General features: G+C 42.4%; 5 protein-coding genes across 7 annotated transcripts; 2 read left to right on the forward strand and 3 right to left on the reverse strand.

Annotated features, from left to right (window-relative positions):
- Nucleotides 1–28,055: 28,055 nt before the first annotated feature.
- LOC112256448 (transmembrane protein 234) lies at nucleotides 28,056–31,111 on the forward strand. The gene is made up of 5 exons (XM_024429718.2): nucleotides 28,056–28,151; nucleotides 29,265–29,416; nucleotides 29,575–29,641; nucleotides 29,822–29,914; nucleotides 30,069–31,111. Exons 1-5 carry the CDS (start codon nucleotides 28,139–28,141, stop codon nucleotides 30,179–30,181), a joined length of 438 nt encoding a protein of 145 aa, XP_024285486.1. The 5' UTR covers nucleotides 28,056–28,138; the 3' UTR covers nucleotides 30,182–31,111.
- A 2,917-nt stretch (nucleotides 31,112–34,028) lies between these two features.
- Nucleotides 34,029–39,599, reverse strand: iqcc (IQ motif containing C). Its single transcript, XM_024430681.1, has 5 exons — nucleotides 39,499–39,599; nucleotides 38,593–38,733; nucleotides 35,051–35,372; nucleotides 34,794–34,918; nucleotides 34,029–34,626 (listed from the first exon to the last, which is right to left on the reverse strand). The coding sequence occupies exons 1-5, from the start codon at nucleotides 39,532–39,534 to the stop codon at nucleotides 34,591–34,593; spliced, it is 660 nt and encodes a 219-aa protein (XP_024286449.1). The 5' UTR covers nucleotides 39,535–39,599; the 3' UTR covers nucleotides 34,029–34,590.
- Nucleotides 39,600–39,797: 198 nt separating this feature from the next.
- Nucleotides 39,798–108,885, forward strand: fancm (FA complementation group M). 3 transcript variants are annotated; one of them, XM_024429714.2, is made up of 23 exons: nucleotides 39,798–40,612; nucleotides 40,710–40,882; nucleotides 41,710–41,787; nucleotides 42,047–42,205; nucleotides 68,401–68,532; nucleotides 68,872–69,004; nucleotides 69,090–69,179; nucleotides 69,598–69,696; nucleotides 70,087–70,265; nucleotides 72,345–72,551; nucleotides 74,173–74,428; nucleotides 76,058–76,209; nucleotides 76,583–76,741; nucleotides 89,546–91,436; nucleotides 91,701–91,789; nucleotides 93,814–93,885; nucleotides 94,120–94,245; nucleotides 94,469–94,634; nucleotides 95,619–95,725; nucleotides 96,389–97,072; nucleotides 97,531–97,897; nucleotides 99,386–99,677; nucleotides 108,213–108,885. In XM_024429714.2, the coding sequence occupies exons 1-23, from the start codon at nucleotides 39,883–39,885 to the stop codon at nucleotides 108,340–108,342; spliced, it is 6,471 nt and encodes a 2,156-aa protein (XP_024285482.1). In that variant the 5' UTR covers nucleotides 39,798–39,882; the 3' UTR covers nucleotides 108,343–108,885. The 3 variants fall into 3 exon arrangements, with proteins under 3 accessions (XP_024285482.1, XP_024285483.1, XP_024285484.1); XM_024429715.2 differs by having other exon boundaries at nucleotides 94,472–94,634; XM_024429716.2 differs by having other exon boundaries at nucleotides 74,173–74,398.
- LOC112256446 (heme-binding protein 1) lies at nucleotides 48,310–60,387 on the reverse strand. The gene is made up of 5 exons (XM_024429717.2): nucleotides 59,785–60,387; nucleotides 51,064–51,158; nucleotides 49,452–49,593; nucleotides 49,158–49,341; nucleotides 48,310–48,614 (listed from the first exon to the last, which is right to left on the reverse strand). The coding sequence occupies exons 1-5, from the start codon at nucleotides 60,020–60,022 to the stop codon at nucleotides 48,443–48,445; spliced, it is 831 nt and encodes a 276-aa protein (XP_024285485.1). The 5' UTR covers nucleotides 60,023–60,387; the 3' UTR covers nucleotides 48,310–48,442.
- Nucleotides 108,886–110,771: 1,886 nt separating the features above from the next.
- LOC112256444 (mitochondrial basic amino acids transporter) lies at nucleotides 110,772–120,254 on the reverse strand. Its single transcript, XM_024429713.2, has 4 exons — nucleotides 119,776–120,254; nucleotides 118,536–118,579; nucleotides 114,388–114,471; nucleotides 110,772–113,614 (listed from the first exon to the last, which is right to left on the reverse strand). The coding sequence occupies exons 1-4, from the start codon at nucleotides 119,813–119,815 to the stop codon at nucleotides 112,841–112,843; spliced, it is 942 nt and encodes a 313-aa protein (XP_024285481.1). The 5' UTR covers nucleotides 119,816–120,254; the 3' UTR covers nucleotides 110,772–112,840.
- Between the last annotated feature and the right edge of the window lie 20,239 nt (nucleotides 120,255–140,493).

Below are 140,493 nucleotides of genomic sequence, written 5' to 3' on the forward strand. Positions count from 1 at the left end.
AAACATTTTAATATTGTTCTTGTGTGTGTTAGAATTGCCTTTTGATATGTTGTATATAGTTATTTGCACTGTTGTATATAATTATAGGTCATTTCACCAATTTGGCCACTTGGGTACATTTGGGCAACTTGTGTGGGACACCTGGGTGACTTCATGCTAAATGTCATGTAGCTCACCCATTCCTAAAGTTATCAGTCTGAAACTTTGCACACCTACAGTTGCCCTCTTGTGTTATCCATCAAAATGATCTCCAGCATCCTATCTGGCTGTGTGGCCATTCTAGTACATGTGAAAGATGATGCTACAACAATAAAAACAGAAAACATATGCTCTTTCTTTCTCTTTTCTTCCACCAGATCTACTGTGTTATATTCTCCTACATTCAATTAAGGTACTAGGGGGCAGTATTTTCATTTTGGAAAAAAAACGTTCCCGTTTTAAACGGGATATTTTTTCAGAAAAAGATGCTAGAATATGCATATAATTGACAGCTTTGGATAGAAAACACTCTAACGTTTCCAAAACTGTAAAGTTATTGTCTGTGAGTATAACAGAACTGATGTTGCAGGCGAAAGCCTGAGAAAAATCCAATCCGGAAGTGCCCCAGGTTTTGAAAGCGCTGCGTTCCAATGACTCCCTATTCAGCTGTGAATGTACCATCAACGAGCTTACGCTTTCTACGTATTCCCCAAGGTGTCTACAGCAGTGTGACGTAGTTTTACGCATTTCTGTTGAAGAATAGCCGTAGGCGGCCACATTGCGTAAGTGGTCACATGGTGGCTCCGAGAGAGATTCTCGCGTAAAATACAGAGGTAGCCATTACTCCAATCGGTCCTAGTGAAAAATGATTTGTCCCGATGGATATATTATCGAATAGATATTAGAAAAACACCTTGAGGATGGATTCTAAACAACGTTTGCCATGTTTCTGTCGATATTATGGAGCTAATTTGGAATATTTTTCGGTGTTGTGGTGACCACAATTTCCGGGCGATTTCTCAGCCAAACGTGAAGAACAAACGGAGCTATTTCGCCTACAAAAATAATATTTTGGGAAAAAATGAACTTTGGCTGTCTACCTGGGAGTCTCGTGAGTGAAAACATCCGAAGTTCATCAAAGGTAAACAATTTAATTTGATTGCTTTTCTGATTTCCGTGACAAGGTTGCCTGCTGCTAGCAAGGCATAATGCTATGCTAGGCTATGATAAACTTACACAAATACTTGTCTAGCATAGGCTGTAAAGCATATTTTGAAAATCTGAGATGCCAGGGTGATTAACAAAAGGCTAAGCTGTGTTCCAATATATTTCACTTGTGATTTTCATCAATAGGAATATTTTCTAGGAAGATTTATGTCCGTTATGTTATGCTAATTTGTGTCAGGCGATGATTACGCTCCCGGATCCGGGTTTGAGAGTCACAAGAATTGACATTTCCACAAACTTCTGAATGTTTCCATTCAAATGATACCAAGAATATGCATATCCTTGCTTCTGGGGCTGAGCTACAGGCAGTTAGATTAGGGTATGTCTTCAGGTGGAAATTGAGAACAAGGGATGCAGCCATAACAAGTTTTAACCAACAATGCAGTTTTAAGAAAATACAACAAAAAAAGTAATTAGAAAGCAGCAGTAAATAATAATAGCGGGGCTATGTACAGTACAAGGGTACCGGTACAGAGCCAATATTAATGTGCGGGGTCACCGGTGTCGAGGTAAATGAGGTAATATGTACATGTATGTCACGGTCGTCGTATAGAGGAGACCAAGGCACAGCGTGGTAAGCGTACATACTTCTTTTAATGGAAGAACGAATACTGAACAAAACAACAAAATGAACCATGAAGCTATTATGGCTAGTGCAGACAGGCAACTAAACAGACTAAGAACCCATAAACTACCCAAGGAACATGGCGACCTAAATATGGTCCCCAATCAGAGACAACGATAAACAGCTGCCTCTGATTGAGAACTAATCTAGGCAACCATAGACATATAAACACCTAGACTACCAAAACCCCTAGACAATACAAAAACTAAACAAACCACCCTCGTCACTCCCTGACCTAACCAAAATAATAAAGAAAACAAAGATAACTAAGGTCAGGGCGTGACAATGTAGGTATAGTTATTAGGTGTTCCTAATGTTTGGTATACTCAGTGTATATTAGTGTTTTAGTTTTGATAAATACAAAAAAAGGTTAGAACTTTTAACCCACTTTTACATTACAGAGTATTTTGTCTAGATCGTTGACCAAAAATTACAATAAAATCCATTTTAATACCACTTTGAAACACAACAAAATTTGGGAAAGGTCCAAGTGAAAACTTTCTAAAGGATCTGTACGTAAAAAGAGTAACAAGAGTAACAATATCTGAACAACAGCAACGTGAGTAGAGTTCCACATAATTTTAATAAATCGAAACTCACTGAACAAAACAACAAACAATCGAACAAAACATGATGCTACTGATGTGCACTAAGGCAACTATACATAGACAAGATCCCACAACACAAATGAGGAAAATGGCTTCCTAAATATGATCTCCAATCAGAGGCAACGATAAACAGCTGTCTCTGATTGGGAACCATATCAGGCCAACATAGACATACAAAAGCCCCTAGACATACAAAAACCCTAGACATACAAAAACTAGAGTACCCACCCTAGTCACACCCTGACCTAACCAAAATATATAGAAAAACAGAGATATCTAAGGTCAGTCACCAATGGGGACTTTAAAACAGTTACAGAGTTTCATGGCTGTCATAGGAGAAAACTGAGAATGGATAAACAACATTCTAGTTACTCCACAATACTAACATAAATGACAGACTGAACAGAAGGAACCAAATACAAATTCCAAAACATGCATCCTGTATGCAATGAGGCACTGAAGCAAAGTGGCAACGAAAGTAACTTTCTGTCCTGAATACAAAGCATAATGTATGGGGCAAATCCAACACAAACCAGCACTGACGACCACTCTTCATATTTTCAAGCATGGTGGTGGCAGCATCATAATGGGTATGGAGTTCTTTAGGATAAAAATGAATGGAACAGAGCTCAGCACAGGCAAAACCCTAGAGGAAAACCTGGTTCTATCTGCTTTCCAACCTGACACTGGGAGCCAATTTCAGGACAATAACCTAAAACACAAGGCCAAATATACACTGGAGTTGCTTACCAAGACGACATTGAATGTTCCTGACCGGCGTAGTTACAGTTTTGTCTCAAATCATCTTGACAATCTATGGCAAGACATGAAAATGGCTGTCTAGCAATGATCAACAACCAACTTGACAGAGTTTGAAGAATTTAAAAAAATAATAATGTGGGGGCCTCCCGAGTGGCACGATGGTCTAAGGCACTGAATCTCAGTGCTTAAGGCATCACTACTGGGTCGGGTTCAATCCCAGGCTGTGTCGTAGCCGGACGAGACCGGGAGACTCATGAGGTGGCACACAATTGGCCCAGCGTCGCCCGGGTTAGGGGAGGGTTTAGGCGGCCGGGATGTCCTTGTCCCTGTCCCATCGCACTCTAGCGAATCCTTGGCGGAGATCTTTGTGGGCTATACTCAGCCTTGTCTCAGGATGGTAAGTTGGTGGTTGAAGATATCCCTCTAGTGGTGTGGGGGCTGTGCTTTGGCAAAGTGGGTGGGGTTATATCCTTCCTGTTTGGCCCTGTCTGGGGGTGTCCTCAAGATGGGGCCACAGTGTCTCCTGACCCCTCCTGTCTCAGCCTCCAGTATTCATGCTGCAGTAGTTAATGTGTCGGGGGGCTAGGGTCAGTTTGTTATATCTGGAGTACCTCTCCTGTCCTATTCGGTGTCCTGTGTGAATCTAAGTGTGCGTTCTCGAATTCTCTCTTTCTCGCTCTCTCTCTCTCTCGGAGGACCTGAGCCCTAGGACCATGCCCACTACCTGACATGATGACTCCTTGCTGTCCCCAGTCCACCTGGCCGTGCTGCTGCTCCAGTTTCAACTGTTCTGCCTTATTATTATTCGACCATGCTGGTCATTTATGAACATTTGAACATCTTGGCCATGTTCTGTTATAATCTCCACCCGGCACAGCCAGAAGAGGACTGGCCACCCCACATATGCTCTCTCTAATTCTCTCTTTCTTTCTCTCTCTTGGAGGACCTGAGCCCTAGGACCATGCCCCAGGACTACCTGACATGATGACTCCTTGCTGTCCCCAGTCCACCTGACCGTGCTGCTGCTCCAGTTTCAACTGTTCTGCCTTATTATTATATGACCATGCTGGTCATTTATGAACATTTGAACATCTTGGCCATGTTCTGTTATAATCTCCACCCGGCACAGCCAGAAGAGGACTGCCCACCCCACATAGCCTGGTTCCTCTCTAGGTTTCTTCCTAGGTTTTGGCCTTTCTAGGGAGTTTTTCCTAGCCACCGTGCTTCTACACCTGCATTGCTTGCTGTGGGGTTTTAGGCTGGGTTTCTGTACAGCACTTTGAGATATCAGCTGATGTACAAAGGGCTATATAAATACATTTGATTTGATTTGATTTGTGGCGGGTTGGGCGAATGCAGACTGACTTCGGTCACCAGTTGTATGGTGTTTCCTCTGATACATTGGTGCATCTGGCTTCCGGGTTAAGCAAGCAGTGTTTCAAGAAACAATGCGGCTTGGACGGGTTGTGTTTCGGATGACGCATGGTTCTCGACCGTCGCCTCTCCCAAGTCCATACGGGGGTTGCAGCGATGGGACAAGACTGTAATTACCAATTTGATATCACAATAAAAGGGGGTAAAAAGTCAATTTAAAAAATGATGTGCAAATATTGTACAATCCAGATGTGCAAAGCTCTTAAAGACTAACATGTATTGACTGAGGGGTGTGAAGACTTAAGTAAATTAGATATTTATTTATTTTATTTTCAATAAATTTGAAAAAACATTTCTAAAAACATGTTTTCACTTTGTCATTATGGGGTGTGTGAGATAGAGAAAATTTGAATTTGAATTCAGGCTGTGACACAATAAAATGTGGAATAAGTCAAGGGGTATGAATTACGCCATATATTATGGGGTAACTGTGTGAATGATATCTACTTTTTCCAGTTAGGAGATGGATTATGACCTAGTGGAAAGACCCGGGTGTGTTTACCCTCATGCATTGAGACAGCTGGTCATTGATCAGCTCCATTCCCATTGCTCTACAGGACTGGTTGTACTTTCCCCACACACACATGAAGGCATGCACACACACATCACCTTTCCATGCTATGTCTCAAAGGACCAGTGTACAACAGAGGTATGACCACTTCCACCATGAAAAACATCCGTGTCGTAGTTTATACACTTGGAAGAATGTGAGCTTCTTCCTCCTTTCCTGCAGGTGTAGAAATCCAGTCTGTGTGGAGGCCCGTTCTGCTTCATGTCTTCTAAGATAGTTCACTTGAACTATGAGGATCGTTGTATCAAATGACAAGCAACGGGTGTCAATGTATTGTGCTCATAATCACTACATTTTAAAATCACAGGCAAAATATACAACAGATTGAGCCTATGACACTTTTTCAATGGAGATTATCCTCCTCTTGCTTTTTAGTCAGGGAGTAGGCTTACTGTAATCTGTGTCCTGGAAACTGGCCCATAGTGTTTTGTAGTAAGAATATAATTTTTCAAGGCCTAAATTAGTATAATGGGGCAAAGGAATTGACAGAACACATAGGCCCTATATCGATTTATTTATTCCAGGTCCCTGTCATATCACACCTCTTCTGTCTGCCTTGGCCATGTTGAAAATAAGCTGTTAATGCCATAAAGAGATAAAGGCAGATGAAGGAGGCTAATGTCAACACTTGAGTCTATACCTCGTGATGGGAGAAGTGCACGAAGGTTACCTTGCTATTGTAAAGACGCTTTGACTCACCTTTGACCGTACTGAAGTAGCAGATTTGTGTTTGTCTAAAATATATGTAAACTTGAATAGGGAACATCATATATGTACTGTATGGAATACTTTGTACTCTGTAGGGGCTAAACTAGCAATCAATTGAGCCATATAGTGGTGTGATATCTCAATGGCACCAAACCAAAAATGGATACAGATAAATAGTCAGGAATATGGCATAACCATTCTCTGCAGAGCAGCATGGTATTCACTGTCAATGATTAATCGTTAACTCAATTCAACCATGAAAAGCAATTAATCAGTTATTAATCGGTAATAAATCAACAAACAACAGTCACTGCATCCCCTACCGGCTGTTTGTATTGGAGTGAGATCAAAACAAAAGGAATACCATTTTGAAAGATTGCATTCATTCTTCTTCTGTGTCTGTATGAAATCCGATCCAAATCTTTAGAACTGGCTTAAGTAATGATTCCTGATTATAAAAACATTTTTCCACCTTTGAATTTGGGGAATGCGCAAGCAGGCAGGCAAACAGAGTTTATCCTTTTGGGAGCAGGCAGCAGAACAATACCTGTCCACTAATGAAGCTTAGTTACACCTTCTCATAAAAGAGGGAAAGTAATTAGCTACCCTTAGAGAAAAATCCCATGATTTTGCATGTAATTTCACATGTGAAATCATGTGAAAGCGTGTTTTTGGAACACTTCACATGTGATCACGTTTTCACATGTGTAGTTTCATGTTATCACATGTTGCCTTACATGTTGTCACGTTATCACATTAACTTCACATAAGATCACACGTGATCACATTCATTTGTTTTTTCCGTAAGGGTAGGGCCTCAACCTAGCCTCCACAGGTAAACAGACTTGGGTTCAAATACTATTTGAAATCATTTCAACTACTTCATCTGGGCTTGATTGAGTTTGCCTGGTTTAACGGATCAATAGAATAGTTACCAAACTGAAAACCCCACCCATTTTGTACTCCAGAAAGGTTAGAGGAAACGCTAAAAAGTTTTTGAAATATTTAGAATAGTATTTGAACCCAGGTCTGCAGGTAACATGAGGCTAACAGCTAGCGTGTCTTTTGAATAGTTGGCAAGGCTAGGAAAGCCATTGCTGCCTGTCATTGGATCTGGTGAGAAGAGAGGAGAAAGGAGGAGAGAAAAGACAATTCTTCCCAGAGAGAGAAAACATGTTTCCATTCAGCGAGACACTTCTTGGGCAAGCCTTTCATTGAGGCTGTTTGTCTTAGTAATGAATATCCCCCATGGGGTGAGGGCTGTGGCTTTCTGAAAGGGAAAAGGCATGCCATTACATACAGTGCCTTCAGAAAGTATACACACCCCTTGACTTTCTCCACATTTTGCTTTGTTACAGCCTGAATTTAAAATGGATTAAATTGAGATGTTGTGTCACTGGCCTACATACAATACCCCATAATGTTGAAGTGGATTTTTTTAAACAAATAAATGAAAGAAGAATAGCTGAAATGTCATGAGTCAGTAAATATTCAGCCATGTTGTTATGGCAAGCCTAAATTCAGTAAATTCAGGAGTAAAAAGTTGCTTAACAAGTCACATAAGTTGCATGGACTCTGTGTGCAATAATAATGTTTACAATTTTTATTTATTTTTATGACTACCCCATCTCGGTACCCCACACATACACATGCCTCGCAAAGAAGGGCACCTATTGGTAGATGGGTAAAGACACAATAAAAAGCAGACATTGAATATCCCTTTGAGCATGGTGAAGTTATGAGTTATACTTTGGATAGTGTATCAATACACCACGTGACAAAGATACGGACGTCCTTCCTAACTGAGTTGCTGAAAAGGAAGGAAACCACTCAGGGATTAAAACAGTTAAAGAGTTTAATGGCTGTGGTAAGAGAAAATAGGATGGATCAACAATGTTGTAGTTACTCCACAATACTAACATAAATGACAAAGTGAAAAGGAAGCCTGTACATAAAACAAATATTCCAAACGATGCATCCTGTTTTGCGATAAGGCACTAAAGTAAAACTGCAAAATATGTGGCAAAGAGATTAACTTTATGTTCTGAATACAAAACGTTATGTTTGGGGCAAATCCAACGCAACACATCACCGAGTACCACTCCTCATATTTTCAAGAATGGTAGTGGCTGCATCATGTTATGTGTATGCTTGTCTTTGGCAAGGACTAGAGATTAGAGGAAAACCTGGTTCAGTCTGCTTTCCAACAGACACTGGGACACAACTTCAACTTTCAGCAGGACAATAACTTAATTAGAACACAAGGCCAAATATACACTGGAGATGCTTACAGTTTTGACTTAAAACAGTCTGAAAATCTATGGGAAGAGTTGAAAATGGCTGTCTAGCAGTGAACAACCAACTTGACAGAGCTCAAAGAATAAAAACAATTATAATGTGCAAATATTGTGGTGTGCAAAGTTCATGGAGACTTACCCAGAAAGACTCGAAGCTGTAATCACTCCCAAAGGTGATTCTAGCATGTATTGACTCATGGGTGTTAATACTTATGTAAATGAGATATTTCTGTATTTCATTTTCAAGAAATGTACAGACATTTCTAAAAAAAAAATGTTTTCACTTTGTCATTATGGGGTAGTGTGTGTACTGTAGATGGGTGAGAAAAAAATATATTTAATACATTTTCTATTCAGGCTGTAACACTGCAAAATGTGGAATAAGTCAGGTATGAATACTTTCTGAAGGCACTTTACATTATTTTGATTGTTTTAGTCATTTAGTTAGTGACAAATCCAAAACATCCATTAATTCCTTGAAGTTACGGGCAATGGAACGTTTCAGAGAGACTTCATACAATGAACATACAGACACACACACACACACACACACACACACAGACAAAGACACAACGCTGCATTTACAGAGTTACAGCATACCTGCCATCCTTACATGGACTGTAATGGTTTTTGTCTTTCGAGGTTGGGGCACCTACACACACACACACACACTCAATGATACACACACACAAAGCCGCACCCTCTGGATGCAATTGAGAACTCCAGAGATTTGAGACAGGCAGGCTGGAGCAGAGGTATATAGCTAGGCAGGCACCCTGAGACTGGAGGAGCGTCGCTTTAATCAATGCATGCAGCAGTGGCCAAGGCACGCCTAGGGCCAGGCAGTCGGACCTGAAAAACCAGCTGCTCAGAATTACAGTTACCATGCAGCGTGGCGTCCAGCCTCTACACATACTCCACAGAGAAGCAACAGAAACCATCCAACCAACCAACATTCTGTTGTGTTTTGTCTTCTTCCAACACTGTGCGTGAAGTGTGTCGTTTCTGCGGGTCTTTTTGGACTTTTTGAACGCTTTCCACTTTCAAATCATTTTTTTTTCTTCTACTTAATTTGGCAAAGTAGCCCACTTCTCTCTGCTCCAATCCCCTCCCCCCAGCTTCGACGGATTCCTGAGTGGACTATGTCCACTGTGGCTGAGGGAGTGGGGGGCAGGTGCTTCTTCTGAGGCTCCTGGAAGAAACGTCTGGGACAGAAAATCTGAGACAGGTGAGCAATCTGAAAGAGGGAAAGTAGTGATAAAGGTCTCTCACTTTCTTCCCCATATACTCTATCTCTACCAGTCTGCCGGGTCTCTGTGGTGTCTTTATGTGAGTTAGTTACTACACTGGCTCACAGACAAGCTAATCTGGGAGTGGGCGAGAACTCGCAAGGGGATGGGGGGGGTAAGTCCTAGACGACGTGGCGACCGACAAGCAGCAGGTGAGTCTCAGGTGGAATGCCGAAGCCAGAATAGCTGACATTCCAGAGAGGGGTAGTAAGGATTTGGAATACTAGTTGCGCTGCTAATACGGCTGAAAAGTTTGATGTCTCGTTCTCACTCTTCCTGTCTGGGTCGGATGCCTGATTCATGGGAATAACGTTACTGGGGCGCTTATCACCACGTTGATTGTTGAAGGGGACTGGGAAAGATCAATGCTTTGGGATAGAGGCTGACAAGGTAGCGTTATGAGATGACTTTTTCTGAAAATAAGTTTTCACTTCTTGGACATGACATATCATATCATTCACAGAGGGTGGAATATGTTGTGTTATTATTTTGTAAACATGTCATGACATATATCATCAAAATCAAAAACATACAGGGATGAATGAATGAATGAATGATGAAATCTTTCATTATTCATTCAAATTTTGGGATCAATCATTCTTATGAAAGCAGTAAAAATATTTTCAATCAACAATTATTCCCATATAGCATATTTGTTTCACATTGAAATGACAAAATGTACCGTGTAATTACAGTACATAGCTTAATGTGTACATTTTCTTGTATATGAAGACTGCTTCTTCTCAGCATTGTTCTAAAAGTAGATCAGTGCCCTGCCATTCTGCTGTCCCTGGTTCTCTCCAGTTGCTACAGAAAAGGTAATCGAGTCCTTGACTTTTTTGAGGATGCTATTCTACACACAGTGCCACTATATTTAAGTGGTTTTATGAACTCATTATGTGCCTAATATCAAATGAATAGTGTTAGATCGTACCAGATGAACGTCTTGTTGGTGGCACAGTTCATCGTTGGAAGTCTCATTTTGTGAAATCTTATAAAAATATTTTTGTCACATACTGTCCATCAGTAGTCAATTTCATATATACAGTGCCTTGCGAAAGTATTTGGCCCCCTTGAACTTTGCGACCTTTTGCCACATTTCAGGCTTCAAACATAAAGATATAAAACTGTATTTTTTTGTGAAGAATCAACAACAAGAGGGACACAATCATGAAGTGGAACGACATTTATTGGATATTTCAAACTTTTTTAACAAATCAAAAACTGAAAAATTGGGCGTGCAAAATTATTCAGCCCCTTTACTTTCAGTGCAGCAAACTCTCTCCAGAAGTTCAGTGAGGATCTCTGAATGATCCAATGTTGACCTAAATGACTAATGATGATAAATACAATCCACCTGTGTGTAATCAAGTCTCCGTATAAATGCACCTGCACTGTGATAGTCTCAGAGGTCCGTTAAAAGCGCAGAGAGCATCATGAAGAACAAGGAACACACCAGGCAGGTCCGAGATACTGTTGTGAAGAAGTTTAAAGCCGGATTTGGATACAAAAAGATTTCCCAAGCTTTAAACATCCCAAGGAGCACTGTGCAAGCGATAATATTGAAATGGAAGGAGTATCAGACCACTGCAAATCTACCAAGACCTGGCCGTCCCTCTAAACTTTCAGCTCATACAAGGAGAAGACTGATCAGAGATGCAGCCAAGAGGCCCATGATCACTCTGGATGAACTGCAGAGATCTACAGCTGAGGTGGGAGACTCTGTCCATAGGACAACAATCAGTTGTATATTGCACAAATCTGGCCTTTATGGAAGAGTGGCAAGAAGAAAGACATTTCTTAAAGATATCCATAAAACGTGTCATTTAAAGTTTGCCACAATCACCTGGGAGACACACCAAACATGTGGAAGAAGGTGCTCTGGTCAGATGAAACCAAAATTGAACTTTTTGGCAACAATGCAAAACGTTATGTTTGGCGTAAAAGCAACACAGCTCATCACCCTGAACACAACATCCCCACTGTCAAACATGGTGGTGGCAGCATCATGGTTTGGGCCTGCTTTTCTTCAGCAGGGACAGGGAAGATGGTTAAAATGGTTAAAACTGCTGTTCACAAATGCTGTTCACGAAGATGGTTAAAATGGTTAAAACTGCTGTTCACAAATGCTCTCCATCCAACCTCACTGACCTCGAGCTGTTTTGCAAGGAGGAATGGGAAAAAATGTCAGTCTCTCGATGTGCAAAACTGATAGAGACATACCCCAAGCGACTTACAGCTGTAATCGCAGCAAAAGGTGGCGCTACAAAGTATTAACTTAATATTTTAAGGGGGCTGAATAATTTTGCACGCCCAATTTTTCAGTTTTTGATTTGTTAAAAAAGTTTGAAATATCCAATAAATGTCATTCCACTTCATGATTGTGTCCCACTTGTTGTTGATTCTTCACAAAAAAATACAGTTTTATATCTTTATGTTTGAAGCCTGAAATGTGGCAAAAGGTCGCAAAGTTCAAGGGGGCCGAATACTTTCGCAAGGCACTGTATTATATATATATATATATATATATATATATATGACGGTGCCATGTTTAAAGTCACTGAGCTCTTCAGTAAGGCCATTCTACTGCCAATGTTTGTCTATGGAGATTGTATGGCTGTGTGCTCGAGCATATATATGTATATATATATGCAGAAAATAGTAAAAATAAAGAAAAACCCTTGAATGAGGTGTGTCCAGATTTTGACTGGTACTATAAATATATATATATAGATAGTACCAGTCAAAGTTTGGACACACCTACTCATTCAAGGGTTTTTCTTTATTTTTACTATTTTCGACATTGTAGTGAAGACATTAAAACTATGAAATAACACATAGCTCAGTCAACCCAGAAAATTTCAAGAACTTTGAAAGTTTCTTCAAGTGCTGTCGCAAACACCATCAAGCGCTATGACGAAACTGGCTCTCATGAGGACCGCCACAGGAAAGGAAGACCCAGAGTTACCTCTGCTGCTGCGGAGGATAAGTTCATTAGAGTTACCAGCCTCGGAAATTGCAGCACAAATAAATGCTTAAGAGTTCAAGGAATAGACACATCTAAACATCAAATGTTCAGACTGTGTGAATCAGGCCTTCATGGTCGCATTGCTTCAAAGAAACCACTACTAAAGGACACCAATAAGAAGAAGAGACTTGGTTGGGCCAAGAAACATGAGAAATGGACATTAGACCGGTGGAATTGATGAGTCAAAATTTGAGATGTTTGGTTTCAACCGCAGTGTCTTTGAGATGCAGAGTAGATGAACGGATGATCTCTGCATGTGTGGTTCCCACCGTGAAGCATGGAGGGGGAGGTGTGGTGGTGCTTTGCTGGTGACACTGTCTGTGATTTATTTAGAATTCAAGGCTCACTTGACCAGCATGGCTACCAAAGCATTCTGCAGTGATACGCCATCCCGTATGGTTTGAGCTTAGTGGGACTATCCTTTGTTTTTCAACAGGACAATGACCCAACACACCTCCAGGCTGTGTAAGGGCTATTTGACCAAGAAGAAGAGTGATGGAGTGCTGCATCACATGACCTGGCCTCCACAATCACCCAACCTTAACCCAATTGAGATAGTTTGAGATGAGTTGGACCGCAGATTGAAGGAAAAGCAGGCAACAAGTGCTCAGTATATGTGGGAACTCCTTCAAGACTATTGGAAAAGCATTCCAGGTGAAGTTGGTTGAGAGAATGCCAAGAGTGTGCAATGCTGTCATCAAGGCAAAGGGTGACTACTTTGAAGAATCTCAAATATAAAATATATTTTGATTTGTTTAACACATTTTTGGTTACTACATGATTCCATATGTGTTATTTCATAGTTTTGATGTCTTCACTATTATTCTACAATGTAGAAAATAGTACAAATAAAGATAAACCCTTGAATGAGTAGGTCTGTCCAAACTGTTGACTGGTGCTGTATATATGTTCGATTTTATAGACCTGTTAGCAACGATGTGGCTGAAATAGCCTAATTCACTAATTTGAAGGGGTGTCCACATACGTTTGTGTATATATATTTGTTTACAAAACATTAAGAATACCTTCCTAATATTGAGTTGGATTCACCAGGTGAATGTGTCATGGAAACAGCAGGTGTTTCTAATGTTTTGTAAACTCAGTGGATATACAGGAAGTGCCAGAAATCCCTATGTTGATACATTTAATACATTTTGCCATTACAGATAAGTTCTTAATGTTTTACATAACTTAATTGCAAGATTAAATATCACCCTGATTTTGGATTGGGATACAATACATTCTCATCACTTCTAGAAGCAGTGATCTTGCGACTCTCAGTAAAGGCAATGTTTAAATGGTTGAGTGCCTGGGGCCTAGATGGTGCTCTTCAAGGATCAAGCCACCGGGGCCTGAAAAGTGGGCTGTAGGTGACAATTAATCAAACCTGCAGTGGAAAACTAGGAACCAATGAAACATTGCCGACGTTATTGCTTTATGCCCTTATATGAAGAGCGGAACGACTAGGTGCACCTGTGCCATATTGACTGGTTCAATATTGACTCAGACCTTCGTTTGATTAAGGTTGCTCACTGTACTGTGGCTTAAATCTGGACATTTAAAAAAAAAATACAGGAAACTAAATTGTACTGCGGCGCTTGTCTGTTGGAAGTCAATTGTATGAAAAGAACAATAAAACATGATTTGTTTGCAGAGGGAAATGGAGAGGATATTATGCTTACAATGGGGGGGTTTGTGGTTTGTGGAACAACACACATGCGGCTGGAAGGGTCACAGAGGGGTTAGAGAGAAGTATGGGTGGAAAAGAGGAAGAACAGCAAATAGAACAAAAGGCACAGTTGAAGTCAGAGTTTACAGTCGGGTTTATGTTCAGTGGATTATTTCCACTGGGCACAGACGTTAGTTCAATGTCTAGTTTTGATTTCCATTTGGTTGAGTAACATGAATTCAACCAAAAAAACTTAATTGTGTCATTGAATGTAGGTTAAAAGTTTGGTGAAAAAAAAGACGAAATGCACTTGCGTTTATGACTTTTTGCAAATCCAATCAGTTTTCCAAGTTGATTCAACGTCATCACATTGATTTTGGTTAAAAAAATATGTGGAAACAACGTTGTTTCAACCTTTTTTGCCCAGTGGGTTGGTTGTTGAATAAGTTCAGGTGTAAGGTAGGTCATTGCTAGCCTGGTTAATGCAATGCAGTGTTCAGTCTAGTTTAACCAGGTTTTGTCACTGCTGGCCTACTGTGCTATAGTTGAGCAAATTTTCTCAACGTTTCAATACCAATGGCATATGGTTGCTTATTGATCTCCAAACGTCCAGAGAATATCCCTAGAACGTCGTGACTCACCTATACAGCATGTGATCCATAAGTTATCAATGGCTGTTACCTCAGTAAATAGCAAAGCTGATAAATAGAGTATGTCATTAGTAATCACCCATGACCTAATGTTGAGTCAACATGAGAGAGTTGTGTGATGCTTGCTGCAGAGTTAGGAGACAGATGAAGTGTGGCAAAATTGGAATTGGAAACATTAGTTGAGGTAAATCTTGGCCTATTTTTTGCTGTTTCTGAAAATAAGACTATTTGTCAGTTGGCTCAGATATTGTTTCACAAAGTTGAGAGTCAAAATGTATTCATTTGCACCAATGGCCCAATCTAATTCCAGCTGTACAGATCACATCTCTCTGTTTGGCATCAGTTGAGTTAAATGGGAAAGCCATGTGGATGTCATCCTAGAGTGGCCCTGGAAGTGAAATTCTGACTGCTGACCTCCGAGTGAACCTGGCAGTGGGTGTTGTCACCAGGCAGAGAGTACCCGGAAGCACTGGTCTGGAGCCAGCTTTTAAATATTGTGGTGATGGTTTTTAGTTTGTTTTGTGGTTGTTAAAACAGGTCCAGAATCAGATCAGTAGCCTATAGTTATACCTTGCTTAGTAGGATATGACACAGGCTGTCACAGAGGTAGTTGGGATAGTGTTGGGCATTGGACTCTTTTAACCTGAGGGGTTTTAAATAAATCTCAGATACTGGCTGAGACGGCAATACTGTCTTGGTTCCATCATAACCGTGGGCAACACCAAAAATGGTTGATAAAGGGACAGTTCACCCAAATTGCTTCCTTACCCTTTGGAGTCTTTGGACAAGAGACATGCAATCCATTTGTTTACTTGGCTGCTGTCAACAAATGCTAACTTAAGTCACGTTAATATACCCTAAGTTAGCATGGGACAACAACAATATTATTTGATTCAGTCTTACCCATGGGCAACACAGAGAATGGTTCACCAAGGAGGTGTACCACTGATCCTTCGACTCACTTTTCTATTACGTTATTGAGGTTTTGTTAGAGCAAGGGTGTCTTACAAAGCATTGAGAACGTCAACAAAAGATCTTGAGAAGGAATAGGATCTGGCATTATAGGATAATTGTTCTCCTTTGCACTTATAAGCACTGTAAAGATATATGAAATGAGGGCTAGCATGATGACATGAATGGTTGTTGATTGATAAGGGTTGGATTGAATGCAAATAATATCCCACTTAAATTGTGATTATTTTACAATATAAAGTCAGTCACTACGGAAACTATTAAACACTTCAGATCTGTGTGTTAAATGCAACATGATCTCACTCGCTAGAGGCCATGCTGTATGGAGACTCAGTGGTGATCTAGGATCTGTCCATACAATGTTATATCGGGGGGAAGTTGCTATGAGGTTGTTATGCTGATAGAGGTGAAGCAGAGACTAGACTCACTGCCAACATGTTCATCACTCTGGACAGTAGTTTGGATTTATGGAAAACTGACGTGGAGCCTCCCTGGTCCTGCCCCTGAACAGTTCTACGAGGCTTTGCATCAGTAGAGGAGGCAGCTACACTCCCAGCGCGGGAAATATAATTGCTGTTATGAAATTGTGGTGGTGAATCCATTTGAATGTAATCAGCTAGGAATGGTGCTGGCTTTTTGTTTCTCTGAGTGTGTGAGTGTGTGTGTGCGTGTGTGAAAGCAGGCATCCGTGCATATGAGCATGCACGTGTGTGTGAGAATGTGCGCGGGAGTAGTACTAGTGGAACAGAGTCTGATCTTCCGTGTTCCAGGGTTCTGAGCTTTTTATAGCCAATGCAAATCTTGTTCTCTTTTGAAGCACCTGTTCAGATAAATGGGGGTCAATAGGGCGCTAGCTCAACCACCCAGCATGAGATGTGAGACTATTAATTTGTTCTCCATAATATCATATATATAGTGCAATCGGAAAGTATTCAGACCCCTTTACTTTTTCCACATTTTGTTACATTACAGCCTTATTCTAAAATTGATTCATTTGTTGTTTCCCCACATCAATCTGCACACAATACCCCACAATGATGAGCAGAAACATGTTCTTAGAAAATGGAGCAAATTTATTACAAATAAAAAACTGAAATATCATATTTACTTAAGTATTCAGACCCTTTACTCAGTACTTTGCTGAAGCACCTTTGGCTGTGATTACAGCCTCAAGTCTTACACCTGTATTTTGGGAGTTGCTCCTATTCTTCTCTGCAGATCCTCTTAAGCTCTGTCAGGTCGGATAGGGAGTGTTGCTGCACAGCTATGATGTTCGGGTTCAAGTCTGGGCTCTGGCTGGGCCACTTAAGGACATTCAGAGACTTGTCCTGCGTTGTCTTGGCTGTGTGTTTAGGATCGTTGTCCTGTTGGAAGGTGAACCTTCGCCCCAGTCTGAGCTACTGAGAGCTCTGGAGCAGGTTTTCACAGAGGTCCTTTCTGTACTTTTTGCTCTGTTCATCTTTTCCTCAAACCTGGTCTCCCAGTCCCTGCAGCTGAAAAACATCCCCACAGCATGATGCTTCACAGTAGGGATGGTGCCAGGTTTCCTCCAGACGTGACGCTTGGCATTCAGGCCAAAGAGTTCAATCTTGGTTTCATCAGACCAGAGAATCTTGTTTCTCATGGTCTGCGAGTCCATTAGGTGTCTTTTGGCAAACTCCAAGCAGGCTGTCATGTGCCTTTTACTGAGGAGTGGCTTCCATCTGACCACTCTACCATAATGGCCTGATTTGTGGAGTGCTGTAGAGATGGTTGTCCTTCTGGAAGGTTCTCCCATCTCCAAAGAGGAACTCTGGAGCTTTGTCAGTGTAATCATCGGGTTCTTGGACATCTCCCTGACCAAAGCCCTTCTCCCCCAATTGGCCAGCTCTAGGAAGAGTCTTGGTGGTTCTTCCATTTAAGAATGATGGAGGCCACTGTGTTCTTGGGGATCTTCAATGCTGCAAATATTTTTTGGTACCCTTCCCCAGATCTGTGCCTCGACACAATCATGTCTCGGTATCAGGTATCAAGGTAAGACCCAGATGCAGACCGTGTCGAAGTTTATTACAGCAACAGGGGCAAAGGTACAGGACGGCGGGCAGGCTCAGGGTCAGGTCAGGCAGAGGTCGGTAATCCAGAGGTGGGGAAATTGGTACGTGTACGGCAGGCAGGCAGGCTCAGGGCCAGACAGAGAACACAGGTATAAATACACGGGGGATAAAGGGGAAGATGGGTGACACCTGGAGGGGGGTGGAGACAATCACAAAGACAGGTGAAACAGATCAGGGAGTGACACTCTGAGCTCTACGGACAATTCCTTCGACCTTGGTTTCTGCTCTGAAATGCACTGTCAACTGTGGGACCACACAGGTGTGTGCCTTTCCAAATCATGTCCAATCAATTGAATTTACAACTCCAATCAAGTTTTAGAAACATCTCAAGGATGACAAATGGAAACAGGATTCACCTGAGCTCAATTTCGAGCCTCATAGCAAAGGGTCTGAATACTTATCTAAATAAGGCTTCTTTTTTTTTAAGTATACATTTGCAAAAATGTGTAAAAACCTGCTTTCGCTTTGTCATTATGGGGTATTATGTCTAGATTGATGAGGGGGGGAAAAAAACAATTTAATCCATTTTAGAATAAGGCTGTAACAAAATGTGGAAAAGGGGTCTGAATACTTTCCTAATGCACTGTAGCTTTGAAATCCTAACATTATGAACTTCTGAAGAAAATAAGCAGTTTCTCGACTCATAAAGTGTCTTTCTAGAAGGGAGTGCGCGGCGAATGGCTATGCAACCGCGTGACACAGCACGGCAATGTGAATTTAATTGGCAAGGAATACCCATGCTTCGAGCATTATGCATATCTCCATTTCCCCCGCTGTTTACCATCTCATTTTTTAAATAAATATATCTGATACTTATTTTCTACTACAAAGATCTGGTCAAAGGTCAAATCATGAATGAGGCAGAGTGAAAACGAGACAAGGGGCTAGACAAGATAAACTACAAAACACTCAATCTCTAGAGTAAAAGGGAGACATCCATGTCCCGTGTCTACTCAGTGAAACACTGTACATAGCTAAGGCCATACAAACTCAATTCTATGTTTAACGGATGCCCCTCGAAAATAAAATAAAAATGTGCTCGCTTTCCTCACAAAAAAATAAGTCAAACCAGCATTTAGAAAGGGAATTTCAAAAGGAAATAATGGGAAGGTTTCGTGCCAAAAGAGATAGCACTGACAGTATCATCTGTATTGTTCTGTAGATCTATGTAACTCAATTCTCAACAGTGTTTTGGCTGCAACACTGTTGAGAATTGACGATTGATGATCACTTCACCAACATGATACATAGATAAGATCATTGTAACCAAGTAAATTCATTTAAATATGGTGACTAATTGCAGCTTTCGACCTTGTCATGTGGAAGGCCACAGAAATATTTCATCCATATTTACTATGACATCACAGATCTTTAACGCCTGCACATTTTGTTTCATGTAGGTGTTCACAGTGTAGGTGTTCACAATGTCCATCATCTTCACAATGTCATCATATTGTCTGCATTTCAGATAGGCATTCTTGGGGAAAAAAATTGGATGTTTAACGTTTAGAGTGATGCACAATATGTTGTAAAATATGTTGTATAATCTGCACCAAGGTAACAGACGTAAACAAGGTTATTTTTTATTTTGATCAGGGCCCGTCAGTCCAACAATGCGTCTGGAAACTTGTTTTCTGGGAAATGAACGATACACGGGAACGAGGAGAAACACAGAGTATCACCGATACAAATATAATTGATGATATTTCTAGGGTACTGTATCACCACTCCATTATACAATATGGTTAATGCTCAGGTATAGCCTAAATGGGTGCCCAAGGTAGGGCAACTTCATTCCAGTGGCTTTTGGCATGTGTTCATTAATTCATTCCACCCACTTGTATTCTGTCTTTCTCTGCCCACTCTTTCTCTTCCTTTCTCTATTTTCCTCACCCGTTTTGTTGGCGAGGATATGGCAGGCGTTCCTCAGGTGGCTCTTGAACTCATAAAATGTAGGACGTTAATGACTCTGACTCATGTCAATTTTCATATAATTCCTATAACTGAATAGGCTCCATGCTTAGATTTCAAAATGCCTATGCTGCAGGCACATCGTTAATGTGACAGACTCTCTGCAGGGTGACACCAAACGCTAAGTTCATTATCAATCATCTAACAATAACCACTCTCTCGCAGGGTGACGCCAAGTTCATTAGCAATCATCTAGCAATTACCTATGTAATCATTTTTTACATTTTATATATGAAATGTGGAATTTTATTGCAGATATATAGTATCCTCTTTGCATGACAAGTTTGTACCTTTTTAATGCACCCAACTGTAGTTAGAGGGAATCCTAATCATCAATGTGAAGGTTTGTGAAGGTTTCCTGTGAAGGTTTACTGCAGGTCCCGGAATCATCAGATGACACGCTGAATGTTTTCTCTGTCTGCACAGGATATTGTTGAAGATGACTTCAACTGTCTCACCTGTGACCAACTTTACTACAGTATTCTCCAATACCACAATCACCACCAAGTCCAAAGAACAAATACTCACTCAGAGTAAGTGGGCGCGTGTGTGTGTGTGTGTGTGTGTGTGCGTGTGCGTGTGCGTGTGTTGTGTGCGTGCGTGTGTTGTGTGCGTGCATGCATGTGTACTGTATGTGACCTGGCTGGTGTGTGTGAGAACTGTTTGTTAGCACCATTTTATTTGCCGTTTTTGTTACATTTCAGAAGTGAATACACTATTTGTAATAGTTTCACAATGACACCAAGTAGAAGTAATCATTTAACACCTCCCCTGTGAAATTTTTAATCAATAGGAAATTATAGCCCTAGTTAAGATAAGCATGTGCTTATAAATAACATCCCAGTGCGTCACACAATCTAATCAAGATGTACTGCAAGGGAGTGGTAACAACTGAAACTCGACCCGTTCACTAAAGGATACATCTACAATCCCTCCCAACAATGCTATCAACAATGAGAGGCAGCATGCAAGATGGCTGACGAACGAATGTTGATGACAGTATACTAAATGACCATTCAATCTCACAAACAAATAACATTGTTACCTCTTTGCTCATTTCCCCAGGTTCAGGGGCTATGATTGCTGTCATTGTCATCGGGATCATTATCCTTCTAACCATACTACTTGTCACCCTGAGGACATACAACAGGTCAGGCTGCATTTCATATAAATAGGCCTCAATTACATGCTCAGTGACACAGTCAGCCATTGCAGGTTCCCTTTCAATTGTTTGTTTTCGAAATCTCACAGTGCGATTCACCAGAATCTCTAGAAGCTCAAAGAACCAATCACAACACACACGCGTGTGTGTCGGAGACAGACAGGTCTAGTGGCAAAAAAGATGAGCCCCTCCCCTCATACTGAAGAGCCACTCGCCTGACCTCTGGTCATTCTCATCTCTCTTCCTTATCATGAAGAGTAGTACTCTAGGCTGCTCAGCACGACTTGATCTGTTTTCAGGTTCAACTGTTCACAGGTGTGCTGCAAGGTTACGCTGCCAAGCGCAGGTTTTTCAGCTCTTGTCTTCTGCATCACTGGTACTTCCTGTTTGAGTTTTTGCTTGTAAACAGGAATCAGAAGGATAGAGTTATGGTATGATTTGCCAAAGGGAGGGCCTTTTATGTGTTTCTGTATGTGGAGTAAAGTTGATCTAGAGTTTTGTTGCCTCTAGTTGCACAGGTGACATGCTGGTAAAAAAATAGTTAAAACGGATTTCAGTTTTACTGCATTAAAATCAACGGCCATGAGAAACACTGCCTCTGAATTTTCATTTTCTTGTTTGCTTATGGCCCTATACAGCTCATTGAGTGTGGTCTTAGTGTCAGCATCGGTTTGTTGTGATAAATAGACAGCTACCAAAAATATACATAAACTCTCTTGGTAAATAATATGGTCTGCAGCTTATCATGTGTTATTCTAACTCAGGGAATCAAAAACTTGAGACTTCTGTAATGTTAGAGATCGCACACCAGCTGTTGTTAACAAACAGACACACCTCTCCCCCTCTCACCTTACCCAAGTCTGCCGTCCGGTCTTGACAATGCAGATGAAAACCAGCGAGTTGTATATCCATGTCCTCGTTCAGCCACGACTCCGAGAAACATAGGATACTACAGTTTTTCAGGACCCGTTGATAGTATAGTCTCGAACAGAGATTATACGGGTTTTCTCCAGTGACTGCACGTTTGCCAACAAAACAGAGGGCATTGGTGGTCTACATGCTCACCGATGTAATCTCGCCACCTTCGCTTACCTCTCTTTTGCTGCCGTTTCCTCTTTCGAGTCACGGGGATCAGGGTCTGGTCCGGGGTAAGTAGAACATCCAGAGCTGCTGACTCGTTGAAGTAGAAAACTTCATCCAAAACGAGGTTAGTGATCTGTGGAGCAGAGCACAATTACTTTCACTATTTGCGACTCATGTCCCGGGCGTGCTGAATGTAGGAGCGGACTTATTGTCCAGAGGGAATCATCATCACAGGGAATGGTAACCATCCCCAAGTGGTGAAACACGTCTTCTCCTATAAGCCTCATACTCCCTACTCTAGTCAGAGTGAGGGAAGAAGGCTCGTTTCTCATCTTGGCAGCCCCTCGATGGCCAGGCAAGCTCTGGTTAGCAGAGATCATTATCCTGCTGTACGACGAGCCCTGGCAACTCTCGTTATACAGGGATATTCTGACCCAAGTGAACTGAGACATTGTCCACCCTCACCTGCAACACCCATGGCCCTCTGGGCCTGGCCCATGAGGTTCAATCTGGATGTGACAGGCCTGCCTCATTGAGTCATTGACTATACAGAGTACCAGGGCCCCTTCTACACGCCCGCTGCGTGAAAACAAGTGGTGCATTTTTTTAGAAGTAGTGTGACCAAAAACAGATAATTCCTTACCAATGTCCTGTATCTGAGGTGTTATGCTTTTTGCAGGACCTTATGGACAGGGGGAAGGCTTTATCCACTGTTAAGGTCTATCTAGCCGCTATCTCGGCCTGTCATATAGGCTTCAACAATAACATGGTGGGAAAACACCCCTTGTTATGTTGTTTCATGAAGGGGGCACATCGCTTACGTCCAGACTTTTTAGCTGCTGGAAAGTGTGGAGATATATGTCCTTTAACACTGTTTTTACATTTGCAAAGAGAGTGAGTGCCTACAGTTTTCCCGGGGCTTTTCCAAGGTTTCCTTGTTGCCCAACCCTGCCTTGATGCCTAAGGTCAGGGCAATAACAATTTTCTTGCCTTGGAGCTTGTGGTTTTCCACCCACCGCCTTTCCCTTCGACCAAAGAAGGACGGTTCCACCGTTTGTGTCCAGTATGCGCGTTGCACATATATTTTGGATAGAACAAGAGCTTTGCGCAAGAGCAACCAACTCTTTGTGTCCTGGGTGCCTCCCTGCAAGGGAAGGCCCTTCTCCCATCAATGGTTATCACATTGGATTGTGGAAGCTATTATATTGGGCACTGTTTAACAGGAATCTCATTGCAGGAGATTTACGATGAGGCTTGTTTGGCAAACCGCTCAAACTTTTATGAGGTTCTACCGGCTAGACGTGACTGCGCATTCTTCCGTGCATACTATCCATTCTTCTGAGAGGATGTGCTATACGGGAGTTGGCCATATCCCACTGTGAGATATCAAAACAAGATATCTCTGATATTATCAGTGAGATATCTCACCACATTCCCCTGCTCACAAGTGTGAGGAAGTTTGACATGCTCGAAAATGACCCGCGGGCAAGTATCTCTGACAGATGTGTGTGATTGGTTCTTCGAGGGCTGTACAATTGAAAAGTAAACTCACACACCTGTAGTGCTAGAAGGTGCATGGAGAAAAACTGAAAACACTGAATATGAAGCAAAACTCCTGCACACTGGTGATCCTGATGCTTCAGAAAATGTTATGGATCTCATAGGATAACTGTGCTATACCAACTCAATTATGTTTTATCAAATGTTTTATTGAGTGTATATGTTCTGCTAATCCAGATGGTATTGACTTTTTGTGATTAGTCATTAGAAATTAACTAGAATTTTAAAATGCAATGTATAATCTATTCTGCTATAGTGAGGGCTTTGACAGGTTATATTATCAGGTAAAACTCAGGGCCCTAAGATGGATCTTTATATGTATTTTACCCTTCACCAGGCGGACACATGCGTCCAGAGTGCTGGGAACAGGCTCCAAAGGGCCACCTCGACAGAAGATGTCCTCTTCTACAGTGCAGACGAGCATGCCCTTGGGGAGCTTTGCGCTGTCAAGTAATATGTCCGAAAATGGATTCCGGCTGCCCCGAGTGGAACTAAACAGCCTGGACCAAAACAACTTGGAGCAACAAAGCAGAATCAGCGATTCGACAGTAGTCACCATACATGATACTCCATCACTAGGGAATACATAGCAGGCCGCTAACGTATTGGACAGGTGACAAAGTCAGCATATAATGCTTGAAAAGAAACTCTTTATTATGAACAAAGTGGTGCTATAAGAACGCAATGAATATGCATGGACACTCCTGTGGACATAAACAATTGCTTTCTTGACTACAGTGTTCAGAACATGGACAAAATTATCCTGCTGTCTGTGCATTTGCAGCTGTGCTACCAACAACCGTGAGGATAAGCGTTGGAGGAGAGATGTGTACAAGATTTACGGCATGAACATGGTATCATGTCTAGTTTTTCTGTGTGCGTACATTTCTGTGAGGGACTTGTTCACAGGGTTTTACATTTATTCACATTATTCTGATGTAAGATTATTATTCTTTCTTTTTTATCTGAATAATGTTGTTGTGGTTTTCAGGAAAAATCATGAGAATGTTTCTGTGAAAAGTCGATACTGGTTTGAATCCCTGTGGAGATCTAGATAGCATACAATTATGAAATAATAAGTCCCAATTAGTTTGATTCCAAAGGATTTTGCACTTTTCACTCACCCTATCCTGTGATTATTTTTGCTTGTGGTTATTTCATTGAAATAAATATTGAAAATAAATATTGATATTTCTAAAAAGTGTGTGCATGTTTCTGCTTGAATATGATCACATTTGCATTTCGTCATTTACAGTGCATTCGGAAAGTGTTCAGACCCCTTTACATTTGACACATTTTGTTACGTGACAGCCTTATTCTAAAATGGATTGCATAGTTTTTCCCCCCTCATCAATCTACACACAATACCCCATAATGATAAAGGTTTTTAGACATTTTTGCAAGTAGAAAATATATTTTAAAAAATGAAATATCACATTTCCATAAGTATTCAGACCCTTTACTCAGTACTTTGTTTGAAGCATATTTGGCAGCGATTACAGCCTCCAGTGTTCTTGAGTATGACGTTACAACCTTGGCACACCTGTATTTGGGAGTTTCTCCCATTCTTCTCTGCAGATCCTCTCAAGCTCTGTCAGGTTGGATGGGGAGTGTTGCTACACAGCTATTTTCAGGTCTCTCCAGAGATGTTCGATTGGGTTCAAGTCCGGGCTCTGGTTGGGCCACTCAAGGACATTCAGAGACTTGTCCCGAAGCCAATCCTGCGTTGTCTTGGCTGTGTGCTTAGGGTCACTGTTCTGTTGGAAGGTGAACCTTCACCCCAGTCTGAGGTCCTGAGCACTCTGGAGCAGGTTTTTTATCAAGGATCTCTCTGTACTTTGCTTCGTTCATCTTTCCCCTCGACCCTGATTAGTCTCCCAGTCTCAGCCGCTGAAAAACATCCCCAAGGCATGATGCTGCCGCCACCATGCCGCACCGTAGGGATAATGCCAGGTTTCCTTTAGACGTGACGCTGGGCATTCAGGACAAAGAGGTCAATCTTGGTTTCATCAGACCAGATACTATTGTTTCTCATGTTCTGAGAGTCCTTCAGGTGCCTTTTGGCAAGCGGACTGTCTTGTGCCTTTAACTGAGGAGTGGCTTCCGTCTGGCCACTGTAGTATAAAAGCCTGATTGGTGGAGTGCTGCAGAGATGGTTGTCCTTCTGGAAGGTTCTCCCATCTCCACAGAGGAACTCTGGACCATTGGGTTTCTTGGTCACTTCCCCGACCAAGGCCCTTCTCCCCCGATTGCTTAGTTTGGCCGGGGGGGCCACTATGAAATCTTAGTGGTTCCAAACCTCTTCCATTTAATGGAGGCCACTGTGTTCTTGGGGACCTTCAATGCACTGTAGCAGACAGAGGTAAAATGTGTTTTATATTGGATAGTTAGTAGATATTTGTTCTTCTCTCATCAATAGCTATTTAACCAAGCATGCAATGACTATGAAAATGGTATACTCTGAATCAGAGGTGGATGGAGAAAAATCCACACTTTATATTTTTTATAAATGTAGATTTTTTTATTTTTCAGATTTCAATCTTCAATAGCTTTAAAGAAAAATTATAGCATGCCATGTCTATGGAAATAATATATTCTGAATCAGGGGAGGATGGAGAAAAATCCACACCATTTAGATTTGTATGGGGGAGGGGTTCAATCTTTAATAGCTCAAACAATTGATTCAGAAACTATATTTTTTCATGGTCATGGCACGCTTTGTTTAAGAGCTATTGAAGATTGAAATCTGAAGATGTTTTTTTAAAAGAAATATATGTTAACTAAAAAAAAATGTTTTTCTACATCCTCCCCTGATGCAGAATATATCGTTTTCATAGTCGTGGCCCGCTTTGCCAAGAGAAAACCGAATATCCACCAAATATCCAATATTTAAAAAAAATGTACCTCGGTATTTCGCAGACAGTTTTCTATTGACTTTGAATGAATGGCTCAACCGGTGTCAACAGCTTGAGAATACTCTAAGACTACTTTTTTGTTCAAGTGACTGGCAACTGAAAGATTCAGTGCCCTCATCTGGTAGAAAGTAGCCAATGGCAGAATTTTGAGGCTGCCTTACAGATCTCCATTACTTTTAAGTTGCAATGCGTTTGGGCGTCATTTAAAGTGGAACTGACAGCATTTTAGCAACATTAAATCTTATTCAAATCTGTTCATATTCACCCTCAGGAAGAATGACATGTATTTGAATGTTTGAGAAATGAGATCTTACATATGGTCATTTTCACACTTTCATGGAATGTTTGGGAATGATGTGGAGTAAAGCATTTGTGAAAATTCTTTAGCAGCCGTGGGTTGGACAATTGATAGTACATTTTTACATTCTGTAATGTTCACTTGAACAGAAACAGTGCTGTACTGAACGACCAGTTGACAAACTGGGAGTTGTTGGGTTGTGGGTTGGGGAACACTGTCAGCATGGCCACCGCCTTTTAAATATGTCCACTCATTGCTTCAGCCCACACCTAGCCACACACACCAAATGTAAGCAAAAATAAGTCAAAGGCTGTTCAAGAACATACAAGAAAGTTTTGGGGAAACGTGTCAATCTGTACAAAACGTTCCGTGGCGTAGCAAACGTTCAAGCGAACTGAATGGACCTCAGCACCGGACTCTACACAGACCTGTGCACCATAGTCAAAGCAGTGCTACAGTAAGCTTATATGCAAATAAGCCATACGGCCATCATTCACTTTGAACTGGGCTGTGTGTTTGCAGGCACTAGCAACAACGGCACTTTAGATCATTAGAAAGCATTTGCCAAAAGCCACAAAATACATATACCTAAATCGATTTATGCAAATATGTAAATACCACGGGAGTCCTCTTACATTTGGGAACTTTACAGTCCTATTGATCAAACAACCACGAAGAGCACAGAATGTTGGTGCCACCTTAATTGGGGAGGATGGGCTCGTGGTAACGGCTGGAACTGAATAAGTGGAAGCACCAAATCTTACCAGGCCAGCTGTGATTTACAACCTAATACCAAGGAATGTATTGGTGAATGAGTTATATTTGCCTGACTTTCCTAGTTAAATAAAGGTTAAATCAAATCTAATAAAAATACATATTAAATCGGGCATTAATTTCTTACTCAATGAATTTTGAGGGAAATAGAACCTATTTTTAAAACCTCTTTTAAAGTTGGTGTTCTAGCATAAACTGGGAATTTGATATTTTTGACTGATATGATTGTTTGTTTTATATCTGCAAGGTAGTTCAAACTGTCTGTTCCAGTTTAAGATTTTACAGTAAATTGATTAAGACCATAATGCTTGACAAAATATATATATTTACATTTTATGCTTTTATTTCGCTTCTGAAATAAAACGATCAGATATAATTACTACGTTTGACGGAGTGTCCATCCAACGTTGTAGAACTGTTTACCGTAGGTGACTTGAATGCGACTCAGTACTCGTTTTTAACAATGGTGTCCGTGGGTAAGTACAGTAGCTAGCAAGTAAATCGGGTATACTAGCGTAGCTATATACTTACACATGGCTCTCTAACAGTCCTTATTTATTGTATTAGTCACACAATGAAACCGAGCTTGCTGGATTGATTATTTACTGAGGTTGAAGCCGATAACTGAATTACAAGAGAAAACGAATTAGCGTTAGCGAGGGCTTTGCTAGGCAGCTTCCGGGTAGCATTATCTAGCTAAGGGAAAGCCAAAAGTTAGTAACTTGTAGCTAGCTTTCAATCAAGGTATAAAAGAGTTTGAATATATTTACATGGTCGTTAAATTCACACGTTTTGAACAGTTCAACAGACCGTGGGGAAATATGTAGTAGTAAGATGTAGCTCACCTGTGGCGGCAAAAATACATCTTGAGCAAATGTCATAACCTATAGAGAGCTTTATCTTTTTGTACTCTCACTTTTCTGGCCATAATATCAAATCAAATTACACGTGATAGGCAGATGTTATTGCGGGTGTAGCGAAATGCTTGTGCATCTAGCTCCGACAATGCAGTAATGTCTAACAAGTTACACAACATATACACACAAATCTAAGTAGGAATGAATTAAGACTATACATTTGGAAGAGCGACGTCAGAGCGGAATGGAATGGACTAAGATAGAAGTATAGAATACAGTATGTGAGATGAGTAATGCCAGATATGTGAACATTATTAAGTGATTGAGATACCATAGAATAGTATAGAACAGTACAGTGGGGCAAAAAAGTATTTAGTCAGCCACCAATTGTGCAAGTTCTCCTATTTAAAAAGATGAGAGAGGCCTGTAATTTTCATCATAGGTACACTTCAACTATGACGGACAAAATGAGAAAAACAAATCCAGAAAATCACGTTGTAGGATTTTTAAATTGCAAATTATGGTGGAAAATAAGCTTTCAAAAGTTTGTGAGGGTTTTAGGTGACAAGACAAATATAATAATTGAGTGGTTGTTGGCAGTGCACATAGGCATTGTTGTTTGTCCAACATGAGTACCATTATCAACTGAAATTGTGTTTATCATAAACTTAGAATTAACAGTTTGAATCCAATTTAATCAAGACAGATGATTGACAGACATTTAATTTCTAGTGGAGGTACTATGCCTCCTGCTGGTAGCTGTACTGTGGGGCTGCACCAACCCATTTCTGAAGAGAGGCACAGAGGGGATTGAACATGTGAAAAAGGATAGCAAGTTTCTTCACTTCCTGGCAGAGGTTAAGTTCCTGTTTTTAAACATCAAGGTAAATTGACACTTGTATTTGGAGAGGGACTAAAACTTTTTCCATTTAGGCCTATAGTCTTGGATGTAATTCTTAATTGATGCAAATACACTTTCCATGCTTTTCCTGTTATTTATAGCAGATGTAGCCTATAACAACGTGTCCCTTTACATTTGCAGTACCTGATACCATTCCTACTGAATCAGAGTGGGTCCTTGGTGTACTACTTCACTCTTGCCGCCACAGGTGAGCTACATCTTATTACTAAGACATGTTGAACTAGAGGATGACTGTTTTACACATCGACTGCTCACAATCTCATCCTCCTCAGGTTTCTCTTATCTCCAAATCGCATGATTGAAGTTGCCGCTAGATGCAGATTTTTCTACCTCACTCCTTTTTTGCCCCCTCCCTCCCCTCATACAGATCTGTCTCTGGCTGTGCCCGTGGCCAACTCCCTCACCTTCCTCTTCACCATGCTCACTGGGAAGCTACTCGGGGAGGAGTTTGGAGGGAAAAGTAAGTGTTGTGTGGTCACCACTCTCCAAACATAATGGCACACATTCTACAACATTGCCATCGCTCTCTGGGCTGTTTGGTTAGCGTTAGCACACATTGCATTGAGGATTGTCTCATTTTTCACATGCTGTCTCTGTGTGTTTGTTTGTTGCAGGAGCTGTTGGAGGGATGGTCCTCACCATGGTGGGCATCACTCTATGCATAGTGAGCTCCATCAGGGAGACTGAGAGCAAGGGGCAGCAGAATGGCACAAAGGTCTCACCATAGAAATAGATAGTGTATCAGCACAGTACTGTATATCTCTATGGGTCTCGCTCTAAAAAAAGATGACTGGACACATTTTAAAAGGTTCTATCACACACCACCTAGTTCAAGTTATTGTTTCTTGTCTAGGGTACTTTCTATAGGCTTAGTTATGTCTTCAATAGAAGTGACTTTATGTGACTTTACGTAACATATTTCAACTACAGCGGTGTTTAGGCTATCCAAAGGGACCAAAGCATATCGCTGTAGAACACAACATTTTGTAACAGATAATGAAAATGGGAGCTTCTTATTGGACAAGTTCAAGTAGTAAGCTACCTCCCCAGTCCCTGTTTCAAAACATTTTCTCCCTACTGGACACAATCCTGACCTACACCAGCCAGGCAGTAGAGTGATTGGACAATATGTAGAAGATAATGCAAATGAGCTTAGTGGGAACTCATCATGCACAATGTTGTGGCTTCCACACCTTATAACAACTGTGACAGAGTTCAAGTGGGGTTTATTCCAGCCGGGGTCCAGATTTATTGCCTATCTAGTTAAGGCCGAGCCAGCCATTCTTGCCACTTTGCTGCCATGTTGTGTGAATACTGCCCATAGAAACACTAGGCTATAGGCCTATAGAAGACCACAGTCAATGTGTTAGTGTTGAACATAGACCAACTAGAGTTCATATCTTGAAATCACAGTGCTGCTACTGTATACCAAGGTCAGAGAAACCGTTATTATATTGTAATGTCTTAATGTAACTTATTTTGATATGAAACTACAAAGGCGTTCCATGCAAGGTGATATGTTGAGTGGGGAAAAACTGTAGTCCGTTTGCTGTTTTATTGCACTTTTTATTCAGAAATAATGGCATTTAACCCAAAATGCTTGTACTGTACAATCAGAGGACGTTGCTGTTTTTGTAAGATAAAATATTTCATTTGGTATATTTCCAAGTTTATTTTGATGAAGAGGAATTCTTTACATTCAATGTACACTACTGTTCAAAAGATTGGGGTCACTCAGAATTTCTTTTATACACTTTTTTTTTTTTTTTAAAGCACAATTTTTGTCCATTAAAATACATTTGATCAGAAATACAGTGTAGACATTGTTAATGTTGTAAATGACTATTGTAGCGGGAAACGGCAGATTTAAAAAAAAAAAATAGAATATCTACATAGGCGTACATTATAAGCAACAATCACTCCTGTGTTCCAATGGCACGTTGTGTTAGCCTTTTACAATGATACATTTAGATTCGCTAATTGATCATTAGAAAACCATTTTACCATTGTTAGCACAGCTGAAAACTGATGTTCTGATTAAAGAAGCAATAAAACTGGTTAGTTGAGTATCTGGAGCATCAGCAATTGTGGGATTACAGGTCAAAATGGCCAGAAACAAAGAACTTTCTTCTGAAACTCGTCAGTCTATTCTTGTTCTGCGAAATGAAGGCTATTCCATGCGATAATTTGCCAAGAAACTGAAGATCTCATACAACGCTGTGTACTACCCCCTTCACAGAACAGCGCAAACTGGCTCTAACCAGAATTGAGTGTGAGGCCCTGGTGCACAACTGAGCAAGAGGACCAGTACATTAGAGTGTCTAGTTTGAGAAACAATCGCCTCACAAGTCCTCAATTGGCAGCTTCATTAAATAGTACCCGCAAAACAAGGGTCTCAACAGTGAAGAGGCGACTCCAGGATGCTGGCCTTCTAGGCAGTATGTGTTCTTTTGCCCATCTTAATCTTTTATTTTTATTGGCCAAGGTCAGCATCCCAGAGTCACCTCTTCGCTGTTGACGTTGAGAATGGTGTTTTGCGGGTACTATTTAATGAAGCTGCTAGTTGAGGACTTGTAAGGTGTCTGTTTCTCAAACTAGACAATCTAAATGTACTTGTCCTCCTGCTCAGTTGTGCATCGGGACCTCACACTCATATTTCTATTCTGGTTAGAGCCAGTTTGGCTGTTTTGTGAAGGGAGTAGTACATAGCGTTGAACGAGATCATCAGTTTCTTGGCAATTTCTCGCATGGAATAGCCTTAATTTCTCAGAACAAGAATAGACTGATGAGTTTCAGAAGAAAGTTATTTGTTTCTGGCCATTTTGAGCCTGTAATCGAACCCACAAATGCTGATGCATCAGATACTCAACTAGTCTAAAGGTCAGTTTTATTGCTTCTTTAATCAGCACTACAGTTTTCAGTTGTGCTAACATAATTGCAAAAGGGTTTTCTAATGATCACGTAGCCTTTAAAAATGATAAACTTGGATTAGCGAACACAACGTGTCATTGGAACACAGGAGTGATGGTTGCTGATAATGGGCCTTTGTACACCTATGTAGATGTTCCATAAAACATCTACCATCTCCAGCTACAATAGTCATTCACAACATTAACAATGTCTACACTGTATTTTTGATCATTTTGATGTTATTTTAATGGACAAAAAAGTGTTTTCTTTCAAAAACAAGGACATTTCTAAGTGACCCCCAACTTTTGAACGGTAGTGTATGTTTGGTTAAACTAATGTTAAAGAGAAGTCTTTCAACATCTTGTGTTCACTGTGATAAAACCTCATGTTACTCAAGGAATAAAGCGATCCCAGAAAGAAACACACCTGATCTCTGCTGTTGGAATGAGGAGGATCTCTGCCAATTAGGCCCTCATCCTCCACTCTCTCTGCCATTCTCTAAAAGATAGACACAACAACACATATTCCAGTTTGCTAAACTATACACTATACCAACAAACCTTACATACAGTTGAAGTTGGAAGTTCACATACACTTAGGTTGGAGTCATTAAAACTCATTTTTCAACCACTCCACAAATGTCTTGTTAATAAACTATAGTTTTGGCAAGTTGGTTAGGACATCTACCTTGTGCATGACACAAGTCATTTTTCCAACAATTGTTTACAGATATTTATTTTAATTTTACTGTATCACAATTCCAGTGGGTCAGAAGTTTACATACACTAAGTTGACTGTGCCTTTAAACAGCTTGGAAAATTCCAGAAAATTATGTCATGGCTTTAGAAGCTTCTGATAGGGTCCTCACAAGGCTAGTGGAGCCTGGATGCAGTGGGTCACGTCATTGAGGAATGCCTCCATGGTGGCCACCTGTCGATGGTTGCCCACAAACCTGCCAGAGCAGAAGGGGTCACCGTTTCTGTAGACCATCACGCTCTTGACCGGAGGCAGGAGGAGAGTTGCTGACCGACTAGAAGCCATTTCACCAGATGCTGTCTTTGTCCCCGTCTGCTCGGGGTCTAACACACCACCTCTCATACACTCAAACCTTAGAAGGCTAGAAGAGTGTCGAAATGTTTGAATTAGGTGGGACCCCCTTCTGTTGTTGTGTTCTGTGTGGTGGACTCCCGCTTTCTCTGCTCTCTCTCACACACACACATCTCTGGCGGCTGTATTTCCTTGTTGCCATGGCAGCAGGGCCAGCAATGACTGGCTTTGTGGGCAAAACCATCAGCAGCAACAAACGACAAGAAGAGGGAGAGTGCCGGAGCAATAGACAGAGAGAGAGCAAGGGGACAGTGTTGTAAGCTGAATAAATAAACCATAAACTTATGCATCATCTTAAACATTTTTTTTTTAAAACCCGTTGAATTGACATGGTCAAATTCACAAGTGAAGCCTAATACTAGTTCTGTAGTATGTACAACGGAAACAGTAGTTAAAGCTCAGGGGCAACACCTCTACAATAGGTTTGGCTCTGGGAGTTGATTTGAAGTACCTTTTCCATTCATCCATTTCAAACATTCTCCCTTGCTTGACCTTTTATGGGCTGTCAAGAAAGCAGCTTTTGTGTTGTCGATATCCACACAAACAAGAACAGTATGTTGAATTGTATAACTGCACTTTAATGATTGTATTGAGTATGTGGTCTCAATGGGAAATACGAGCTTGTGTGGATCACCTGAGATACACTAAAGGCAGCAGGAATTCCCTTGAATCTCTCCCGTAACTTGTTTGAAAAGAATGGAGATCACCATAGTTATATGGAACGATGAAGACAATAGCAGTGACGTGAAGCAACATCACATGTAGCACTGACAGCAACAACGCAAATATTATTCTTATTAAAAAACATAGCTATAATATACTTGACCACGCCATCAATGGATAGTTACAAACATAAACATTATTCATAATATGTTTTCCCCAAACATTCACTCTGTGCCACTCATACACATCTTGAATAAATACACCTGCGCCCCCCCATAAAAAAAAAATGTATACATTTAATTATACCCCTCCCAGTGTGGGATAGCTAGATTAATTTATTTGGTATATGATTATTTATGTATCTTAACATAATTTCATGTATTAACATGGGGAAAGATTCAGTCCTTCAGATCAATGTCCAGTTTAGAGAAACAGCCTCTCCTTGGTCCTCTGCCATTAGGAAATATTCAGACTCTCTTTCAGTGACAGGTACTGAGAGAGAGAGAGAGAGAGAGAGAGAGAGAGAGAGAGAGAGAGAGAGAGAGAGAAGAGAAAGATAATGTAATTGTTAACCTTGCATTGAATATTGGTCTTATTCTTCAACACAATCAATGAAAACAATGCGACAATGACGTAAAATTAGAGAAAACGGCTTTCACTTTTTTACGGCTGGCAATAGCTTGTTGAAGCCATAGCATCTCCATGGCCAGAGTGTTCCTGTGTAGCTGCAAGGCTTCAGGGGTATGGGGCTCGTCCTGGGCCAGACTACGCCACCGCTGGGAACCTGGGAAAAGGCAGACACGTTCAGAGCAAGTCATTAACTTACATGCCCTAAAAACAATGAGAATAAAGTCTCTAAAAACAAGCATATTTGGATTCACACACTAAACTTTTATTTGACCCACGCACACCTTACCTTTCTGAAAACAACCATCTCGACCCAGACTGCTCCAGACAGTGGTCGTATCCCCTGTGCTCTCCAGCACGCCTCCTCCATCCAGCTGCTCCCCCTGACTGCCCTCAGTCTCCCCCTCACCCCCAGGTGGACAAGAAGAAGGCCTGGAGGAGCCCCTGGAGATGGATGCCCGTCCATGGCTGTAGGGGTCATCTCTCTCTGGTTCTAGCCTATCGGACATAAGCGGTGCCCCTTCTCTCTCCCCTGGCTGCTCCAGAGGATGGCTTCCCCTGTCTGGTGCTTCTTCCGCATGTTTTTTGGTGAAGATACCAGATGGGCCATCCTGTATGGTAGAGTACAATAACATTTGCTAGATACACAAACAGTGCAGAAAATGACAAGCAGAACTTACGGTCTTCGAGAGAATGGCAAACTCATCAAGGACCTCAGCCACCCGAGCCATGGTTTGTTCACCACGCTACCAGACGGTGGAGACAGTACAGGTGCATCAAAGCTGGGGTCGAGAGGTTGAAAAACAGCTTCTATTTCCAGGCCATCAGACTGTTAAATAGTCACCACTAGCCGGCTTCCACCCAGTACCCGGCCCTGAACTTTAGTCAGGCTACCATCCGGTACTCAGCCCTGCACCTTAGAGACTGCTGCACATAGTCATTGAACACTGGTCACATATTGTTTTACCCACTTCACATGTATATACACACTGTATTCTAGTGAAGGCTCAAACTATATAACTACTGCTGTACACACCTTTTCTATTCATATACTGTCACTCCATAATGTCTACACAAACACACACACACACAGTCAAAAGTTTTAGAACACCTACTCATTCAAGGGTTTTTCTTTAATTTTACAATTTTCTACATTGTAGAATAAAAGTGAAGACATCAAACCTATGAAATAACACATATGGAATAATGTAGTAACCAAAACAGTGTTAAACAAATCCAAATATATTTTATATTTGATTATTCAAATAGCCACCCTTTGGGTTCTGAGAATAGGATATATACTTAGTCATGTCACTGAGGGAGAGAGGGTAATTTATAATGTTTACATTATATCAGGGATCCTATTGAAATGTTGAGTGCTTAGGGCTACACCAGAAGTTAATGGTTATCTGCAGGAGGAAGGTACAGTTGAAGTCGGAAGTTTACATACACTTAGGTTGGAGTCATTAAAACTCGTTTTTCAACCACTCCACAAATTTCTTGTTAACAAACGATAGTTTTGTCAAGTCGGTTAGGACATCTACTTTGTGCATGACAAAAGTCATTTTTTCCAACAATTGTTTACAGACAGATTATTTGGCTTATAATTCACTGTATCACAATTCCAGTTGGTCAGAAGTTTACATACACTAAGTTGACTGTGCCTTTAAATAGCTTGGAAAATTCCAGAAAATGATGGCACGGCTTTTGAAGCTTCTGATAGGTTAATTGACATCATTTGAGTCAATTGGAGGTGTACCTGTGTATGTATTTCAAGGCCTACCTTCAAACTCAGTGCCTCTTTGCTTGACATCAAGGGGAAATCAAAAGAAATCAGCCAAGACCTCAGAAAATAAATTGTAGACCTCCACAAGTCTGGTTCATCCTTGGCAGCAATTTCCAAATGCCTGAAGGTACCACGTCCATCTGTACAAATAATAGTACGCAAGTATAAACACCATGGGACCACGCAGCCGTCATACTGCTCAGGAAGGAGATGCGTTCTGTCTCCTAGAGATGAATGTTCTTTGATGCGAGAAGTGCAAATCAATCCCAGAACAACAGCAAAGGACCTTGTGAAGATGCTGGAGGAAACAGGTACAAAAAGTATCTATATCCACAGTAAAAAGGAGTCCTATAATCGACGTAACTTGAAAGGCCATTCAGCAAGGAAGAAGCCACTGCTCCAAAACTGCCATAAATAAGCCAGACTACGGTTTGCAACTAACTACACATGGGGACAAAGATCGTACTTTTTGGAGAAATGTTCTCTGGTCTGATGAAACAAAAATAAAACTGTTTGTTCATAATGACCATCGTTATGTTTGGAGGAAAAAGGGGGAGGCTTGCAAGCTGGAGAACACCATCATGTTGTGGGGGTGCTTTGCTGCAGGAGGGACTGGTGCACTTCACAAAATAGATGGCATCATGAGGATGGAAAATTATGTGGATATATTGAAGCAACATCTCAAGACATCAGTCAGGAAGTTAAAGCTTGGTGGCAAATGGTTCTTCCAAATGGACAATGACCCAAAGCATGCTTCCAAAGTTGTGGCAAAATCGCTTAAGGACAACAAAGACAAGGTATTGGAGTGGCCATCACAAAACCCTGACCTCAATCCTATAGAAAATTTGTGGGCAGAACTGAAAAAGCGTGTGTGGACAAGGAGGCCTACAAACCTGACTCAGTTACGACCTCAACCCAATTGAGATGGTTTGGGATGAGTTGGACCGCAGAGTGAAGGAAAAGCAGCCAACAAGTGCTCAGCATATGTGGGAACTCCTTCAAGACTGTTAGTAAAGCATTCCTCATGAAGCTGGTTGAGTTAATTCCAAGAGTGTGCAAAGCTGTCAAAGGCAAAGGGTGGCTACTTTGAAGAATCTCAAATACACTTTTTTTGTTTACTACATGATCCATTTGTGTTATGTCAAAGTTTTGATATATTCCCATTTATTCTACAATGTAGAAAATAGTCATAATAAAGAAAAACCCTTGAATGAGTAGGCGTTCTAAAACTTTTGACCGGTAGAGTACATATATTTATATTACACTGACATTGCTCATTCTAATATTTTTACATTGCTTTTGTTTGTGTATTGTTAGTTATTACTGCACTGTTGAAGATACAGTGCATTCGGAAGGTATCCAGACCCCTAGACTTTTTCCACATTTTGTTACGTTACAGCCTTATTCTAGAATGATTAGATTTTGTCTTTTAATATTATCCAATCTACAAACAATAACAAAGCATAATCAGGTTTAGACATTTTTGCAAATATATTACAAATAAAACACTGAAATACCTTATTTACATAAGTATTCTGACCCTTTGCTATGAGACCCAAAAGGTGCATTCCGTTTCCATTGATCATCCTTGAGATGTTTCTACAACTTGACTGGAGTCTACCTGTGGTAAATTCAATTGATTGGACATAATTTGGAAAGGCACACACCTGTCTATATAAAGTCCCACAGTTGACAGTGTATGTCAGAGCTAAAAACAAGCCTTGAGGTCGAAAGAATGGTCTGTGGAGCGCCGAGACAGGATTGTGTCGAGGCACAAATCTGGGGAAGGGTACCAAAAAAATGTATGCAGCATTGAAGGTCCCTAAGAACATAGTGGCCTCCATCATTCTTAAATGGAAGAAGTTTGGAACCACCAACTCTTCCCAGAGCTGGCCACCTGGCCAAACTGTAACAAAATGTGGAAAAAGTAAAGGGGCCTAAATACTTTCCGAATGTACTCTAAGAGTTTCGCTACACCCACGATAACATCAGCAGAATGTGTGTAGCATCCAATAACATTTGATTTGAAACCTTAAAATGCTTACGTCTTTGAAGTGAGGAATGGCAAAAATGTGCCCCTTCCACTCTAAGTGGTTCACTTCTCCATCGATATCTCTCACAATGTCCTCAAACTCTGAACGTGCGCAGTTGATCTCCTTTCTCATCAGATATCCACGAGCGTGTGCCTGTGGGAAAGGGGTGAGGTGACCACTGTGTTAGTGTTGGCTACAACACCTGGTGAGGAGTAGTAGTGTCGCAATTGACAACTAGAGCTACGTTTGAACCAACAACACTTCAGTAACTGGGAGAGCACATTTCCACCTCTACCATTTAGGTCCCTCCAGAACTATTGGCAGGGTCTGTTGTATACAGAATGGCATTGACCACACTATTCCACCTCTCCGGAGAAGCCTCTATTCCCAAAGCAAATGGAAACACTTCCATCAAATGAAGGAGGCTCTTGGGAGAATCTACCCGACTTTAGAGCAAGGGTACAGCTAGGGCATGAACAAACAATTGGATACTGTACTGTATGTTACAGAGCATGTTGTAGTACACTTTCCTACTGTGCCATAAAGGTCCAGACCGTTTGGCAGATTACATTCACATACAGGGAATCTACACTATCATAAAAAGCTAGCTACATACATTTTGTGAATACAACCCTGTTCAACAGAGACTGTAGTTAGCTACAATACTGTATTACTGCATTAAGCTAGCAGCTAGAACGCATCGTGTTGCGTTGTTAACGTTAGCTAGTAACTTAAGCCTCCCAACCACACTGAGTCCCCGCTGCCAGCCAGCTAAAGTTAGCTTTGAAGCTGCTTTCAAGCAACATGCACGCAGCTATAGTAGCAAGACAACACGGGTAAGCAAACGAGCATTCTTTGTTTGGATACGCCGGCCAGCCAGCCAGCTAGTTAGTTAGTGAGTTAGTTAGCTGCTTTTACCTGAAAAAGTATGAAAGTACACTCGCGTCCCTCCATTGCTATGGTAACGAGGCAAAGTTCGCGGGAAATAAACCGAGTTTTGTTCCTTTTCCGGTGTCACAATCACGTCAAGTGAAAATGAAAGTCCCTTCGTGAAATGTGTAATTTAAAATATATATCAACATCTCCTTATACGTTGGAAACTCGTCTATATTTCTAATATATTCATAGCTATTATTAGTCATTTCTGCGTTATGTCGCTATTGGTGTTTATTTTGAAAAATATGTGAGCGACCCCGGAAGTACTTATTTTTGCAAACTTCGTAACGCTACGGCTGTCCAAATAATATTTGGCTGTCTGGTCTCCGTATGGCGTCTTGCTAAAAATCAACGCCACACGCGAAAATGAGTGGTGTGAACCAAATGACTTTGTTCCAGACGTGGGGAGCATCTGTTCCGCAAAAGGTTAGTCAAACGAATAATGTAAAGAAGTCTTCCGGACGACGAAAAACAACGCAAAACAGCAGCACAGCAGCCTCAGTCAAGACTCAGAAAAGGGCGACTGGTATAACTTTGCCGCCCCCGGCGCCCCGTAACACGCTATGGGGTGAATTTGATCAGGGGTCCACAGCTGACAGCGAGGTGAGACATGTCGAGGAGGTTGTTGCTGCTGATGAAGATGAAGATGATGATGATGATTTAATGGTAGTTGCTGTTTATGAGGCGGAAAAGTCTTTGCAAATTGATGGAAACCTTGGACAACATAGTGGACACACAACAAATGTTGAGAGCACTTGTCTCACACAGATAAGCTCAAGTGGATCAACATATTACAAAGACTTCCCTGGCCTTGACAGCTCCTCTGCAAAGGTATGGATCTACCCCACCAACTATCCCATAAGGGACTACCAACTAAAGATATCGGAGGCAGCTTTATTTCAGAATACGCTGGTATGCCTCCCCACTGGCCTGGGCAAGACTTTCATTGCTGCTGTGGTAATGTACAACTTTTATCGATGGTATCCATCTGGAAAGATAGTTTTCATGGCACCAACAAAGCCCCTGGTGGCACAACAAATAGAAGCGTGCTACAAAGTGATGGGTATTCCACAGACACACATGGCAGAGTTGACAGGTAAGTTGCCACACATGTATCTTAAACGTGTTTAAGCAGGGCCATGGCAAGGCCATAAAACATGTCTTGTCTGACATTTCCATTCCTTTTCCACCAGGGAGCACGCAGGCTCAGCAGAGGCAGGAACTGTGGAGGTCCAGGCGCATCTTCTTCCTCACTCCCCAGGTGTTGGTGAACGACCTGTCTCGAGCCACCTGCCCCGCGCTGCACGTCAAGTGTGTGGTGATTGACGAGGCTCACAAGGCACTGGGGAATCATGCCTATTGCCAGGTATCTAACACTTAAAACCATACCTGAGAATGTTTCTGCCTTAACTAAGGTAGTTTGTGTTGAGCTTTACATTTATGTCAATGACCATTACAGACCAGAGGTTAGCTATTTCACCACTATTCTATAACTGATACTGGCTCCAGTTACCACCAGAGGGATTGATTGATTGATAGAATTTATTAGATGATTAAAAGTAATAGGCTTGTCCAGCCGGTGACAGAATGACATGTATACAAGAGAACACAATAAAGCCCAGATGCTTATTTTCATTGCTGTCCTCAAAATCAAATCAAATCCTATGTTATTGGTCGCATACACGTGTTTAGCAGATGTTATTGCGGGTGTATCGAAATGCTTGTGTTTCTAGCTCTGACAGTGCAGTAATAGCTAACAAATAATATCTAACAATTTCACAACATTATACACACAAATCTAAGTAAAGGAATAGAATTAAGAGTATATAAATATTTGGGCGAGCAATATCAGTGGCATAGACTAAGATACAGTAGAATAGAATACAGTATATACATATGAGATGGGTAATGCAAAATATGTAAACATTATTAAAGTGACTAGTGTTCCATTTATTAAAGTGGCCAGTGATTTCAATTCTATGTATATGGGGCAGCAGCCTCTAATGTGCTAGTGATGGCAGCAATAATTATCAACAGCAGAGGTGCCTGTTTGAGAGACCTTGTGAGAAAAATACCCCCAATCAAACCGCCATGTTATTTCTCAGATATTGTTTTTGTGACACCTTAAATCTATTCTCTAGTGACTGTTAAATTGCGGGAATAATAGCATGTTGTCACTGCTTCTCTCCTCAGGTGGTGAGACAGTTGGGGAGCCAGACTCAACAGTTTCGCATCCTGGCACTCAGCGCCACGCCAGGTGGAGACACAAATGTGAGCAGCACAGCCTCTTCCACAACACTGAGGATGTTTACAACTATTATTTTGACCTTATGATGCTTTCAAAAGGGTATTAAATGGACTAACATGACATTATGCACTGGCATTCTGTAATGATGTACCACTTCAACCATTTACAAGAGAACAGAAATTATATTCCACCTCAATAGTATTCACATTGTGTAGGATTATCACCCAAATTACCTACTTCCTAGAAATCTATCAACTCACTCCTGACTGTCTTCCTCTGCAGTCAGTGCAGCAAGTCATATCCAACCTGCTGATTTCCCACATTGAGCTGCGGTCTGAAGAGAGTCCTGACATCCAGGCCCACTCCCACCAGCGCAGCCTGGAGAAGGTGGTGGTTCCCTTGGGGGAGTCGCTGGCCGGGCACCAGGCCCTCTACCTACAGGTAAGCACCATAGATCCTCTCATATCAGACTTGGTGGCACAGATTGTTTTCCTGGAAATGTGATGTAGCTTATGTCAACTAGAAAGGTAAACAGTGTTCCTATCTGTATGACAGCTGTAGAGCCTTCCAAGACACAATAATAACGTCTATGTTTTGTTAGCTTTTTGAACTTTGTGGTGAAGGAGTGGCTTTTTGAGGCTGGTTCCCTTTTGATCCTGGGTTATGTGATATTTGTGTTGGTGCACTGTCACCATCATCTGTCTGAGATTTGTTATTGCAGGATGTTTTATTTCAACTGTCCCGTACTTGGGAGTAAACAATCTCTTTTGCCATCTCAGTGTGGTACAACTTAATTTATTATTTCTAACAATATAGTCAGAAGCTGCATACCAGGGTGCACTGTAGTTGTTTGTCAATGTGCCCATTTCAGACTAATTGGTCTCAATTGGCTGGAGTGGTAGAATGTTGTGGCTGTAGAGCAAAGGGCCAATCCACCAGCTACTCATCCAGCACTGTAGCTCCAACCTCAATCAGTGTCACCTGTCAAGCCACTGGAGCTGAAGTGACAGGCTGCTATGCGAATCAGATAAATGAACGCTCCGATAGGTGCTCCCCATGATCCAGCATTCCAGACAGCCTCTGGCGAGGAGGAGACTGGACCCGTGTGGTGCCGCCTGTAGTTGGTGCACCTCTTGTCTGATGTGCTGAATTTCCAAAGTTACTTTCATGGTTTATGGTCTAGACAAGATGCCATGGCCTCAACATTGACTCACTCAAAGTAGGTTTGCCACGGCAAGCATCTCCTCCATGGTCTAGACTAGTTGCCCTCAACATTGACTAACAGTGGTATGTTTGCCTCTCCCTGGGCGCCTCATTGCATAGTATCAATGTGACAGCCTGAGCCTACTTGAGGTACCATGATATATTGTGCATGGGATCCCGCTTGTGAGGGATTGTGTTTCACACAAGTAATTGAGCCCACAATTATTCCCTTGTCATGGGAAAGAATATTTATTTCCGTTCCCTCTTTTGTAGGTTATGTATTTTGAGTGGGAATTAAGTCATTTGGCAGACATGTCAGATGTTCCCTCTGGAGATTTCCTGCTCTCTCAGGCACTGAGCTGGGGCTTAGTAACCTCATATGCTCCCATCTCACCTTCAGGTTTTTGAATAGCCTTCAGCATGGTGCCATTTCCATGCTCACTGGTGCCAGATAGGTTTGAAACTAAACTTTACAGCTGTGGATCTGCTTTCGTGTGTCTGAACACGACTAATCAAGCTTTTTTGTATACTGGTAGTCTGGGTTATTATTGGGAAATGTCCATCCCCACCATCATGGTTGAAATCACACAATGCAGATTTAACTGGAACAAATTGGTTAAAAGGTGCGTGTTATATCACTATGCTGATCATAAAATGATGGGGACAACAATTTCTCAGAACTACATTTAGACTGGACTTGGCGATTTGAAGTGATTGAGATCCTGTTAGTTTACATGCTGCTGAATTTGGTGCGTGGTGAAATAAAGGTTATGAATGGTCATTAATCTACACTGGGCAATGAGAAAGAAAGATGATCTCCTGAACAAGTCTTCACACAGTGATGATTTGGCAAGGTACAGTTAGTTACCTGACATACAGTACTGTCTGTGACTGACGTCGTCACAGCTACTTTACTATATAGTCCGGTGTTAATCAGTATAGGCCTAATTCTCCTCTAAAACAAGAATGATAGATCTATGTATTGTTGAGTCAACAAAATAGATATTATACAAATGATCACTTTGATGTTAAATTAATCCACTTAGTCATTGGTTTTATTACAAAATATTTGTGAAGATAGATAATACCTCCTAAAATCTTATTTTGAGTTAATGGAGTTTTGTTAAATTGGGTTAATTGTTAAATGCTGTGAACTAAAAAAAAGTTAACTTTTCTTACTTAGAATAAAAATACTAAACACAGTGTGTGTATACACGATAGGTTGCTCTATTTAAGTGCTCTATGCTTTTCCTCTCTTTTCAATGTTACTTGTTACCTGGCACTGCTGATGAGAAGCGTGCACAAACGTTGACACAAAGCAATGTCTGGATTGGAACCGTATGTAAAGAGACAGAAAGAAGTAATATTGTACTGTAGTTTGAACATCGTCTTTAAGCAGGGTTTTTCTGTATCAAAAAGAGGCTTAGTTGGTAGGCATAGCAGGGGAACGGTCAGGCCGTCAGCGTGCAGAAAGTAAACCGCATAGTGGGTACATTTCCGCTCTTTTGGTTCCGTGGCGCCAACGCTGTAAGAGTGAAGCGAACCTGTGCACATGTGCAGATAACTGTGTGTATGATTGAGAGCGAAGTCTTGCATCTTGCTCATCTCAATATTTGCGCTGCTGCTCATGGCAATGTCATTTAGCTGAGTCTACCTTTTTAAAGCTAATTTCCTACAGTTCTATTGCATTTTGCCATGGCTAATGTGTTACTATGCTTTAAAACAATCTATACTGCTAAATGAATAGTTTTTGGCATTTTTTAAACATTTATTTCCTTTAGGTGATTGTTAGTTCTCAAAAATAAAAATAAAATATAGGTCCATTTATCTAGTTTTATTTAGTAGTTTAAGTTTACACTGAAATCATTTTTCCATTGTCCAAAAAGTTATCAGCCCAAAGAATATTTTTCACTGTTTGGACTTAGGCAACCTGAAAAAACATTTAGGAAACCCTCCCAAGGATTAATGGCATAAGGAACCCCGGCTTTAAGAATGAGGAATGCGTTGACTCCAATCATAGAGAAATGTAGTATGCAGCAGATGGCATGCTTGATTGTCATACAGCAAAGGTCAATGTTTTTGGTTTGTAGTAATGTTTTTTTTCTCTTTCTCACAGTGCTTTGGCTGTATAGCGGGGTATTTGGAAAAAGCCACGATGGTTTTTCAATACTGTCGAAACTATTTATTGAATATTTGTACCTGCTGTCAACTTAGGAGATAACCTGCTTTATGTTCTTCATTTCACCGGTCACATTATGAAGCTTACCGTAGTTCCCCAGAACAGTTGAGCTAATCATTTTTGTTTGTAAGTAGCACAATGGGAGAAAGCTAGTGCTTGTGAGTCCAGCTGTGCATTTGGTTTATCTTGTTAGTTAGCTAAGTAAGTGAATGGGCATCATATAGTGCTAGCTTTCTGCCGTGTTTGAGAAGTCAAAGCGCTTTGGATGGGTATTTTGATTTCCTTGCATTTATTTTTTTACCTTCTCGGTCAGTCTACTCCTGCCCCCTATTTATCTGAGCGAGGCAGGCAGACCCATTGCCCTAGCGACTCCACATAGATACCGCTGTACACATACCACTCCCTTATGACAAGCATGCTTCAAAACTTTGTTCATTTGCACAATGTCTCTTGTTCACATTCGCTCGTAAATGTCCAAACTGACAAAAAGACATTCGGTAGCTACTACCTATACTTGTTTAACTTTGAGCTGGATTGCCTGTCTTTGCGCTCGTTAGCATATTTAGCTAGTAGCTGCTATTGAAATTCGCTATTAGTTTGTGCTAATTTTGTTAGCCTTCTGGTAATAGATGCACAATGGGCATTGTTTTAGTGCCCCCTTGTGTACTGAGGCGGTAATACCATAAATCCCGGGATGAGAGAAGGACTGTTTGACGATATGAAAATCTGGATTGACTGTTGGCCGTTTCAATACATGTTTATACAGTTCTGTGTTTGTCTACATGTCGTTATGTTGCATCTTCAGTGTGTCCTTGACAGAAATAAAATGGCCTGCTTTACATATCTTCACTGCTAATAAATCCACCCTCCTATCGCATTAAATTGTCTAAAGTTGGTAGTCATCATGGTGAAGATTGCAATTAGGTACCCCCCACCCACCTACCTAACGCTGACAGTAAAGTTTCAAGTTCTTTGAGGTTTACAGTGACTGGTGCAAGAATTACATATCCACCCACTTTTCACAATTTCAAGTAAACGTCACTTGGCTCCTCACCTCTCGGAGGAGGTCAAGACTGTGAGGAGAACAGAGGTGCAGAGTAGAATCAGTAGTTGGCCTATCAAAAAGGTGTTAACCCTTGAGTCAGTTTCTGCAGCCCCACAAATCAAATTAGCATTAAAAAAAATCAACATAAAAATTAAGCTAGAAATATATTTTTGCTTGGGCTGCGTCTCAATCCACCACATCCGTCAAAATCGGCCTTCCGCAACAGCGGTGAGAAGTGGCAGAGCTACAGCGGTGTTTGTCAGATCATGAGACAGGCCTAGGAACAGTGGGTTAACTGCCTTGTTCAGGGGCAGAACGACAGATTTTCACCTTGTCATCTCAGGGATTCAATCTTGCAACCTTACGGTTAACTAGTCCAACGCTCTAACCACCTGCCTCACGAGGAGCCCGCCTGTTACTTGAATGCAGTAAGAAGCCAAGGTAAGTTGCTAGCTAGCATTAAACTTAATCAATCATTATAACTACACATGGTTGATGATATTACTAGTTTATCTAGCGTGTCCTGCGTTGCATATAATCGATGCAGTGCGCATTCGCGAAAAAGGACTGTTGTTGCTCCAACGTGTACCTAACCATAAACACCAATGCCTTTCTTAAAATCAATACACAGAAGTATATATTTTTAAAGCTGCATATTTAGCTAAAAGAAAACTAGGTTAGCAGGCAATATTAACCAGATGAAATTGTGTCACTTGTCTTGCTTTCATTGCACGCAGAGTCAGGGTATATGCAACAGTTTGGCTCATTGCGAACTAATTTGCCAGACTTTTACGTAATTATGACATAACATTGAAGGTTGTGCAATGTAACAGGAATATTTAGACTGATGGATGCCACCCGTTAGATAAAATACGGAACTGTTCCATATTTCACTGAAATATTTTTTTTTGTTTTCGAGATGATAGTTTCCGGATTCGACCATATTAATGACCTAAGGCTCATATTTCTGTGTTATTATGTTATAATTAAGTCTATGATTTGATAGAGCAGTCTGAGCGATGATGGGCACCAGCAGGCTCATAAGCATTCATTCAAACAGCACTTTCGTGCGTTTTGCCAGCAGCTCTGCTGTTTATGAATTCAAGCCTATCAACTCCAGAGATTAGGCTGGTGTAACGATGTGATGTGAAATGGCTAGCTAGTTAGCTGGGTGCGCGCTAATAGCGTTTCAAACGTCACTCGCTCTGAGACTTGGAGTAGTTGTTCCCCTTGCTCTGCATGGGTAACGCTGCTTCGAGGGTGGCTGATGTGTTCCTGGTTCGAGCCCAGGTAGGAGCGAGGAGAGGTACGGAAGCTATACTGTTATACTGGCAATACTAAAGTGCCTATAAGAACATCCAATAGTCAAAGGAATATGAAATACAAATGGTATAGAGAGAAATAGTCCTATAATTCCTATAACTACAACCTAAAACTTCTTACCTGGGAATATTGAAGACTCATGTTAAAAGGAACCACCAGCTTTCATATGTTCTCATGTTCTGAGCAAGGAACTTATACGTTAGCTTTCTTACATGGCACATATTGCATTTTTACTTTTCCAACACTTTGTTTTTGCATTATTTAAACCAAATTGAACATGTTTCATTATCTACTTGAGGCTAAATTGATTTTATTGATGTATTGTATTAAGTTAAAATAAGTGTTCATTCAGTATTGTTGTAATTGTCATTATTACAAATACATTTTAAAAATCGTCCGATTTAATCGTATCGTTTTTTTTTGTCCTCCAATAATCGGTATCGGCGTTGAAAAATCATAATCGGTCGACCTCTAGTTTCTAGATCTCATCTCTCAGATATAAGACAGACACTTCAAAACAAACTTCCAGTAGATGTTTTTCCCTGTCTGAATCTGTAATTCAATGTGTTTATGGGCTAATAGCATTAAGGCCAAATTCAATGTTTCATCAACTAATTTAATATTTTTGGGTCCTAAAATCGAATATCTAAGTGATCCTTTGTATGACCATCTTAAAACAATTCCATATGTTAGCTTAGTAGAACCCCAAACCCCCCCTTCCAGGTTTAGACTCTAGAGGATTAATGGACCCAAATGATGCAGCCTTGCTCAGAACTGGTAATAAGGACCTTTTTCAGCAAAGTCCCAAAGTCTCTTCTCTTTCTAAAGTGGGAAGGGGTTTCCATTAGGGGTGAATCGGTAGGGTCAGATAAGGACGGGGTGTTGGGTGGGTCAAGTTCAGGAGGAGAGGTCAAGGTCAGGCTGGCCCTCAAGGCTGCTCCAGGAACCAAATCTCGTTCTGTCGGTTTACCGCCGCGGGGTTTGTGTAGCCGGCGACAATGAATGAGCCATTCACGCATATGGCGGGGGAGTCGAGCACTTCCGCCATGGTGCGAATCTCGTTGATGATGGTCACCTCGTTCGTAGCACCAGCGAAGGCCCTGGAGCGAGAAAGGGGCACATAGGAATTTAATGAGATTTGATTCAAGTAATGGAGCTGTGCGTTTAAGGTATTTTAACCTCCCTACCCATTCTGCTGTATAAATTCCAATGAGATTGTCCAATACAATATGCCATGAAAGTGAATGTCACAATGGGCTAAATGGAAACACGACTGGAGCCACTTTGTCTTATTTGGAAGCATGAAGCAACTGTATGATGTCTACAAAAAGTGTTGGAGTGGTGGCTGATTGACTGAAATAATGTCAATAACTTTAGCTAGTTAGTCTCTCGTGACTGACTTAACAAATGTTTGTGTCCAATAGAGTAGCTAGCTAGTTACGTACATGCGATTTGGTTCCGAGATTCCCAGTAAGCTAACTTCTTGGCTAACTGCAGGCCGAAACAGTTTGCCAGAAACTGAACTTGTTCATGCCTCAAACTGACAAAGTGGCTCCAGTAATGATTACAATTTGATGTTAATGTATCTACTTCCATATTGTATTGTCATAAAATGTATCAGGCAGCACAACATAATCGCCAACCTTGTGTATACAGTAGTGGCAGGCCATTCGTCAATGCTTATTTCAGTGTCAGAAGGCTGGGGTGGCTGGGCTTGGTATTCTGTGGGCAGGTAGTAGGCCACAGTGACGTCACTGGACAAGACAGAGTGGTTCTCGTCCGTGCGGATCACCGTCAGGATAGGGATGGTCATACCCAGGTAGGTACCTAAGGACAGGACACAAACAACCAAGAGTCTGCAGTAGATTTGGCTAAACAAGGATGATGTTTGAAGAATAAAGACTCGATGACAACTGTAAAGGCTGCTTTGGACTCACCTGAGGAGTTCTGCTGGCAGATGTATCTCATGAGCTTCATGAAACCGTAACAGATGCTCTGCTCGTAGGTGTCCTCGTGAACCGTGATACACGCCCAGTGGGCCTTCTCATAGTGGCGTTTCTCATAAAGCACGTCCCCACACTGTATAGACAGACAAAGGCTCAGGCTCATGGATTTGGCTGAGTCACTATTAATGATGCGTGGTTCAGCGGTTTGTTCACCCGCCCGCAATTGCTAATAACCCATCGAGTGGCCCAGCCAGAGACCGACTTGAACCTGATCAAACATCTGAGACATGAAAATAGCTGTGCAGCGATGCTCCCCATCCAATCTGACAGAGCTTGAGAGGATCTGCAGAGAAGAATGGCAGAAACTCCCCAAATACAGGTGTGCCAAGAAGACTTGAGGCTGTAATCGCTGCAAAAGGTGCTTCAACAAAGTACTGAGTAATGGCGGCGAGCTTTACACCACTCCAGCCGAAACTTGACATTGCATCTTAGGCTTGTGTGCTCAGCCATGGAGACCCATTTCATGGATTTCCCGACGAACAGTTATTGTGCTGATATTGCTCCAGAGGCAGATTGGAACTCGGTAGTAAGTGTTGCAACTGAGGACACCGTGAATCTTGGAGGAGGTGGTGTGGGTGTGCTTTGCTGGTGGTACTGTCTGTGATTTATTTAGAGTTCAAGGCACACTTAACCAGCATGGCTACCGCAGCAACCCCATCTGTTTTGGGCTTAGTGGGACTAACATTTTTTTCAACAGGACAATAACCAAAAACACACCTCAAGGCTGTGTAAGGGATATTTGACCAAGAGGGATCAGATGACCCGGCCTCCACAGATGACCCGGCCTCAACCCAATTTGGATGAGTTGAACCGCAGAGTGAAGGAAAAGCAGCCAACAAGTGCTCAGCATATGTGGGAACTCCTTCAAGACTGTTGGAAAAGCATTCCAGGCTAAACTGGTTGAGAGAGTTTGCAAAGCTGTCAATGACAAAGGATGGCTACTTTGAAGAATATCAAAATATATTTTTATTTGTTTAACACTTTACTACATGATTCCATTTGTTATTTCATAGTTGATGTCTTTACTAGTATTCTACAATGTATAAAATAGTAAAACAATGAATCAAAACCCTTGAATAAGTAGGTGTCCAAACTTTTGACCGGTATTGTAAATGTACAGTACATAGCTACCTCAGTTAGCTTGTATCCCTGCACATCAACTTGGTACTAGTACTGCCTCTATGTAACTTATTTTCTGCTCCTTAGCTATAGCCATGTTATTTTTTTACACATTTGCTGTATTCCTCGGTGTCACTATTTTGGCTTTTCTCTTTAACTCTTCATTGTTGGAAATGTACCTGTAAGTAAGCATTTCACTGTTAGTGTACATCTGTTTTCTGCAAAGCGTGTGACAATTGCCTAGAATTTAGTGAATTGTCCAATAATAAAACGTTTATAAAATTAGCAGACTTAGTGTAACATACATTTTTAGTATGTGTGATCCCTGCAGCCAAACAGGACCACACATTTTACAATGAGTCTTATTGCTGGGCTGGCAAAGTAGATATTGTTCGTTGGTGAATTTGTCAGAAGATAGACTTGCCTTCTCCTTATGAGTGATGAGGGTGAAGGGCACACGCTCCCGGTCGTGTTGTCCATTGTTGTTGCTGGTGATCTGCTGGATGGGCTCGGCCATGTCTGTTTGAGATAAAAACAGACTTGGTTCATTTTTATCGAGTTGCTTCTAGTAGGGTCGTCATAGTCCAGGACCTTCATGTTTTTGGGTAAGAGTGGGGAATTTTGCAACCCGAACTTCAAGCACAACAAATGTGGAGTTAAGCTGTATGCTTGATGACAATGCTGTAGTGCTACTAACAAAACACCCCATTTTCTTACATTTCCGATCCTGACTTGGGCTCCATAGATTCAGAAAAACGTTGTGTTGTCTGCCAACCTGCCTAAGAGGTCAAACTAGTTGAGGCAGAGGCCAAGGTGCTGAAATATAGACCCCTATGGCATGACTGTAGCTAGTAGTAGTACAAGAAGTATTGGTTTCCTATTGCAGTCTATAGACTATAGTCGCCATTCCCAAACTAGGGGTCGTCCGATATAAAAATGGGGTCGCGGGAGAATTTCCAAAATCCTGAAGGGAAATATATACATGATTTTGAGAGACAATTTTGTGTGGTGAACCTTAATCTAATAAATTATTCAAATTTGAAAGATAAAATTAGATCACTTGAATCATTCCCACGGTGAACGGCTAGGCCTGCTATGCTCTGAATCCACACACTAGCGAACAATGCCTCCCTTCCCTCGGCTGTGCATGTTTATAACAGAAAACAGCATCAGTAAGTTTCCCACATGAGTAATGACTGCTCGCCTCCAAAGCTTGAAAGAGCATTTTGGTACCTACTTCCCAAACCGCTTGACTATGATCATGGCTCAGTTGACATGCCGTTAAGTGAAATCGAACTGTCAAGTGGCCGAATGCTGCTGACAACGTATTCACTGGTCACTTAGGAGTTTGTGTTTGATTCAAAGGGAATACCTGCCGCCTCCCTCCGTGCTTTAATGCAGCGGTCAAAACTAATGGGAAACTAATGAGTGTTCAAGACAACTGGGAACTCGGGAGAAAGGAAACTAGCTGTGGGAAAAATCTTTTGAACAGTCATTCAACTCTGGCCTCATTTTAGAGCTCCGACTTTCCGACCTGAAGATCAGTGACGTCATGATTTGACCTTGTGTTCCCAGTTGTCTTGAAAGCACCATAAAACTCATGGTACCCATCGCCAGCTCATATCTGTGTGAAGCTGGATTCAGTGTGCTCGCCTGCATTAAAATCAAATATCGATCCATGTTAGATGTAACGCCAGACTAATTTCCAATTGACTGTCATAGCCCCACATTTAAAAGTATGTGACGGTGAGTTGAGAAGACAATCAGAAATAATGTTAGTTTTTCAATTGATGGCCATTACCCCAAATCAAAAAGTAAATATTGGTTGTTAATTACATTAATTACATTTCACATGGTTGGGGTCGTGAGAATTTTCAGATATCAAATTGGGGTCGTGGGTCAAAATAGTTTGGGAACCGCTGGCCTATAGTGTTTAGTCTACAGTAGGCTTGGGCAGTATCCAGATTGTCATACCTTCATATCGACCTTGTGTCATCCCGGGATGTTTTGCAATACCGGCACTGAACACAAGGGGCACTAATTTCATACCCGACAGCCTCTGGAATCCGAAGGTTAGCAATGCTAACAAGTACATGTAAAATCCAATAGAGAATGCTAATGAGCGCATTGGAAACTTTTTACAGTTCTGACCTAAAGTATTTGCAGGACAGACATCCCAGCTCATAAAATATACAAGTAACAACAAAAATGCTACTCAGTTTGCTGCATGCACAAAACAATTAGACATCAAGGCTCTTGATTCAGGAGGGGTTTCTCTACTGTTACCAAACAAAGCTTGATTTGGGAAGAAGCTCACCACTTAGCATGATAGCTAACTAGCTACTAAATTAGCAAACCAAATGCACAACTGCAGGGCATTTAGAACACTTTAGGCAGGTAACTTAGTTTAAGTTACGATATTAACTACGTCACCTGGCGCATGCTGCACAACAGTGAGTGACATGCAAGGCGCCGTTCTCTCGTCGTTGTGTGCTTAAACAAATACCACTGACTGGGAACTACAGGTAAACTTCCTAATGTGACCGGTGAAATGAAGAATGCAATCTTCTTTAGGCTTGCATAAGTTGACTGCAGGTATTTACTTAAAGTAGCTATAAATAAATAAAAGTATATTGTGTGTGTATTATACCACCCAAGCCTATAAAACTGATAAACTGGGTAAATCCAGATGTATCATAGGCCTATTCTCAATACAGGTGAATGCATATTCAATAGAAGTGTGCATGCATTGAGTTATTTAGCTTTTTTTGGGGCTGACGTCATCATCTGTAAAGCCATGAAAATGTGTTTCCCTTCCATGTAGCACTTTTTATTGTACTCATCAACATTTGCATAGAAGTAGATTATTTTATAATTCCCCATGACAGAGGAAGAACCATTACGCCGGTAATATGGGTCAGATCTTTAGAAACCGGCAGTTTGCTGCATTAATGGTGCAAGCATGGCGCTAATAAATCTGTGCTCTGGAAATAATGGTACAGCAAAGCCTTACAATAACTAAAAAGTAATTTAATATAGGATTTACTCCATGTCGCACAGCAAAACTATTTAGTTGCATGTGCGGCAATGTATCCCACTCCAACTATTTGTAGCAGATAAGGTATCGGCTAATGGCTCTATTGTCATTTCAACACATTAGGCCTACAACTTCAATAGAGAGCAGATGGCCAGTAGATGACTAAGATGGTGGGGTGATGTGCATGATCATACATGGGTGACTCATTATGACTGTCCCCTAATATGTTTGATAAGGAGGGTCATTGTTTCTTTAAGTGCCCCTTAGAACCAACTTCTCTGGTTTAAAAACAGCATATATATTTTATTTGTTATTTAGCAGATGCTCTTATCCAGAGTGACTTATTTTTTATTTAACTAGGCAAGTCAGAACAAATTCTTATTTACAATGATGGCCTAGGAACAGTGGGTTAACTTCCTTGTTCAGGGGCAGAACAATTTTTTTTTTACCTTGTCAGCTCAGGGATTCGATCTAGCAACATTTCAGTTACTGGGCCAACGTTCTAACCACTAGGCAACCTGCCGACATACAGGAGCAATTAGGGTTAAGTGCCTTGCTCAAGGGCACAGACAGAATTTTCGCCTAGTCGGCTCGGGAATTTGAACTGGCCCAACACTCTTAACTGCTAGGCTACCTGCAGACATGAGTCAGAAACATTCATTCTAGTGTCAAAATTGGCTACAAAGTGTAAATAGGATAATGTTGGTCATAAAGCCAGTCTCATCCAAAACAGAGTTTTGTGAGCTCGTCACAATTTACTAGAGGGCTGGATTACAATCATGCCCAGTGCCCAATAACACGAGAGAATAGGGCTGGGCCCTATATACCATATTTGACTAAATACTGTACGGCTGCACGAGTCGTATCAGATATCTAATTGCTATTGGGTGGTGCTTATTGCAATTGCAATTTTTGAAAATTTGGTAATTCCATCAGATATGGTTTAAACAAGTGTCAGGGTAGAGAACAGTAATTCTAAAATGAGATCTGAACGAATACATGGTGTACTAACTGAATACAAAACCAAATGTTATACTAGATTAGCGTAATAATCCACGAGTGAGCTCTGTTTCAACTTCTCCCTTCATTTGTAACCATAAGCCTAACTGTCTGCAGCCCAATAGTGTGAAAGATCTCTCAAACACAGATGACCTCTAGTGTATGAAGGGGTATTGTTCACATGAGTGCTAGGCTATAGTACAGTATAGCCTAATCTTTATTAGTGGAAATATGTTTATTGACATTTCTATGTACAGTTCAGAAACTCCTTCAATCGAGTGTTGCGCAAACCAAAGTGTAGTCTGTCAGTGTTTTACTATGGTGGTATTACAATGGACACAGACGGGAAGATCTTAATAAATTGACTAAAACACCTTTTGAGCACCATTCAAAGCCCAAGAGCGAGTGGGGGAGTGGGCAGAGGTTTACTGTACAACATTGTAACCCACAGTATTTCAGGACAGGATTTAATAGCCCAAGCTTTCCCTTAACCAGATCAGGTTAGGCTATAGCTTATCTGTTAAGCCTTTTAATGCCTCAACGGCGGCTCCATGCTAAGTCTCAAGTTAATTAGTCAGAGGAGAGAGGGAACAGGCAGGAGTCCCAGCCAACTGGAACTCTATAAGCAGCATACCATAACTCAGTGTTCAGCAGCCTACACATCCAAACAAAAGGGCATTAATTTCTAACCTGTGGCTTTGACACAAGCCTACTTCAATCTGGGTTGTGTTTAGGGCTGGGTGATATGGCCTAATAATCATATCTTTATTTTATTTTATTTTTTTCTGACTTATGGGCGATTCCCGATATATACAAAATTATGTAGACACCCCTTCAAATGACTGGATTTGGCTATTTTAGCCACAGCTGACAGTTGTATAAAATTGAGCACAATGCCATGCAATCTCCATAGACAAACATTGGCAGTAGAATGGCCTTACTGAAGAACACCGTGGCACCGTCATTGGATGCCACCTTTCCATCAAGTCAGTTCATCAAATTTCTGCTCTGATAGAGCTGCCCCGGTCAACTCTAAGTGCTGTTATTGTGAAGTGGAAATGTGTAGGAGTAACAATGGCTCAGCCGCAAAGTGGTAGGCCACACAAGCTCACAGAATGAGACCACCGAGTGCTGAAGTGGTGGGTTGCAACACTCACTACCGAGTTCCTAACTGCCTCTGGAAGCAACGTCAGCACAAGAACTGTTAGTCGGGAGCTTCATAAAATGGCAGAGCAGCCGCACCACAAGCCTATCACCATGCGCAATACCAAGTGTCGGCTGGAGTGGTGTAAAGCTTGCCGCTATTGGACTCTGGAGCAGTGGAAACGCGTTGTATCACGCTTCACCATCTGGCAGTACGATGGACAAATCTGGGTTTGGCGGATGCCAGGAGTACGCTACCTGCCCCAATGCATAGGCCAACTGTAAAGTTTGGTGGCAGAGGGTTAATGGTCTGGGGCTGTTTTTCATGGTTCGGGCTAGGGCGCGTTAGTTCCAGTGAAGGGAAATCTTAACCCTACAGCATACAATGACATTCTAGATGATTCTGTGCTTCCAACTCTGTGGCAACAGTTTGGGAGAAAGCCCTTTCCTGTTTCAGCATAACAATGCCTCCATGCACCAAGCAAGATCCATACAGAAAATGGTTTGTTGAGATTAGTGTGGAAGAACTTGACTGGCCTGCACAGAGCCCTGACCTCAACCCCATCGAACACCTCCAGGATAAATTGGACGCCGACTGCGAACCAGGCCTAATCGCCCTACATCAGTGCCCGACCTCACTAATGCTCTTGTGGTTGAATGTAAGCAAGTCCCTGCAGCAATGTTCCAACATCTAGTGGAAAGCCTTCCCAGAAGAGTGGAGGCTGTTATAGCAGCAAAGGGGGGGGGGCAACTCCATATTAATGCCCATGATTTTGGAATGAGATGTTCAATACTTTGTCATGTAGTGTTTCTCTAAATAAGCTTTCTTGTACAATTTAAAAGGTCAAATACACTGCATTTGACAGTCAGCAATAATCTCTAATCAGAGCTTGTGAAATTATACATAGAATAATTAAATGAGTGGGTTTTATAGTTGAGGGCTAAATATAAGCCTATGAAAAATGCATTAAATTTTCCCAGAACCATGCATAATGCACATTCAATAATAATGACTAACTTCTTGTAGCAGGCATTAGAAAATAGACACAGGTATCAAACACACGTGCTAGTGAGTAGCCAGCTAAATTGTTTATACTTCAAGTTTAGCCAACTTGGATCTATTTGCTAACAAAGGTAGAACAGTTGCATTGTTATGAACACATCCTTCTGTCTCCAACTGTTTGAAAAGCATGCTTGTCCACTTTCTTCAGATGTGAAATCAAGTGGCCTACCTTTCTCCGAATGAGAGTTGCCAATTCCTTTATATAATTGTGTTTTATGCTTATCGATCATCTATAAAACAGACTAGACAGCTAGAATAACAGTCTTCTGCTAAAATGCTGCTAGCGGAACCGCACGAGACAAACCAAGCATATATTTTCCAGAATCTATGTTCATTCATACTAGTTTTTAGTAGTGTCTGTTCTACTCGCAATTTGAGGAGTTGAAACATAAAAAGGTTGAATTCTTTATTACAGTAAAATGTCTCAATGTGTTTGTTTCTATATGACCGATTTTCTGTTGGACCAAACCTCAAATGCAAATAGCGAGTTCAATCCGCTTGTCAGAGAGGAAAAAGTGATCTCTCATCTGTTTTTCTGTAAGTGGCTTGGTGTGTGTGTGTGAGTGAGAGAGAGAGAAAATTGGAAGGTACACAGCCTACAAGCTATTGCACAGAAGACGCAAAAAAGATGACCAAAAAGACAACAAGTGAACATAAACGCTCATAAAATAAAACTTTATTCTTACAATAGGCTTTTGGAATATAGTGTCAAAACATACATTAGAATTAATCTAATTCATTTGATATCGCGCAGCCCTAGTTGTGTTCATTAGGCAATACATTTGAGAAAACCAACTCAAAAACACAGAGGGGCTGTGGATATGTCCAATAATGTTTTAGTAGTGTGCCCTACTGAACACAACCCGACTGCAGGATTGAATTGCTAGAATTGAGATAAAACAGTGATACTAGTCATGCTCAGAGGTTTTGGCTCGACTCTGGCGTGTTCCCTACTGAACATACATACTTTTCTACTGGACTGTAGTGGAGGGGATACCTAGAATGTAGACTGAACAGCAGTAGTACTATTTAGGCTCAGAGGTTTTGACTTTGCTCTGGGGACAGCAGCATAGACAGCCCAGTCTGGGTGTACCCTTTCAGCCCTCTGTCATTTTGCTGCCTGCTGCAAACACAGTCTGCATTCCAGACGACCTAGTAGGTCAGGCACAATTTTGCTCCGTTTCCTTTCAGAAATATAAGCAGTTTTGGGTACAAATCGGGGTTGCAGTACAGCCAGCCATCTGGCTTGTGTGTGCAATAGGGGGCCTGTCCTTTGTTTTACTGTACATGCAGACAGGGGAAATTGGGTCACTCAGTGTTGTTGCCTCATGTTAACCTTACAGGGGTGTTCAATTCAGGACTACATATTCACATTCTCCAGAACAGAACAGTGTCTTTCAACCTGGGATTTTTGTAGGCTGTGTGGCAGGGATCATCAACTAGATTCAGCCACGGGCCGATATGTTTTTATTCCCCCCTCCCTCCTTTTCCTTGAGGATGGTCGGGCGGCAGGAACATGATGGCAAATTGACCTCAAGAAGACCAAAATATGTTTGACAAAAACAATTTCAAACCTTGCTTACATTTGTATACGATCACGTTTCTTTCTATTATGCATGGGAATACTTGAACAGATGTCTTAAATAAAAATCACCTGGATCTGATTTCCAGGTGTTTTTTTTTATTGGCTCAACTTGGGGGGTAAAACCATCCACAGGCTAAATTTGGCCCATTTTTCAGCTATTACTGTTCAATTCTGCATTATTATTTTTTTCAGCTGGGGTATTCAAACAGGAGTCAGCAGAGGTACTGCAGAGGCTCTGTAAATGTTTGTTTTTTTAAGTGGAATTTTCTTTTATCAAAACTATCCATGCCTGTCATCCCCGCGAAAACAAACACTCCCCACTGATAACATTACAACCTAACGGTAAATCTTGAATAGGGGGCGGTTTGACCTCAACATTCACTGACCCCTGATCAGTCCTATTTCCCTCTCCTTGTATGCACATAAATTATTGTCCCTCAGGGATGAATACAGTTTTATTGAAATGTAACTCTTTTTCCATTGAGTTTTTCCACTGACTTGTCACCAGACCATTTTCCCACCTTCAAGATTTGTTAGGAAAACTATTTCTTAACCGATGCATTTCTTAAAATGTCATTGGCATAATGTGTTGAAGAGATATGAACAGTGACCCCGCATGCGGATGCCTGCCAAAATGGCTTGCAGAGTGGTAATCTGTTGGATCAGGGTTTGTTGAGGGGCAAAAGGATCAGGGGCTTTAAGTGAAATCTGTCATGTTGCTGCTACAAGCACTCATTTTACTAGACTAGCCCCTCATTTTCACACATGACATTAGCATTTCACAGCCTAGGATTTCATGTAGCTCTAGTACATTATACATATTTTATACATTTCAGTGTTCCTTAACTAGCCTAGTGACAATAGTACCGTTTTTGTGAATGTATACATTGTCTTGAGCCCTGATACAATGTGTCCCGTTTCTTGGCTGGGACACAGCACATTACCCACAATGCACTGTTTTGACAGCCGTCAACATCGACGGAGAGTTTAAACAACGTCGACAATGGTTTAAGAGGTTAATGATGATCACTGTATGTCTATTTGTGGAAAAAAAAGTAGCGTCTGGCACCCTGATGACGTCGACTACAGGAATAGTTCGAGTTCGCGGCAGATCTCTCACGCAGAACTAGGTCAATCGATGAAACGGGAATAAAAACAAAAGTAGCCAACTTTGCACAATTGTTGTCACAATAAACGGTGTCAACCGTTTTGTTTATACTGTCCATATAGCATTGCCCCAACATAATTGCCCATACAAAATCCACTACTTTCTAAATTCGAACTGCACAGTGTGTGCTCTAAATCCCAAATGCTTTACCTCGAGGCACTTCGACTTGGTGTCCTCGAGCAGCGTCCTGCCAGTAGCGCAGCAATCGGTCTTGCTGCCCTTCGTCCTCCATCGTCTCACTCTCCTCTTCCAGACTTCCATTGCCCGAATCTGACAGCTGGTCTTCCGAAAAAGATTCCAGATCCTCTAGCGTGATCGTCCCAAATACGGATTCGTCTCCACCATCGAGTCCACCACCTCCATTCATTCGACAATTGCCAGGATGCATTCTCCACTCTTGGAAAAAAAACTTAAATAAACGTATTTCAAAGCAAATGTGTACTGTTGGGTCTAAAGAAAGACAGCTTTTGGTGGTAAATCCGAGCGCGTTCCAGTCACAATCCGAAGCGGGAAATTCTGATCTGGGTTAAATCCGATTTAGGAAAACTTCAGGGCCATTTTTGCTCTAGTCTTGACGCGCTCGTTTTTATTTACACAGCTGTGCAACCTATACTCTATTTACAGAAACCATTTCAAACTTATTCTACTGAAGTTCTTAATCGTCGAAGACTGCAAGACAAATACCTTGCCTGTCATAACGCGCTGCTTTCCATAGGCTGGTGAACCTATCTTGACGTTTATAGATAGTGGAACAAACACCACATGACACCTGGCCACTCCTACTGCAAGACTTGATAAAGGCTGAAGTTCATTCACCTGAACATCTTTTCCTGAATTCAGATGTTCTGCGTTCCCTTTGTCATTAACAATTGCTATTTTTTTTTAAATCGGGTAGACAGTAAATTAGGTACAAATCTTGTTTTGCACATAAATCAGAGTGGGATGGTGTTTGATTTCAGTAACTGGGAGAATTGTTTCTCTCGCACATCTTTGGCCAGAAATGCATATCATTAATTAATTATCTTGAGTCCATTGAGTATGGGAGATGGGAAGGGACATGGTTATTAAAGAGTGATAGAGAATATGCTGACATGAGGACATTTTATATAATATTCTGCTCTGTAATGTGATACATGGGGCACACTCAAAACCAGCTGGTCAGTCAGTGGTCATCTGGGGTAACTTGGCCCTAAAGTAGGGCTGCAATCCCAAAAAACATGTTTATTTATAGTCAAGTTAAGCCTGTTGACCTCTTGACCACTTTCAAGTTAAGCCTGTTGACCTCTTGACCACTTTCACTTGCGGTGATAATTATCTCATCTAACTTGGGCCATGACACAGATCCTGTGCATCGGCATCCATTGTAGACATGCAGCAGTGTATTGGCCTGTAAATTAATAGCTACAAAGAAGAAAGGCCACTCGATTGTCTCCCACCTCACCGAACTCCACACTCGCTCAGCCAATGAGGAGAGAGCTCCTTCACCGAGTTTGCTCTGTAAGCCTCACGGCCAAGATAGACTGTACTAGTGGCACTCGGCTAGCCATGCTAGCTTCACCTTCATGGGGGTGCTAGCAAGCAACCTAGGTAGAGCTTGGTATCAACAGCCATTGTCAGCAAATCCAGTAGGGGCTGAAAGTTATGGCGAGCTTCGATTGGTCACTCACGCTGCGATATCGGGGAAGATTTGCATAAAATTCCGCTTTCCCCAAATTTAGTCCCTGTTCAGCTCCCAGGCCCATGCTAGCTTCACTCAACGGTTCCCCGCCCACTCCGCTTATCTTCTCTTTCCTTCCACTGAATTTGAATGGCTTAATAATGCCACTGTATATGAACACGAGCTGTCAGTGTTGTGGGTTGCAGTACTCACCATCCTCCCGTTCCTGCAGCTCATGAGTTCTGTCTGCCAACTGGTGGGTGTCTGAAATGGAGCTCATGGGAAAGCTGGTCTTTAGACTATAATGATCATATATGGGTTATAATGAGAATAAATAAAAAATTATCCACGTTTTGGTTGAAGCACTACACAGCTGATTCAAATAATCAAAGCTTGAGGATGAGTTGGTTATTTGAATCAGCTGTGTAGTGCTAGGGCAAAACCAAAATGTACACCCAGGGCCCCCACCCCCTGTGCACCTTGCCCTGTTGCTTCACCTTTAATTCACTTGCTTTACCTATGACCTTTCTTCAGGTCAACGGACGGTCACTAGCATACTACACTGAACAAAAATATAAACGCAACATGCAACCATTTCAGAGATTTTACTGAGTTACAGTTCCATATAAGGAAGTCAGTCAATTTAAAATAAATTCATTAGGCCCTAATCTATGGATTTTGCATGCCTGGGAATACAGATATGCATCTGTTGATCACAGATACCTTAAAAAAAAAGGTGGCATGGATCAGATACCCAATCAGTATCTGGTGTGACCACCATTTGTCTCATGCAGCGTGACACAAATCTCCTTCGCATAGAGTTGATCACGCTGTTGATTGTGACCTGTGGAATGTTGTCTCACTCTTCAATGGCTGTGCGAAGTTGCTGGATATTGGCGGGAACTGGAACATGCTGTCGTACACGTCGATCCAGCGCATCCCAAACGTGCTCAATGGGTGACGTGTCTGGGGAGAATGCAGGCCATGGAAGAACTGGGATATTTTCAGCTTCCAGGAATTGTGTACAGATCCTTGAGACATGGGGCTGTGCATTATATGCTGAAACGTGGTGATGGCTGCAGATGAATGGCACGACAATGGGCCTCAGGATCTTGTCACGGTATCTCTGTGCATTAAAATTGCCATCGATAAAATGCAATTGTGTTCGTTGTCCGTAGGTTATGCCTGCCCATACCATTACCCCAACACTACCATGGGTTACTCTGTTCACAACGTTGACGTCAGCTAGCGACGCTACAGGTCAAGACCCTGGTGAGGACAACGAGCATGCAAATGAGCTTCCCTGAGACAGTTTCTGACAGTTTGAAGAAATTCTTCAGTTGTGTAAACCCAGTTTCATCAGCTGCCAATTGCACGCTCCCTCAACTTGAGACATCTGTGGCATTGTTTTGTGAGACAAAGCTGCACATTTTAAAGTGGCCTTTAACTGTCCCCAGCACAAGGTGCACCTGTATAATTAGCATTCTGTTTAATCAGATTCTTGATATGCAACACCTGGCTGGATGGATTATCTTGGCACAGGAGAAATGCTCAATAACAGGGATGTAAATAAATTTGCGCCCAAAATTTGAGAGAAGTATGTTTTTTATGCGTATGGAAATTTCTGGGATCTTTTATTTCAGCTCATGAAACATGATACCAACACTTTACATGTTGCGTTTATTTTTGTTCAGTATACTTAGAAATAAGTAATGTATTGGGCATGCAGTAGTATGAGCATGGGAAACATGCACAGTCTGTCTGCTGTGTTTGTTACTCTGCTCCAACCATGAGTCCTGACATCTGCTGTGTGAAATTTTGGCAGAAGCGCAGATGTGATGATGCTGGTGGCAAATTAACACAGAATGTTTGGGAGAAAACCCAGAAGAGAAGGGAAAAAAACCCCTGAATGTTTGGTCTGTCATCGCGCACTAAACATAAACGTACACTCTGGTTAAGTACACACAAGTGACAGACACAACTGCTCAAAGAAGGTTTTGATTCAGGGGATCTTTTATTGTTCAAATAATTTCAAATGTATTGATCGCATACACATGTTTAGCAGATGTTGTTGCGGGTGTAGCGATATGCTTGTAACAAAGTTGCTTAGGAGCCATGAACAGGGCGACCATGTCTATTGGCGCCATCTTGTACCTTTAATTTTTGGGCGACGTGGATGCAGCCATATAAATAGAATCTGTAGAAGGGGCTTAATGGGCCTCTAACCCTGGCAATTAAACTCATGGTGGATTTCTATGGCTGCAGCACAATAAAACACCTTTGCCAGAGTCAAATAAAGAGATGTGGCTCTGACCTTCACCCACTGTGGATCATTATGCCATTATATTGTCAACAGACATCAAATGTTATTGATCACATACACATGGTTAGCAGATGTTAATGCGAGTGTAGCAAAATGCTTGTGCTTCTAGTTCTGACCATGCAGTAATATCTAACAAGTACCTTTTTGCACACAAGTATAAAGGAATGAATAAGAATATGTACATATAAATATATGGATGAGCAATGGCCGAACGTCAGTAGATGGTATAGAGTACAGTATATGCATATGAGATGAGTAACGTAAGGTATGTAAACATTATATGAAGTGGCATTGTTTAAAGTGACTAGTGATACATTTATTACATCCAATTTTTTAATTATTAAAGTGACTAGAGATTTGAGTCAGTATGTTGGCAGCAGCCACTCAATGTTAGTGGTGGCTGTTTAACAGTCTGATGGCCTTGAGATAGAAGCTGTTTTTCAGTCTCTCGGACCCTGCTTTGATGCACCTGTACTGACCTCGCCTTCTGGATGATAGTGGGTAAACAGGCAGTGGCTCAGGTGGTTGTTGTCCTTGATCATCTTTTTGGGCTTCCTGTGACATCGGGTGGTGTAGGTGTCCTGGAGGGCATGTCGTTTTCCCCCGGTAATGCGTTGTGCCGACCTCACTACCCTCTGGAAAGCCTTACGGTTATGGGCGGAGCAGGTGCCGAACCAGGTGGTGATACAGCCTGACAGGATGCTCTCGATTGTGCATCTGTAAAAGTTTGAGTGTTTTTGGTGACAAGCCAAATTTCTTTAGCCTCCTGAGGTTGAAGAGGCGCTGTTGCGCCTTCTTCACCACGCTGTCTGTGTGGGTGGACCATTTCAGTTTGTCCGTGATGTGTACGCCGAGGAACTTAAAACTTTCCACCTTCTCCACTACTGTCCCATTGATTTGGATAGGGGGGTGCTCCCTCTGCTGTTTCCTGAAGTCCACGATCATCTCCTTTGTTTTGTTGACGTTGAGTGTGAGGTTATTTTCCTGACACCACACTCCGAGGGCCCTCACCTCCTCCCTGTAGGCCGTCTCGTCGTTGGTAATCAAGCCTACCACTGTAGTGTCGTCTGCAAACTTGATGATTGGGTTGGAGGCGTGCATGGCCACGCAGTCATGGCTGAACGGGGAGTACAGGAGAGGGCTGAGAACGCACCCTTGTGGGGCCCCAGTGTTGAGGATCAGTGGGGTGGAGATGTTGTTGCCTACCCTTTAGTCCCAGGGTCCTTTGCTTAGTGATGAGCTTTGTGGGCCCTTGACTTTTTCCACACTTTGTTACTTTACAGCCTTATTCTAAAATTGATTCAATAAATATTTTCAATACACAATACCCCATAATGACTAAGCAAAAACTGTTTTTTAGACATTTTTGCAAATGTATTTTAAAAACCCCCAGAAATACCTTATTTACATAAGTATTCAGACCCTTTGCTATAACACTCGAAAATATGTGCTAAATAATTAAGTAATCAAATAACAATAACATGGCTATTTTTTTAAAACAATTTAACATTTTTAAATGTAACCTTTTTATTTAACTAGGCAAGTCAATTTACAATGACGACCTACCACGACCAAACCCAGACTACGCTGGGCCAGTTGTGCGCCACCCTATGTGACTCCCAATCACGGCCGGTTGTGATGCAGCCTGGAATCGAACCAGGATCTGTAATGACGCCTCTTGCACTGAGATGCAGTGACTTAGACCGCTGCGCCACTCGTGGGCCCAGGGGGTACCGAGTCAATGTGGGGGGGTACAGGTTAGTCGATGTAATTTGTTCATAGGTAGGGGTAAAGTGACTGCATAGATAATAAACAGAGAGTAGCAGCAGTGTAAAAACAAAGGGGAGGGGGGTGTCAATACAAATTGTCTGGGTGGCCATTTCATTAATTGTTCAGTAACCTTCTGGCTTGGGGGTAGAAGCTGTCATGGAGCCTTTTGGACCTAGAGTTGGTTCTCCGGTACCGCTTGCCGTGTGGTAGCAGAGAGAACAGTCTACAACTTGGGTGACTGTAGTCTTAGACATTTTTTGGGCCTTCCTCTGACACCGCCTAGTATATTCAGTGGGGCAAAAAAGTATTTAGTCAGCCACCAATTGTGCAAGTTCTCCCACTTAAAAAGATGAGAGGCCTGTAATTTTCATCATAGGTACACTTCAACTATGACAGACAAAATGAGAACAAAAAAAATCCAGAAAATCACATTGTAGGATTTTTAAAATGAATTTATTTGCAAATTATGGTGGAAAATAAGTATTTGGTCACCTATAAACAAGCAAGATTTCTGGCTCCCACAGACCTGAGATCTTGCGTGGAGCCCCAGATCGAGGGAGATTATCAGTATTCTTGTATGTCTTCCACTTCTTCTTTAAGAGTCTCCTCTGTCCTCCACTCGTTACCTGTATTAATGGCACCTGTTTGAACTTGTTATCAGTATAAAAGACACCTGTCCACAACCTCAAACAGTCACACTCCAAACTCCACTATGGCCAAGACCAAAGAGCTGTCAAAGGACACCAGAAACAAAATTGTAGACCTGCACCAGGCTGGGAAGACTGAATCTGCAATAGGTAAGCAGCTTGGTTTGAAGAAATCAACTGTGGGAGCAATTATTAGGAAATGGAAGACATACAAGACCACTGATAATCTCCCTCGATCTGGGGCTCCACGCAAGATCTCACCCCGTGGGGTCAAAATGATCAGATGATTGGTGAGCAAAAATCCATGAACCACACGGGGGGACCTAGTGAATGACCTGCAGAGAGCTGGGACCAAAGTAACAAAGCCTACCATCAGTAACACACTACGCCGCCAGGGACTCAAATCCTGAGGTGCCAGACGTGTCCCCCTGCTTAAGCCATGTCCAGGCCCGTCTGAAGTTTGCTAGAGAGCATTTGGATGATCCAGAAGAAGATTGGGAGAATGTCATATGGTCAGATGAAACCAAAATATAACTTTTTGGTAAAAACTCAACTCGTCATGTTTGGAGGACAAAGAATGCTGAGTTGCATCCAAAGAACACCATACCTACTGTGAAGCATGGGGGTGGAAACATCATGCTTTTTAGGGCTGTTTTTCTGCAAAGGGTCCAGGACGACTGATCCGTGTAAAGGAAAGAATGAATGGGGCCATGTATCGTGAGATTTTGAGTGAAAACCTCCTTCCATCAGCAAGGGCATTGAAGATGAAACGTGGCTGGGTCTTTCAGCATGACAATGATCCCAAACACACCGCCCGGGCAATGAAGGAGTGGCTTCGTAAGAAGCATTTCAAGGTCCTGGAGTGGCCTAGCCAGTCTCCAGATCTCAACCCCATAGACAATCTTTGGAGGGAGTTGAAAGTCCGTGTTGCCCAGCAACAGCCCCAAAACATCACTGCTCTAGAGGAAATCTGCATGGAGGAATGGGCCAAAATACCAGCAACAGTGTGAAAACCTTGTGAAGACTTCCAGAAAACATTTGACCTCTGTCATTGCCAACAAAGGGTATATAACAAAGTAGTGAGAAACTTTTGTTATTGACCAAATACTTATTTTCCACCATAATTTGCAAATAAATTCATTAAAAATCCTACAATGTGATTTTCTGGATTTTTTTCCCACATTTTGTCTGTCATAGTTGAAGTGTACCTATGATGAAAATTACAGGCCTCTCTCATCTTTTTAAGTGGAAGAACTTGCACAATTGGTGGCTGACTAAATACTTTTTTGCCCCACTGTAGATCCTGGATGGCAGGAAGCTTGTCCCCAGTGATATACTGGACCGTACGCACTACCCTCTGCAGTTGCCATACCAGGCAGTGATGCAACCAGTCAGGATGCTCTTGATGGTGCACCTGTAGAACCTTTTGAGGACCTGGGGACCCATGCCAAATCAAATTGTATTTGTCACATGCGTGGTTTTTAGAGTTTTAATTTACCTTAGTGAAATGCTTACTTACAAGCCCTTAACCAACAATGCAGTTTTAAGAAAATACAAACTAATAAAAGTAACAATTAAAGAGCAGCAGTAAAATAACAATATCGAGGCTATATACGGGGGGGACCAATACAGAGTCAATGTGCGGGGGCACTGGTTAGTCGAGGTAATTGAGGTAATATGTACATGTAGGTAAAGTTAATAAATTGACTATGCATAGATAATAACAGAGAGTAGCAGCGTAGAAGAGGCAGGGGGGGAATGCAAATACTCTGGGTAACCATTTTGATTAGGAGTTCAGGAGTCTTATGGCTTGGGGGTAGAAGCTGTTTAGAAGCCTCTTGGACCTAGACGTGGCGCTCCTGTAGCGCTTGCCGTGCGGCAGCAGAGAAAACAGTCTATGACTATTATGTCCAATCGGTTGAAATCCTCACCTTGATTGGGGGAAATCCTCCCTAATGTGTTTGTGTGTGTGACCAAAATATCTTCGATTGGTATCTATCTAATATGCTTTTGCGATGTAAAAGGTCACTGGAATTATCGGTTCTGTAAATAATGTGAGTAGCGACTTATGTGAATCGAGGACTCCATACAAGCATTCTTTTCTTATTTTTCTTCTATACCAGCCTATAATTGACTTATCTTATTCTGAATAATTGCAGTCACACTGGTTCCAGGGCTTCCTGTTGGAGACTTCAATCTCCTGCTGGGAAGATTAAAGGATATGAATATTGTGGCCACAAAAATAAAAATAAATCTGCCTCACTCTGAAATAGAGAACAGATAATTGCAGAGCCTTCTTCGGTTTTGTATTGCGTTTGTTGAAATAGGCGCTCAACTTATCCTGTCTGTGTCGCCCATTGTTGTTCCAGGTACTGGAACGGTTCACGGGCCGTCTGATTCAGAACAGGGCGATGTCTCACCGCGACTTGCGCTCCCTCACCAAGTACCAGCTCATCCTGGCCCGGGAACAGTTCCGCAAGAACCCTCCGCCCCACGTCACGGTGCGGTATACACACGGATGCATGCAGGCACACAGTGCCACCACCACCACACGACACACACACAGAGAGAAAGGCAATCCTTGACTTACACTATACTTTTAATAACTTTATGAACATTTTGTAACACATAGCCAACCTATGTGTGTGTATTTTTGGAGCAGGAATGTCCTCAGAGTAACCCCTATTCATTTTCTTCTATGATCAAGCTGTTTTGCGATGGAAATCCAATGTCAAATTGACTTGCAAATCGATGTCAAGTTACGTCATGTTCTGTCTTGCTGTCAAATTAAGTCAAGCTACACACGTTAAGCCTCTCTTTGTGGTCCTGGCTGTTAACAGGGGGCTCAGCAAGGCGCTCTGGAGGGGGACTTTGCCCTGTGTATCAGCCTGTACCATGGCTACGAGCTGCTGCTCCAAATGGGCCTGCGCTCCCTCTTCCTCTATGTCCAGGGCATCATGGATGGCACCAAAGGTAGGTAGAAGGCACCTCCCTACTCACTCACTCAAGTGATAGCTTGCATTCTGCTCAGGTGATTTCTCTATTTATGCCAACTCAGAGAAGTCTCGAGCCAGGAACGAGCTACAGCGCAACGCCACCTTCATGGACCTGTACCAGGAGATGGCGGCCATGTTTGTAAAGCCCACCGGTAGGATACCGTTCCTACAGCCCTGTTCCTACAGTTTTTGAAGCCACATGATAACACTTTATTTTACAGCCAGGCTGGTACTTTCCTGGTATTTACATGGTGAATACTAAGAAACTGTGGTAACAATAAGTATTTTTTTGGTACTTACCTCAAAGAACTACCTGGTACCAAATGGTGCATAGTGATGCTTGTGTCGATGAATCTCAAAGAAACCAGAGTGTAATTATTACGCAATTATTAGTCAAGTACCATTGTAACAAGTCATTTCTAAATAACTACCTGTTCAACAGCTGGCTGTAAAAAAAAAAAAAAAAAAAAACAAGTGTTACCAATGTTTCTCCTAATTGTGAATGTTTATTATGAAGGGTGTCGTGGGCCCTGACGGACCTGATTGCCGTGTATTGCGCTTTGCTTCCAGGCCCCGAGGAGCCCTTCATCTACAGCCACCCCAAACTGCAGAAGCTTGATGAGGTAGTGCTAAGGCACTTTAAAACATGGGCTGAGAGCTCCAGCACTGGTAATTTACTCTCTTGTTAGTAGCGACTAACTTCACCCGACTCTTAGCGATGACTCATCCTTTTAAGATATTTAACTAGAGCCGAGGTAAACCGCAGGCTTGAATGGCATGGTTAAAGTCAGTGTGCTCCAGGTGTTGTTAGTCCGTATTTGCTTTGAGTAGTATCAGATGCACTTAATAAGCAGTTCATCGGTTGTAAGAGCACACACACGCACTGAGGATGGCACTAACCAAATGTATGCAGTGTGTATTTCAGTATGAAATGTTGCCTAAAAGAAAATTAAGACGTATACTGAATTTCCAACTACGTGAAGTGAGCACTGGTTGCCCCCTTTCCATTGGTTGTAAGTAACCTCTTTCTCTTTTCCCTCTCCTCTTTGATTGGTCCAGGCTCTGGGCCCCAGGAAGTGAGCACACGTGTGATGATCTTTTCGTCGTTCCGGGAGAGTGTGCAGGAGATTGCCGCCATGTTAAATCGCCACCGGCCCCTGGTCAAAGTCATGACCTTTATGGGCCAGGCCTCGGCAGGGAAGGGGGTCAAAGGGTTCACCCAGAAGGAGCAGCTGGAGGTAAAAACACTCTATGTTCTATCCAGAACCTAACGGGGTTATTCGATTGTCCACATGGAAGAACCCTTTGAAGAACTTTTTCACAGAGCGTCCTACCTGTAACCCAAAAGGGTTCTTCAAAGGGTTTTCCCATGTGTACAGTCGAAGAACTCTTTTGGACCACCGCCTTCAGTGCATAGGCCTGTGAGTATGTTGCCGTGTTGCTTTGAATCCCAGACCTACGGCTGCTTTGTTTACAACCCCTCTCTTCACTTACCTCCTTCTATGCGTCCCATCTCCTCAATAAGATGTCTGATATTACCTCGACTAACCCGCGCCGCCACACATTGACTCTGTACCCGTAACCTCCGTATATAGCCTCATTACTGTTATTGTGTTGTCGCTCTTTAATCATTTTTTCTATCATTTAATTTGAGTTTTTTTTATTTTAGTAAATACTTTAACACTTATTTTTCATAAAACTGCATTGTTGGTTAAGGGTTTGTAAGTAAGCATTTCACTGTAAGGTCTACACCTGTTGTGTTCGGCGCATGTGGCAAATAAAATGCGATTTGATTTTGATAAATACTAAACAACACAATGCATGTGCCACTGTCACACCAGGTGACAAGACTGATGACACAAGCTCAAGGTAATGCCAGGATAACGTCATTAAAAAGGGTAGTATTTGATTAACATGGCTTGGTTTACATTGTGCTTGTACTGGGATTTGGTCCAAATGAACCAACCAAGGACACACTGGAAAGTGCCTCCCAAATACCTGTATTGAGCAAAGCTAAACGGCATAAACATTCAATGTTACATTCAATGTTATCCAACGTGGTTGCTTAGCAGCTCTGACTGAAGCTAAGGTGTTTTTTTGTGTGTCCTGGAGACGGCTACAACATTGACCATATTAGGCTTGTCTTCTCAGGCCCTCAGCGTTCTCTATTCCTGACTGGCAGACAGAGTGTATGCTTAGCTTAGATAGTTAACACATCCTGCTCTGTCTTGTCACTGTGTGTTGGCGAGCTGCCAATATTTAGTTTTATTTATTTATTTAAATGTACTGATATCCACATGGCAGTCAAATATACTGAAATACGTGGATATTACAATACATACACAATAACACATTCAAGTTGAAATCACAAGTAAAATTCATGACAATATGTACGTTAAGGAGACCCAAAGAGTTTTGTTGATTAATTTGCATAGGTAGGGTATGGGAGACTGGTGTGCTGGTAGAAATATATTTTCACACCTGTACCACATGTATAGTATAATGTAGGTAGGCCTGTATACAATGGAGAAGGTAAGGTGATTTACGATAAAGAAAGAAAGCAGCCAGTACAGGTAAAGATTATTATATAAATGATATGTTTTATGTTCTTCAAAAACCACCAGCAAATCAATTGAATAGCTAAACTGTTAGCCTCTAGGCTAAATGTAGCACCCACCATTAACTTACAGGAACATAGCCGACAGTAGCGTTTGAAGAACTAGCTGGTCGCCCCCCCCCCAATTTGTACTTTAGCACAAAATGTTATGCCGCTCATAAGTATCATTCCTCTGCAGGTCGTCGATAAATTGCATTGGTCCCGACTCCTGAATATTTTACGGCTTCTGTTTTGTACAGAGACACGCAGTTAATGGATAGGCCTGCTCAGTTCCTCTTCAACTCCCTGAGGCACCGAGGACATGATGTCACAGAGTACAGTAGCACTGTGCCTTCAGCTCTGTGCCTTCATGAGAGCTGCTGTACAAGGAAACATTTACCTTAATCCTAAACTGTGCTGGATTCAATTACCAGTATAATGGTTCAGTAATTTATTGATGCAAACAAAGTACAGTATATATTCACAGGTGTGTGTGTGTGTGTGTGTGTGTGCGTGTGTGCGTGTGTGCGTGCGTGCGCAAATATGGTAATTGGAATCGATTCCACAACCCTCGTGTTGCTATCACCATGCTCTTACCCACTAAATCATTAGGACCACATGACTTGACAGCACAGACATACATGTTTGTGATTGACTTCACATACAGGCACAGTGAACATTTCTGTCATCCTGATAAAATGTATCGATTTCTGTACCGAAGGTGATGCGGAGGTTTCGGGAGGGGGGCTTCAACACCCTGGTGTCCACCTGCGTGGGCGAGGAGGGGCTGGACATCGGCGAGGTGGACCTCATCGTGTGCTTCGACGCCCAGAAGAGTCCCATCCGCCTGGTTCAGCGCATGGGCCGCACCGGACGCAAACGCCAGGGCCGCATAGTGGTCATCTTGGCCGAGGGACGAGAGGAGAGAGTGAGCGACAACTCCTGCCTTTGGAATCTTAGGAATGGTCCCACATCTGTTTGCGCTGTACCTCTACGGTCAATCCTATGATTGTTGTCATGCCAAACGTGTTTATGTTTGGCATGACAATTAACATAAGGGTTAGCAAGACGGCACTAGGACCAGGTCAATGGAATGTCCTTATTTTTTTCCATCGTATTTATTTATTTATTTAGACAGTTGAATAGAGAGGGTGAGACTGAGGTACAAAGTGTGCTCTAGACCTAGCTGTGTTTCCACTCTTTCAAAATACCAAATTCCACAACCCCCAACCGGGTCCAGTCTTTTGTGTCTGACGGATTTTGGCTCTGGAGTCTCTGTCTAGTGTTTACAAGTGTCTGGCTCCTTCCCAGGCATCTCACCGTTTTATATTGGTTTCCTTTGTTGTAACGAAGATAGACCAAACATCCTCAAGTGCGCTTTGTGTTACCTGGCACTGCTTTAAGAATCCATGCTTATCCTGTTTTGTCACACATTGATCAACCGCCAAAAACATTTTGCTCTAGAGTTGCGTCTAGAATTAACAGATACAGTGCTATCAGAAAGTATTCATACTCGTTGACTTATTCCCCATTTTGTTGTGTTACAGCCTGAATTCAATATGGATTTAAAAATATATATATATAAATATCCTCTCGCCCATCTACACACAATACCTCGTAATCGTGAAAACAAGTTTTTAGAAGTTTGTGTTGTATCGGATTTGCCCCAAACATAACAGTTTGTATTTAGGACTAAAAGTTCATTGTTTTGCCACATTTATTGCAGTACTAATTCAGTGCCTTGTTGCAAACGGGATGCATGTTTTGGAATATTTGTAATTCTGTGCAGGCTTCCTTCTTTTCACTCTGTCAATTAGGTTAGTATTGTGGAGTAACTACAAAATGTTGTTGATCCATCCTTAGTTTTCTCCTTTCACAGCCACCATTGGCCGTATGGTGAAATCCCTTAGTTAGGAAGGACGCCTGTATCCTTGTAGTGACAGGGTGTATGGATACATCTTACAAAGTGTAATTAACTGCAACATTCTCAAAGGGATATTCAATGTCTTTTTTTTTTCTTTTTACCCATCTATCAATAGATGCCCGTCTTTGTGAGGCATTGGAAAACCTCCTGGTCTTTGTGAGGCATTGGAAAACCTCCTGGTCTTTGTGAGGCATTGGAAAACCTCCTGGTCTTTGTGGTTGAATCCGTGTTAGAAATTCACTGCTTGACTGAGGGATCTTCTAGATAATTGCATGTGTGAGGTACAGAGATGAGGTAGTCAATTAAAAAGGTCATGTTAGACACTATTATTGCACACAGAGTGAGTCCATGCAACTTATTATGTGACTTGTTAAGCAAATCACTTTGACACCATCGGGTATTTTGTGTAGGCCAGTGACGACACATAAAAAATTCATACTTTTTAAAATTCAGGCTGTAACACAACAAAATGTGGGAAAAGTGTGAATACGTTCTGAACGCATTGTAAGCATGAAATAGCTTTAAATAATCTTGACTACGTTTTGAAACGCTCTTTGTTTGAGCGCGGACCCCCTAATCTGCAACCACCCGACTCTTTGTCGGACATCTTTTGTTTCCCCCTCAGACCTACAACCAGAGCCAGAGCAACAAGCGCAGGGTGTACAAGTCTATCGTGGGGAACAGCCACAGTTTCCACATGTTCCCCCACAACCCCCGCATGCTGCCCGACGGGGTGCATCCCGCCCTGCACAAGATGCACATCACCTGTGGCCAGTTTGACCACCGGGAGAGCAGCGGGCGGCTCGCCGGGGGTTGGAGGGGGCGCAGGTCCCACTCCTTGGAGGGCCAACGTGAGTCCTTTATTCTTCCGCATGATCTAGGTAAGAGAGGCTGGGGCTCTTGGTATGTCTGTGATTGAATCGAACCGACAGCAAAGACTCTCATAGATAATAGTCTTGGTGTTGTTATCACTGTGCTCCAAATATTTGGGCATCTTGTCCAGAGCAGAGCAATGTTTGCATTTAACAAAATATTTTTCATTTGACATACACTACTGTTCAAAAGTTAGGGGTCACTTAGAAATGTCCTTGCTTTTGAAAGAAAATAACATTTTTTTGGTCTATTAAAATAACATAAAAGTGATCAGAAATACAGTGTAGACATTGTTAATGTTGTAAATGACTATTGTAGCTGGAAACGGCTGATTTTAAATGGAAAATCTACAAAGGCGTACAGAGGCCCGTTATCAGCAACCATCACTCCTGTGTTCCAATGGCACGTTGTGTTAGCTAATCCAAGTTTATCATTTTAAAAGGCTAATTGATCATTAGAAAATGCTTTTGCAATTATGTTAGCACAGCTGAAAACGGTTGTGGTGATTTAAAGAAGCAATAAATCTGACCTTCTTTAGACTAGTTGAGTATCTGGAGCATCAGCATTTGTGGGTTTGATTACAGGCTCAAAATGGCCAGAAATAACTTTCTTCTGAAACTTGTCAGTCTATTCTTGTTCTGAGAAATGAAGACTATTCCGTGCGAGAAATTGCCAAGAAACCAGTCTCAATGTCAACAGTGAAGAGGCGACTCCGGAATGCTGGCCGAGTTCCTCTGTCCAGTGTCTGTGTTCTTTTGCCCATCTTAATCTTTTCTTTTTATTGGCCAGTCTGAGATATGGCTTTTTCTTTGCAACTCTGCCTAGAAGGCCAGCATCTCTGGGGTTGCCTCTTCACTGTTGACATTGAGACTGGTGTTTTGCGGGTACTACTTAATGAAGATGCCAGTTGAGCATTTGTGAGGCGTCTGTTTCTCAAACTAGACACTTTAATGTACTTCTCCTCTTGCTAAGTTGTGCACCAGTGCCTCCCACTCCTCTTTCTATTCTGGTTGGAGCCCGTTTGCGCTGTTCTGTGAATGGAGTAGTACACAGCGTTCTCACATGGAATAGCCTTCATGTCTCAGAACAAGAATAGACTGACGAGTTTCAGAAGAAAGTGCTTTTGTTTCTGGCCATTTTGAGTCTGTAATCGAGCCCACAAATGCTGATGCTCCAGATACTCAACTAGTCTAAAGAAGGCCAGATTTATTGCTTCTTTAAATCAGCACAACTGTTTTCAGCTGTGCTAACCTAATTGCAAAAGGGTTTTCTAATGATCAATTAGCCTTTTAAAATGACAAACTTGGATTAGCTAACACAACGTGCCATTGGAACACAGGAGTGATGGTTGCTGATAATGGGCTGCTGTTTCCAGCTGCAATAGTCATTTACAACATAAACAAAATCTACACTGTATTTCTGATTAATTTGATGTTATTTTAATGGACAAAAAATGTTGCTTTTCTTTCAAAAACAAGGACATTTCTAAGTGACCCCAAACTTTTGAACGGTAGTGTATGTATTGGCTCTCCATGTACCTGTATTGTAAGCTTTTGTAACAGTTGAAACACAGACAACGGGCCTCTCTCAGCTTTGGAGTATAAAGGCGGCTTCCCCCTTGTGTTTTAATGATCTAGTCGGGCACCAGGAGAGTGTGAAGAAGGATGGCTTCCTTAGCCCCTCTGAGCTCACTCACTGGGAGTCTACGATGAAACTGGGGGAGGGGGAGGCTCCACCCATTCTAAGACGGTCCCGCTTCCTCTCAAAACAGGAAGGCTCGCCACCTCGGGTGAGTCATGGGTTAAATTCTTGCACAGATCAAACACATTGGCCAGTCACACACACACACACACACACACACACACACTACAAATGTATGCACTCACGTATCTTAGATTAAAAAATAATAATATTTAACCTTTATGTAACTAGCCAGGTCAGTTAAGAACAAATTCTTATTTACAATGACGGGCTAGGAACAGTGGCCCTGCCTTGTTCAGGGGCAGAACGACAGATTTTTACCTTGTCAGCTCGGGGATTCGATCCACCAACCTTTCGGTTACTGGCCCAACGAGCTAACCACTACCTGCCGCCCCATTATCTCTTTGGATAATATCTGCTAAGTGGTATATTTTATGATTATGTTGTGTATGTGGCTGTAGGTGGAGCTGCTTTCCAGCGGGCCAACCAGGGAGCTGTCTCTGTGGGAGTGGAGACACTGGCAGAACCAGCCCTTCCCCACTCACATTGTGGACCACTCCAACCGCTGCCACCACTTCACCAAGGTCATGGAGCTCATTGACGGCCTGCGCCAGGAAGAGGTGAGAGGGAGGGCAACCTCAGAGGGGGTCATCCATCTACCCATCCATATACAGTTGAAGTCGGAAGTTTACATACACTTTAGCCAAATACATTTCATCTCAGTTTTTCACAATTCCTGACATTTAATTTGAGTTAAAATTCCCTGTCTTAGGTCAGTTTGGATCACCACTTTATTTTAAGAATGTGAAATGTCAGAATTATAGTAGAGATTTATTTCAGCTTTTATTTATTTCATCACATTACCAATGGGTCAGAAGTTTACATACACTCAATTAGTATTTGGTAGCATTGCCTTTAAATGATTTAACTTGGGTCAAATGTTTCAGGTAGCCTTCCACAAGCTTCCCACAATAAGTTGGGTTTATTTTGGCCCATTCCTCCTGACAAAGCTGGTGTAACTGAGTCAGGTTTGTAGGCCTCCTTGCTCGCACATGCTTTTTCAGTTCTGCCCACAAATTTTCTATAGGATTGAGGTCAGGGCTTTGTGATAGCCACTCCAATACCTTGACTTTGTTGTCCTTAAGCCAATTTGCCACAACTTTGGAAGTATGCTTGGGGTCATTGTCCATTTGGAAGACCGATTTGCGACCATGCTTTAACTTCCTGACTGATGTCTTGAGATGTTTGCTTCAATATATCCACATAAACATCCGGTGCCGACAGAAATGGCCGCCTCGCATCACGTTCTTAGGAAACTATGCAGTATTTTTAATTTTTATTATTTCTTACACTGTTACCCCAGGAAATCTTAAGTCTTATTACATACAGCCGGGAGGAACTATTGGATATTAGAGCAACGTCAACTTACCAACATTATGACCAGGAATACTACTTTCCTAAAGCGGATCCTCTGTTTGGTCCACCACCCAGGACAATGGATCGGATCCCAGCAGGCGACCCAAAACAGCGGCACCGCAGAAGGGGCAGACGGAGCGGTCTTCTGGTCACGCTCCGTAGACGGGCACATCGCCCACCGCTCCCGAGTATACTACTCGCCAATGTCCAGTCTCTTGACAACAAGGTAGACAAAATCCGAGCAAGGGTTGCCTTCCAGAGAGACTTCAGAGATTGCATCATTCTCTGCTTCATTGAAACATAGCTCACTTGGGATTCGTTATCAGAGTCGGTACAGTCTCCTTCGTTCTTCACGCATTGCGCAGACAGAAACAAACGTCTCTTTGGTAAGGTGGGCGGGGGTGTATGCCTTATGATTAACGAGTCAAAATCCTGGATCATTGTTACTCTAACTTCTGCGACACATACAAAGCCCTCCCTTGCCCTCCTTTCGGGCAAATCTGACCGCGACTCCATTTTGTTGCTCCCAGCCTATTGACAGAAACTAGAACAGGAAACGCCCATGCTTAGGTCTGTTCAACGCTGGTCCGACCAATCTGATTCCACGTTTCAAGATTGCTTCGATCACGAGGACTGTTCCGAATAGTGTCGAAGAACAACATTGACGTGTACGCTGATTCGGTGAACGAGTTTATTAGCAAGTGCATTGTTGATGTTGTACCCACGGCGAGTATTAAAACCTTCCCCAACCAGAAACCGTGGATTGATGGCAGCAATCGTGCAAAACTGAAAGCGCGAACCACCGCTTTTAATCAGTGGTCAGTGGCTACACTCATTACATTTTAGCTTCATGACTTAAGCAGAGTTGCAAAAAGCATGTCTTCGTCAAGTAACGTTAGCCGATCAAAAATGTACAATTTAACCCTCTCATACAAACTTTAAACTGCAGTCAGGGGTGGGATAAGTACCCAATCGTCATACTTGAGTAAAAGTAAAGTTACCTTAATAGAAAAAGACTCAAGTGAAAGTCACTCAGTAAAATAATACTTAAGTATATTTAAAACAATTACTTTTACTCAAGTGCTAAAATATGCTTTTGTTTAAAAAGTATAAGTATGTATAAATCATTTCACATTCCTTATATTAAGCAAACCAGACGGCACAATTTGTATTTTTTTATTTATTTATTGATAGCCATGGGCACACTCCAACACAACATAATTTACAAATGAAGCATGTGTGTTTAGTGAGTCCGCCAGATCAGAGGCAGTAGGGATGACCAGGGATGTTCTCTTGATAGGTGTGCGAATTGGACCATTTTCCTGTCCTGCTAATCATTCTAAATTGAATGAGTACTTTGCTGTGTCAGAGGAAATGTATGGAGTAAAAAGTACCTTATTGTCTTTAGGAATGTAGTGGAGTACAAGTAAAAGTTGTCAAAAATATAAAATAGTAAATTAAAGTACAGAGACCCCCAAAAAACTACTTGAGTAGTACTTTAAGGGATTTTTTTGGTGCCACCTCTGAAATCATGTTACAAATGAAAAAACATCCTATTTGTATGATCTACATTTCACATGTTTTGGTGGGGAGGATAGGTTTCCGCTATTGCGACAATTTCAGAATGTTACAATTTCAGGTAAAAACTCAATAACAAGTCTCAAATATTAGGGAAATGTCTGTCAGCTGTTTCAAAAACATTGGATCGTTCGTATAGCTTTAAAAGATATTCGGAGAGCTCCATTGTACTGACATTTGCCTTTCATTCAAAGACAGTTGATATTCAGTCCTTTAAAGCCCTAGGTTTGTTTCGGGTGGATCTAGTTTTCACCTTATCCTAATAAGCTATTTTGGAATGTTTCCTTCGCCACAGGTTAACGAGATGTCGTGCCAGTTGGTTGGTTCCTCTCGTTTGTTCACCTTGGAGATATTTGGGCCAACAAATAGGCCCCTATGTGTTGTAGGCTTGTTGTAGGCATCACAATCTCAACATCACAAACGGATCAATCTCGACGAGGACATTTTCAGTGCATGTAGAAGCTCTATTTGTGGTCATCCATCTCACCAAAGTGTTATTCGCAAACAACCACAAAATAGGCCTTGCGTATATAGGCCACAGTTAACTGATGTTTCAACAGTTTGAAATGGAAATGATCTGAAAGTAGTGTAGCTTGATTTTTCACCACCGTTTATATTTCCCACATTAGACCAATCCACGATCATCAAATCACATTTTATTGGTCACATACACATAGTTAGCAGATGTTAATGCGAGTGTAGCGAAATGCTTGTGCTTCTAGTTCCGGCAGTGCAGCAATATCTAACATGTAATCTAACAATTCTACAGCAACTACCTAATACACACATCTAAGTGAAGGAATGGAATAAGAATATATACATATAAATAAATGGATGAGCAATGACAGAGCATCATAAGCAAGATGCAATAGATGGTATAAAATATTGTTTGTTTGTGCAGCCTCTGTGTTTAGTGATGGCTGTTTAACAATCTGATGGCCTTGAGATAGATGCTGTTTTTCAGTCTCTCGGTCCCAGCTTTGATGCATCTGTACTGACCTCGCCTTCTGGATGGTAGCGGGGTGAACAGGCAGTGGCTCGGGTAGCTGTTGTCCTTGATGATCTTTTTGGCTTTCCTGTGACATCGGGTGGTGTAGGTGTCCTGGAGGGCAGGTAGTTTTCCCACAGTGATGCGTTGTGCAGACCGCACCACCCTCTGGAGAGCCTTGCGGTTGTGGGCGGTGCAGTTGCTGTACCAGGCGGTGATTACAGCCCGACAGTATGCTCTCAATTGTGCATTTGTAAAAGTTTGAGAGTTTTAGGCAACAAGACAAATTTCTTCAGCCTCCTGAGGTTGAAGAGGCGCTGTTACGCTTTTTTCACCACACTGTCTGTGTGGGTGGAACATTTCAGTTTGTCCGTGATGTGTACGCTGAGGATCTTAAAACCTTCTACCTTCTCCACTGCTGTCCTGTCGATGTGGACAGGGGGAGGGGGGTGCTCCCTCTGCTGTTTCCTTTATTCCAAACAACTTTCATAGTTTTTCCAACGGGGGCTTCATAGGATGAGCTCGACTTCCCTATTTATTGGTATTCTGTTTAGCTTATTCCAGTCCCGCCTCCCCCTCGCTCTTTTCTTTAAGGCTTATTCAGAGGGCCGATGACATTAGCCAGGGCTTAGTTACATGGCCTAAATCGTAAAGGCCTTTGCATTCGTTCTTTCGCCTGCGCTGCTTTCCTCTCCCCTCCTGCCCTCACCTTTTAAAACCAATGACCGTGGCAACGCAACAAAAACACCCCAATTTCAAAGGGAAAGGTTTTTTGTTTATATAAAAAAAAAAGCGATCCCTTTTCATTTGAAGACCTCTCTCTGTTCGAGTCCGTGCACACATGCAGCCATGCTGTGTTTTTCATTTTCCTGTCTTCTCCCTTTTTTCATTTGCCTTTTATGATGGGGTGAGAGGGAGACACAGAGCAGGCAGACAGGCTGTCTCTCCCTCGCTTTTCTCAGAATTATTACGTTTCTCAGAATTTGTAAGCCCAGGAAGCACTAAGTAGGCCAGCCCTGGGTGACCTAGATATGCACGAACATGGGCTGAGCTAGGAAGAGCAGAGATTAGAGTGAAAGAGATGGGGAGCCTGACACCCTGTTGCCTCTGTGATGAACATAAGAGGGGCCTGTCCACTCAAAACCAGCAGTGTTTTGTTTGGTGTTCATTGGTAAGGGAAAACAGAGGGGTTTGGCTGTCACTATGGAACGGGATGAACTCGGGATTGGATTTAATTTCAATTTACTAGACTGAGCGGGCGGGTGCCTGGAACTCGCAGCTCAGCAGCACTCATGTAAATTGTGAACCCAAACAATGTGAACCCAATTATCAAATGTTGGTCCAATGTTTTATATTGATGTTCCAGTTTAATTTAATAATGACATTCAATCAAGCAAACTGGTCAATTGTTTGAGCGAAAGACCAAGGACATTGTCTGGTCCATCGAAAAGGGAATTCAGTCCAATGACCCAATTGCTCTCTCACCAGTGTTGAAATGATAATTGCGTTTCAGACGTTTGCAATGTGTTTTATCACGTCATCTGCTTCTGTCTGTAATTTTTTACATTGGCATTTATATTTGAACAGGTGAGTCATATATAATCAAGGACTTTGAATTTCAAGGGAAATTAAGGATCAGATTGACTACGCGTTTGCACCAGTGCAAAATCTGATGTAACAAGGCAGTACTAACAAGTCAAATATGGGTAAAATAGGAATAAACGTTAAAGTGACATTCAATTCCAAAGTCACATCTTGTGAGATGTTTTCAGACCTCAAAAGTAGTTTGATGTCAAGATGAATCCACGTCTCAGACCATCTGTTTTGTAGATCCAGCAAAACTCCACAAGCTCTAAAATGAATGGAAAAGATATCCATGCATTTGGGGTGAAGGCATGTAAGCTGGATCCACACAACCAATAGTGTGCGATGTGGACTCATATTTACATTGGACTACTTTGGAGGTCTGACCAATTTAGATTCTGGTATATAATTACCCTTTTAAAGCAATTGTAAACAAACAGTTTAGTGGTTTAGCTTAGTTTCTTTCCTGTTTTATCCCCTTCTGTAAATATGCAGTACAATAAGCTTAGGGTGTTATTAAATCATTCAAATACAATGCCTGATTGTGCTGCATGAACGTTTTGAAGTGTGAAACAGAAACATTTGAGGGTGGGTAAATTTCTCCAGCCCCATCACTCAGTTGTTTACCAAAACAATGGTGGAACTGGTAGGGTTTCTGCTTTGTTTGAACTTCAGATTGCCCGTTTATCTATAGCTGCGTCCTTCAATTGAAACAGACGTGAGCAAAGTGATCAGGCTGGTTTACAAGGCTAATGTATCACGGCCTCAATCTAACAAACACTAAAATGTCCCGTACGTTGTGTTCTCTAACCCCAGCTGCATTCTGCCTCCCTTAGCGTAGTTCACAACTGTCAATATAATTAAATGTGTTTGCCAAGAGGTGCGATCTACGTATAACTCATAACTAGGCCACTTCCCCTTTTGAGCTCTATCTATACCCTCAGTGTTTAACACCCTGAGTGGATGTGCTGGAGAGGTACACTATATATACCAAAGTATGTGGACACCCCTTCAAATTAGTGGATTCAGCTATTTTAGCCACACCTGTTGCTGACAGGTGTATAAAATTGAGCACACAGCCATGCAATCTCCATAGACAAGCATTGGCAGTAGAATGGCCTTACTGAAGCTCTGTGACTTTCAACATGGCACCGTCATCTGTAAATGCTGTTATTGTGAAGTGGAAATGTCTAGGAGCAACAATGGCTCAGCCGTAAAGTCTGTCCAAATTGTCTCTGGATGCACCGTCAGCACAAGAACTGTTAGTCGGGAGCTTCATAAAATGGGTTTCCATGGCCGTGCAGCTACACATAAGCCTAAGATCACCATGAGCAATGTCAAGCTTTGGCTACAGTGGTGTGAAGCTTGCCATCATTGGACTCTGGAGCAGTGGAAACACGTTCTCTGGAGTGATATATCACACTTCACCATCTGGCAGTCCATCGGACGAATCTGGGTTTGGCGGATGCCAGGAGAACGCTACCTGCCCAAATGCATAGTGCCAACTAAAGTTTGGTAGAGGACGAATAATGGTCTGGGGCTGTTTTTCATGATCCGGCTAGGCCCCTTAGTTCCAGTGAACGGAAATCTTAACGCTACAGTGCTTCCAGTTTTGTGACAACAGTTTGGGGAAGGCCCTTTCCTGTTTCAGCATGACAATGCCCCCATGCACAAAGCGAGGTCCATACAGAAATGGTTTGTCTAGATTGGTGTGAAAGAACTTGACTGTCCTTCGGGATTAATGGGAACGCCGACTCCGAGCCAGGCCTAATCGCCCAACATCAGTGCCCGACATCACTAGTGCTCTTGTGGCTGAATGGAAGTCCCCGCAGCAATGTTCCAACATCTAGTGGAAAGCCTTCCCAGAAGAGTGGAGGCTGTTATCGCAGCAAAGGGGGGGAACCAACTCCATATTAATTCCCATGATTTTGGAATGAGATGTTCGACGAGCCGGTGTCCACATACCTTTGGTCATGTGGTGTAAGTCAACAGCAGTGCTATACTAGTGTGGCATGTTTTAGCTGTAGTGGAAGGGGGCAACGCCCCGACTACAGCTGTGTTCTGTTGTTCTCTACCAGTCATCAGGTAGAATGCTCTGGAATGCGCAGTGATCTGTCCTAGCTGTCGTATCCATCCTTCATCACCTGGATGTTGATAGGTTGATTATATGACCAGTGTTAACTGGCTACCCATTTATTCTCCATCATCATAGAATAGATTAGAATAAACATTTCTTGTCCATCCAAGGATGGTCATTTTTCTTTGCCATCATACAAGAGTCACAAATTTATCATACAAATTAAAAACAGTTGACCTGACACACCTTACTATACATTTAGAGGGATATACACTCACGTTCTTGGGCTTAAGTCCTTTCATAAGACCACTGAGGACCCTGACCTATCCTCCTCCCGCTCCTAATGTCGCTGGAGGGAATAGCAACACTTTTACTGTCTCCTGACCAATTGTGCTATTTTGCTAATTGTGCTGATTGTAACTTTTTTTGTACATAATGTTTCCTTCCATCGTTTTCTATGACCGAAAAGAGCTTCTGAACACCAGAACAGCGATCATCACTAACCTCGATTTGGATGAGGATTTCTACTTCAAAGAGTCTGCGGCGAAGGACATACTGCTCATCCCGGACCAGGCCTAAATCCCAGAGTCTCTGAAAAAGAAGAGGCAGGGTTATAGAGGATGGCGTGCTGGATACCTGACGAGATTACTTTGTGAGTGGATAAACCGCCTCTACCTTCCGTTCTGTTGGCGAATGTGCAATCAGTGGAGCATAAACTGGACGAGCTCCATTCGAGACTATCCTATCAACGTGATCTGAAGAACTGTAATATCCTGTTTCTCCGAGTCATGGCTGAACAAGGACATGGAAAATATAAATCTAGCTGTTCTTTCTGTACATCGGCAGAACAGAACGGCAAACTCCAGGGGGGTGGGTGTGTGTCTCTTTTGTTAACAACAGCTGGTGTGCCATCTCTAATATTAAGGAAGTCTCGAGGTTCTACTCGCCTGAGTTAAAATACCTTATGATAAGCTGTAGACCATACTATTTAACAAGAGTTTTCACATATGTTTTTTTTTGTAGCTGTCTATTTACCACCACAAACCAATGCTGACACTAAGACCACATTCAACAAGCTATATAGGACCATAAGCAAACAAGACAATTCAGGAAATCAATTTTGCCTCATGTCAAATCTAATCAAATTCTATTGGTCACATACACATGGTTAATGTGAGTGTAGTGAAATGCTTGTGCTTCTAGTTCCGACCATGCAGTAATATCGAACAAGTAATCTAACAATTTCACAACAACTACCTTTTACACACAAGTGTAAAGGAATGAATAAGAATATGTACATATAAATATATGGATGAGCGATGGCCGAACGGCATAGGCAAGATGCAGTAGTTGGTATAGAGTACAGTATATACACTAGTCACTTTAAATAATGTTTACATAACCTACATTACTCATCTCATCTCATAGATACATTTATTACATCACATTTTTAATTATTGAAGTGGCTAGAGATTTGAGTCAGTATGTTGGCAGCAGCCACTCAATGTTAGTGATGGCTGTTTAACAGTCCGATGGGCTTGAGATAGAAGCTGTTTTTCAGTTTCTCGGTCCCAGTGTTCATTCACCTGTACTGACCTCGCTTTCTGGATGATAGTGGGTGAACAGGCAGTGGCTCGGGTGGTTGTTGTGCTTAATAATCTTTTTGGCCTTCCTGTGACATTGGGTGGTGTAGGTGTCCTGGAGGGCAGGTAGTTTGCCCCCGGTGATGCTACCCTCTGGAGAGCCTTACGGTTGTGGGCGGAGCAGTTGCCGAACCAGGCGGTGATACAGCCTGACAGGATGCTCTCGATTGTGCATCTGTAAAAGTTTGAGTGTTGTTGGTGACAAGCCAAATTTCTTCAGCCTCCTGAGGTTGAAGCGGCGCTGTTGCGCCTTCTTCACCACGCTGTCTGTGTGGGTGGACCATTTCAGTTTGTCCGTGATGTGTACGCCGAGGAACTTAAAACTTTCCACCTTCTCCACTACTGTCCCGTCGATGTAGATAGGGGGGTTCTCCCTCTGCTGTTTCCTGAAGTCCACGATCATCACGTCACCTGTGGAACTGGAGGCCAAAAAACTCTAGATCACCTTTATTCCACAAACAGACGCATACAAAGCTCTCCCTCGCCCTCCATTTGGAAAAATCTGACCAGAACTCTATCCTTCTGATTTTACAAGAACAAACTCAATCCGGAAGTACCAGTAACGCGCTCAATACTGAAGTGGTCTGATGAAGTGGATGTTAAGCTACAGGACTGTTTTGCTTGCACAGACTGACTTCGAGGAGTTTACCACATCAGTCACCGGCTTAATTAATAGGTGCATTGATGACGACATCCCCACAGTGACCGTATGTTTATATCCCAACCAGAAGCCATGGATTACAGGCAACATCTGCACTGAGCAGAGCTGCTGCTTTCAAGGAGCGGAACACTAATCCAGACGCTTATCCACTACACCCTCCAACGAACCATCAAACATGGCAGAGCTTCAATACAGGACTAAGCCTACTCCAACTCTGACACTCGTCGGATGTGGCAGGGCGTGCAAACTATCACAGATTACAAAGGGAAATCCAGCTCCAAGCTTCCCAGTGAAGCGAGCCTACCAGACGAGCTAAATGCCTTCTATGCTCGCTTCAAGGCAAGCAACACTGAACCATGCATGAGAGCACCAGCTTCTCCGGACGACTGTGTGATCACGCTGTCCGTAGCCGATGTGAGGTTAACATTCACAAGGCCGCAGGGCCAGATGGATTACCAGGACGCGTACTCAAAGCATGCGCTGACCAGCTTGCAAGTGTCTTCACTGACATTTTCAACCTCTCCCTGACCCAGTCTGTAATACCGACATGTTTCAAACAAATTACACAATAGTTTACCTTGGAGTTCTTGGGCACAGGGACCATCTAAATGTCTATCGCCCCGTAGCACTCACATCTGTAGCCGTCAAATGCTTTGAAAGGCTGGTCATGGCTCACATCACCACCATCATCCCAGGCACCCTGGGCCTCTATACCATGCGGTGTCAGAGGAAGGTCCTAAATTGTCAGACTACATCCACCCAAGCCATAGATTGTTTTCTCTGCTACCACACGGCAAGTGGTACCGGAGCACCAAATCTGGCTCATGAACAGTTTCTACCCCCCAAGCCATAAGACTGCTGAACAGTTAATGATTACTATAATGGCTACCTGGAATACGTGTTGATCCCCCTTTATTTTGCAGTGACTCTCTTGCACTGTTTCTATGCACACTCACAGGACTCTACCCACACACTCACATACACTACACTGACACTCCAATACACACACACACACACTACATACGCTCATAAACACACGCACACTTTCACTCTTCACATGCACTGTTGCTACTCTGTATATCATCTATCCTGATTGACTAGTCACTTTTACCCCTAACGAGAGTACATGTACATAATTACCTCAACCTCGTACCCCTGCACATTGACTTGACCGGTAATCCTTGTATATATCCTCTTTATTGTTATTTTATTGTTACCATTTCCTTTTTTGTCAAATGTTTTATTATAATTGTTTAACTTTTTAACTCTACATTGTTGGGAAAGGGCTCGTAAGTAAGCATTTCATGATAGTCTACACCTGTTGTATTCGGCGCATGTGACAAATAAAATGTGATTTGAGATTTTTATTATCTTAAATCGTACCCTCGCTGAAATGCCGGCATAACTTTACACCCCATCTTTCTCTTACACCTCGGTTTCTGGCGTCGAGTTCTGTTGTGCTCCCGCTAGTCCACTTTAGGCTCACTGTGTCGGGATCACTTGCAGGTCAGATACAGTGCCTTCAGAAAGTATTCACACCCCATGACTTTTTCCACATCTTGTTGTGTTACTGCCTGAATTTAAAATGGATTAAATAAACTCAGCAAAAAAGAAACGTCCTCTCACTGTCAACTATGTTTATTTTTAGCAAAATTAACATGTGTAAATATTTGTATGAACATAACAAGATTCAACAACTGAGACATAAACTGAACAAGTTCCACAGACGTGACTAAAAGAAATGGAATAATGTGTCCCTGAACAAAGGGGGGTCAAACTCAAAAGGAACAGTCAGTATCTGGTGTGGCCACCAGCTGCATTAAGTACTGCAGCGCATCTCCTCCTCATGGACTGCATCAGATTTGCCAGTTCTTGCTGTGAGATGTTACCCCACTCTTCCACCAAGGCACCTGCAAGTTCCCAGACATTTCTGTGGGGAATGGCCCTAGCCCTCACCCTCCGATCCAACAGGTCCCAGACGTGCTCAATGGGATTGAGATCCAGGCTCTTCGCTGGCCATGGCAGAACACTGACATTCCTGTCTTGCAGGAGATCACGCACAGAACGAGCAGTATGGCTGGTCGCATTGTCATGCTGAAGGGTCATGTCAGGATGAGCCTGCAGGAAGGGTACCACAATGAGGGAGGTAAAAATAACCCTTTGAGCATGGTGGTTCCAAATTACACTTTGGATGGTGTATCAATACATCCAGTCACTGTAAAGATACAGGCGTCCTCCTAACTCCGTTGCCGGAGAGGAAGGAAACCATTCAGGGATTTCACCATGAGGCCAATGGTGACTTAAAAAACTGTTAGAGTTTAATTGCTGTGATGGGAGAAAACTGAGGATGGATCAACAACATTTCAGTTAACTCCACCATACTAACCTAATTGATAGAGTGAAAAAAAACATGTATCCTGTTTGCAACAAGGCACTAAAGCAATACTGCAAAAGATCCTGAATACAAAGTGTATTGGATTTGCATTAAACATAACACATTACAGCTTAGTGCTGGCTATATCATGTTAGGGGTATGCTTGTGATTGTTAAGAGTTGTTATTTGTTAAGAATTGTTGAGTTTTTCATGATAATAAAATTAATGGAATGGAGCTAAACAAAGGCAAAATCCTAGAGGAAAACCTGGTTCAGTCTACTTTCCACCAGACACTGGGAGATCAATTGACCTTTGAGTATGACAATAACCTTACATACAAGGCCAAATATACACTGGAGTTGCTTACCAAGAACATAGTGAATTTTCCGGAGTGGCCGAGTTACAGTTTTGACATACACTTTCAGATTTATGGCAAGACCTGAAAATGGTTGTCAACCAATTTGACAGCTTGAAGAATTCTGAAAATAATGGGACATTTTGCACAATCCAGGTGTGCAAAGCTCTTAGACTTAACCAGAAACACTCACAGCCGTAACCGCTGCCAAAGGTGCTTTTACATAGTAAAAGGGGTGTGAATACTATTTCTGTGTTTTAATTTTCAATACATTTGCTAAAACTTGTGTGTAGATGAGTGATTTAATCCATTTTGAATTCAAGCTGCCACAACAATGTGGAATAAGTCCAAGGGTAATAATGCTTTCTGAAGGCACTGTACACAACATAAAACATCAGGCTTGTTTAAGCATTAAACCTAATGCTACTTCTCATATCCGCTGAATGAAGACGTAGCCTACGGAATACTGATAACATGTTTTCACTTGGATTTGAATTCCGGCTGTAACACAACATGTGGAATAAGTCTAGGGATATGATTACTTTCTAAAGGCACTGTGTCAAATGTCTTGTTGTTTATATAACCAGTCAACTCTGTGTGTCGTACCAGGGAAGTATTAAATCTGTAACTTGCGTTATGATACAATCTGATGAAATTTGCCAGGCTTCAACCAAACTTTTTTTCATTTTTTTAAATAAGAAAAAAGTTTTGTAGTTAAATTCATTGTCGTGTTTGTTTTATCTGACAGGGTGAAAGCAGATATGAGTTGGAGCTGCTGCCCCACCTCCACAAAGCAGATGTCATAGGCCTCACGGAGGAAGCACAGCAGGAAAAGTCCACCAAAGGAAAGAAGCAGAAAGAGGGAAAAATGACAAAATCCAGAACCAAAATGGCCAACCTGAGCCACAAGCAGAAGACTTCCTGCCTTTCCTCAGCTGACCTAGACCGTGTAGAACTCAAAAAGGAAGTTCAGAGGGAAAGCATTTCTAAAGCAGAGACAACCTTAGTCTCTCCATGGACCCTGATAAAGAACAGAGTCCCTTCAGAATGTCACAAGGAGGTGACTCATGACCTCAGAGATCACCCAGGCCTCTGGCCACTCTCCTCCACGGGTGACCAGCCAATCATGGACATGGATTTTGACTGTATCATACTCAACAACGAGAGTGAAAGTTCAGAGGTCAATTCTCCAAGGGATTTGGAGAGCGAATCAGTGAACTGCATTGCTGCTGTAGAACAGATTGACCTCAATCAGTTGACCTCAATTGCAGACCGTGAACCCAAGTCAGATGAAGATTCTGAACTGGAGGCTTTGTTTTACTTGCCCAAATGGGATGCTGCTGTCCCCAAGTTGCAGCCCCTGAGACAGAAGTTAGAGAGCTTGAGGGTCATTCTAGTCAACGTGACAGAGCTTCTGTCTAGGTCTCCTCCAGCTTTGCACTTTGACCTGGACAGCCCTCAGTTTGACCCTGGGCCCACCCCCTTCACCACCAAGGACTGTTCACATACACTTCCGGTTGAACCTCTGGATGAACTCCTGGATGTAGGTCAGACATTCCACGTGAATTTCTCCCTGGAAGTGGATGAGGACTTTGCCGATCCTGCTTCTCAATCTCCCAATGTTGATTTAGACGTTGGTTCTCTAGACTGTGAAAGCCATTGCGAACCACCTCAACAGCAGCACTCCCCTTCATCACCCATTACTGTGCCAGCAGAAAGCATGGGTAGGGAAAGTGCCCTTGGCAGCCCTAGCTGGGATGAGGTCTTCGAGGATGACAGCAATGACATAAAGGAGGATGATATGGATGATAAAGCGGACTTCAAGCCACCATGTCATCCCACTCAGCCTAAAGCCCAGCACTCTAAAACCAACCTGGATGAGAGCATGGACCTGTTTGGAGATGACGGCACCTTCCTCCAGATGACCATTCCGGACATCCCTACGCCAGAGAACGTCAGTATCCGAATACCTAGCCCCCTGAAGGCTCCGGAGAGGGAATGGTTAATAGGGTCAAGTAAAAGTGTGACAGAAACAAAGATGGTGTATCAGGTCAAACCTAGTCGTAGCCATGCTTCTCCTGTAGCGCAGCAGGAACCTGCTCAGGACTTTGAGAACTTTGTCTGTTCTCAGGATTTGTTCTCTGTCAACTTTGACTTGGACTGGGAGGAGGATGAAGGGGACACAGAGGCTGCTCCTAGTCCGTTCCCCTCAAAACCTTCACCCCCTGGGTCCAAAAAACAGGAAGCACCCCTTTCCTCCACAGTGAATGAGCCAAAAATCTCTGGCTCATCCACTCCCCCCTTTAGTTTCCATAGGAAGAGCGTGTCCACACCCCTGGCAGCCTGTCTGGGAAGGAAGAGGGCAGACACCTCTGCTCTGGCTTCGCCTCAGACCTCTCCTCTGACCTCCAAGAGCGGAGCTCTGTTCTCACCAATCCCCACATTAGGACCGAGGCGAGTTCTCCTGCCTGGTCCTTCCACCACCCCATCCACTTCGTTCTCATTCTTAAAGAGGAAATGCCAGGGGACCTTACAGAATGCCCAGACTCTCAAAGCTCAGGCGGGGGACCCAGGAAATGGTTCAATAGAGATGGGACACAGTTTGTCTCACAAATCCATCTTGGACCCCCCTCATCCAGGTTAGTTCACTCCCAACTATTGCAGGTGCTTAATTTCATTGTGTCCCCTAGTTTCCCATTCACAAACAACTAAGCCACCTTGTTAATATGTATACCTGGTTGAGAATTTAGCAGGTGTTCTTACAATCTGATCAACACATCTCATCAAGGTAGCGCATCATGACCTATAGGTCAGATTGGTACTCCTTTGCATTGACTGTTTGTGCCTGTGAGTGGGTAAGCTCTTCGGGCATGTGCATTATGATTTGTTGTCCCCCGCCGCAGGCCTGTGCACCAGTGACAGTGAGGAGGAGGTTATCACCCGTAAGCGGGTTCATCATCATGTCAAGGCGAACCCCTTGTCTTCTCCCGTGGTAAGTCCCAATTAGCTACTTTCCCCCCTGTGTGTCAAGGACTATATAGTAAGCCTTCAGTAATGCATCTTCATTCTGTTAAACACAACCACCAAATGTAGGTCTGGTGAACACTTGCACTAGGACTCTAATTCTAGTCATGTCGTGGTGTTAATGTTTATTTTTCTAACTTACGTATACTGAACAACAATATAAACGTAACATGTAAAGTGTTGGTCTCAGAAGTTTCCAATATCCACAAAGAGCTTATTTATCTCAAATGTTGTTCCCAAATGTGTTTACATCTCTGTTGGTGAGCATTTCTCCTGTGCCAAGATAATTAATACACCTGACAGGTGTGGCATATTAAGAAGCGGGTTAAACAGCATGACCAGTACACAGGTGCACCTTGTGCTGGGGACAATAAAAGGCCACTCTAAAACGTGCAGTTTTGTCACACAACACAATGCCACAGATGTCTCAAGTTTTGAGGGAGCGTGCAATTGGCATGCTTACTGTTTTAGAGAATTTGGCAAAACGTTCAACCGGCCTCACCAAACGTAGACCACGTGTAACCACACCAGCCCAGGACCCCCTCATCCGGCTTCTTTACATGCGGGATTGCCTGAGACCAGCCACCCGGACCGCTCCCAGGGAAGCTCATCTGCGCGCTCGTCATCCTCACCAAGGTATTGACCTGATTGCAGTTCAGCGTCGTAAACGACTTCAGTGGGCTGTAGTCAATGTTGTGAATAGAGTGCCCCATGGTGGTGGTGGGGTTATGGTATGGGCAGGCATAAGTAACTGACAACGAACACAAATGCATTTTATTGATGGTAATTAGAATGCACAGTGATACTGTGAGGAGATCCTTAGGCCCATTGTTGTGCCAGTCATCCACTGCCATCACCACGTTTCAGCATGATATTGCACGGCCCCATATCACAAGGATCTGTACACAATTCCTGGAAGTTGAAAATATCCCAGTTCTTCCATGGCCTGCATACTCACCAAACACGTCACCCATTGAGCATGTTTGGGATGCTCTGGATCGACGTGTACAACGGTGTGTTCCAGTTCCCGCCAATATCCAGCAACTTTGCACAGCCATTGAAGAGTGGGACAACATTCCACAGGCCACAATCAACAGCCTGATCAACTCTATGCAAAGGAAATGTGTCACGCTGCATGAAGCAAATGGTCACACCAGATACTGACTGGTTTTCTGATTCACACCCCTACCTTTTTTACCTAAGGTATCTGACCAACAGATGCATATCGATATTTCCATTCATGTGAAATTCATAGATTAGGGCCTAATGAATTTATTTCAATTGACTGATTTCCTTATATGGAACTGTAACTCAGTAAAAATCATTGAAATGGTTGCATGTTGCGTTTATATTTTTGTTCAGTAGTAGTGCACTACCATCAAAACTGTACAATCATCCATTTCTATTATCTATTATCTGCCATGTCAAATTTCCGTCCTCTTATCTTTTCCACACTTTGTTTGCCATGGCTGTAGAGCATATGTGCCCAATTTTAAGAAGTGCTCAATATAATAGTAATGATACCATACTTCGTCGGAATATTGAGAGGTCTGATGTATCTCACTTCTCTATATAAGCCTTTAAGCATAGTCTGTCTGTTGTCGGCATGGCAACAGGCTCGCAGACTGCTTTTGCAAGATCTATTTTGTTTCAATTTCTCCATTCAGACTGGCCTCTTTTAGGAAAGCATCTGTTTTCTCTGAGACAACTCTGGTTTTGACAATACAAGACTATTCACCACAGAGTTGCATACATGGCCTTTCCAGAGATAAAGAAAGCCCGCAGAAAGCATAAGTGGGTCAGAATAGTCACGTGGGCTTCTAAACTAAAGATTTACACTTTGCGTCTTATGTAGAATATCAATGATACAAATGCAGAAGTGTCTGGGGAAAAAAAGTTATTTGTTTGAGAGATGAAAAAATATATATATTCAAATGATTCTGATGATTGATGATTCTGTTTATCCATTGTTTGTTATATTTCCTCTCTCAGTCAATGCTTCTCAGTGATGTGGATTCTCCTTTACAAGTGACCAGGAAGGCAAAGCATGCGGTGGCACGCATTGTAAGATAATTACTACAACCACTATCACTAAAGTATCGTTATCAAACTCGTCGCTTCTAGCCGCTTGTGTGTCTGGTTCTCTTCCTCTCAATTATCTTTTACTTATTTCAGTACAAGCTAGCATCAAGTAAATACTTGTGGATTACAATGAATGTTGAACACTTTTTATTTTTTCTGACCGTCATAATAAAGTTAATATGGCTTTGACCATGTCCTTTAAAACCTCTTTTCCAGTCAGATGAGAGCGAGGGGGAGGGGGAGGCGATGTCTGACGATGACTTCCAGAATACCTCTGTTCGACAGCCAAGAGCGCCCCCCCGTGTGGCTGTGAAACCATCCGCGTCGCATGGGAAAGCTAAGGTCAGTCAGGTGTCAAATACATCTCACATGAGACGTGCTGGTCAGTAGCCCAGGGTCATTTTAAGTGTGTTGTTGTTCAGCTACCTTCTCTGTTTGTTGACGAATTGCTCCAACCTCTGTGTCTTTTGGAGGGTTTGGTATAAAGCAGAAGACATTTTTGTTGATCATATGTACGTTGGACAATACAGTAATCTACTCCTTCGAATCAACATTTCCTTCCCAGCAGGCCGTGCAGCACCACCACCGAGGAGCCCGTCACTTTCTGGACGAGGAGGCGGCGCTGTCCGAGGGGGGGGAGGTGTCATCTGACGAAGAGGATGGTGAAGAGCAGAACCGCTCACTGGAGGGCTTCGTTGTGAGCAACACCCAGTGCTCCCAGGGAATCAACGGTGAGGGGTCAAATATAATAAGAAGAATAATAACAACAACAACAACATGGGTTTTATACAGCGCTTTTCATGGACCCAAAGTCTCTTGTTATGTTATACAGTTGTTATACGGGTAGTCACCTATTATACAGTTCACTCACTGGGCATGAAATAGAATAAAGCGTTTCTAAAATGGGGAGATAACTAAGAATCGCTCACTTTCATTTTCTGTTGCACTATGTATTGTTTTGTTTCGGAGTGCCCTAACATGACCCAACACACACACTCTCTCGCTCTCTCTCTCTCTCGCTCTCCCTCTCTCGCTCTCTCTCGCTCTCTCTCTCTCTCTTGCTCTCTCTCTGTATATCTCTCTCTCTCTCTCTCTCTCATCTCTCTCTCTCTCTGTACATCTCTCTCTCTCTCTCTCTCTCTCTCTCTGTACATCTCTCTCTCTCTCTCTCTCTCTCTCTCTGTACATCTCTCTCTCTCTCTCTCTGTACATCTCTCTCTCTCTCTCTCTCTCTCTCTCTGTACATCTCTCTCTCTCTCTCTCTCTCTCTCTCTGTACATCTCTCTCTCTCTCTCTCTCTCTCTCTCTGTACATCTCTCTCTCTCGCTCTCTCTCTCTCTCTCTGTATATCTCTCTCTCTCTGTACATCTCTCTCTCTCTCTCTCTCTCTCTCTGTACATCTCTCTCTCTCTCTCTCTGTACATCTCTCTCTCTCTCTCTCTGTACATCTCTCTCTCTCTCTCTGTACATCTCTCTCTCTCTCTCTGTACATCTCTCTCTCTCTCTCTCTCTCTCTGTACATCTCTCTGTACATCTCTCTGTACATCTCTCTCTCTCTCTCTCTGTACATCTCTCTCTCTCTGTACATCTCTCTCTGTACATCTCTCTCTCTCTCTCTCTCTCTCTCTGTACATCTCTCTCTCTGTACATCTCTCTCTCTCTCTCTCTCTCTCTGTACATCTCTCTCTCTCTCATTGTATCTCCCTGTGGGACAGATTCTGAGATGCAGGGGGTTTACCTAAAGTCAGTGAGAAGCCCTGCTGTGGCTGGCAAGTTCAAAATGATCTACAAGCTAAACCACAACATGGACATCTTCTCTCAGGTAGGATTATCAGGATTTCTTTGGTGTCTATTAATCTTAGGGCTGGTTTCCCAGACAGAGGTTAGTCCATTGAACATGATTTTTAGTCTAGGACTTGGCTGTGTTTGGGAAACTGTCCCTTAGAGTTTTATTCTATGATTTTTAATCAACTGTACCTTTTTCACTCACTAAACAAAACTAACTAAACCTCTACTAAACCTTGTAATAAATGATGTGGAAATTGAGCAAGTTGAGATGACTAAACTGCTTGGAGTAAAAAAAAAAATGCAATTGGCTCAGAACAGGGCAGGACAGCTGGCCCTTGGATGTACACAGTGAGCTAATATTAATAATATGCATGGCAATCTCTCCTGGCTGAAAGTGGAGGAGAGATTGACTTCATCACTACTTTTATTTATGAGAGGTATTGACATGTTGAATGCACCGAGCTGTCTGTCTAAACTACTGGCACACAGATCAGACACCCATGCATACCCCACAAGACATGCCACAAGAGGTCTCTTCACAGTCCCCAAGTCCAGAACAGACTATGGGGAGGCACACAGTACTACATAGAGCCATGACTACATGGAAGTATTTTCCACAGCAAGCAGTAGAATTTGATTTAGCCGATTCAATCACTTTATAATGTTTTGCTTAAGCTTCTCTCCAAACTGTCCATAGGTGCCTGAGCTGGACGAGACATATGCGGAGGACAGCTTTGTGGTGAGGGGCAGTGATGAGGAAGAGCTCGGCGAGGAGGATGAGGAGGTCCCATTGGAACTTATCTACGAGGACTCCTTCGTGGAGGGGAGGAGGCAGTACCCCACCAGACGCAAGGCGCTGATCCGAAACATCAGGGCTCAGGCTGGGAGCGGGCCTGCCACTCTGGACAAGAGGGCTGCTGACCCTCAACCTAATCCTGCTGGGAAAAACAAGCGCTCCCGCATAGTGCATTTGGTGGACTCCAGCTCGGAAGAAGAAGTGGAGAAAAGTAGAAATAGTGTGAAAGCTGAAGGTGTTGCTGCCATCTGCAGGCTAACTGAGTTACAGCAACAGAATGACTGGGTGTTTAAAGCTCCACGGCAGCAGGTGCCCCCTGGTGGATCCACCAGAGCCTCCACAGCGAGCTGTGTGGTGGGGCCTAGAGTCCTCAGTGGAGCCAGGTCCTCCTCTATGAACTCTGTGATGGAGCCTAGCGCCCCAAGTGGAACCAGCAGGACCTCCTCAGTGAGCTCCGTGAGGGGACCTAGAGAGGAGCAGCAAGAAGAGAGGTGTCGCCAGAGGCTCCATCAGCAGGCCCTCCTGTCTGAGGAGCTGGACTTTGAGCATTCGGAGTCTCTGTTGCTCTCAAGTAAACAGCCACAGGTAATGTGGTAATGTACTGATATGGGCCACATGATATAGGCCAAATAGGTTGTGTTTACACAGGCAGCTCAATTCTGCTATTTTTTTCCCACTAATTTGTCTTTTGACCAATCACATCCACTCTTTTACAGCGCTGTCCTGATTGGTCGAAAGACCAATTAGTGAGAAAATCTGATTGGGCTGCCCGTGTATACACAGCCATATAGGTCACACAGATATGTTAGATGCTAATCTATGTACTATGTTAGTAAACTGTAATAGATTCACCTAGCGTCATGTACCAATGGATATTTAGTTACTGTAAATAACAGATGTTTGAATCCGTACAGAGCACAAACAACAACTGTTCTACCTATTTTCATCCTTCTAGGCCAAACTTTTCCTACAATAAAAGAATGAAATAGAATCTTCCGGGAATCTGGATTCTACCTAAATGTCTATGTTGTGTCTTTCCCCAGGCTACCTCCTCCACGTCCTCAGCACCCCACGTCCAGAGCTCCTTCGGTCAGGCCGCCACTCTAAGCAAGCCCCCTGCCTCGTCATCGAACCCATCGGGCCTTGTCGCTGTACTGGTGGACAGCCGCTGTATCACAGCCTGCGTGGATGTGGTCTCCAGCCTGCGCCAGCGTTGCGCTGTCGCGGCCCACGTGTGCTCGCTGGACGGCTGCGACTTCGTGGTCAGTAACCGCATGGCGGTCGAGAGGCAGTGCCAGTCGGAGTTGGCCGGGATGCCGAACCGCAAACGGCTTGTGGAGAGGGTGACCAGTTTGCAGAGCCTATTTGAGCGGGTCTGTCTCATCGTAGAGAAGGACCGCACCAAACCAAGTGAGGGAGGGCACGCACTCACTTTTTGACAGACCTGTTGACTGGGATACTTCCTGTGGGGTCACTTCCTGATTTTCTACATTATGCTTGTCACGTCACTTTTGTTTGATTGTGACAGAAGCCACTTGATTTGGCTCGCCCAGCTTGCTGTGTTTTCATTTGGATCCATTCCACAAGCAAATGTCACATTCGAAATGATGCACCAGCACCAAAAAGCTCTTGAAGTGGGATAGCTAACGCTAAAGTCGGGACCTTGACAAACTTAAAGGGCAACTGCACTTCCTTATTTGGCCTCGTTTTAGATTCGGTTCATTAAGAAATGTTAGCGGCCTAATTCAAAAGTGAGTTGGTTTGATGTGGGTGTCTCTTGTGTGTGTTCGCAGGTAGGAAGAGTTAGACAAATTATTTCGCCAATTAGCTTCAGCCGGCTGGTGTGCGACCATGACAAAGCTGGTTTGACTTTGGATAGCCCATCTCTGGGAATACTTGGGGACTGTCAATAAATTACACAATGTAAATGGGACAATATTTCCATCTTGCACATCTTTTAGTTGTCTCATTAAATGCTTTCAATATTTGTATATGAATTTCTACAATTTATAGTTGGTTTGAGGTTTGGAGCAATTGACCATTTAAAATATTGTTGAATTTACTGATGGTCCCTAACTAGACCCATTTGGATATTGAATGTCAAAGCTAATTGATCATGGGCGTTAATGATTGGGTCGCGTGTACCTGCACTCTGAATTTATGATTACGTGGGTACTGCCAACCCATGGAAAACTGTTACGGTATCCTTCATTCCATGACATACCATTTGTTTCATCATCTCGCAAACCTCAGTTTTGGACGAGACAGACTTTATGACCAAAATTAACCTATTTACACTTTGTAGTAAATTTTGACACTAGAATATATGTTTCTAAGTCTTATCAATGCCACGCAGGCCATTTTCAAAACAAGAATATGTTTTTTAAGGGCAGTCACTCTTTAACAATGAGTGATGACCATGAAAACATGCAGGACTGATGGCTATAGCTACAGTATGTTCAACAAGTATATTATTCTTCTGGCTTGATCTAGCTCTATTTGTGATATTTTACCTTGCCTCGTTAGCTTGCTAGGTAATCAATCCTCTGATGACATCTGCAATGTTTGTTAACTTGCATGAGCTGCGTTTGAAGTTACATGTAAACATATCCACTCACTGCTAGGTAAACAAAGAGCTTTCTGATTCCGAACTGCGTGCCCAACTTTTAATGACGCGGACAGGAGGGCAAGATATATCAAGTGTGTCTAGCGATGACAGAATGTATATGGAAGTTTGATAAAATATTGATTGTAACACAATAACCAGAAAGATCCCACATGACAGTATTTAAAGGGTTCAGCATTGCCTTTCTATCATCAGACAAACATTTTTGGAAAGTTGCTCTACCGTTCGTTATTCTTCATATTTTGTACATTTTCCTTGCCTTCTTCCCATAGGTGAAGCTTCCCGTCCTTTCCAACCTACACGCTACTATGACAGCACACTGGCCAGCTTGGTGAGGGCAGGCGTCCGACTCCTGGTGAGTAGGGGGCCTGAGGAGAGCGCCACCCTACTGGCTGAACTGGCCCGAGTGGAGCAGAGGAAGGGCCAGGCTATTAGCGTGCCCTTAGAGGTCAAAGGTCACCGGCAGCAGGCGCTACTCTTCTACCGAACGCTGCCCTGTGTCAGCTATGTCAACGCCCTCAACATGAGCCACAGCTTCAGATCGGTGGGCCAACTGGTCAACAGGTAGGGGAAATAAACTGCTATTGTTAGCATCACTGTTAGCATTATTAGCTCTGTTAGCATCTCTGTTATTGTGTCAGCATTACCTCTGTTATCAAATCAAACTTTATTTGTCATGCGCCGAATACAACAAGTGTAGGTAGATCTTACGGTGAAATGCTTACTTACAAGCCCTTAACCAATAGTGCCGTTCAAGAAGAGTTAAGAAAATATTTACCAAATAAACTAAAGTAACATAACAATAACAAGGCTATATACAGGGGGTACCGGTACAGAGTCAGTGCAAGTTAGTTGAGGTAATTTGTACATGTAGGTAGGGGTGGTGTGACTATGCATAGATAATAAACAGTGAGTAACAGCAGTGTACAAAACAAATGGGGGGGGTCAATGTAAATAGTGGTGGCCATTTAATTAATTGTTCAGCAGTCTTATGGCTTGGGGGTAGAAGCTGTTAAGGAGCCTTTTGGGCCTAAACTTGGCGCTCCGGTACTGCTTGCCGTGTGGTAGCAGAGAAAACAGTCTATGACTTGGGTGAATGGAGCCTCTGACAATTTTATGGGCTTTCCTCTGACACCGCCTAGTATATAGGTCCTGGATGGCAGGAAGAACTTCTTGAGGATGTGGGGACCCATGCCAAGTCTTTTCAGTCTCCTTAAGGGGAAAAGGTTTTGTCATGCCCTCCTCACGACTGTCTTGGTGTGTTTGGACCATGATAGTTAGTTAGTGATGTGGACACCAAGGAACTTGAAACTCTCGACCCGCTCCACTTCAGCCCTGTCGATGTTCAAATCAAATTTATTTATATAGCCCTTCGTACATCAGCTGATATCTCAAAGTGCTGTACAGAAACCCAGCCTAAACCCCCAAACAGCAAGTACTGCAGGTGTTAATGGGGGCCTGTTCGGCTCGCCTTTTCCTGTAGTCCACAATCAGCTCCTTTATCCTGCTCATGTTGAGGGAGAGGTTGTGGTGCCAGGACAACACTGCCAGTTCTCTGACCACCTCCCTATAGGCTGTCTCATCATTGTCGGGGATTGGGCCTACCACTGTTGTGTCGTCAGCAAACTTAATGATGGTGTTGGAATCATGTTTGGCCACGCAGTTCTGGGTGAACAGGGAGTACAGGAGGGGACTGAGTACACACCCCTGAGGGGCCCCAGTGTTGAGAATCAGCGTGGCAGACGTGTTGTTGCCTACCCTTACCACCTGGGAGTGGCCTGTCAGGAAGTCCAGGATCCAGTTGCAGAGGGAGGTGTTTAGTCCCAGGGTCCTTAGCTTAGTCATCTCTCTAAGCATTGTTACCTCGGTTTTCTGTTGTAAGTATGAGGACACTCGTCGAACATTTAATTCCAAAATCTTCGGCATTAATATGGAGTTGGTCCCCCTTTGCTGCTACCACTCTTCGGCGAAGGCTTTCCTCTAGATTATGGAACATTGCTGCCGGGACTTGCCTCCATTCAGACACGAGTGTTAGTAAGGTTGGCCACTGATGTTGGGCAATTAGGCCTAGCTCACAGTCGGTGTTCCAATTCATCCCAAAGGTGTTCAGTGGGGTTGAAGTCAGGGGTCTGCGCAGGCCAGTCAAGTTCTTCCACACCAATCTCGACACCATTTCTGTATGGACCTCCCTTTGTGCATGGGGGCATTGTCATGCTGAAACAGGAAAGGACCATTATTCCTCCTCCACCAAACTTTACAGTGGGCACTATGCATTCGGGCAGGTAGCGTTCTCCTGGCATCCGCCAAACCCAGATTCATCCGTCAGACTGCCAAATAGTGAAGCGTGAGTCATCACTCCAGAGAACACGTTTCCACTGCTCCAGAACACGTTTCCACTGCTCCAGAGTCCAATGGCGGCGGGCTTTACACCACTCTAGCCGACGTTTGAAATTGCTCATGGTGATCTTAGAAAACCATTTCATGAAGCTCCCGACAAACAGTTTTTGTGCTGACATTGCTTCCAGAGGCAGTTTGGGGTAGGGGTAGGCAGTCATTGTAAATAATAATTTGTTCTTAACTGACTTGCCTAGTTAAATAAAACTTGAATCCTGGCTCTAGCTGTCAGACAGCTTTTTGTAAAGAGATCTCGGAAATGCAGTGTAACTACGTAACATTTTGTGTCTCCTTATGTTACGGGATGAAAACAGTTTTTATGGGCACATAAATGCATGCCATTGCAAAATCGAATGCTTCTAACCCGAAAGAGTCACCTTACTATGATACTTAAAACCTAAATTGATACTGTCAATAACATGACTCTTCAATAATTATGCATAATACTCGTTGGATGCGCATTTGGTGTGGAGCTGTTTAATTATGTTGTGATATTATTACACATCATCTGATCCATGAAGGAATTTTCTGAATGACAGTCAAGTGAGGAACAGCTGTTGTGATAGCACATGCGATGCAACAACAGCGCAAGTGCTGGAAAATGCAGTTGAAGTCGGAAGTTTACATACACCTTAGCCAAATACATTTGAACTCCAGATTTTCACAATTCCTGACATTTAATCCTAGTAAAAATGATCTTTCTTAGGTCAGTTAGGATCACCACTTCATTTTAAGAATGTGAAATGTCAGAATAATAGTAGAGTGATTTATTTCTGTGGGTCAGAAGTTTACATACACTCAATTAGTATTTGGTTGCATTGCCTTTAAATTGTTTAACTTAGGTCATAGTTTCGGGTAGCCTTCCACAAGCTTCCCACAATAAGTTGGGTGAATATGGGCCCATTCCTCCTGACAGAGCTGGTGTAACTGAGCCAGGTTTGTAGGCCTCCTTGCTCGCACACGCTTTTTCAGTTCTGCCCACAAATTTTCTGTAGGATTGAGATCTGAGGATTGAGGACAGGGCTTTGTGATGGCCCCTCCAATACCTTGACATTGTTGTCCTTTGGCCATTTTGACATAACTTTGGAAGTTTTCTTGGTGTCATTGTCCATTTGGCAGACCCATTTGTGAACAAGCTTTAACTTCCTGACTGATGTCTTGAGATTGCTTCAATATATCCTCAAATTTCCTTCCTCATGAGGCCATCTATTTTGTGAAGTGCAGCAAAGCACCCCCACAACATGATGCCGCCACCCCCTGTGCTTCACGGTTGGGATGGTGTTCTTCGGCTTGCAAGCCTCCCCCTTTTTCCTCCAAACGTAACGATGGTAATTATGGCCAAACAGCTCTATTTTTGTTTCATCAGACCAGAGGACATTTCTCCAAAAAAGCACGATCTTTGTCCCCATGTGCAGTTGCAAACCATAGTCTCTCTTTTTTATGGGGATTTTGGAGCAGTGGCTTCTTCCTTACTGAGAGGCCTTTCAAGTTGTGTCGATATCGGACTCGTTTTACTGTGGATATAGATACTTTTGTACCTGTTTCCTCCAGCATCTTCACAAGGTCCTTTGCTGTCTGATTGATTTGCACTTTTCGCACCAAAGTACGTTCATCTCTAGGAGACAGACCGCATCTCCTTCCTGAGCGGTATGATGGCTGCGTGGTCCCATGGTGTCTATACTTGCGTACTATTGTTTGTACAGCTGAACTTGGTACCTTCAGGCGTTTGGAAATTGCTCCCAAGGATGAACCAGACTTGTGGAGGTCTACAATTGTTTTGTCTGAGGTTTTGTCTGATTTCTTTTGATTTTTCCCATGATGTCAAGCAAGAGGCACTGGGTTTGAAGGTAGGCCTTGAAATACATCCACACCTCCAATTGACTCAAATGATGTCAATTAGCCTATCAGCAGCTTCTAAAGCCGTGACATCATTTTCGGGAATTTCCCACGCTGTTTAAAGGCACAGTCAATTTAGTGTATGTAAACTTCTGACTGACTGGAATTGAGATTAAGTGAAATAATCTGTAAACAATTGTTGGAAAAATTACTTGTCATGCACAAAGTAGAGGTATATTTCACTGGTCATCCCCAAAGCCAACACTCCCTTTGGCCGCCTTTCCTTCCAGTTCTCTGCTGCCAATGACTGGAACAAACTGCAAAAATCACTGAAGCTGGAGTCTTTTATCTCCCTCTAACTTTAAGCATCAGTTGTCAGAGCAGCTTACCGAACGCTGTACCTGTACACAGCCAATCTGTAAATAGCACACCCAACAACCTCATCCCCATATTATTACTTACCCTCTTGCTCTTTTGCACCCCAGGATCTCTACTTGCACATCATCATCTGCACATCTATCACTCCAGTGTTAATGCTAAATTGTAATTATTTTGCCTCTATGGCCTATTTATTGCCTACCTCGCTGCTCTTCTACATTTGAACACACTGTATATAGATTTTTCTATTGTGTTATTGACTGTACGTTTGTTTATTCTGTGTGTAACTCTGTTGTTTTTGTCGCACTGCTTTGCTTTATCTTGGCCAGGTCACAGTTGTAAATGAGAACTTGTTCTTAACTGGCCTATCTGGTTAAATAAATGTGATATATATATATATATATATTTTTTTTTTTTTTAAATAAAATTAAAAGGTGCCTTTTGGCAAACTCCAAGTGGGCTGTCATGTGCCTTTTACTGAGGAGTGGCTTCCGTCTGGCCACTCTACCATAAAGGCCTGATTGGAGGAGTGCTGCAGAGATGGTTGTCCTTCTGGAAGGTTCTCTCATCTCCACAGAGGAACTCTAGAGCTCTGTCAGTGACCATTGGGTTCTAGGTCACCTTCCTGACCAAGGCCCTTCTCCCCCGATTGCTCAGTTTGGCCGGGCGGCCAGCTCTAGGAAGAGTCTTGGTGGTTCCAAACTTCTTCCATTTAAGAATGATGGAGGCCATTGTGTTCTTGGGGACCTTCAATGCTGCATACATTTTTTTGGTACCCTTCCCCAGATCTGTGCCACGACACAATCCTGTCTGGGAGCTCTACGGACAATTCCTTCGACCTCGTGGCTTGGTTTTTGCTCTGACATGCATTGTCAACTGTTGGACCTTTTATATAGGCAGGTGTGCACCTTTCCAAATCATGTCCAATCAATTCAATATACCACAGGTGGACTCCAATCAAATTGTAGAAACATCTCAAGGATGACAATGGAAACAGGATGCACCTGAGCTCAATTTATAATCTCCTAGCAAAGGGTCTGAATACTTAAGTGAATACGTTTTTTATTTTAAATACATTTTTCACTTTGTCATTATGGGGTATTGTTTGTAGATTGATGAGGAAAATACATAATTTAATCTATTTAAGAATAAGGCTGTAATGTAACAATGTGGAAAAGGGGAATGCACTGTATATTTGCCATATATGCCAAACCCCTCGGGCGTTATTGCTTAATTATACAACGAGTGGGTCTAATCCTGAATGCTGATTGGTTAAAACCGCATTGCAGCCGGTGTCTATTCCACAGGTTTCCACCGCTAATTCTCTGATATTAAAATGCCTATTTACTCTTCCATCTGACTGCGCAATCCACTCCAGGCAATTTCTAAACTTGATCTCCAGTATAAAAATCATCTAGACATTGTCACATTTCTTTTAGACTAACATTTAGTTTTCAAAAGCTGAGATTTGTATAAAACTTGCTGTCTGTCTGTTTCTCTGACATTTGCAGCATAGTTTCAATATTCAAATTCGATAATGAACGTGTCAGAAAGGCAGGGAGATTTTCTCAGCCAGTCGAAGTCATGAATCAGCTGGCATCATTTTTATGGATATACTGTGTATACACAAAGAAATGTCAAACAAAACTAAATGCAGCTAGTTTGCATTCTTTCTAGCTCCGGTTTGAAGTGATTGTGTTGTTGGCTAGCTCCTCTGAACGACAGTGTCCTGACGAGTGAGCACATTTTCTATGACGGGCGAAATTGCGCCTCATTAGCTCATTGTTATGGATGTATCCAAATAAATGTCACTAGAAAAAAGCTTAAATATATGCAGCTACTTTGCTGTTATTCTGGTTGTAAGTTAGCCGTAGTTGAGTAGCTAACAAGCAATGGATAACGTTGCCAGCATAGATACAGAACAAAAAGACTGAACAACTGGGTCGCGTCATTGGCAACCGAACTGAAACGAATGACCAGCCGGCTTGGGTTGCAACTCTAGATTTGTGTCGGGACTATATGAAATAGTATGAATACATTCATCAAAATAATGTTTTTAATGAAAATATGTCAATCATTGTTTGAATATGTTGGTAACCCATTTTTTAAAAGTGATAATGCCCTCGAAGCCTCGACTTCGTCTCGGGCCTAACGACATCGGTGCCAATATATCCTCTAAACACTGGCTTCTCAGGCATTGTCACTAATGCGGGCACTAACATCTAATGATGGCTTCAACTTGGCTTTACATACAAATCCTTCCATTACAAAAGGGACCTGTTTTGGCGGGGGCTTTCTCATTTATAAAAACTGGGATGGTGAGATTGTTACCACTATTCATGTCTTTATAATGTGTGCCTGCGTTGGTCACAAAGGCTACAGAAAAATCACCATGCTTGCATCCAGGCAAGTCCTCATTATTCTCATATATTTTAGAATGTACTAATAATTGGAATGTCAATGCATTGACAAGGCCCCAAAAAATGCATTATTATTAGTGGTAATTTCCAACTTCTTTTGGTTCCATTTTTTGGGGGGGGGTGGTTCTATATTGGGGGTGTTCTACAATTTTTTTAACATTGAGGTCCTTGAAAATTACAATTATGTGCTTGAAAAAGTCCCTGAAAGTCCTTGAATTTGACTTGTCAATGTATGCATGAAACCTACTTAAAGGAAGTATAGTCCTAGGCCAATGTTGTATAGGTGTAGTTATGGGCAATTTGCATATATTCCTCTAAGTACACATGTGGAACTGCATAAAAATCATTTTTGGTTTTAAACAATTTTTTGGTTCATCCCAATGTCACACATTGGCCCCATTTATTTATAGAAATACAACCAGTTGCATATGTGGATAATGAAATGTCTTCTTCAGTCTGGTGTAGAAAAACCCCTACAACATGATAAACATTCAGAAGGGAAACTTCATATTCATCATCTCCAGCACCACCCCAACATCAACTTATGTGAAAATGGTGCGTTTCTATGTTTTGTCGTAAAAAAGATAGATCATTGGTGTGCATCGTCTGATTTTGACCAATTGTAAGTGGGCATTGCCTACTAATTGGTCGATGTCATTGGAAACAATTATCTTTCTCAATGTTTTTATCCCCACAAAACATAGAAATGTGCCATTTTCACATACAGTATGTTGGGGTGGTGCTGGAGATGAAGTTGAATAATTGTGAAATTTCTCTTTAATGTGCTGCAGAATCTTTAATAACAATATATGAGCAATATTTGATACCATCAGATACACTACATGGCCAAAAGTATGTGGACACCCCTTCAAATGAGTGGATTCAGCCACACCTGTTGCTGACAGGTGTATAAAATTGAGCACACAGCCAAGCAATCTCAATAGAGAAACATTGGCAGTAGAATGGCCCATACTGAAGAGCTCAGTGACATTCAACATGGCACCGTCATAAGATGCCCCCTTTCCAACAAGTCAGTGCATCAAATTTCTGCCCTGCTAGAGATTCCCCGGTCAACTGAAAGTTCTGTCATTGTGATGTGGAAACATCTAAGAGCAGCAACGACTCAGCCGCGAAAAGATAGGCCACACAAGCTCACAGAACGGGACCACAGAGTGCTGAAGCACGTAGTGCGTAAAATTTGTCTGTTGGTTGCAACACTCACTATGGTTTAAACTGCCTCTGGAATCAACGTCCACACAAGAACTGTTTGTTGGGAGCTTCATGAAGTAGGTTTCCATGGCCGAGCTGCCGCACACAAGCCTAAGATCACCATGTGCAATGCCAGGCATCGGCTGAAGTGGTGTAAAGCTCTCCGCCAATAGACTCTGGAGCAGTTGAAACGCGTTCTCTGGAGTGATTCATCACGCTTCACTAATTGGCCGTCCGACGGTCGAATCTGGGTTTGGCGGATGCCAGGACAACACTACTTGCCGAATGCATAGTGAGAAGTTTGGTGGATATATAATGGTCTGAGGCTGTTTTTCATGTTTCGGACTAGACCCCTTAGTTCCAGTGAAGGGAAATCTTAATGCTAGAGCATGCAATGACATTCTACACAATTCTGTGCTTCCAACCATCTGTTTCAGCATGAAAATGCACAAAGCGAAGGCCGTACAGAAATGGTTTGTTGAGATCGGTGTGGAAGAACTTGACTGGCCTACACTGAGCTCTGACCTTAACCCCATCAACTGTCTTTTGGATGAATTGGAACACCAACTGCGAGCCAGGCCAAATCACCCAACATCAGTGCCTGACTTTACTAAGGCTTTTGTGGCTGAATGGAAGCAGGTCCCTGCAGCAATGTTCAAACATCTAGTGGAAAGCCTTCCCAGGAGAGTGGAGGCTGTTATAGCAGCAAAGGGCTGACCAACTCCATATTTATGCCCATTTTGGAATGAGGTTTTCAACGAGCAGGTTTCCACCATACTCATGGCCATGTAGTGTATATAGTAGAGAATACAATAATTAGCTACAGTAGCATTAACACTCTCTTTCTCTCCTCTACTTGTAGCTCTATCGAGGCTCTACAGAAGGGGGCGTGTGTGAGCCGCCCCAGAGCCGAGGAGATCTACCGCTGCCTACGCTACTCCTGTGACACCACCCTGATGACTACAAACACACCCGGGAAGAACAACCTTTAACCAGCCATCACTGCTTAAATCTCCATTGACACTGATCTAAGGTCAGGGTGGCCCTTTTCCCTCCTAATGGTTACTGGTTAGGATTTTGGGAGAGTATACCGATCCTAGATCTGTGCCTCAAGGACAATTTACAATCTTGCTCTTAAACAGGACATCTAATGGCATCATGGCCTTGAATTGTGTTCATTAGTCACCAAATGGAATAAAGAATACTGAATAAGGGATGGTCTACCTGGACTTCACCTTCGTTCCCCATTACAAAATGAGTATTTCTTGCACATTTGATATAAGACTTGACAACGGACACTAAGGTGAATGTACGGTATGATGAATGCAAGTTGTAAGTACTCGCTCCCTCCTATGTAAAATGTATAAGTGCATTTCTGTTTTGTTGAACAAATATTTTCAGTTATTACAATTTCTGTTCAAATAATGGAGTAATATCTTTGTGTTCATATTTTGTAAAGAGATCAAATATAAGGTTTTGATTGGAGGAATAAAAATTCACAATTTTTCTGTAACAAAATCAAATTCACAATGAAATCAGAGGTATTTGTTTATTATTTGTTTACGGTCATTTGATTCGGTCAAAACACATTGACAGATATTATCGCCCAAGAATACAAAATGTCTGTCTAGTCTCTTCGCATTGCTGAGTCTGGCAAGACTAGTCTGTCTGAACCACAAGGGTTCACCCTTTCATTACATGAAGAAGACATAACGACAGAGTAGGACACGTCATTGGTCTTTCCCACATAAAAACATTTGACACTCTGGGGCGAACATGCACTATGGAGTCATATACAGTACCTTCTGAAAGTATTCACACCCCTGGACTTTTTCCACATTTTGTGGGGTTACAGCCTGCAATTTAAATGGATTACATTTAGATGCGTCACTGATCTACAGACAATACCCCCATAATGTCAGAGGGATTATATTTTTTGAGATGTCTACAAATTAATAAAACATTTAAGCTGAAATGTCTTGTCAATAAGTATTCAACCATTTTGCTATGGGAAGCCTCAATAAGATCAGGATGAAAAATGTGCTTAACAAGTTGCATGGACTCACTCTGTGTGCAATAATAGTGTTTAACTTGATTTTTAAATGAGTACCCCATCTTTGGGGGTACAAATATCTGTAAGTTCCCTTAGTAGAGCAGTGAATTTCAAGCACAGATTCCACCACAAAGACCAGGAAGTTTTCCAATAGTTTGCAAAGAAGGGCACAGATTAGTAGATGGCAACAAAAAAAAGCAGACATTGAATATCCCTTTGAACATGAAGTTATTAATTACACTTTGGATGGTGTATCAATACACCCAGTCACTACAAAGATACAGGCACCCTTCCTAACTCAGCTGCCGGAGAGGAAGGAAACTTCCCAATAGGTGCCCTTTTTTTTGAGGCTTTGGAAAACCTCCCTGGTCTTTTTGGTTGAATCTGTGTTTGAAATTCACTGCTCAACTGAGGGACCTTACAGATAATTGTACACTTGAGGTACAGTTATTTAAAAAAAATAGTTAATGTATTATTGCACACAGCGATTCCATCCAACTTATGTGACTTGCTAAGCACATTTTTACTACTTATTAACTTATTTAGGCTTGCCACAAAAGGGGTTGTGAATAATTGACTCAATAAATTAGTTTTTCATTCATTAGAAAAAAAATCTAAAAACATAATTCCGCTTTCACGTTAAGGGGTATTGTGTGTGTAGGCCAGTGACAAATCAAAATTTGGTCAATTTCTTAGGGCTGCAGGTAGCCTAGCGGTTGAGTCAGTAACCAAAAGGTCGCTGGTTCGACCTAGAATAAAATATACACATTCTTTGACCTAGGTTGCCTTCAAAAGCAATGTCTGCCTGTTCTAGAGCAGTGACTGTTCCCTTCGGTTTGAGTTGCCTATACTAGATGGATATAGGTTGACATTTTGTGAAATAGCACAGTTAAATAAAAATCAAACTGGATGGACATCGGAAAGAGGAAAAACGTGTATAAGATGTATAAACTGAAGGTTTATTAGTTTACTCCAATTGGGGGATTGATGGTGTTTGCGGGGGGAAAAAGTATATTCTTAAAAATGTATATATATTTACCAAAAATATGGGGGATTGGAAATGCAGACAATTACATTGATGGAAGCAACAATCTTTCTGCAATAGTAAGCTGATCCAACCCTTAAAAAAGATACTGTGAGTGCTAAGGCCAGGATTTAATCCGATCTGGCGCCGTTGGCAATGCACCTTTTTTAAAAGGCAAATGTTCCAACGTTCACTGTAAACGCGTTGCTGCACAAGCTCGGCTTAGTCGGAAATTAAATTGAAATGGTGCATAGCCGACAAAGCACAATCGTATTGCATCCTGACCTTTGGCAGACATACTTTGTTACATTCTTGTCTTGAAAAGACATGACAAAGGACACTCCTATTAGATAGGTTTTTATTCAGCCATTTCTTTTTCCACATATTGCTTTGGTTGCAAGACATTAAGACCTATAAAAGAACAAACATTACACGTACAAAAGAAAAGTTACTTGCCCTTTTCAAGCACCTGAGCCCTTCTGGACTCTGGCTCTGATTGGACATATGCCATCCAACCTGTACAGTACAACCAATGCTGATGGTTTTCTGTAACAGTAAAACATAGGAAGCAGCATTCCATATAGTTGAGTTGCCCTTGTGTCTACGATCACACTTAAATTGTGCCATAAAATAAATAAGACGAGAGAAAGCACTGACCCCAATATAGTATACATCATCCAGTACGTTACTCTTGTACAAGCAGTGTCATCCAGCATATAGAAACGAGTTATTGGGAAACGCATGCACGTGCAATTCAATTTGATATCCAGTGTTGGTAGTTTAACCTCTCCAGTGAAAGGATGCAATATCCTTAATACATTTGTTTACATACATATCATACTTGTAGGATCATTTCTCAAATCATGACATGTACATCATTCAATATTAAGTTGGTATGTAACAATCAGGCTGATTTAATTCGCTACATTTTCTAGGGACTGTGCTGCCTCAAATACAATATAATGCTACTGTAAAAAACACTTGTCCTGAATCAAAACAATTCACTTATTTCGCTGTGCAATATGGTCGTGCCATTTCATACTTAACACTGCAATAATTTCAGCACATTTGTTAATGCCGAGTGTTTCAGTAAAATAAGGTGCCACCTTTACAAGGTCTGGGACATGATTGACTTGATGCCCCTGAGTGTTTAAATTAGGATTATCAAAAAGAACTAAGAGTTGTGTAAATCAGGAACCAGTTTGTGCAGACGTCGCACCCAACTCTAATGTCCAATGGCTTTCCAAAATGGTTACTCAAGATACTCTTCACCCGTGGGCCTAAGGCTCCGTTCACACTGCTCGCCGTAAAAATCTATGCAAGGAAGTCATTTCATTGGTCCTAGCCAGCAGAATCATTGATTAGAACGAATGAAATGGCTTCCTTTCTGGCATAGTTTTTTCCCTGCAAGCAATGTGAACAGACCCTTATGGATTCCAAACTATGTACTCGAAAATAGGACTCCAGAGTTGGTCTTTTCATCGGAAAGCTTTACTTGTGTATACAGTACAGCATATGTACATATTTTCAGACATACATACATATAAGCAGGGTTGGGTAGGTTAATCCGTTAATTACTAGTTTACATGTGAAATTCTAAATCAGTCACGTAACTTTTGGATTCCTCAAACTTTACTCTGTTACTTTCCCCTTAAGATGATTAGAAGACAAATTAATATTACCAATTGAATGACATTATTGCAGGATAAATCAATGATAAGGGCTGGCCATAATGGATGTTGCATTTTAATGACAAAGTCTATAGGCATCTGCTAGCAGATACCCATAGTCATGGGAGGTAGTTTCGCTAGCCAAACTTCCTTCATACTGGACACGGAAATAAGAATGGTATCCATGAGTTCCGGGGAAGTAGATCAAATCTTTAAGTATCCCTTTAAACTTGCTGATTTGAATGTCAAGAGAAAATGGAAAGGAGTCCGATTTCCCCGGCCCCAAACATCCTTTCTGAATTCAAAAGTATCAAATCTGAATACAATAATTTTGCTGGTAACAGATTAGTTTGTTTTGTTACATGTAATCCGTTACTCCAACCCTGCAATATAAATATACTAAGCTGTGCATAAATACATGTATACAGGTGTTTTGTTTGTAACCAGGATGACCAGTTCAGTAATGAGTACTTTTTCAGTGTGATTGCTTCCAGTGACAAATTAATTCACCAAAAAAATAAAACTATTGAGAGAAAAAAAAAGCTGCTCTGTAGAAAACCAAGGGTCAAAAATGGACACGTAAATATTTACAACCGAAGTTTTCCAATCTTAAAATACATTGTATAAAAATATCCTTTGTCGAGTGGTCAAGTCACTCAGGTCTCAGCAGCTTAACTGGTGCACTGTGGGACCACCTCCACTCCAGTCAGGGTCACCAGAGCAGAAGCACCATCTTCCCCAGGTCACAGGCTTGAGGGCTGGGCCTGCTGTGGGCTCGCAGTGAGTGAGGAGTGGGCAGGTAGGGGCTCGCAGTCTGTGATGCCGCCCTCGTCGTTCCGCATGTACATGAGGAACAGAGTCACGGTGGCAAAGGTTGTGGCGTTGACTGGGAATGCCCGAAGCAGTGTGGAGGTGAGGCCACGCGTGAACACCCGCCAGCCCTCCCGCTTCATGCTCTGACGCATGCAGTCTGCAATGCCGTTGTACTTGTTGTGGCCACCCACGCCGTCCGCCTGGAGCCGCGATTTTATGACATCCACAGGGTAGGTGGAGATCCACGAGGCGATGCCCGACATGCCGCCGGCAAACAGCAACTTGAGGATCATGTAGGGGTCGTCGGGCTCGCAGCCCAAGTGGCGCGTCAGGACATCGTAGGTCAAGAAGTAGATCCCAAAGCCCGGCGTCTCACGGACCAGCGTGGTCACCATTCCCCGGTTGATTCCGCAGAAGCCCTCCTTCCGGTAGATGCGCACCAGGCAGTCCAGTGAGTTTTTGTACAACTTCTGCTTGGATTTCCTCTCGCCCAAGCCCTGCAGCTGCATCCGTGTCTTGGCCAGCTCCATAGGGCAGCAAATGATGCTCTGCAATGCCCCCGCCGATGCCCCAGCCAGGAACTGGTTGAGCGGTGTGTCGTGGCCCAGCCTGCGCATGGCGTTGCCCTGGACACCGAACACGATGGCGTTGATGAAGGTCAGGCCCATCATGGGGGAGCCGATGCCTTTGTAAAGCCCTGTCATCTGTGGACACACAGCAGAAAGAAGGATCGAAGTAATAAGGTAATGAAGCTGAATAACTGGGGATAAACAGTAGTTTTGGATAAAGGTATCTGCTACATGGCATATTTATTATTATTTAACCAAATCACACTTTCACTACAATAAATGCTGTTCAAGGCCAGACTCTTTATAAAGCAATGGTATAATTCTAATGTGCTGCATATGCCGCTATTCTACTCCTTTAATGATGATATAGCTTAACACTAGTACTCCACCATTGGGGGAATTCCTAATCACGACAAAAAAAACAGGTTGAGGCAGCCCAGCAGAATCTACCCCATTAAAACCTGGTGCAACTCCCAACCTGCGTGAGTGATAAGGCGGTTCTCTTAATTTAGCCGCGCAGCAGGCACAACGCTCCGATTAACCCTGGCTACTGATACCTCTCCCAACCTCCTCCCTCCAGACTGGCTGATAGGCTCTCTGCTAGGCTGACGCACAAGACTGTAACGAGAGACACTTGAGTAGAGCCCTGTTCTAACCAATGGTACAACTGTAGTTGGCACTGCACAGAGCACATGGCAATGCAGAGCCAACCACCTTGAAACGGATTCATTCGAATATGAAAAGATTTCACCACTGGTGACTACCCACGCACACACACTTAAAAAATAAAATAGTGTTTCCCCACTACAGCAGTCTCAAACGTCCAGCCCGTAGGCCACATCAGGTGAGTTCTACAGACTTGGTACTGTGAGGAACTTGAGTCGGTCATGGTGGTGGTCGATACTCACAGACTCTTGTCGTACGATAGACTGGAAGCAGTGATACGTGCCGCGGTACAGAGGTCTGTCCACACTCTGAACTTGGAGTCGTACCTAAAAAAAAAAAAAATGGACACCTCAATGTTTGTAAAAAAAAAATTTTTTAAAGCACAAAGACAATACTGCCACATTTAATAATACAAAACACAAAGGAAAAGGGACGATACATGAAAAAGTTACTTTTGGCAAATGTAGTGTACTAAGGTATGGGATTTGGGTGGTGAAATGATATATATATATATATATAAAAAAACAAATAAGTATTCTGTGCTTGTACATCTAGAGAATATTTTTTACAAAACACGGGGGAGAAACAGAAGACCTTGACCGTACTTACTAGCTAGGTCACACATCCGTGCAGAGGTAGATTATCCCTCATCTACAACAAAGTGACACTTATGCTGTTAAAGACAGCCCTTCCCGTTCAGGGATCAAAATCAACATGGTGTCCCTCCCTCGGCGCCTTTGTATTCCAAATTAGTAAAAAGTGTATGAATACAAATCTTGGGAAAAAGGTGTAAAGTACAAATATCCTGATACGGGTTGTAACTTGTTGCTTAGAGATTGAGTACACATTCGAAGATTCAGTGTCGGCAAATTACAGCTCTTAAGACTAATTACATGTATGAAAATACGATGAGGCTTGTACTGACATTTTTATAATAAAACAATTAAGCCTACTGATTCTTAGGTTTCCACAGCTATATAATATGCATTTCATGAGGCTATTTTGAGCCCAAATAACTTTATTGCTATGACTGGTATAACTTTACTAGAAATGACCTTAAGGAACAAAGTCCATGTTTACCAAATACTTTGCCCTCTGCCTTGACATGTCCCTCCGTCAACCAACCCCATGTCAATTCTAGGAGGCTTTCAACCCACAAAAAAATGTCTCAATGTCTCCAAGTTTCACCATAATTGTAAAGCCCTAGTTACTTCAACAAATGTATATCTGAAGATTATTTTGTTCATGTGATTTATTTACATCTGCCCCTCATTTTAAGGTCAACCCTGTTATGTGAACTGTCGTTTTAATATGGGTTTCTCAAAAGAAACATTGAACATCAAAGTATATTCATAGTGTAAAAGCAGGTGGGCTGGTTCTATCCCTTATGGGCATTTTCTAGTGTTTTGTGGGGGAACACTGAGCAGGTCAAGCATAACGTTAACCCTGTTACCCATAGACAGAAATGTTTTAGCAATCACATTTTTTTTGTGAAGCTTGCATTCAATTTCCACTCCCTGTTGCACACAAGCTTCCGGTACCCGCCCCGGGGATTTATGGCTGATTTAAGATAATTGTTAACCCGGTTACTTTATTTGGCACATAATAGGCACTTACTATAGTAATTTTCATTTAACATCTTGAGATGGGGAAAAAGTGTTTGAAGTTTAGAATGTGCTTTTTATGACCAAGTAAACAAAATAAAAATTGAATAGTTGTGCAGATCAACACCTTTAAAAAGCACAATATAGGATTCAAACAATAACTAAGCATTTTCCCCACTTTATTTGGTAAATAACTGAGGAATGGGGCAGGAGAACAATTTTACCACTCAAAAACAGACACAGGGAATCTCACACATGGATGCAAAGACTGAACAGCAATGATAAGAATAGTAGTTTTAACCATGTTTTGAAACGATACAGTGATTGCTTACAAATAATAAACCAAGGTTATATTTTGGGTTCTGATAGGGTAAGACCAATGCTCATGAGGAATTTCTAAGTTACATTAAAGAATCAATGGCTACAGTTGAAGTCGGAATTTGACATACACTTTGGTTGGAGTCATTAAAACTCGTTTTTCAACCACTCCACAAATTCCTTGTTAACAAACTATAGTTTTTGCAAGTCGGTTAGGACATCTACTTTGTTGGAAAAATTACTTGTGTCATGTACAATTGTTTACAGACAGATTATTTCACTTATAATTCCAGTGGGTCAGAAGTTTACATACACTAAGTTGACTGTGCATTTAAACAGCTTGGAAAATTCCAGATGTCATATGGCTTTAGAAGATTCTGATAGGCTAATTGACATAATTTGAGTCAATTGGAGGTGTACCTGTGGATGTTTTTCAAGGTCTACTTTCAAACTTGCTTGACATCATGGGAAAATCAAAAGAAATCAGCAAAGACCTCATAAAAAAAATAGTAGACCTCCAGTCTGGTTCATACTTGGGAGCAATTTCCAAATGCCTGAAGGTACCACGTTCATCTGTACAAACAATAGTACGCAAGTATAAACACCATGGGACCACGCAGCCGTCATACCGCTCAGGAAGGAGACGCGTTCTGTCTCCTAGAGATGAACGTACTTTGGTGTGAAAAGTGCAAATCAATCACAGAACAACAGCAAAGGACCTTGTGAAGATGCTGGAGGAAACGGGTACAAATCTATATCCACAGTAAAACGAGTCCTATATCAACATAACCTGAAAGGCCGCTCAGCAAGGAAGAAGCCACTGCTCTAAAACCACCATAAAAAAGCCAGACTACGGTTTGCAACTGCACATGGGGAGAAATATTGTACTTTTTGGAGAAATGTCCTCTGGTCTGATGAAACAAAAATAGAACTGTTTGGCCATAATGGCCATCATTATGTTTGGAGGAAAAAGGGAGAGACTTGCAAGCCAAAGAACACCATCCCAACCGTGAAGCACGGGGATGGCAGCATCATGTTGTGGGGGTGCTTTGCTGCAGGAGGGACTGGTGCATTTCGCATAATAGATGGCATCATGAGGATGGAAAATTATGTGGATATATTGATGCAACATCTCAAGACATCAGTCAGGAAGTTCAAGTTTGATCGCAAATGGGTCTTCCAAATGGACAATGGCACCAAGCATACTTCCAAAGTTGTGGTAAAATGGCTTAAGGACAACAAAGTCAAGGTATTGGAGTGGCCATCACAAAGCCCTGACCTCAAACCTATAGAAAATTTGTGGGCAGAACTGAAAAGGCGTGTGCGAGCAAGGAGGCCTGTAGACCTGACTCAGTTACACCAGCTCTGTCAGGAGGAATGGGACAAAATTCACCCAATTTATTGTGGGAAGCTTGTGGAAGGCTACCTGAAACATTTGACCCAAGTTAAACAATTAAAGGCAATGCTACCAAATACTAATTAAGGGTTGTAAACTTCTGACCCTCTGGGAATGTGATGAAAGAAATAAAAGCTGAAATAATTCATTATCTCCTATTATTCTGACATTTCACATTCTTAAAATAAAGTAGTGATAATAACTGACCTAAGACAGGGAATTTTTACTAGGATTAAATGTATTTGGTGAAGGTATGGCAACTTCCAACTTCAACTGTATATATTAACTTAAGTCCAAAAATGCATGGACCAATCCCAGATTGACCCTTTTAATAGACTGCATTTAATTAAATCAATATCAAACAGGCACCAACTCTCATCAACAACTCTCCAATCCATTAATATAGAACTACATCACCAACTCTCCCACACACACACACACGTGTCATTGACAATTGGATATACATAAGGTTATTCTTGAAAGTTGAGGGCGTGATGCAAAGTAGCCTAGTGGTTAGAGCGTTGGAATAGTAACAGAAAGGTTGCAAGTTCAAATCCCCGAGCTGACAAGTTACAAATCTGTCGTTCTGCCGCTGAACAAGGCAGTAATGTAGGCTATACTAACCCACTGTTCCTAGGCTGTCATTGAAAATAATAAATTTGTTCTTATCCGACTTGCCTAGTTAAATAAATGTAAAATAAAAACATTGGATTCATGTGATATAGACCCCTAAATGTATCTCATAATAATGACTCGTAGTAAGATTTTTTTGGGTAGCGGGAACAGTATTTCCATTGATGTCACTAGGTCAGAAAACAGCCAAAATACCCACGTTTGTGTGGTCTGGGGAAAAAAAGTGCTGTTTATTATTTGTAAGTAGTAGCCGAGAAAATGTGGTTCTTAAAATGTTTTGATTGGAAAAGAGCATGCATAGCCTATTTAATTCTCTATCAAACGCTGTTGGTCATTTGTCATTCAAACTCGCCCTTTTGACGAGGCTTAATAAACCCCACGGTAGCTAAGAAAAATAAACACGTGCCAGGCATTTGCCAGTGAGAAAACATAAACCCACCTTTACAGTATCAAAAGGATGGCCAACCAAAACACCTGCAGCACCTGAAAATGACAAAGATCTGTTAGTAAGCACTTGCTTGTTGGAAGCAGTTGATTTCTGCTAAGTAATGTAGGCTATACTAAGTTAAAGCCATGTGAAACTGATAGGAAAAACAAACCCTTAATTGCAAAACAGGATAGCATAGAGAGTGGTGAATAACACTACAGTAGAGAGCATGGAGATGCATTCCACTGCTTATCAGTCTTTGATTTAAGTTGCAACCACTGTGAGGTATTGTTGCAACAGTGGCGGGTGCATGTTTGAATATCAAGTGCATCACACACAAGAACAAACAGTCTTATCTGGACTGCCATCAACAGTTGTTCACTGTACCCTTGTCCTTGACACCTGTGTGTGTCACAGGACTAAACCTGCGTAGGGCAGTTTCAGATTAGAGTACATTAGTCTGACCCTCACTTGCAAGACATTATCTGTAGCTGAGACAGTATCACAATAATGCTCAACGATATAGTTTATTAACCAATAACTTTGTACCAACTTTGTACCAACCAATAACTCTTTGTAGCTAGTTAAGAAAATAACTTCCTGTGGAGAATAATTTTAACAATGTAATTTAGCTAGACAGGTCCTATTTCACAACGCCTCTAAGGTCTAGAAATACAACTAGTTTAATTTTGTGTTGGGGGTACTCTTAAAAATGAGTACCCCCGTCTGAAAAATCTGAAGATTGTACGTTACGTTAGTTCACGTCACATTCACCAGTTTTCACCATGCGAAGTTGGTGCTTGAGGGACTGCCCATTGTACCACTCCCAACTATGAGCACATAGTTTGGATTGAAATGAATGTAACGTTAATTGTTTGGTTGTGAGAGAATTAAAAGGTTATCAACCAGATATATTCTATAGCTAAGAAACCAACAGGTTTAGCCAGCTAAGTACATGTAATATGGCGAGTTAAACAACAATGGGGGCAAGAAAGTGCTAGACTAGTGGACAAGACGCTCACAGTACTCAGTATTTTTCCATTCTTTGTTGGTAAACTTGCGCCATCACTAGGCACATTTCTGCATTAGCAAACTAACATAGCTAGCCACGAATCATTAAGTAAATTCAAAACGATTCCAACGCGACGCATTTGGCAAACCCTTTCCATGACTCGGTGCTGCTGCTACGTAGCAATCATTGAAGCAATATATCTAAGGGTGTGCTTGCTAGCTGGCTATAGTTTAAACTTACCTCCTATACATCCTGCCGCAAAGTCCAATGTAAAGTCCATTCCCTCAGTCTTTGAATTAATCAAAAGATTGCTAGCGGTCAGTGAGCCTGTATTTCTTCTTCGTAGCACAAGGGGCTAGCCAATTCAAAGGTCTGGCTTGGTGCAATCTTGCAATGCTTCAAACTAGCCGAATAATTTAGCTAGCTATCAGTTTCCACCTGTAGTTTGATGGCTGCATCTGTAACGTTAGCTATCTGCTAGCCCGATCTAGTCTCCTCTTGATATAGAACAGTTAGCGAAGTGCTGTCGGTGATATCACTGGCTTCCCAAGCGAGCTCGTGAATAAGCTAGATAAGTAGCTTAGTGTACATGCTTTAATTTAATAATTTAATTGAGGCTCTCCCAGTTAGCATACTTCCACCGGCTGTGTCTTCTATTTCTGTATAGCCTGTGAAGTTCAAAGCCCATTTTGAGGAAGCATTTAGCCCAATCGGATTACTGTGACGAAGACAACACCCCTACCGCCCCCATACTCAGTGACTCGATGTGATTTTGCATGAGGTTCTGTTCAAAAACTGTGATTACAGTACTTTCGAGTCCAAACAACTGATTTATGATCAGCTCTCCCCAACCTAGTCTAACTAACCGTTTACCTTTAGTATAGGTTAAGGGTCAAATATGGTACATTGTTGACCAAGACACATTCAAGATTGCAACGTTTATAGCATATTAGACATTCTGAAAAACACTCACAAACCAAACATTGTATAATCAAATGTATTTATAAAACCCTTCTTACATCAGCTGATATCTCAAAGTGCTGTACAGAAACCCAGCCTAAAACCCCAAACAGCAAGCAATGCAGGTGTAGAAGCATTTCATTTTAAGTGGCAAATGACTAACAATGAAGAGGCAGCCTACAGGGAGGAGGTAAGGGCCCTTTCGGAGTGGTGCCAGGAAAATAACATCTCCCTCAACAAAACAAATCGTGGACTTCATGAGAGAGCAGATGGAGCACGCCCCTATACACATCTACGGGACCACAGTGGAGAAGGTGAAAAATGTCAAGTCCCTCTGCGAACACATCACTGACAATTTGAAATGGCCAACCCACACAGACAGTGTGGTGAACAGTGCCTCTTCAACCTCAGGAGGCTGAAGAAATGTGTCTTTGCCCAACCGAGCCACGGCCTGTTCACCCTGCTACCATCCAGAAGGCGAGGTCAGTACAGGTCCACCAAAGCCGGGACCAGGAGACTGAAAAACAGCTTCTATCTCGAGGCCATCAGATTGTTACATAGCCATCACTAGTCGGCTACCACTCGGTTACTCAACCCTGCACCTTAGAGGCTGCTGCCCTATATAGACATGTAATCACTGGTCACTTTAATAGTGGAACACTAGTGACTTAGATAATGTTTACATACTGTACTGCTTTACTCATTTCATATGTATTCTATTCTACTGTTTTTTAGTCAATGCCACTCCGACATTGCTCGTCCTAATATTTTATATATTTCTCAAATTTGATATACCTCACCTCCACTTTAGAAAGTGATAATATATCATATTATGTGTTTATTGTACTGGGAACACTGATGCGCTATATCCTTGCCTGTTGAGTAACAATTGTACTGTATTATTATCCTGGCATCTTTGGCATGAGTCCTGCTTTTTGATCCCTCTTTTTTGATACTGTAGTGATTCGGTCAGTGACTCCATGTCATCCACAAACAATCTCTGATTAGTCTTAATTCAGACACAATTAAAACATTATTTATATAATTATTACTATTACGATGTTTGTTGCTGTATGGTTACATTCACACAACAATGTGATTGTTGTGGACTGTCAGATTAATATAATAGTTCGATTAAAACGTTTACATGCTTTGCAAGAAGAACGGTGTTCAAGAAGAACGATTTGTCCCGTCGTAGCTCATCCTCAACTAGCCTACTCCATTCATATAGCCTACCTCTTTCAGACATATGGAATGTGGGGCCTTGAAAGCGCCTCCGCTACCGCATGTTTGTTTGTCTGAAAGGGTATACACTACGGCTTTTTAAATGCCGCCACGAAACCTTCTTTGGAGATACTGTAGTTTCGAAGAGTCAATGAACGGGCATTTAACTTGTCTGCAAAGGAATGCCGCTTCTGAATAGTGGTGGGAAGCAGAATCCAAAATAATCGATTCCTCAACTCCTTGCCCGGTGTCAACTCCCATTTCTGGGTGTCAAGCTTCAGATTCAGTATTTTTGCAACGGAGGAAACCATTTTCCGTGGTCTATTTCGAGAACACAAACTCTCGCATCTTTCACAGCAAAGAAAAAGCGAGAAAGAGGAGATTGGAGGGGCATAGGTAGGCATGTCGGCCACCAGGCAGACAGTCAGAACTGTGCACCGGAAATCAAAATATGTAGGCTACGGGTATGGGGTCAATTTCACGCCATATGTATTAAATTCAAAATAAAATAAATCGTGAACATGAAAAATAAAGTTGAGAATGTAAACATTATATTTTCGAGGACGGATGAAATAATGGATGCTGTGATCAAAAACCAAACAATTGAAAGCAAAATGTATAGAATTGTAAACAAAAATAAGACCTCAAAACCCCAAAACTTGTAAACAAATCATTTTAAAGCGAGAGCAAAACTATGACAAATGATTTAAATTAATATTTGAAAACGAATTCAAATCCTATTGAATACATTTTGCCTACACTCTTGCCTGCATGTACTACCTTTTGTTTTTATTTTATTTATTTTATTTAGCTTTTATTTAACTAGGCAAGTCAGTTAAGAACCAATTCTTATTTACAATGATGGCCTATCAAAAGGCAAAAGGCCTCCTGCGGGGACGGGGGCTGGGATTAAAAATAAATCAAATATAAATATAGGACAAAACACACATCACGACAAGAGAGACAACATAACATTTTATAAAGAGATACCTAAGATGACAACATAGCAAGGCAGCAACACATGACAACACAACATGGCAACAACATGGTAGCAACACAACATGATAGCAGCACAAAACATGGTACAAACATTATTGGGTACAGACAACAGCACAAAGGGCAAGAAGGTAGAGACAACAATACAACATGCAAAGCGGCCACAACTGTCAGTAAGAGTGTCCATGATTGAGTCTATGAATGAAGAGATTGAGATGAAACTGTCCAGTTTGAGTGTTTGTTGCAGCTCGTTCCAGTCGCTAGCTGCAGCGAACTGAAAAGATGAGCGATCAAGGGATGTGTGTGCTTTGGGGACCTTTTAACAGACTGTGACTGGCAGAACGGGTGTTGTATGTGGAGGATGAGGGCTGCAGTAGATATCTCAGATAGGGGGGAGTGAGGCCTAAAATGGTTTTATAAATAAGCATCAACCAGTGGGTCTTGCGACAGGTATACAGAGATGACCAGTTTACAGAGAAGTATAGAGTGCAGTGATGTGTCCTATAAGGAGCATTGGTGGCAAATCTGATGGCCGAATGGTAAAGAACATCCAGCTGTTCGAGAGCACCCTTACCTGTCGATCTATAAATTACGTCTCCGTAATCTAGCATGGGTAGGGTGGTTAGTTTGGCTAGGGTTAGTTTGGCAGCTGGGGTGAAAGAGGAGAGATTACAATAGAGGAAACCAAGTCTAGATTTAACTTTAGCCTGCAGCTTTGATATGTGCTGAGAAAAGGACAGTGTACCGTCTAGCCATACTCCCAAGTATTTGTATGAGGTGACTACCTCAAGCTCTAAACCCTCAGAGGGTTTACCTGTGGGGAGAGGGGCATTCTTCTTACCAAACCACATAACCTTCGATTTGGAGGTGTTCAGAACAAAGTTAAGGGTAGAGCAAGCTTGTTTTGCACGAAGAAAGCTTTGTTGTAGAGCATTTTACACAACATCCGGGGAGGGGACAACTAAGTATATGACTGTATCTTCTGCATTTAAATGGATGAGAGTGCTTCCTACTGCCTGAGCTATGTTGTTGATTGAAAGCCTTGGGGTACTCCTTGGCAGACTGACAGGCGGTGGCTGGGGATTTTCCTTTATACACTGCATTCTTTGATTGAGCCAAAGACCCCCTTGAATGGAATGGTACTCCTTTGGCCAAGTTTTCCATCTTTAATCTTTAAGGTTGCAGTGACACATCCATAACCTGAGTGGAAACCTGATTGCATACCAGAGAGAATACTATAGACATCAAGAAAGCCAGTCAGTTGATTATTGATGTGTTTTTCCAACACTTTTGATAAACAGGGCAGAATAGGCCTATGATGGGAGAAGCATTAGAATAGTTTCATTAGATCGGGTGGGAGATGAGGAAATGTTGGCTGGGCAAGGAGGCATGGCTGAATCAAATAGGAATCCTGACTTAATGAAGTGTGTCTTCCAAATGGATAATGACCCCAAGCATACTTCCAAAGTTGTGGCAAAGTGGCTTAAGGACCATAAAGTCAAGGTATTGGAGTGGCCATCATGAAGCCTGACCTCAATCCTCTAGAAAATTTGTAGGCAGAACTGAAAAAGCGTGTGCGAGCAAGGAGGCCTACAAACCTGACTCAGTTACACCAGCTCTGTCAGGAGAAATGGGCCGAAATTCACTCAACTTATTGTGGCAAGATAGTGGAAGGCTACCCGAAACATTTGACCCAAGTTAAACAATTTAAAGGCAATGCTACCAAATACTAATTGAGTGTGTGTAAACTTCTGACCCACTGGGAATGTGATGAAAGAAATAAAAGCTGAAATAATTCATTCTCTCTACTCTTATTCTGACATTTCACATTCTTAAAATAAAAGTGGTGATCCTAACTGACCTAAAACAGGGAATTTTTACTCTGATTAAATGTCAGGAATTGTGAAAAACTGAGTTTAAATATATTTGGCTAAGGTGTATGTAAACCTCCGACGTCACCTCATTTTAGGGTTTTAGCTAATGTACTTCAAAATTGTCAGTCATGGGTCAATAATGCAAGGTTATTAGAAGCATGTCTATCTGATACATTTAATGACAAACCATCTAACTACTTAGGTAAACATTAATTACCTGTTTCACAATGTTCGGCGCAGGTGTTGGTAACTGATTCACCATATCCAGAACATGCGGGCACATGTGCCGAACACCTGCTCCGAACATTGTGCTAAAATAATGATTAAGATCACACTTCATCATTTTAAATATTATGGGGAGACCTATACGTTTGACAATCAAGCACGAGTTATCGGGGTAGCCTATTATTGTCCAGACATAACTTTGAAATATCTTCGTAAGAGTCGATGCAATTTGAAAAGAATTAAGAATTACAGGGAGAAGTTTGGAAAAACTAATCCTGTGTGAATCATCATCTCCTCTGGAAGAATGCACAAGCTCTGATAATAATTACAATACCAGCATCTCTAGTTATACCTGTCCGAATAGGGCTATAACATGGCAAAGGATGGGCTTATCAGCGTAGAGTGCACCGCGTCATCCCATGGGATCTGTCAAGGCTGTACACAGCAGAAATATCACCGAGATATAGTTCCTTCATATTATGACAAGGATTTAAAAGGATTTGCCAGTAGATTGTCGACTTGATTCATGATGATGACTGCTAGCTAAGATTGTGAAAGTATGATGTCGACATGATCAGTCCAATCAGAGCTACTGTACATATAACGTGATTTGACATAATTTTATCTGTGGCCAATGACCTTGAGCCTTCTTGGATGGGCACTTCTATGGCAGCAGCCGAAGGGCTAACATTTTCAAGGTCTCCTCTTACACTTGGCAGTGATGTAAAGTCCCCATGAGTGACAGCCCTGAGCCAATCATGGCGCAACGCTCCGTATTTTCTGCTGGCTTGCCCCACCACCACAGAAAGCGCTGAACTAGGCTGAAACACCTGCATATTGGAGCTGCCTTACTCAAGAAAACAAAAAAAGGCCATGTTTGTATGTGGCTTTATTAACTCAATTATATATTTTTTTTTTACATTTGTTTGCAAACTGATATGTGACATGTATTAATACCAAAATAACATACAAAACAGGTAAGCCCCCAAAAATATATTTTTGCAAAAAATATGTGGCTCAAAACAGGTGGGGCTCTTCCCCACCTGCCCTGAATGACGGGTCGCCACTGCACAGGACAAACATAGTTAGAAGGTATGCATGAAAGAATGGACATTTTTATAAGTATCGACTGATACCGACTCGATGTAGTCAGAGGTAGACGACACTTTGCCAAAACCCATCTCCTCGCCTCTCAACTGCACCGGGTATCATGGAGTTGAGAATTCTTGGCTAGAGACATCCATGACTTCATCGCTGAAAAAGATAAACAGTTGAGTTAGATGTCATTTGAAAGCTTACAAACAGGGTTGTCAAACTATTCTGTGATTTCTTGAAAAGAAATTGAGTCGTTTTTTTTCTCAACATTAAATAATTTCTGTGTAACAATTAAGAACCCTACTGTGATTGTTTTCAATTAAAATGGTCAAAGAGAAACAAAAATGAATCCCACCAGAATAGGCTGAAATTTCAGGCAGTCTTTTCAAACAGTTCTTAGCCTAAAAGGGAGTTATCATCATTTTCGCAGTTTCACATTGTTATCCCAACCTCATAGTGTGGAAATATATAAAACACAAGAAAATCACATTTTTGACTACACTGGGCCAATAATAATAATAAAAATATGTATAATTTCATGTAGCCCTTTACACTCCTACCCGTATATGGAGATTTATAAATGGGATGTTTTTGTATTGCGTAAACAACAACAGTAATTGTGTGATTAATTGTGTGATGGCAGGGATGCAGGGTTGTAATTCCAAATGAAACAACTACAAGTGTGCTTGCTCTAGTTCCTCAACAGCACAGCTAGGAGAGCTAAAAAATGAAACTTATAGTTGACTCTTTGAGTCATAAAGGTGCATTGACATTAGTTAGCATTGACATTAGTTAGGATATGTGTTTACATACTGTTTTACCCACTTTTATATGTAGTTACATACTGTATGGTTACCAACGTAATTAGAGCAGTAAAAATACATATTTTGTCATACCCGTGGTATACGGCATGATTTACCATGCTCGAACCACCCAGTTTATAAATATATAAAAGTTTGGACACTCTTTCAAGGGTTTTTCTTTATTTTTACTGTTTTCTACATTGTAGAATAATAGTGAAGACATAAAAACTATGAAATAACACATATAGAATCATGTAATAACCAAAAAAGTGTTAAACAAATCTAAATATATTTTAGATTGTTCAAAGTAGCCACCTGTCACGCCCTGACCTGAGATATCTCTGTTTTCTTTATATTTTTGTTAGGACAGGGTGTGACTAGGGTGGGTACGCTAGTTTTTGTTTTGTATGTCTATGGTTTTTGTATGTCTAGGGTTTTTGTATGTCTAGGGTTTTTGTATGTCTAGGGTTTTCTAGGTCTAGGTGATTTGTATGTTTATGGTGGCCTGATATGGTTCCCAATCAGAAGCAGCTGTTTATCGTTGTCTCTGATTGGGGATCATATTTAGGTACCCATTTCCCTTTGGTGTTAGTGGGATCTTGTTCTATGTTTAGTTGCCTGTCTGCGCTATTCATATTAGCTTCACGGTTTGTTTTGTTATTTTGTTAGTTTGTTCAGTGTTCATTATTTTAATAAAGAAGAATGTACGCATACCACGCTGCACCTTGGTCCAATTCATAGGACGAACGTGACACCACTCTTTGCCTTGATGACAGCTTTGCACACGCTTTGCATTCTCTCAACCAGCTTCACCTGGAATGTTTTTCCAACAGTCTTGAAGGAGTTCCCACATATGCTGAGCACTTGTTGGCTGCACTGTAAAACATTTACTGTAGAAATTACAGTAAATTAACGGCAAAAAGGTTGCCAGTAAAGTACTGTAAAAGAGTTTTACTGTAAATTAGAATTACAACATGTTGCTGTAGATGTACTACAATAACTTATTGTTTATAAATAACAGAAATTGTCTGTATTTTTACAGTACCTATACACCTTTCTAATTAGAATATATTATTGTGCTTTTATTTTACAGTAATTACTTGTATCTACATAATGTACAGGATTTACTCGAATTGCATTAAATTACTGTAATTTATTATTCTATTTTTGCTGTATGTGCTTTTACAGTAACATGCCAATAGTACTGTAAACATTTGCATTACCAAAACAAGTAAACACAAAACAAATAATATGTTCCTAAGCATGGTTTAATGTAAACAAACCAAAAAAGTGACCATCACATTCAATAAGCTCCCATAAAATAAACTCGAGCTAAGTGGGCTGCATCACAAACGCCTCAATTACAAACCTATTCTACACCTTTTGTCACGTGTGCTCCCTCTCCGGCCTCTAGGTCACCAGGCTGCTCGTTGTGACGCACACCTGTCACCAGCATTACGCGCATAATGACACTCACCTGGACTCCCATCACCTACTTGATTACCTGCCCTATACATGTCACTCCCTTTGGTTTCTTCCCCAGTCGTCATTGTTTCCTGTATCTGTTTCATGTCGGTGCGCTGTTCGTGTTTCTTGGTTTGTTCATTTATTATTTAAATGTATTCACTCCCTGAACTTGCTTCCTGACTCTCAGTGTATATCATTATAGAATGACGACTCAACAAAGGGAAGCATCGGGGAGTGTTCTTTTGTATGTTTTGCTGTTGGAGGTGATGTCGGGTCCGGGTGTCCGAACCGGAGCTACCTGGAAGGCCTCAACCAGTTTGTCGGGTTCCCCTGCCTCAGCTGGCCCGACGAGTTTCCATACCTCAGCAGGATCGACAGGCTCCCATGCCTCAGCGGGCTCGACAGGCTCCCATGCCTCGACTGAGGCAACCAGGGAGGTCTCAGCCGGCTCATCAGACTCTCACATCTCAGCCGGTTCGTCAGGTTTCTGCGCCTCAGCGGTGGTGTCCGGTCCGGATCCCAGGGGATTGTCCATTTGGTTGGCGTCCTGCGGCTGGAGCTAAAAGTGCCGGGGAGGGGGTACTGTCACGTATGCTCTCTCTCCGGCGCTCTAGGTTGTCATGCTCCCGCGCCTCAGCCGAATCAACAGGTTCCCCCGGTCCGCTCCTGAACACCGGGATCGCCACCTTGGTCGGTGCCCTGTGGCTGGAGCTGCGGATTGGGGAGGGGGTACTGTCACATGTGCTCCCTTTCCAGCCTCTAGGTCACCAGGCTGCTCGTTATGGCGCACACCTGTCACCAGCATTACGTGCATAATGACCCTCACCTGGACTCCATCACCTCCTTGAATACCTGCCCTTTATACAGTGCCTTGCGAAAGTATTCGGCCCCCTTGAACTTTGCGACCTTTTGCCACATTTCAGGCTTCAAACATAAAGATATAAAACTGTATTTTTTTGTGAAGAATCAACAACAAGTGGGACATAATCATGAAGTGGAACAACATTTATTGGATATTTCAAACTTTTTTAACAAATCAAAAACTGAAAAATTGGGCGTGCAAAATTATTCAGCCCCCTTAAGTTAATACTTTGTAGCGCCACCTTTTGCTGCGATTACAGCTGTAAGTCGCTTGGGGTATGTCTCTATCAGTATTGCACATCGAGAGACTGACATTTTTTCCCATTCCTCCTTGCAAAACAGCTCGAGCTCAGTGAGGTTGGATGGAGAGCATTTGTGAACAGCAGTTTTCAGTTCTTTCCACAGATTCTCGATTGGATTCAGGTCTGGACTTTGACTTGGCCATTCTAACACCTGAATATGTTTATTTTTGAACCATTCCATTGTAGATATTGCTTTATGTTTTGGATCATTGTCTTGTTGGAAGACAAATCTCTGTCCCAGTCTCAGGTCTTTTGCAGACTCCATCAGGTTTTCTTCCAGAATGGTCCTGTATTTGGCTCCATCCATCTTCCAATCAATTTTAACCATCTTCCCTGTCCCTGCTGAAGAAAAGCAGGCCCAAACCATGATGCTGCCACCACCATGTTTGACAGTGGGGATGGTGTGTTCAGGGTGATGAGCTGTGTTGCTTTTACGCCAAACATAACGTTTTGCATTGTTGCCAAAAAGTTCAATTTTGGTTTCATCTGACCAGAGCACCTTCTTCCACATGTTTGGTGTGTCTCCCAGGTGGCTTGTGGCAAACTTTAAACAACACTTTTTATGGATATCTTTAAGAAATGGCTTTCTTCTTGCCACTCTTCCATAAAGGCCAAATTTGTGCAATATACGACTGATTGTTGTCCTATGGACAGAGTCTCCCACCTCAGCTGTAGATCTCTGTAGTTCATCCAGAGTGATCATGGGCCTCTTGGCTGCATCTCTGATCAGTTTTCTCCTTGTATGAGCTGAAAGTTTAGAGGGATGGCCAGGTCTTGGTAGATTTGCAGTGGTCTGATACTCCTTCCATTTCAATATTATTGCTTGCACAGTGCTCCTTGGGATGTTTAAAGCTTGGGAAATCTTTTTGTATCCAAATCCGGCTTTAAACTTCTTCACAACAGTATCTCGGACCTGCCTGGTGTGTTCCTTGTTCTTCATGATGCTCTCTGCGCTTTTAACAGACCTCTGAGACTGTCACAGTGCAGGTGCATTTATACGGAGACTTGATTACACACAGGTGGATTGTATTTATCATCATTAGTCATTTAGGTCAACATTGGATCAATCAGAGATCCTCACTGAACTTCTGGAGAGAGTTTGCTGCACTGAAAGTAAAGGGGCTGAATAATTTTGCACGCCCAATTTTTCAGTTTTTGATTTGTTAAAAAAGTTTGAAATATCCAATAAATGTCGTTCCACTTCATGATTGTGTCCCACTTGTTGTTGATTCTTCACAAAAAAATACAGTTTTATATCTTTATGTTTGAAGCCTGAAATGTGGCAAAAGGTCGCAAAGTTCAAGAGGGCCGAATACTTTCGCAAGGCACTGTATGTCACTCCCTTTGGTTCCTTCCCCAGGCGTCATTGCTTCTTGTCTGTGCGTTGTTCGTATTTCTTGTTTTGTATTATGTCCCGTTTTATTTATTAAAACACTCGCTCCCTGAACTTGCTTCCTGACTCTCGGCATACATTGTTACACCTTTCCCCTATCAAAGTGTACATCTGAAAATACAAGCATCTAACTTTACAAATTAATACATTTTGCAAAATGATGTTTAATGGTATTCTAGCTTGTATGTGATGACAAACATGCAATCAGATGCAAGCCATTTTTTTCCACAAAAAGGTTTCAATTGTATCAATTATCGAAATAGATCAACGTCCTGAATAAGGTGCAGGTTTAACTGTTCCAGCATAGAAAGTGACCGCATTACAGATAAGAAAGGAGCTGGTATACTGTATGTATCTTAGCTTTGAAAATAACCTTTCAGACACAGGTAACTCTCAAATTGCATTGCCTCGCGTTGAGCTCCAAAAAACATGTTTCCTACTAAGATGGGTAAGCCTACTCTCAACATGTCTGCCTGGCCTTATTTTAAGTTTGTCATTACCTTCACTCCCAGTTTAAATGCAGAGTATGTCGTTTTGGGAAGGGTAATTGGACTTTTTAATTATGTGAGATTATGGTTAGAAAAGATCTCAATGGATATTTTTCTCCTATTCCCAGATGTCTAATTATGCATTCAAGCCCCAAGGTTTGTCCTCTCAAGTTGACGGTGGATTCGACTCAAATGTTGCTCTGTCAATGTATCGACAAAAATATGTACTCTGGCTGAAATTTTCCGCTTGGCCCCAATACTGTGAGATTCCAGATTATGTCCAGCTATGGCACATAAAATTGAAAGAAAACACCTTGCATTTTTTGATATAAACTCCTCAGCAAAAAAAAGAAATGTCCTCTCACTGTCAACTGCGTTTATTTTCAGCAAACTTAACATGTGTAAATATTTGTTTGAACATAACACGATTCAACAACTGAGACATAAACTGAACAAGTTCCACAGGCATCTGACTAACTGGAATAATGGACCCTGCACAAGGGATTTCAAAAGTAACCAGTTCTGGTGCCACCAGCTGCATTAAGAGAGTGCATCTCCACTTCATGGACTGCACCAGATTTCCAGTTCTTGCTGTGAGATGTTACCCCACTCTTCCACCAAGGTACCTGCAAGTTCTCAGACATTTTTGGGGGGAATGGCCCTAGCCCTCACCCTCCGATCCAACAGGTCCCAGACGTGCTCAATGGGATTGAGATCCGGGCTCTTCGCTGGTCATGGCAGAATACTGACATTCCTGTCTTGCAGGAAATCACGAGCAGTATGGCTGGTGGCATTTTCATGCTGGAGGGTCATGTCAGGATGAGCCTGCAGGAAGGGTACCACATGAGGGAGGAGGATGTCTTCCCTATAATGCACATCTTTGAGATTGCCTGCAATGACAACAAGTTCAGTCCGATGATGCTGTGACACACTGCCCTAGACCATGACAGACCCTCCACCTCCAAATCAATCCTCGTTCCAGAGTGTAATGCTCATTCCTTTGATGATAAACGCGAATCAGACCATTACCCCAGGTGAGACAAAACCGCAACTCTTCAGTGAAGAACACTTTGAGCCAGTCCTGTCTGTTCCAATGACGATGGGTTTGTGCCCATAGGAGACATTGTTGCCGGTGATGTCTGGTGAGGACCTGCCTTACAATAGGCCTTAAAGCGCTCAGTCCAGCCCCTCTCAGCCTATTGCGGACAGTCTGAGCACTAATGGAGGGATTGTGCATTCCTGGTGTAACTCAGGCAGTTGTTGTTGCCATCCTGTACCTGTCCCGCAGGTGTGATGTTCGGATGTACCGATCTTGTGCAGGTGTTGTTACATGCGGTCTTCCTCTGCAAGGACGATCAGATGTCCATCTCCCTGTAGCGCTGTCTTAAGTGTCTCATAGTACAGACATTGAAACGTATTGCCCTGGCCACATCTGTAGTCCTCATGCCTCCTTGCAGCATGCCTACGGCACGCTCATGCAGATGAGCAGGACCCTGGGCATCTTTCTTTTGGTGTTTTTCAGAGTCAGTAAAAAGGCCTCTTTAGTGTCCTAAGTTTTCATAACTGTGACCGAATTGCCTACCGTCTGTAAGCTGTTAGTGTCTTAACGACCGTTTCACAGGTACATGTTCATTAATTGTTTGTGGTTCATTGAACAAGCATGGGAAACAGTGTTTAAACCATTTACAATGAAGATCTGTGAAGTTATTTGGATTTTTACGAATTATCTTAAGACAGGGTCCTGAAAAAGGGACGTTTCTTTATTTGCCTAGTTTAGAATTAAGGCTAAAGATGATGCTTAAGGCTAAAGAATAAAGCATTGTCTGCAATATTCTATCCATCCCAAATATCTTTCTCATACTGTGTCTTGAATGTCTTTGACTCAAAAATGGCACCAAGTGTTTTATTCATAGGGACATACTGGGCAAATCACTCTTTCCCAGATTCATTAGTGCCTAAATACAAGGGCACAGGTTCAACATAATTTAAAGTGTTTTTAGAGATAGTCTTCTGACGCTGATCTGTTCATGAAGAACCGTCACAGGCCTTGAGAAGATCCTCCTTTTGGAGCTCTTCAATTACACATTTTATATCATTCTCAGGAATGCCAAGTACACCCAACTTCTCCTTGACCTCTGAAAAAAGATGTGATTGACCAAGATCATAAATATCTTGAAATTCTTCAATAATAGACTGAATGACAGAGACATGTAACAATAACTCTACCTGAAGCTTTAAATAAAACAGTGTACGTTTAAAAAATAAATAAATAAGAGAGCTTCATCAACACTGTCCAAGGGGCCGCCTGCCTCTAGGTCCTCGGAAAAGTAATTCTCTGTTGACACACCAGGGTTCTCAGTAACATTTTCAGTTTGTGTTATCATAAGCATGTTTGACTGAGCTGTTTTTGTGTTTTCTGGATATATGTGACGCAAATGTAGATTTAACAGCATGTTTTTTCACATCCCATAAAATGGCAACTAATTTCTCTGCCCTCTTGCAAATGATCCTTCAAATGAGAAATAAATTCAGTCAAATCTAAACATCTAAACTGACAAATGTCTATTGGGAAAATCAAAATGTTGTCTGCTGGTTGAAATTGAACACTTTTCACAGACCTTTGATACCCCTTGTGGTTCCTATATAAATGAGACTTAAAGGCAGTAAATTGCCTGAATGCACGGGAACATTTGGGCACGCCCAGTGCGACTCGTAATTCATGGCAGATGTGGCAGGGCCCCACCTGTTTTGAGCCCCACATTTTTAGCAAAGAAATGAGTTTGTTTTGCCTGTTATTTTGGCATTAATACATGTCACATATGAATTTGCAAACCGTGTAAAAAAAATTTTTTTTTCATTGAGTTAATAAAGATGCATACAGACATGGTCTCTCTTTTGTTTTCTTGAGTAAGCCACCTCCAAAATGCAGGTGTTTCAGCCTAGCTCAGTGCTTTCTGTGGTGGTGGGGCAAGCCAGCAAAAAATACGGAGCGTTGTGCCGTGATTGGCTCAGTTTTCTGTCACTCAGGGGGACACTAAGTCACCGCCAAGTCTAAGGGTAGAGCTCAAAAATTCAAGCCTCTTCAGCGTGAATGGGTTAAACCAAGGCCTCAACCCTCGTCAGGCAAGGTGGGCCTTGTTTTTCACTCGTTTTGTTTTCACCCTGTCCTACAGACCAGGCTCCCAGAACATGAAGGCAGACACACTGTCCCGACTGTATGACACAGAGGAGCGGCCCATGGATCATACTCCCATACTCTCGGCCTCCTGCCTGGTAGCGCCGGTGGTGTGGGAGCTGGATGCGGACATCGAGCAGGCGTTGCGTGCAGAGCCCGCTCCCATCCAGTGTTCCGCTGGGCGTCTGTACGTCCCGTCTGCTGTCCATGACCGGTTGATCTATCTGGCCCACACGTCATCCTGGGATTGGTCGGACAGTGCGCTGTTTGAGCGGAAGGTACTGATGGCCTACCTTGCCTAAGGACGTGAGGGTTTATGTTTCCTCCTGCTCGGTGTGCGCCCAGTGTAAGGCTCCTAGGCACCTGCCCAGAGGGAAGCTACACCCCTTACCCGTTCCACAACGGCTGTGGTTGCACCTGTCGGTGGATTTCCTTACCAATCTCCCCCTCACAGGGTAACACCGCGATCCTGGTCGTTGTGGATCGGTCCTCTAAGTCTTGACGTCTCCTCCCTCTGCCCGGTCTCCCTACGGCCCTACAGACTGCGGAGGCCTTCTTGACGCACGTCTTCCGGCAATACGGGGTGCCTGAGGATATTGAGTCTGATCGAGGGCCCCAGCTCACGTCGAGGGTATGGAAGGCGTTCATGGAACATCTGGGGGTCTCGATCAGCCTCAATTTCCCCAGAGAGTAATGGGCAGTTGGAGAGAGTAAACCAGGATGTGGGCAGGTTTCTGCGGTCTTATTGTCAGAACCGGCCGGGGGAGTGGGCGGCATTCGTGCCCTGGGCCGATATTGCACAGAACTCGCTCCGTCACTCCTCCACTAACCTCTCCCCCTTCCAGTGCGTACTGGGGTACCAGCCGGTTCTGGCGCCTTGGCATCAGAGTCAGACCGAGGCTCCTGTGGTGGACGAATGGTTCAGGTGCGCAGAGACATGGGTAGCTGCCTGTGTTCATCTTCAGCGGGCCGTGCTGCGTCAGAAAAACAGTGTAGACCGTCACCGCAGTGAGGCCAAGGCTCTCGACTCAACCTGCCCCTCCGCCTGCCCTGCCGGAAGCTGGGTCCGCGGTTTGTGGGGCCATTTAAAGTCTAGTTTAAAGGTTTGTGACAGGTTACAGCTTCACCCCGATTACCGTATTAACCCCTTGTTCCATGTGTCTCTCCTCAGGGCGGTGGTGGCTGGCCCACTCCAGGAGTCTCAGGTGCTGGAGGTTCCTCCGCCCCCTCTGTACATCGAGGGGGCCCCGGCATACTCCGTTCGCGCCATACTGGATTCGAGGCGTCGGGCGAAGGGCCTTCAGTACCTCGTGGTGTGGGAGGGGTACGGTCCGGAGGAGAGGTGCTGGGTTTCGGTCGAGGACGTGTTGGACCCTCCTTGCTGCAGGAGTTCCACCGTCTCAGTCCGGATCTCTCTGGGCCTCACCCTCCGGGTTGTCCCTGAGGCCGGTGTTGGCACGCTGCTGGAGCCGCGCGTCAAGGAGGGGGGGGTACTGTCACGACTTCCGCCAAAGTCGGTTCCACTCCTTGTTCGGGCGGTGCTCGGCGGTCGGCGTCGCCGGTCGTCTAGCCATCATCGATCCACTTTTCATTTTCCATTTGTTTTGTCTTGTCTTCTCACACACCTGGTCTCAATTTCCCTCATTACATGTTGTGTATTTAACCCTCTGTTCCCCCCATGTTTTTGTGCAGAATTGTTTATTTTAAGTAGATGTTGCACGCTTTCTCTGGTCCGCGATGAGTTTTGTACCCATTTGTTTGTTTGAGGACCTGCCAAATCTTTTGGATTTGAAACTCTCGACCCGCTCCACTACAGCCCCATTGATGTTAATGGGGGCCTGTACGGCCAGCCTTTTCCTGTAGTCCATGATCAGGTCCTTTGTCTTGCTCACATTGAGGGAGAGGTTGTTGTCCTGGCACCACACTGCCAGGTCTCTGACTTCCTCCCTACAGGCTGTCCCATTGTTGTCGGTGATCAGGCCTACCACTGTTGTGTCGTCAGCAAACTTAATGATAGCGTTGGAGTCATGTTTGGCCACGCAGTCGTGGGTGAACAGGGAGTACAGGAGGGGACTACGTACACACCCCTAAGGGGCCCCAGTGTTGAGGATTAGCGTGGCAGACGTGTTGTTGTCTACCCTTACCACCTGGGGGTGGCCCGTCAGGAAGTCCAGGATCCAGTTGCAGAGGGAGGTGTTTAGTCCCAGGGTCCTTAGCTTAGTGATGAGCTTTGTGGGCACTATGGTGTTGAACGCTGAGCTGTAGTCAATGAACAGCATTCTCACATAGGTGTTCCTTTTGTCCAGGTGGGAAAGGGCAATGTGGAGTGCAATTGAGATTGCTTCATCTGTGGATCTGTTGGGGCGGTATGCGAATTGGAGTGGGTCTAGGGTATCCGGGAGAATGCTGTTGATATGAGCCATGACCAGCCTTTCACAGCACTTCATGGCTACTGACATGAATGCTATGGGGCAGTAATCATTTAGGCAGGTTGCCTTCGCTTCCTTGGGTACAGGGTCTATGGTGGTCTGCTTGAAACATGTAGGTATTACAGACTCAGTCAGGGAGAGGTTGAAAATGTCAGTGAAGACACTTGCCAGTTGGACCGTGCATGCTTTGAGTACACGTCCTGGTAATCCATCTGGCCCCGCGGCTTTGTGAATGTTGACCTGTTTAAAGGTCTTCACAGTCTTCCAGAACAGCTGGTGCTCTCATGCATAATTCACTGTTGCTTGCCTCGAAGCGAGCATAAAAAGGCATTTAGCTCGTCTGGTAGGCTCACGTCACTGGGCAGCTCGCGTCTGTGTTTCACTTTGTAGTCCGTAATAGTTTTCAAGCACTCCCACATCTGATGAGTGTCAGAGCCAGTGTAGTAGGATTCAATCTTAATCCTGTATTGACGCATTGCTTGTTTGATGGTTCGTTTGAGGGCATAGCGGGATTTCTTATAGGCGTCCCCATTAGTGTCCTGCTCCTTGAAAGCGGCAGCTCTAGCCTTTAGCTCGATGCGGATGTTGCCTGTAATCCATGGCTTCTGGTTGGGATATGTATGTACGCTCACTGTGGGAATGACGTCATCGATTTACTTATTGATGAAGCCGATGACTGTGGTGGTATACTCCTCAATGCCATTGGATGAATCCTGGAACATATTCAAGTCTGTGCTAGCAAAACAGTCCTGTAGCTTAGCATTCGTGTCATCTGACCACTTCCGTATTGAGCGAGTCACTGATATTTCCTGCTTTAGTTTTTGCTTGTAAGCAGGAATCAGGAGGATAGAATTATGGTCAGATTTGCCAAATGGAGGGCGGGGGAGAGCTTTGTATGCATCTCTGTGTGTGGAGTAAAGGAGATCTAGAGTTTTTTTCCCTCTGGTTGCACATGTGACATGCTGGTAAAAATGTGGTAAATCTGATTTAAGTTTGCCTGCATTAAAGTCCCTGGACACTAGGACTAGCACCGCTTCTGGGTCAGTATTTTCTTGTTTGCTTATGGCCTTATAGAGTTGGTTGTGTGCGGTCTTAGTGCCAGCAAATCAAATCAAATCAAATCAAATTTTATTTGTCACATACACATGGTTAGCAGATGTTAATGCGAGTGTAGCGAAATGCTTGTGCTTCTAGTTCCGACAATGCAGTAATAACGAGCAAGTAATCTAACTAACAATTCCAAAAAAAACTACTGTCATACACAGTGTAAGGGGATAAAGAATATGTACATAAGGATATATGAATGAGTGATGGTACAGAGCAGCATAGGCAAGATACAGTAGATGATATCGAGTACAGTATATACATATGAGATAAGTATGTAAACCAAGTGGCATAGTTAAAGTGGCTAGTGATACATGTATTACATAAGGATGCAGTCGATGATATAGAGTACAGTATCAACGTATGCATATGAGATGAACAATGTAGGGTAAGTAACATTATATAAGGTAGCATTGTTTAAAGTGGCTAGCGATACATTTACATCATTTCCCATCAATTCCCATGATTAAAGTGGCTGGAGTAGAGTCAGTGTCATTGACAGTGTGTTGGCAGTAGCCACTCAATGTTAGTGGTGGCTGTTTAACAGTCTGATGGCCTTGAGATAGAAGCTGTTTTTCAGTCTCTCGGTCCCAGCTTTGATGCACCTGTACTGACCTCGCCTTCTGGATGGCAGCGGGGTGAACAGGCAGTGGCTCGGGTGGTTGATGTCCTTGATGATCTTTATGGCCTTCCTGTAGCATCGGGTGGTGTAGGTGTCCTGGAGGGCAGGTAGTTTGCCCCCGGTGATGCGTTGTGCAGACCTCACTACCCTCTGGAGAGCCTTATGGTTGAGGGCGGTGCAGTTGCCATACCAGGCGGTGATACATCCCGCCAGGATGCTCTCGATTGTGCATCTGTAGAAGTTTGTGAGTGCTTTTGGTGACAAGCCGAATTTCTTCAGCCTCCTGAGGTTGAAGAGGCGCTGCTGCGCCTTCCTCACGATGCTGTCTGTGTGAGTGGACCAATTCAGTTTGTCTGTGATGTGTATGCCGAGGAACTTAAAACTTGCTACCCTCTCCACTACAGTTCCATCGATGTGGATGGGGGGGGTGTTCCCTCTGCTGTTTCCTGAAGTCCACAATCATCTCCTTAGTTTTGTTGACGTTGAGTGTGAGCATCGGCCTGTGGTGGTAAATAGACGGCTATGAATTATATAGATGAGAACTCTCTTGGTCGGTAGTGTGGTCTACAGCTTATCATAAGGTACTCTACCTCAGGCGAGCAATACCTCGAGACTTCTTTAATATTAGACATTGTGCACCAGCTGTTATTGACAAAAAGACATACACCCCCACCCCTCGTCCTACCAGACGTAGCTTCTCTGTTCTGCCGGTGTATTGAAAATCCCTTCAGCTCTATATTATCCGTGTCGTCGTTCAGCCACAACTCAGTGAAACATAAGATATTACAGTGCCTTAATGTTCCGTTAGTAGGATAATCGTAATCGTAGGTCATCAATTTTATTTTCCAATGATTGAATGTTAGCAAGTAGAATTGATGGCAGTGGGATTTTACTCGCTCGTCTACGGATTCTCAAAAGGCAACCCGATCTGCGTCCTTTTTTCCTCTGTCTTTTCTTCACGCAAATGACGGGGACCTGGGACTGTTCCCGGGAGAGCATTATATCTTTCTCGTCAGACTCGTTGAAGGAAAAGGCTTCTTCCAGTTCATGGGGAGTAATCCCAGTTCTGATGTCCAGAAGTTATTTTCGGTCATAAGAGACGGTAGCAGCAACATTATGTACAAAATAAGTTTAGAAAATAAGTTACAAACAAAGCAAAAAAACTAACAAAATAACACAATTGGTTACGTGCATGTAAAACGTCTGCCATCCTCTTCGGTACCATCTTATGTGTGTTTTAATACATTATTTGGTGATAATATATTTAGTATAGTTTTATCAAAAAAGGATAACTTCATCGAGACATTGCGGTGGTTAGAAGAGCGCGCTTGTTTGAAATGGAAAAGTGTTGCGGTAGCTTTTAATAAAGAATAACATCAAGACAAAACAACTGCTTTATGAGTGGGATGCAATGTTGAGCGCTATAGATCCCGAGGGGTTCGTGCTGATTGTACGGAAATTGTGACACCCGGATAAATGGCGTCCCTTGAGAAAGCAAGAACAAGATGTATGTCAGGAGAAGTGCAGTATTATCATAAGGAGACGTTTACTTGGAATACATAGGAGGAATGGAGGGACAAAGGGAGGCAGAGGAGGTTTAAGTGAGAGAGGGAGGAAGACGGTGAGCTTGAGTTGGTTGATATTGGCTGGGAAAAGGGAGATGGTTTGTTAAAGAAGAATGGCAGAAAGTGTAAGCAGACAGAGCTGAAGACAGGAGGAGAAATGGAAGTGAATGAGGTCGAAGTATCGGAGGTGGGAGGTCCTAGGCTTTGCACCAAGGGTCAGGATTAAGATGAGTCTGTGACAGTAGGAGTGAAGTTTTGTGAAAAAGTGGACCCTTGCCTTTTAGCTGATCCATTTGTGGAATCAGGGTTGGGTACTGTGGAATCGGTGAAGTGGTCTTGTGAAAATGGTTTGTGTTTCTGCTGGTGAGAGGGAGA

This window comes from Oncorhynchus tshawytscha, linkage group LG08 (assembly GCF_018296145.1).
Source record: "Oncorhynchus tshawytscha isolate Ot180627B linkage group LG08, Otsh_v2.0, whole genome shotgun sequence".
NCBI lineage: Eukaryota > Metazoa > Chordata > Actinopteri > Salmoniformes > Salmonidae > Oncorhynchus > Oncorhynchus tshawytscha.

Coding starts and splice junctions, on each gene's coding strand:
- LOC112256448 (XM_024429718.2), top strand. Junction 29,642..29,821: donor CTTCACTCTTGCCGCCACAG/GTGAGCTACATC, acceptor CCCCTCATACAG/ATCTGTCTCTGGCTGTGCCC. Junction 29,915..30,068: donor GGAGGAGTTTGGAGGGAAAA/GTAAGTGTTGTG, acceptor TGTTTGTTGCAG/GAGCTGTTGGAGGGATGGTC.
- iqcc (XM_024430681.1), bottom strand. CDS start 39,534: ATGGAGGGACGCGAGTGTACTTTCATACTTTTTCAG. Junction 34,919..35,050: donor AGATGGTTGTTTTCAGAAAG/GTAAGGTGTGCG, acceptor GCCTTTTCCCAG/GTTCCCAGCGGTGGCGTAGT. Junction 34,627..34,793: donor CTATTGCCAGCCGTAAAAAA/GTGAAAGCCGTT, acceptor TCTCTCTCTCAG/TACCTGTCACTGAAAGAGAG.
- fancm (XM_024429714.2), top strand. CDS start 39,883: ATGAGTGGTGTGAACCAAATGACTTTGTTCCAGACGTGGGGAGCATCT. Junction 91,437..91,700: donor CTTGGACCCCCCTCATCCAG/GTTAGTTCACTC, acceptor CCCCCGCCGCAG/GCCTGTGCACCAGTGACAGT. Junction 97,898..99,385: donor GAAGGACCGCACCAAACCAA/GTGAGGGAGGGC, acceptor TTCTTCCCATAG/GTGAAGCTTCCCGTCCTTTC.
- LOC112256446 (XM_024429717.2), bottom strand. CDS start 60,022: ATGCATCCTGGCAATTGTCGAATGAATGGAGGTGGTGGACTCGATGGT. Junction 51,159..59,784: donor CCAAGTCGAAGTGCCTCGAG/GTAAAGCATTTG, acceptor TATCTCAAACAG/ACATGGCCGAGCCCATCCAG. Junction 48,615..49,157: donor GCCACTACTGTATACACAAG/GTTGGCGATTAT, acceptor TTCTCGCTCCAG/GGCCTTCGCTGGTGCTACGA.
- LOC112256444 (XM_024429713.2), bottom strand. CDS start 119,815: ATGGACTTTACATTGGACTTTGCGGCAGGATGTATAGGAG. Junction 114,472..118,535: donor ATCCTTTTGATACTGTAAAG/GTGGGTTTATGT, acceptor TTTTTTTTTTAG/GTACGACTCCAAGTTCAGAG. Junction 113,615..114,387: donor CTATCGTACGACAAGAGTCT/GTGAGTATCGAC, acceptor GTGTGTCCACAG/ATGACAGGGCTTTACAAAGG.